This window comes from Manis javanica, chromosome 2 (genome assembly GCF_040802235.1).
Source record: "Manis javanica isolate MJ-LG chromosome 2, MJ_LKY, whole genome shotgun sequence".
Classification (NCBI taxonomy): domain Eukaryota; kingdom Metazoa; phylum Chordata; class Mammalia; order Pholidota; family Manidae; genus Manis; species Manis javanica.
In genome coordinates, this window is record NC_133157.1 from 197,752,493 (window position 1) to 197,896,671 (window position 144,179).

Here is a 144,179-nt window from a genome sequence, read left to right on the forward strand (position 1 = left end):
AATGCACAGGGTCAATGTTAACCCCCTTTTTGATGATACCTCACGGTGTAAGGTCACAGAGCATGAAATCTGAAGCACTGGTCCACGTTGACTGCCATCTTGGTGAAGATAAATGGAAGTTTTCCTCCAAATACCTTCTCTTACTCCATACAATAGAGTTTTTGCTAAGGCCTTTGACAACATGAAGTATTAGAAACTGAGCATATAATTTTACTTGGGATAACTACTCCAGTAGGAAGGCATTAGCTTATCGAAATTTTGTGCTACTATTGTGATAGCCTCATGCATTTTCTAAGTGAAGCACAGGGATTATTTAAGGTTTATTTTCTGTGCGATCTTTCCTAAGAATAGACAACTGACCAAGGTGTCCATGGAGATAACTGGCTTATAAGCATGTCAACCTAAAATTTTATTTTTAGGTTAAAACATAGGGGCTTCAGGACTTTAAGACACTTGGTCCTCAAACACTGAGAGGGCTGTACAGGGAGCATTATTCAACTTCTAAGAATATTAAGTTTTTTTTCCCAGACAGTTGGTTCAGTTTACATAGGAAAAAATTCTTGCCATTTTTCTCACTTGGAATAAAGTGCTAGTCTGCCAGCAAAGTTGTCGTGTGCCCTGTCACAGGTGGGGTTCTCTGGCTATCCGACTCTGGAAAGGAGATTGCAGGCAGCTAATGGGGTGTATACTAAGAGACACTCTTGGGATGCACATCTGTGGAAGGAAAGAGAAGAAAAGAGAACTGGGTAGAGAGATGTCAGTCTTCAAGGGGAACTCCACAAGGATCAAGGTTAAAAATGGCCCATCGGGTTTGCCCAGCAATGCGCCGAAATGACTGGCTTTTCATACCTCCACTTCAGTCACCGGATGTGGGCCTCTCTGGGAAGAGCGTAACCAAGGGCAAGGCAGCGTTTTACAGCAGAGGAACCCTGAATGGGCTGACAGCTGCAGGCTGTCATCTGACCACGATCTCTTAAGGAAATGCAAAAGTGTCCTTCTCCAAAGCAGACCTGGTTCGTGAATCACCGTACCTATTACACACCCTGCCAGTCTAATCCTACTTTCTTGAAATATCCTCTACAAACAGATGCCCATATTCAGTTACTGATATCTTATATGCATGTAATGGGTGTGCCTTGCTCTGTTAATGCCCACAATGTATTTAAGCAATAAACTCTTTAGGCGGACACTTGGGTGGTGGTGGTTGTTGATTGGTCATTAAAAATATGCCATGATGAACATCGATGTATCAGGGTCTTATTTTATACCCTCCACAGCACGGAACACTCAGTAAATACTTGGAGATGGTACCATAAAAACTATTAACATGGCTATAAATTTAGAAGGACATGATTGCAACTTCTAGTTTGGTCAGTTACCAGCTCTGTTGTTTAAATTGGTTTCCTCCTTTGGAAAAACAAGAGTACTAAATAATAAAAAGTTACAAATAAATAAAAACAGTGCCTATTCTCTTCACTATGTAGAGAATTTTGAATAACTAATAATATGCATAATTACTGACCATTTTTAAGAGTCTCTTGTGTGCCAGGCACTGTTAAAGAGCTTTGAGGATTCACTCATTTAGTTATTAAAACAAGGATTGTTTTTAACCATTACTGTTTATGCAGATTAGCAAACAGAGAGATGAAATAATTTCCATCAAGGATATATACCTAGTGCGTATTGGAGCAAAGATGTCAACTCAGACCTGCTTTTGCTCACTACTACACCATATTTCCTCCCCATAAGTATTGTTCTTTACTTTCTGAAAGCACAAATGTTAGTTATTAGATTCATGCCTACATACACGATCTTTCATAATCATTCCACATATTACAAACAAGATAATATGTGTCCATTAAGCTATTTATTTCCAAAATTCACTGAGCTCCTAATATGTGCTAGAAACTTATCAAGGTGCTGGTGGTAAAGTAATGAATAAAAGAATAATCCCTTTATTCATGTACATTATATTCTAGTAGGGGAAACAGACAATAAAATAACAAATAAGTAAGTTACAGAGTGTATTAGGTAGCTTAGAAATAAATACTAAGGACACAATCAAACAGGTAAGGTATCACGGACTGTCGGTGCATAAAATATTTTGTAAAGAGGCCAGAAACAACCTCACTGAGTTGAATCTTGAGTAAAAATTTTTAGCAGAATTTAATTGTTCAGTCAGACCTTAGCATAAATCTCAGCACAGATTATCAATAAATGTTCATTGTTTTAATGTAAAAAACTAAAGGTAGAAGATATTTCAACACCCATAGAAACAATGACTATACGAGTGTTTATTGTTATTAGTCAGCTCCCACAGCAAATACAATTCTGCAGTTTGAGGAAAATTAAGACTTACAGGAAAATGGAGTGCTAAAGGTTTTGATGAGCCTCTGCAAGAGAAAAAGAAAGAAACAGAAAAACAATAGAGAAAATCAATACAAGTAAAAGTTGACTCTTTTTTAAAGTATTAATAAAATTGATAAACTTCTAGCCAGACTGACAAAAAAATAGGGAAGAAGCAAATTACCAGTATGAAGATATTATTCATAATAGTTTCATTTCAATATGCCCTATGCTCACTAATCTGTATGTATTGCAGTCAAATTTGTTATAAATTAGGTCACTTTAAAAATATCCAATGTAAAGATTAAAGATCTACAATATTCAGGCTATTACAATTAGAATTCATCAGTTTACTCACAAATGATTTACCAGTGTGTCTATTCTGCACATTTCTTTCTAACAGAGCAAATGGATTGTAATGATAAGTGGAATATCTTACAGAGGAATAAACAAGCTTATAGAATTGTCAAAGATATATCATACAATATATTAAGGGGAGTTTAAAAGTCATAATACTATCATAGCAATGTTTCTAAAAAATGAAAATCTAAAAACCCTTCTAAATGGTACAATAAAGGTTTCATTTTTTACAGAATAATACCAATATCACAAAGCATGGCTCACATGCAATCTTACAAAATAATTAATCTTATCAGCTGTCCACTGGTGGAAAGAAATCCAAATGAAATAATCTTTTCTATTTCACTCAGCAATGATATTCTTTTCAGAGAAAATGATGAGATGGCAAAAGATATTTGAATATTAACTATGTAACAATGACTGAAGTCAAGCATTATTTTCAATTCAAATAGGAAAAACATCATGGGTAATAATGTGCATTCCTGTTTGCATAGAATTACTGAAAATGGATACAAAAGATTTGTCTGTATTTATAAACCTAAAAAATAATTGTATTGAAAGAAATCCTTTTCCAGTGTCATCACTGTACAACAAATGAACCATGAACAAGAGAAAGAGTTGTTTAGCCAAATGAGCTTACACCTAACTTTTTCAAAAGAACTAACAAGTGTTTTATCGATTTATCACATTCTTCATTAAAAAGTAGTCACCATGAATCTTAGTAATAGACCCCACAAATCAGCTGTGCGATAATCGGCATTATTAGTAAATTTGAGTATTTACTTCTTTTTCTTTACAGTCCAGATATTGTACTGCATTTTGCCTAGAAATTATTCTTTTGTTCTATTTATTAATTTCATTTTAGGATTATCATAGGGACATTACAATTATTTATGATTAAAAAATGATTTAGGCTGACAAGATTGAGAGCCACCACAGTATAACTCTGTCAAAGAACATAATTCTGTAATTTTAAAATATTGCCGAATTATATAATATTTTAAATCTCCCTATCACATAAACTTTCATTTCTTTAATTACTAATGTAGCTGAGTTTTTTTGCATATACATCAGCTATTTGTATTTTTTGTCTGAATCATCTTCCATGGTCATCACTTTGATCAGTAAATTTGAGTTTCATTTATATCTATTTTTTAAGTACTGTGTATTTCTCATATGTTGTCTTCTTTAGAATTACAGAATATTTTTGCTTTATGTTCCACAGATATTTTAACATTAGTTGTGATTTTGTTATATAGTTAACTAAATGTATCACATACTCTCTGTTAATACTTTCACTGTATTCCTCTTTGGGTATTCTTTACCTAGGTTTACAAATATCTGGACATTTTTCCCAGTTTTTTATTCATGGTTTTTTTAACTCTTCTAGCATCTATTTTACTAAAAAACTAAGGTATATTTCTAACTTGGTTTATTTAATCACAATTTCTCCCATTCACTCCTTTAACTATGAATATTATAGTCTAAATCTTTGTTTATAAGATTTTTTTCTATATTTATTTTTCCCAATGATCCACTGACCCTTGTTCTTTAAACACAGTGTATTAATTATTATACCTTAAGAGAACTATTCAGTATCTGGCAGCCCATGTCTCCTTCAACAATATTTTTTCTTTGCAGTCGCTACCATTATTTTTTCAATCATTTCATTTTAATGTACTTTGAGATAGTCATACCAAATTTATAAAAAGAGTTGAAGCATTCTTTAAAATTCTATAAAATTTCTGCATTAATTTAAGATATATATATACACAGCAGTCAGTCTTTCCAATAACTTTCGTCACTGGCTATGTCCAGCACAAATTGTGAAATATTCAATCATAAAATAAATTCATGAATGGGTAAGTATATTACAACTGCATTGATTTATTTCAATCATCTGATGCTTGCAAAAATACTGCTAATTAGACAAAAAATAGATAACTGATTTGGCTCTTAAAAAGTTATGATGCCAGGTCTCAAATCAGTAAGAACTTACTTTAATGTTTTCAAAAACAAGTTTTCCAAAATTGTGACTTGAGTAGGAAGAGTTAATCCTAAGTAGACAGGAAAGAAAAAGAAACTAAATAGAGAAAGTAACCCAAATAAAAGACTTAAATGATCAAGCCAAGGATCAGAAGACAGTATTAAGACCTAATAGTGTGGATATCATACACAGATATATTGATCTTGTTTTCAAACAATTTTTTTGCCGTTCTTCCAGATGCTGACATAATTTTTGATTAATTGCAGACTTTGAGCTAGTCTAGTCCATATCACATGCATCTCAATTTTGATGAGTTCTGTTATAACAGGGTGACTGATGAGGAGGTAACATGGGAACAGTGGTTTCAGCATAATTATAACACACCATTAAGTTATCTTAGCCTCCTTCCAGTTATCAAGCTGGTAGTTTAATAAAAGAGGTAAAAAAAAACAAAACAAGATCCATTATTACCCCTCCATGAGAGCCCTCAAGGAGAAAAGGAAATTCCTTAACCTACTGCAAAAGAACCACCTGTAATAAGCAGCAGTTATAGCCATGAAGTGAAGGTGGTATCTAAGGCATCAAATCCTCTGTCACTTTTCTTTCCTGACACGCACTAAAAGCCCCAAAGCATCATTTTAAGGCACAAAAGTGCTCCAGCAATGGTTAATGGCACTACAATTTTTTCCCCCATGGAGAATGCCCTTCTGAACTAGAAAACAGGCAAAACTAGTCTATTAACGTTCCTTTGAGAGAGGTGTGCTTCATAAAAATAGTAATGCAGATTTGGAAAAAGAATAAAAAGTCTCAGACTTTAAAGACTAAAATGCATATGCAGTCGGTAATCACCTTAATGAATGCTAAGTAAAGGGATTGCGCACAAACTCCTATATCCCTGAGAGGTTAATGCTAAACTCACATTATATGAACAAGGTACAACTTAACCCAGAAACAAAGGTATGCGAGTTATTTACCTTTCCTATGGCTCCTCTCCATTTATTAAAAGCACAGAAAGAGATCAACCAAATTCACTTGCCCTGTGTGTGTGTTTGAGAGATATGTGAAGTGTCTTTTTCCAGTCTCATATTAGCTGCACTGAGATCTTGAACATTATTTTCTTGTGATGAGGGAAAACTGCTTGTTTGAATAAATAACTGACTGCAGCAGATTTCATATACAAAAATTGTCTCCATTCACATCAGTGTGAATAACACCTTGCTTAGGATCCTAAAAGGGCCCTTGAGGCGTGAAAGGTGAAATTTTCCTCACTTTACTCATCCAGCATATGCTGTTTCCTGAAAGAAAAATGAAAACATTTTTTTCTGCATACTAAATGAAGTGGATATGGAGTTTCTGAGCATACTCAAGAATAGAGGGAATAATACATACCCCCCAAAAATATAAAAGAGAATATATAAAAATTATGGAAAGAGAAAATGGCTGAACTAGAATACTGATTACCAAAGTGATGTTAACATTCTCCTCACCTTAACTAAACTTTAGGCAGGCTTCTTTCGACTACAGACCGCTGACCCCGCACTTTCTTAGAGCATTTACTTTAGACTGCAGTTATGAACCATTTCTCTGTCCCATCTCCAGTGCAAATCTTCTCCCAGTCTGTTGCCAGTTTAACAATCAGAAATGTCTTTCTTAAGGTCCTAGAAGCCAAGCCCTTGAAATGTAATCGTCAAGAAAGAGCTGCTATACAATCTTAAAGGAAGGTGGGGGCCTAATGTTGATGAGGACTAATTGGCTAACTGGTAAACACCAGCGGAGTGATCACATGGACCAACCTCCCTCCTTAAGTCCTCCAGTAGGTTTCCCCTCCACTCCGCCACCCCTACCCTCCAATGTACTTAAAAACAGTGACACCTACTTTCAGTTGATCTCACTCTGTTATTGCAATAGTCTTGAATAAGGTCTTTCTTGTCTAGCCAGCCAGCACAATTTTTCTTTGATACTGAGGAGAAAATAGTGATAAATTCCCAGTGGTGATGAAACCAAATGAATACTATTTTATTATAAATGATTTATGTGCCATCTTACAGTGGGCTACCTCCCAGCAAAATCTTGTAGATTTTGCTACCTACAGCTGCCAGTTTTAGTGGTTCTTTGGGAGACAGAAAAAGAGGGGCAGTGTTTAGTAGGGATGAACTTTATAGAATAATTGGAAAGAAGGACGATGTATGTCCTGACTCTTGAGAACATAAGCATTCCCTTGATTATTTACAGAATTCTTGGTGAGGCCTCCCCAAAGTGTGGGATTGGAGATAAAGTTGTATTTTAAAAAAGAATGACTCCAGAAAGTTGTCAGCAAGCATTAAGGATGCACTATGCATGCACAAAACTTCTGCCTATGCTTATTTATTGTGGCATCCAGTCTTAGTTGTGTTTTTAGCTCCTTTGTAAAAAGCTCTGCAAAGTACTTATCATGAACTATTTGTTACTTGAAAAGGTTTCTTTTTATACTTACTGCAATTATCATTGCCTCCTGCATCTGTGTTCAAAGTTCTACATTGACAGAAGGGGTGTTTTTATAGTACTCACGTTGGGATAAGGAAAAGAATTTCCACAGTAAACTCTGAGCTAATGTGGGTTATCCTTTTGGGCAGAAACCAGGACACTGTCCCCCTTCCTGTGTGACATCACTAAATGTCTACAATATCTACTGTGGCCCAAGGTTTATACAGTTTGTCTATTTCACAACTTCGTGGAATTGTAAGTAATAACTCTGAAGTGGAAAAGAGTCAAAATAAAACATGAGGAAATCAGACAGCCATCCAAACTTCATTGTAAAACTGAGACTATTTCATTACAAGGAAGGCATGTCTTTGGGAAAGTTGATTCATTGTTGCTCTAATATTAATAGAATATATGGATTGTAGCCCCAGATGTGCCCTGGATGATGACATGCCAGTCTAGAAAATGAAACAGTTAGCCTGATCGAGAGCTAGGCTCCCTTCCAAGTCTATAGTCCTTTTCTAACTCCCCATTTGTCTTAATTCCTTCTCTTCCTTCCATCCTTCCTTCCGTCCTCATGCCTTCTGATTCTTCCTCCTCCTTCCCTCCCTTCCTTCCTTTAATTTTCCCTCACTCTATCCCTCCTTTTCTGGATTCAATGGCAAATGCAATATTTTCTATACCTCAAAACAATTTATTGATGGTAAACCACAAGATTTTGAAAAAAATACAAGGAAAATATCATAACCTTGGTCAACAGTGCAGAACATCAGCTTGCTTTCTCTGTACTGGTTGTATGTTACTCCCTAGTGAGAAACAGAGTGCCAGCTGGCAGAGGCCAACAGATTATTTGGGATATATTGTATTAATTTACTGCAATTACTATGATTAATGTTTTCAGAACAAAACTGTAAGGTTTTCCTAATGAATGAAGCTGAAATGTTTATCTTATTATAATGTTGTAGCATTGTGTTAATATATAATGGAAAAAAAAACCGAGAGAAGCATAGAACAGCCAAATCATAAATCAGCATACAAAAAAAATTGCTTTTAAATATCATTACCTCACTACTATAAAATTTCACAAATTGAAATGTAGGAAGTGTATTTGGTATTTCCAATTGATCCACTATTTCTCAAGGCTTAAATTCAATTTCCATAAATTAAAGCTATGTGAAAGAAAAAAAAATTCCCAGTAAAAGTGCATAGTTACAAATTGAGGTAATTAAAATAGCATCATTGCAAAATGAAAGACATAAATAAGACAGTGTGACACTTGCAAATACAAAAGAGTAATGGGCCTTTCTATATAGAATTTATCTTTAATAAAAATGAATGGATTGCAGTGTAGTAGTTAAGAACTTGGTTTCTAAAGTCACAGAGGTAGAACTACAAGTTAATTTGTGGGGCCTTTTGCAAATTACTGAAATTCTCAATGATCTCAAAAGTTGGATTCTTGAATGTACACAAAGCCTTTCTAAGGCATAGCATGGGTGATTTAAGAAAGTCAGTTTTCAGAACCCCAAATATTGCCTAGAATATACTTCCACACATGATCTCCTTTTCCACTTTCTCTATCACAATTATCCTTCTGCTAGTTGAAAAATTAAGGGAAAATTCTCACCTAACCCAGGTCCTTCTATGGAAAATTATCCTGGGGTTTAAAAGCTACTGAGGTGCCAAATAAATAAATGGACAATTCAAAATACTTGTGTTGGTGAAACTTCCTTGAATATGAGACTTACACCCATTGTAGGATTTAGGGCATTGCATTATATATTAGTAACTACAAGTGTGACATTGGAGATGGAATATTTTGTCTTTTGTTGGAAATCCTGAGATCAATTATATTATAGGATAAGAATTTGGGAATGAAGATTATTTTCATTTTAAAATCTTATCTAGTCCATCCTTAAATTATTGTCAAAGAACCTACTGTTCTTGCGGGGGGAAACCCATCAAAGTGAAGCAGAGAGACTATCAGTAAGAAACGATGGAAGTGGTACTTCAGTTCACCCAGGGGAGGACTCATAGAAAGGCTTCATACCTTTGGTATTTCTGAATTGATCCTTTCCTTGTCTCACTCTCTCAATTGTTCACAATGTTTCCAGTTAGAAGTCCTGCTGGTCCTTTTGAAGTAAATATACAAGATTACTTTGTAAGTAGTGGCTTCCATTCATAAGCTACAATTGACATATTTTTAAAAATAGTTTGTTATGTGGAATAGTTTGAAATGAATCTTTGGAACTGGCTTTATTAATCTGTAATCAAAGCTATCCTCTAGAGAAAGTAATAGTAAAATATTTCTTTCCAGCCTCATTAGTAAGATTTCACTGAAGTTTCCTAAAACAAGAAGTGTCTATATTTGTTTCATTGGCCAAACTAAGTAATATATATAGAACACGTGGGAATGTACTACATTTTCATGTTACTAAATAGTAGCATAAGAAAATCCATTCCAATCTTCCATGATCTTGGTACACTTCCCATGTTACGGAATGACATAATTTCCAGCAAAGCTGCTGAAAAACAGTAACAAAATAATGTTCACTTTTATTTATATTTGTGTGTTTACCTTGAGAACACTGCTGTTAAAATTGATCTTGGTAAAAACACATAGGAAGATATCCTCTACTCTATTCAAAGTCTTCTCAATACAGGCATAACATATAGCCTACATTCATTTCAATAGTTTTTGTGGCTTAAAAAGTATGCTTAACATCCACATTTTCCATGTCTTTGTTATATAAAACATAGAATAATTTAAATTTTGTTTTGTTTTGTTTTAGTAAAATCCCTTGGAATGGAGAAAGAATCATGAGAATGATTTTTGGAATTTAAGCTTTGACTTAATACTTTATGTTATACTGTTTCAGACTACAGAGATGGGATGCCCTCCCTATATCCAAAACCTCTGAGTAGTTTGCATGATGTTTCCCATTACTTAATAAGCTTGATGTGTGAGACAAACTCCACAGGGAATGAATAATACCTCTTGTTTTGTTTTGCAAAGTCAGACGTAGACCAAGGACAGAAACCGGAAGAAAGAGAATATGTGAGTTACTGAGTCCTGCATACAAAACAAGAGTTCATCATTACAATAGCAGCATATGGTTTCTAACCACTTACAAATTGGTAGGCATAAACACAGAGATAACTGTAGAGCAAATCTCTATAAAAACAGAATTTTAATATCTGTTTCATTATTTCTGGAAATTTAATGAGTCTAGTGGCTGATGCTGTCCTGGGAATGTTCAATAAATAGTGGTTATAGTGGGTAATCACCTCTCAACTTAACTTGAGTACACCTTGTATTATAGAAAATCTTCCCATGTGCTATATAGCATAGTGCTTCCCCAGCCCAGTTTTGTATCTAAATTACCTGTGGAGTACTTTCAAAGCAAATACCAGAACTCTCAGAGAGATGTAGAATTATAAATTCTGAGTTTGGATCTCTGAACCTTGATGCCCTGGACATTTTCTAACCTATTTATTGGGAGCAGTGATTCCATTCATTGAATTAACACTGTTCCCTTTACAAGCAAGCTTCCTTTCATGCTTCTTAACCATCAGTCAGATTTTGGTCTCCTCAATGCATGACCTGTATTAAAACTCTTTAAAGTATAGAAACATAGAATCATCTTAGAAGTTAAAATAACTTGAAATTCTTTAAGAAAAATACCTTTAATATTTGGTTGTATGTATTTTAGTTTTTGTTTATTCTATAAATATATATGAGAATCAGCATAAGGGAGGTAATACCACATGAAACATCATCAAATCCAACATATCAATGATTGTAATGGGCAGCATTACTTATTGAAATACTAAGAGATTAAAAAAAGCTGAGTATTAAAATTTCACTCAATGTGTTCTTAACACACACCTTTTATTATTAGACTTATTTCAGGTACTATTTTAGAGTTACCAAACTACAATGATATATGACCCAATCACCTTGGGCTTGACTGTATAATTTTGTGTATGTCAGAGAACAGGAAAGTTTTGTGAGCATTTCCTATTTGCCTAAACTTTTGTTTTCATCAATTGAGTAACATGTTGCTGAAGGCCATGCAGCCTCTGTTGAAAGTCAGCAGGAATTTTCTTTCAAATTGATATTTGATGCCTTAATGATACTTCTACATTATACATGAATCCTTCACATGAGCAGTTCATTGCTTAGAATCATCTTCCATCTATTAAATGAGATTAGGAAATTCCTCCTTTCAGTTCCTATTCTTGTGTGGTAAGGATACCTCTTTTTACAGATATCCCAGTAAAAAACATATCGCAGCTTTATCTACCTATTGGGACCTTATTTTCTCAGGGCAAATAAAGCTCTTTATTGTTGATTTGCAGAGATCATAGAATGAGTGTCTGTTCGATTCCAGTGGATGATACTTTGCAAAAGTAACTGCAGTGTGTTAAATATATCAATAATTTATGGAGACACAGTGTTTCATGTTTTCAACACATGGCATTGTTAGTAATTTTATTTTTAACCATTATGATGGTTGTGCAATCATAACTTCTTAATTATGTTTTCCTCATTATTATTAACTGAATAACAATGACAGTAAGCAACATTTCAAATGCTGGCATTTTCATTATAGGGATTTTGAGTTTTTGTTTATTTCTTATGGCCATTTTTCTGTTGGATTATTTTTTCTTGATTTATAGGAATTCTTCATAGTTTCAGAAATTAATCACTTTTTTATTGTATGCCTTGCAAATATCTACTCTGTAGCTTGCTTTTTCATTTTCCTGCGTCTTTGAACTAACAGAATTTCTTAATTCCAGTGTATCTAGTATATGAATATTTTACTTTATAGTTAGCTATTTTGTTCTATCCTGCTAAATAAATATTTTCCTTACCTCCAAAAGAGTACTTTCTACATATTTTTATAGTAGACTGACTAATTTCCCTTCCATATTTAGAGTTTCAGTCCACTTGGTGTAGAGTGTGAGGTGGGGGTCAAATATATTTTACCTTTTCTTTTAGTTTGCATATCCAAGAATCTAAATTACTCATAGAATAGTCTACCTTTTTCACACTGTTCTGAAAATTCACATTTGTTAAATACTGTTTCCTTGTTTGCCTCCTATTGTACTCTAATTCAGCTTCATGTATGCATTTGTCCATCCTTAGGCCAATAATTGTCTTAATTACACTCGCTTTGTAAAAAAGATTTAAAAATATTAAATAAAGCAAATTCTCTACTTTATTCATCTACTTCAGTACTTCCTGGCTAGTCTTGAATCTCTGTAATTCAAATTTTAGATATTTATAATATAAATTTTAGAATACACCTTACAATCTCTGGAAAAAAAACTGTTGATATTTTGGTTGAGGTTCCACTGCATCTACAGATCTATTTGAGGACAACTGATATTTTGCAGCTGAATCTCCCATCCGTGAAAAGTTTATCTATTATTAAAGTTTTTTTACATTTCCCCACATTTTAGTGAAATTTATTCCCATTTTACTTTTTAAATATTTTTTAAGTTATTTTAAATTATACTTCTTTAATGTTTGTAGGGTTGTTAGTGATGTTTCCTTTTCCATTCCTCCTATTGGTTGTTCTGTTTCCTTTGGTTTTTATTATTCTTCAGTTTATCCAGGTGCTTGGCAATGTTTTAAAGAATCTGCTTTTAGCTTTTTAAGTCTCTAGAATGCATGTTGTTTAGTATCTCAATAATTTTGGTTTCTATATTTATAATTTATTTCCTTGTGTGTTTTTAAGGTGATATTTGCTGCAAATTTTCCAATTTATTTAGAGCAATGCTTAGCCTATTAATTTTCAAACATCCACCTTTTCTGATAATAAGATTATACATTTTTTCTAATCAGGGCTTTAGTTGTACTCCAAAGTTTTGATATGTAGTGTTTTGTTGTCGCTCAGTTTAAATAATTTCTAATTTTCATTTTAATTCATTATTTGACCCAGAAATTATTGTAAAAGCATTTTATTTATGTATTTATATTTTGTGCCTCTTTATCCCCTTCACCTATTTCACCCACCCACCTCAAACCTTCCCCCATGGTAACCATGAATTACTTCTTAGTGTTAATGAATCTATTGCTGTTTTCTTCACTTCATTTTGTTTCATTTTTTGATCTCACATATAAGTGAAATCATATGGTATTTTCTTTCTGCACCTGGCTTATTTGAGTCAGCCTAATACCCGCTAAGTCCAACTGTGTTGTTGCAAAAGGATTTCTTTTTCTTTTTTATGACTGGATAGTGTTCCATTGTGTATACTTTGGTTGCTTCTATGTCTTGGCTATTATAAATGATGCAGCAATAAACACAGGGGAGCATATATATTTTCAAATCAAAGATTTTGTTTTCTTCAGGTAAATTCCTAGAAGTGGAGTTACTGGGTCATATGGTATTTCTATTTTTTGTCTTTTGAGGAAACTACATGCTGCTTTACATAGTAGGTACACCAATTTTCATCCCCACCAACAGTGTAGGAGGTTTCCCTTTTCTCCATATCCTTGTCAACTCTTGCTGTTTCTTATCTTTTGGGTAGTGACCACCTTATCATGAGGTGATTTCTCATTGTGGTTTTGATTTGCATTTTCCTGATGATTAGTGATGTGGTACCTCTTTTCATGCGCGTGTTGGCCATCTGTGTCTTCTTTGGAAATGTCTGTTCCAGTGCTCTGCCCATTTTTTAATTGGGTTGTTTTTTTGGTGTTGAATCATATGCATTCTTTAAATATTTGGGATATCAACCCCTCTTCAGATATATCATTTATAAATATATTCTTCCATACCATAGATTGCCTCTTTGTTTTTTTTGAAGATGTCCTTTGCTATACAGAAGCTTTTTAGTTTGATGTAGACCCACTTGTTTGTTTTTCTTTCCCTTGCCCAGGGAGACATGTCCAGGAAAAAATTCTCAACTTATATTCAAGAGACTTTTACTGTTTTATTCTAAGAGTTTCATGGTTTCATGTCTTATATTTAGGTATTAATCCATTTCAAGCTTACTTTTGTGTATGGAGTTAGGGAGAGATCCTGTTGCTGTCCAGTTTTCTTAACACAATTTATTGAAGAAATTGTCTTTTTTTCCATTGTATATTCTTGCCTCCTTTGTCATATATTAATTGACTACATATGCATGGGTTTATTTGTGAACTCTCGATTCTGTTCCATTTATCTTTCTGTCCGTTCTTGTGCCAGTGCCATACTGTTTTAATTTCTGTAGCTTTTAAATATAGAAGTCAGGGAGTGTGATACACCCAGCTTTGTTCTTCTTTCTCAAGATTGCTTTGGCTATTCAGGGTCTGTTGTAGTTCCATATAAATTTTAGGATAATTTGCTCTAGTTCATTGAAAAATGCCATTGGTATTTTAATAGGAATTACATATAGTCTGTCAACTGCTTGAGAAGGATGGCTATTTTGACAATATCAATCTTCTTATCCATGAGCATAGGATAGATTTCTATTTATTTGTGTCTTCAATTTCTCTCATGTCTGTCTTATATCTTTCAGAGCACAGGTATTTCACCTCCTTGGTTACGTTTATTCCTAGGTATTTTATTCTTTTTGATGCAGTTCTAAATTGAATTGCTTTCCTGATTTCTCTTTCAAGTATATTTTTAAATTTCCAAGTACTTAAGGGTTATCTAGCAATCTTTTTATTGATTTATTTGTATTTATGGCTTACTTGTATTGATTTCAATTTTTCTTGGACTAGAAGCAGAATGTAAAGTTAATGAGAAAGTGTAGAGGTATGACCCAAATTGTTGGCTACTTAGGTATCAATAAGCTGGTGATGAAATTTGGATTGCCTGGGGAAACCAAAACAATGTTTATTTCATATTTCTTAACTAATACTAATTTATATGAAATACAGTTATTGGTTATTCCATGCAATATAAGTATATTGAAACCAGTAAGACAGGAACAAATATATCTTAAAATAAGTGTTTTTTTTTTAAAGGCTTTAAATCCCTGAGGTGAAGGATTTTGGAGAAAAAAATCCTTTCTTTATATTATGGTACTTATTATTATTTACTTATTTGGCCAACCTTTGTTGAGCACCTACTGTGTGTCATAAATTATGTTACATACAAGTGAAATAACCCTGATCAAAAGAACCAGAGGCTCTTTCTTCATGGAGCTTAAGGTTTAGTAGGTATTAGGAAATGAGTCAAAAATATGTCAGGCTATTAGTTTGTTTGGGTCTTTTCAGAATGGCATATCAGTGTACATATTCTATGACTTCCTTAGGAAAAAACATGATATGGTACACTGTGCTTCTAATAAACTCAAATTTTATAATCATAATTTTTTTCTAGCATGCAAAGAGGCCTTAGCTATATTTGGAAGTAATTTTTTATGCAGTATAAAATTTAGGCTTTGAAACATGTTACTTAAAATAGTCAGATATTATTACTACTAGAGTTAATTTTGCACAGATTTACATCATTTAGGCAGAAGCTGAAACTGTTATGAGGCAATTCAAGAATATATTTTATTGAATTTTTTAATACTGCCTTCTGAGAGTTACACCTGAAGACAAATTGTATATGAGTGCTTGCTACATCTACTAGTCAGCTTTTCTATTTTTTTAGCGATGGGGTAAGCCCTCATAATAAATACCAGTAAATATCAATATATCAATATAAGAAGAACAATTGGTCAGTGTGTCAACTGCCAAATTAAGGGGGAAAAACATAAAACAAGTAATAAGAAGGATCTACCTCCTTTCCATCTTGCTATAAGTTACCTTGAGGAAACTAAGTAGAAAACATTATTTTGAGGAAAAAAATAGGACAAAAGTAAAATTAGTCTTCATTATTACAGATTCCATACTTAAAATTTGCCTACCCCCTAAGATGCATTTGTAACCTCAAAATCAATACTTGAAGTGGTTTCATGGTCTTCATAGACATGCTTTGAGTGTAGAAAAACTTGAGTCACCTTTAAAGCACATTTCTGAGATCAAACAAGATGATGTTTGCACCTTCTTGTTTCAGCTTTCATTCTGCAAACAAGTATCCTTTTCGTGGCTGACTTAATACCACATTATTTGCATTTTTGTGCTTTTCATTGGCTTCACTATTTAAAGTGGTATCCAAAGCATCCCACTGAAATGTTCTCTTGGTTTCCTAAGGGTAAGAATGATGTACTTTATGGAGAAAATACATGTGTTAGCTGAGTTTCCTTCAGGCATGAGTTATAGTGTTTTGGGCCATGAGTCCAAGGTTAAGGAATCAGCAATATCTATTATACAAAGTGTTTTAAACAGAAACACACTTAAAACAAGGTTATGTACGGACTGGTTCACAAATGTGTGACCAGAGACTCTCAGGAACCTAACCCTGTGTTTCTCCTAGGAGCAATGGCTCAGTGCTTGCTACTTCAGTGTTCACAGCACCTTTACAGAACATTACTGCCATGAATAATGAGATTCAGCTGTACTTTAATGGGAGTTTGGTGAGCATCTGAAAAATCTATACATGTCCATACTTAAGAGAACCCAATTTTAGCCCAATTTTTTCCTTGTTGCAATCAAGGCAAGAAACCAAACCAAAAGTGGTTCAGTGACAGAATAAAATGAAGCAAGGATATGTCTCTAGGGGAATCAGAGGAAGAAAAAATAAAAGCTGAAACATCAAAATCCTTAAATAACTGTGGAAACTAGTGCAAAGTTTTCCACTGCAACAAGTTTCACTAGAAATCTTCAAAAGGCCATTCAGTTCCCTTAAGATTCATCATTATCCACTCTGGGTGGTTTAAGATATTAAAGCTAGAAATACTTCCTCATGCATAAGAATACATTATTATTTTTTTTAACTGGAGTATTTATTCTTTCTTCACTGATTTCACAAATAGCGACTCAACCCTCTCTCTATATGTAACCAAAGCTCAAACAATGCCTAACAACAAGTACATCATGTTGTACAAAGACCTACACAACATGTAGGTTTCTATAAGTATGTTGAATTTATGCATTAATGAAAAATGAATTATATGCATTTGGGATTCAGGTGTGGAGAGAGATATGCATGGCCATTGATAAGCTATTTTTAAAGTCACAGTACTATTCATCCCATGAAGCAGTTTATCAGGAAGGTCATTTCAAGGAAGTGACTAAATAAAATTATAAGTATTTGATGAGAAATCTAAACCATTTGAAGCAAAATCACTTAGGTGCTACAATTGGATCCTCCCTAAAGTTAAAAATAAAATAAAATGGGTTAAGAAAAGTATAATCCCTTCTAGAAAGAATCATTTTGCTTTTGAAAAGTAGACTTTGTTGTTTCAGCGTTTTCATCAGTTTAAAACCACAAACAGTTTAGCAAATGATTAGATCTGATCTAGAGCCCATCTTCTCTAAAATTTCTAACTATGAGGAAATTAATAGGTCTTTCAATATAACAATCATGAGCTTCAAAGGGAGGGTAAGGCTTGGTGGCAAATTAAGACTGGCATGAACCATAAATAGAAATATTTGTAAACTGAGAAGTTAATTAGGGTCAGAAGACAGTCTTTGTGCTTGAGAGACACAGTAATATAATGTGTACTTATTTGAGAACAGGGGTGGACAAACTATGGCCCTTGGGCCAAAATCAAGCCAGTCTGTAGCTATAAACAGTTTCATTGAAACACAACCATGCTTCACTTAGGCATTATCTTTGACTGCTTTCTCATAACAACAGCAGAGTTGAGTAGTTTCTATGAAGACCTTTTAGCCTGTGAAGCCTAAATATTAACTACTACTTTAAATTTACTGTCTGGACCTTTACAGAAAAGTTTGCCAACCCCTCTTCTAGACTAGTATTTCCTATATAGAGTTAATAATAAGGCTTCATGCATTCTGTTTTGTTTACCTTTTCTTCGCAGGTGTTTTCAATATTTTCTTAATATTGAGTATAATACATATTATAAAATATTTGATTTCCATTGAATGGTTTCCTTCCTTTTTACTAAATAGATATTAAATCACTGTACATGTTTTTACTTTTAGCATTTCTCTCATGATAAATGGTTATTTGATTAAACCAAATATTTCTGATACTAATTACAGAAAATTAGATTGAGAAAACAGAATACTATATAATATAAATACCATATAATACAATTATATGATTTCAGTCCCTTTGTTTTTCTCTTTTAATTTCCCCCCCAATGGATCTAGGAGCTGATGACAAAAAATTTAAAATAACAGTATAAATGTTTGTCTCTGACCTAAGCTTATTGTCTACCTTGTAATTAGTTTTGCCAGATCTTCAGTTTCTTCTCTCTCATATAAAATATGTTTTTCTAAAGTAATACTTCATAATGATTTGAGAATATGTGTTGCTCTTATTTTTCAGGGGCACTATTTCCTTTGAACCCTGAAACAATTAGTATAATAAATATCATTTCAGTGCATTAAATTGTACTGCCCTTACTGAAGAAATGTAGTATTGTTTTGGAAAGAAATCAAACTTTTGGGCAAATTCAAGTTAAAGTATTTAAAGTAAATGAAGAAAAACAACTGCAACCTAAGATTTGGTATTACATTTTGCCTAATATCATATTATAATGACACAAGAAAGAATAATATAAAACAGGTAACTAAAGCATGTATCACATAGCATCTGGGCTGCCATCCAGTTTGATAAGCTCTGAGCCAATTGATAACCTTAACATATTAAAGATGTGAATTCAGTGATATAGAATTATATTGGCCAAAAGAAATATTATTTTGCATTTGATTGCCTAATGCTGTATTTTTGAAATTAAATTGTTTGCAAATAAGTGCTACATTTTTCCAGTTCTTTGGATGATCTAAAGATATGTAATTGAATAGAACTGTAATACAATGCAACTTTTCCTGTGGTCTCAAAATTCCTGCTGAAGATTCAAAAAAGACAATAGCTAATAAGCTTCCCCACAATCTGAAGAGAAGATTCCAGAAACAGTCACAGAATTTATAAAGATGTGACCAGACCTTCTGCTTCCTTTAGTCCCACAAACACTTCCAGCCCAAATAAGAAAAAGGTTCAGATTCATCAGAGGAAAGATTTCATCCTAGTACTCAGTTGTATGATCATCAAAAAAACGTGGTAATACTCTTTGTTCCAAACAAGTTTACTGGATTCCAAGAGAAGCATGTATACAGATTGGGAAACCTACTGCAGGCAAAAATCACATAATGTTCTTCAGATGGATGATTCCTGATCTGCAGAAATATGTGCCAGAGCGCTGGAATGGACTTGGGTATGAGAGTTTTTGAATGAGACTGGCATGTATAGAATATCAACCCCTTTAGAGTTTCAAGTCATGAATGTAGAGGCTAAAAGTTCATTCTTTTCTACATATTTCTGAAAGATTGCAGATAGAACAGCCACAGAAAATGGAATGACAATAGAGGGAAACATTGGGAATCCATATATGCCTGCTTTAGTGTGGTAAGAATTAGCGTTGACATAAAATACAGGATGCAGGGTTTAATTTGGATTTTAGGTAGACATGGAGTAATTTTTAATGTAAGTATGTCCTAAATATTTCACTGGACATACTTATTTTAAATATGTTTCATTTATCTGAAATTCAAAATTGATGCCCTTTGTTTTTATTTGCTAAATCTTATAAGCCCAGCTAGAATGTATGCATGAATTAATTAAATAACTACTGGCTGTAATGACAAACTCCAAAGGGTATAATGGTTCAAGTATTCTAGAATGTATTTCTTGGTTATGAAGATTTTATAGAAGCAAGCAGTTCTTATTTGATTGGATCCAGATTTATCTCATCCTGTGGTTCTATCCTTTTCAAAGTTGTGTTCCCAGGTGTCTGTGCTCAACTGCCTCAGTGAAGCAGATCTGAAAAGAAAATAAAGGATTGTACACAGGAATTTTTAGGGGCCCTGGAAATGGCACTCGTTAGGGATTCATTGGCTAGAACTCTGTCGATTCTCCATACCAAATTAAAGGGAACCTGGAAAGTGTTGAATACGTTTATGCTCAGAAAGAAAAGCAAGCAGGTTTGGTGTACAACTAACCTGGTCCTAGCACCCTGAGTTCCCATCGTAGCAGTGGCAATTCTGAAAATTAATGTGACCCAGTTTCTTTAAAGGATTTTGTCCAAAAAAGCACTCTCCATAGAAAGGATCTTCATCGATCATAGACAATTGTGTGTATCTGTGGGTGAAGGCAAAATGGAGAGAACTGAAGAAGGGTTTCTAAGTGAGTAGACAAGGTGCATTTCCGGTATCAGTAAACTTCAATGTGAGGATCCCCATACACAGTCTCCATAAACCCACAAATACAGTCTAAAAGAAATTCAGCATTCAAACACTTGTCACAGCACCATTGATTCTAAATGTTTACTCCTCGTTCCCAAATGCCTTTTTCATCCCTGTAAGAAGCAGAAACATAGGGAAAGAAGGTAGCAAGAATAAAAGAAAAGATTATGCCATCTACACTGCATGTCAGGCTATAATCAGAAGCAAGAAATAAGGGGAAATAAAACCTTGCAATTGAGTGTGAGAATAAATTTATTTGATTCGGACTATTCAATACATGTAAGTGGCTGACATTTCTTCTCAGATGGTACTCAATGCTCAGAGAAGAAAAATCTAAAATGGAATTGAATACAATGGTTGATGGAAAACTAATTAATATCCCATTTATATCCTCTAACTATCATTCAGATTCTTCAACAGTCCAGTTACATGTGAAGAGAAGTTATCAAGTGGGCTTTTCTAAATTCTGGATGTTTCTAATAATACCTATAAGTAATCAACAAGTGTTTCCTTGGAAACAAACCTTTTCTTGTTGTTTGTTTGTTTTTTAATTCTATTGAATTTAAAACCATGTGTCTTATATATAATTGAATTTCAGCCAAGAACAGATGAAATACAGAACCAGACGGAAGTTTTGACTGGTGGAAACTGATCCCAGGGGCCAAAAACTCTTGTTCAAGACTTGATTACAGAGAAAAAAAAAAATAAGAGGAAGGAGAGTTGTGAAAATTGGCAATAAAGATTGCTACAAATCATAATTGCTAATAAAAGTCTATAGTTGTTCTTCTGACATCATCAGTTTACAGCATATAAAGTTCCTGTGGGTTGTGCTTAGAATATTTTAAAACTCATACTAGGGTTATTAAAATTTAGCAGAGAGTACTTACATTTAAGAAAGTATCATAAATATTTCATTGCAAACTGTTTTGATGTACATGAAAATAATGCAATCCAAAGATATTATTTTCATTGTATTTCATTGTAACTCATCTCCTAAACAATTCCCAAGTTCTCTAAGTAGCTAGATAGGAAACAATATTGGGAAAAAAAGCAAATATCAGTCAAGCACACTATCAGGGTATCAGTGTGGTGGAAAGATGCTGGCATATAGTTGTGCATAAATAGTTGTTCAAGAAATATCCTAAATATTAATAGATGCATTATCATCTCCATAAAATTAATGTGTTTTCAAAGCTACAATTATCAGAAAATAAATAAATACTGGAAAGAATGGAGGTCAGCTTTTGTATTATGATGTTATTAGTATTAGAAGAGCCCATTTATTAAGAAGTAAAAAAAGCCATATTTCTCAAGTTTTTACTGTAACTCACAGTGTCTCTTTAAAAATCATGTATTTTGTAAAAGCAAACTGGTAAAGCCACTAAGGAAGACTGTATGGAGTTTCCTCAAAAATTAAAAATAGAAATACCATATATGATACAGCAATCCCACTTCTGGGTATACATCCAAAGGAGGCATCTATATGCTCATGTTCACTGCAGCGTTATTCATAATAATCAAGATGTGGGAAAAAACCTAAGCATCCATCAACCAAAGAACAAATAAAGAGAATGTGGTGTATGTATAAAATAGGGTATTATTCAACCTTTAAAAAGGAAATTGTGTCAATTGCAACAACATAGATGAAACTGGAGGGCATTAGGCTAAGCCAAAGACAAATACTGCATGGTATCATTTATTTGTGAAATCTAAAACATAAAAATAAGGAGTCAAACTCACAAAAGCAGAGTAGAAAAGTTGGGAGATGGGAGAAATAGGAAGAGGTTGGTAAAAGAGTATAAACTTTCAGTTATGAGAAGAATAAGTTCTGAGGATCTAATGTATAATATGGTGACTGCAGTTGACAACACTGTATTATATAATTGAAATTGCTGTCTTGCATAACTGGAAAGAGTAGAACTTAAATGTTCTCACCACAAAAGGGGGGGTATATGTGGGTAATGGATATGTTAGTTCACTTAATGGAGGGAATCCTTTCACAATATATACATGTATCAAATCATCAAGTATGCTTAAAAGACTTTACAATTGCACTTGTCAATTATACATCAATAAAGCTGAAAAACACAATCTATTTCAAAAACTTGATTATCAATTGCTAAAAAAATGTGCAAAGCAGTTATTCAGTGATTTTATCAGATAAAACGAGAGTCAACATATTCTTGTACCTACTGAAATGTCACATGGGAAGGCAGTATGCACACCAAAAGTGTATAGAATTTGTCAGTTGGGAATTATATTCATAAAGGTTATTGTCTTATGAAACCAATATGACCAAAAAATAGACTGATTCCTCTTAGCCATCTACTTCCCACAGTTCTAGATTCATTCTCCTCATTCAGCATTTATCTCAACAATGGGTAGAGAATGTAATGCATGGTTGAAATGCTGGCATGGATAAAACCATGGGTTTTAGAGGCAAAATGCTGGGGTTCAAATCTTGACTCTGTCATCTACTAGTTACATAATGTTTACAAGTTATTAAAAATTTTTGTAACTAGTTTTCTCAATGAGGAGATAAAGAAAATAATAATGATGCTTTTGAGGATTCAGTGAGTTACCTTTTATAAAAACACCTACAAGAGTCTAGGTATGGTAAACAGTATGAAATTGTGCTTCTTACCCTTGGGGCTTAACATACTTTTATTTCTCTGTGTTTGGGTATATTGACTTCTTTTTTTTTTTCAGTAGTAGACATTTTTAAGAGTACAATTCACTGGCATTAACTGCACTCACAATGTTGCGCAACCATCATCACTATCCATTCAAAACCTTTTTCATCATCCCAAACAAACTCTGTAAACCTTAAATGAGAACACCCCATTCATCTCTTCCCTCAAGCCCTGGTGAACAATTTTATTTTCAAGTGTGGGTTTATTTTTAAATTATAAAGATTATATCATTTTCATTACACATAATAAGCACTTTTAGCTTAAAGCTAAAACATTCACATTTAAGCTTTTTAGAAAAAGATGTTTTAAAACTGTAGACATTTTAAAGAAGGCAAAAAAGCTGAATATTACTTGCAGCACAGGTTTACCCTTAAATATTTATTATTTATATCTCAAGGCTGTTCTGAAAAGATGAAAAAATTAACTAAAAATACTTTACAATGAGCAATGATTTTACAATGAGCAATGATTAAAATCTCCTTTTTATTGAAAGGTCATATTAATGACATAATAAATTTAAAGCTTCATCGAGCATGTAGTTTGTACCAGAATACAAATGGTTTTACATGGTCACTGTAGTTGTTTTGGAGTGATTATTATATCAGGAAAAGGAGATTTCACCAAAAACAAAACCCAACTTTCAAACTCTTTTCAAAGAGTTTCTGATTTTCAATTTAGGACAGAAGAATAGCATTTAATTATTACACCTCTTGCTTAATAGATACATGATAGATTACACCAGGTCATTACAAGAATTTTAACGTGCAGAATAATTAGGCCAGGCCTGTCTTATACCACTAAAGAGAAGCATGCAGGGTAAATATGAAACTTGTGGCAAGCAATCTTGTCTCAAACATTTCTTCAGTTACTTCATAGGGCCCATTTAAAGTTCATTCTGGTTGATGTAACAGTTTCTCTCAGGGTATAAAACACTGCAAAAATTTTTATGCACCAGGAAGTCATAGTAATTCAGTTCCAAGAACAGACAGAAAATGCTGCATACAAAGCATATGCCAAACCACTTGAGTCTGGTGTTGAAGCTGAGACAAGGTATCTAGGACTTTTGCAGTCAGGTCCTGCTCCTTGTCACTCCTGGCCACTTGGAACCCTCTCTGTGGCCATTTTCCTGGGCCAGACTGGAGGCCATTCCTTCACCCACCCATGAGGAAACCCCTGGTAACTTTTAATCTACTTTCTATCTCTGTGAATTTGCCTATTTTAGATATTTCATTAAATAGAATCATATACAATATTTGTCCTTATATGTCTTATTTCACTTAACATAATGTTTTCAAGTTTCATCCATTTAACATGCATCAGAATTTCATTTCTTTTTAAGGTTTAATAATATTCCATTGTATGTTCATGCCACATTTTATTTTATCCATTCATCTGTTCATGGGGTATATCCACCTTTTCGCTATTGAAATTAGTGCTGCAATGAACACTGGCATGCAAATATCTGTTTGGATCCTGTTTTCAATTTTTTGGGTTATAAACCTAGGACTAGAATGGCTGAGTCATATGGCATAGTGCATACAGAAGTTGACAGTGCATGGCCAAAAATGAAATTGGAGTGGTAGTAAAACCTGGCTCATGAAGAACCTTGACTACCATCCTTAGGTAGGTGGCGTTAACCCAGAAGACAATGCACGTCATGGAAACAGTTTAAACCAGAAAATAAAATAAAGATACTTGAATTTCACAGTAATGGTTCTGCCAGCTGATTAGATGACTGGAAAAAGAGTTAGAATGGAGAGACAGAAATCTGTTAGATGTGTGTTAACTACTTACTGCAATAACTTGCTAAGACATCTAAAATGAAACAGTAGGTTGAGTATACAGATTAAGATGGATTTGCTCACAGCACTAGTTTTGGTAGTTTAAGACATGAATTTCCTACTTTCACCAATGATGTTCTTATTGTCATAAGAGGTGGAAACCCTTTTTTAACAATTGTCTTTAAAGATCATAAAGAAGAACATAGTGAGTCTATTACACAGTAAATTGTTTTAAGTCAAATAAAGATGACTTTTCCATTTTCCCCCCAAATTTGTTACTTCAAGGTACATTTGCAGTGTATACTTTGCAACATTTACTGAATAATTGGCTTATAAATATGATCTGTATTGTCCTTAGTATAGGATAGAAGAAAGAAAATCTGTTGCATTCAAAATAGTAATATATAGCTTTTATACCATAAAATTTTCAGGACAGACACCATTTTCTTTGTTGCTACTGAACCTAAATTAACAGTCAATTGATTGTTTTCAAATATGGGTCCATATCTTGTTTCTTTATGGAAAATAAATTTTGCTCAAGTAAAAATTATGATGTTCTCCTTCCCTCATTTATTCTTCCCTCTCAATAATTCCATCACATTTCCTTGGGCCCTTTAAAATAATGATCTTCTTTCCTCTTTTGTTCCTTCTTCCTTTCTAATTGCTTAGGGACTGCAGAGTCAAGAGAACCACGTACCTAAGAACATAAGAGTCATCCTTATATACCCAGAGAAACTCCTGTGCTAGGCGGTGATAGCCTGTGAAGGGTTAGACATTATATGCAGCTAGATCAGAGAACACCAAAAGACACCACTGCCAAATTGCAAAATCAGCACTAGGTTCTGAGTCAGCAGATGGAATGTCATATTTCAGGATATCTAAACTCTCAAAGAAATGTTATCATTTTAATACTGAAAGAAGTTCAAATACTTAAAAAGTTGTTGAAAAAAGAGTTATCCCAAGTTGTAAATAAATAAACCAAAAGGAGGTCTGCATATCCTTTCAAAGTCATACTGGAATATTGTCTAATAGGCCCAGTCAATGATTATTTAACTATCTAGGCCTATATGCCTTTCATTGACTTGCTGTTTACTGTTAATTAGGCTTCAGATCTATGAAGCTGTGACAGAGAAAGAACAGGGGGCAGCCCCTGTCCAGCTGGAGCAAGTTAAGGGCCCTGAAGAATAAACGGGGTGCTTACTAAGGACCTTGGGAATGTGAAAATGGAGGACTTGCAGTTGAAACAGGGCAACAATGTATAAGAAAGTTCTCACTGAACCTCTGTGATAAAGAGCCATTTTTACTAACTATAAGTCCCATAGCTCACTAGGTAAAAACAGAAATGACCTTTAGTATGATTGGCTAAATAGCTTCTCTCCCTTGTGGACACAACAGGCATAAAACTTCTAGACCTGAGCCCAGAAATGGCAGCCTTGTCCCTCCCAGTATATTCCTGGGAGTTCTGCACCTTTACTTCTATCATTAAAAAATAAATAAAAAGCCTCTTTCTTGCTTGCCTACCTTGAGCGTTGGCGAAGTTCATTCTTTAACTCTGTAAACAAGAACCCCAGGATCAAAGTGACATGTTAATATACAGATTTCAGTCTGGTAGGAATATAAACTATTCGTCTAATAGAAAAAGCATATCGAAAGGTTGCTTTATTGAACATTAACCACATTTGTATCTTACTGCGTCTTCACTTGGCAGAAGGAACTAGGAGTATTTCCAGCGGCTCTTACATGAAGCACTGCTCCCATTCATGAGGGTCTTTCCTCATGATCTAATGGCCTTCTGAGTTCCCACCTCCTAATACCATCGCCCTTGGGAGTTAGCATTCAATGTATGAATTTTGGGAGAACACACTCAGACTATAGCACAGAGTCTATAAATATTCCATATGGCTTTGAGGTATGTCAGCTTGCCTAGCATAAACTACATTCTCCAGAATTGCCTTTCTAGTATGTCTCCATTAGGAAGAGATACAGGAGGCATTTTTTCGTGAGAGTTGAAGGACAAAAGGAAGCAATGGTCATTTTGTAGCATGAACCTGTGTTCTCTCTGTTACCCAATCAAACACAAACATAGGTGCTACCGAGAAGGGATTTTGCAGATATATATTAAGTGTCTGATCCATTCACTTTAAACTAGGAAGATTTCTTTGGGTGGGCCTGATTCGTTCTATGGGAGGACCTTAAAAAGGGGTTAGGCCTTTCCTGAGGATACACTATGGGTCCAGCCTGCTCCTAGTTGTTCTTACCTAACTGCCTAGGCACAAAAAAGATTTGTCCCATGCTAGCCTACTTGTGATCTTCCTTTCTTGACCTGACCTACAGGATTTCAGATTTTTTTAATCAGTCCTCACAGTTTCTAAGCCAATTCCTTGAAATTAAAAAAAATAATAAGAAACATGTAAACAAATAAATAAATACGTGCTTGCAAAGAGAAGGGGTATATGAGTATGTCATACTCATTCTGCTCACCTGGTTAAATCCTGACTGATAAACCTCATTAATGAGTTAAATAAGCCTTTACCATGTTTATTCTGTATTTGTATGAAAGTCATCTTTTTCAACTTTTAAAAACTTTACTTTTGACAAGGTAAATAGTGAATACCAGCAATAGTTCCTTTGGGCTCTTTTTAAACTTTATAAAGAAGAAACCAAATATTGTTTCTTTTTGAAACAAGTTTCCTTCCATAGTTCCAAGGTAGCTAACCCTGAGCTATAATAATGACACTACTGAGGAATGATCTTAAATAAAAATACTTAGGAAGTAGGTTACTTAATTTCTTATTAACCTGTGGAATCCAGTTCAGTTGTGGGGAGTAGCTTTGCAAGAATATTTCAAACTAGATACCCTAGAGCTAGAATGCTCAGTGACAGTCACTTAGTTTGCTTCTCATCCACCTGATTTGATTGCTTTAGCCAGGTGTAATAGAGACAGGAAAAATACAAAGGACATATGACCAGGAAAGCTACTCTGGTCAAATGCTGCATCCTATCAGCCAGTAGAAATCAAAGATGGAATGGCAACTAAGAAGGAACTCTGGGTAATGCCAACTATTTATATTAAATGCTACTGTCAGTTGAGTCAAAAACATGACTCATCATGACTTTAGGCAGCTGGAAGGACAGAAAAGATTATTTTTTTCCAAATGAGCCCTTGGAGAGTTGCATCTGGTGAACAAGCATCCTTTTAACATAGCCGTGGAGATTAGAAAAGGATGGGTCAAGAGAGGGATGATAATTAAAACTTGAAAGAAATTAAAATGTCTAGGAAAAAAAGGACAAAATGATGCAGATAAAAAGGGAAAAAATGACAGGGCAAAGATTCTCCCTATACCACAAAGAGGAAAGCAACCAGTCTGTGGGGTTTTTTGTTGGTGACTCAATAGAGGCATGATTAGTTGTAGCTCAGATACAGATTTGGTGTGTGAGCCAAGTAGGGCCCTTTACTAGACAGGGGAGGGTGCATGGGGAGAATTGCCAGACCGCTGCTCCTTGTGACTGAAAGAGGAAGGGTGTAGTCTGTTTGCACTCATCTTGCATTTCATCAGTTCAACTTGTGATGTTTTCATTTACTTTAAAAAAAAGATGAAGTGATCCCCAATGGGTGTGTTTCACTTTCTAAATAATAAAGACGTTTGTTTTTTTCAGTGATGCTATAAGAACAAATTTTCACCAAACCACCTTTCCATATTACACAGGGAGGGTATTCAGTAGCCAAGTAGGTGGTTCCCTCAAAGGGACCAATTTTGGAAAGCCCCACCTACAAAAACATTTTGGATTTTTATGGTTCTTTTCATCCAAAGATCTCAAGGGATTACCAAGCAAAATATGAGATCCTTGACAGCATTTCGAGGTAGTAGCAGATAAGACTTGCTGACATTCCTTGGCAGATGGAAAAACAATGGCCAAAATGAGGGTACCATGAGGCAGAAAAATAACAATAGAACTGAGAATCCTATGCCTCAAACTACTACTGTGGCTCTGAAACTCTTATATACTGCTGTTATAACATAATCTCATTGTAATTATGGACAAAATGATACCCCTTTAATAAAATACTGTCATTATCTATGTGTCCATGCCTATCATAATTTCCTACAAGTCTCACATTTTCAAGGTCAAAAGCAATATCTGAGATGTATGTTACATAATCCTGAATATTTAGTATGTTTTTTTACCTTTAAAAATTGTAAGATTCTTTTGATTGATATTAATTTGCTTGTGTGATTAACAGTCCATTTGAAGGACTAATTAAGCACATGAGAATTATAGGGTTTTATTTCCCTATAAATGGAACTTTCAATATCCAATCAAATATGCCATTTGACTTTATTTTCCAAGTGGATTATTTAAGTTTGACAAATGGAAGGGGGAAAAAGATTAGCTAATACATCCTTTATGTTTTTGAAAGAGCTTTGCTTTATTTTAAAAATGATTTTTCTTTATTTCCAAATAAACCTTTTTTGCATTTCACTAGACTGTTGACTACAATTCAAGTTGGCTATGGCTTGAGTGTTCCTAGGAATAGGTTAAATCAATTAGCATTGGTCTTATCCAGTCCCTAGAAATGCAAAACAAATATCTAGAATATTAAGTACACTACCTCTAAGTTTCAGAAATCAGATTCAAAATAGATCTCACATGACCTGAAGGACATATAATCAACTGAGCTTCAGAGAAAGTTTTTTTCTGTAATATTAGTGAAAATCTTTGCCAAGTTAGTTTCTGTTCCATGTTTCAGAAAATTTCTCATGTACGTATTTCAATATATTTAAAATGCTGAATCTAGAATTGGATACCTATTTAAATGGCTTATATTTATTTTCTTGAATTTCAAAATGTTGCCAGTGCCAAAAAGCCTCTGGGTGTATGTACAAAATTTGTAAAAATACATAAAAATCTAGTGAACCAAAACCACAGTGGAACTCACAATAACTTTCCAGACAGCATAATTCAACACTTAGTCATTGGGGAACGCCAATCCCAAAAGATTTTACACCAGGCCAAGAAGATCAACAAAAATAAACCCCTCATAGATTCAGAACAAAAGAAAACTCCACTTCCAACTGCCTTAAAACAGTATGAATATCAATGCTAATAGTAATAAATTAACTATTTTTACTGTGCCAAAATTTAATTGAAAAAAATTTTTTAAACATCGTGCCTTTTGAAATGATACTGAATCACCAAGAATATTATATATAGCATGTGGTATGAACCGTTTTCTAGTTATTGTCTATTGAGCTCTGTTTTTCTTCCTGGGATCATATTAGATCACTAGGGTAGTTTAATTAAATGTATTTAGCTGGGTAAGAGAATTACTGACTCTTTCCCCTTTGTAGTCTGAACCCAGGTAAGAAGCACAGGAAGTTCCATTCACTCTGGTCTGAGCCAGAGAGATTCTTTATGTGTGCAGCTATACCAAGCCTCATTTCTGCTTCTTCTCTTCTGTTTCTGCTTTTTCACCTTCCCACACCCCCCACCACTGCGATTTCTCAGTTTAGTCTCTACTTAGCAGTTAGACTTATCTGTCTACTAAGCAATAGTAACCAGATCACTTCATTCTGATTATGTGGCTTAATCAGATTCCTACAAGAATCCACACAATGTATCTGATGCACCTGCTTTTACCTATTGTGCGTATACATACAACCCAACGTGACTACAATATGACAATGCAATGCTGAAATGAATATGATTTCCAGTTGTTTAGGCTTCTGGTTCTTCAAATATATACACATATATAAATTTAAGAAATTATATTGTGGATGTGGATTTCAGGAGACTTAACAGGAGAGAGGAGCTCTCTCATACTGAAAAAAGATGAAACATGGAAAGTAATATTAGATACGTTCTGCATAAACTGGAAACCCTGGGTGCTTCCATTTTCCTACATCATTCTGTGCCTTTCCTCTGCAACAACAAATACAGAATTTTCATGCAAAGAATTTATAAAAGTCTATTCTTTGGAGCTTTGGGAAACTATAAACAAACACAAAATGAAATAGATAAGAGTAAAGAGTAGCAAGGGAATACAGTGACATGTTACAAAAAATCAGTGATTCAAGATCTAAGCTGGTTTTGCTCGCTGTGTGATCTGAGGGAAAAATAGTGTCTTAGACTCTATTCCTTTGTCTGTAAGACATGCAGCGTAACTAAAACATTTCCTCATCTTTCACAAATGTATTATAAATAAGATGCATGATGTACAGAATGTACAAGATGACAGTTAGACATTAAACTTTCTTTTTCCCCCATTCCTATTACCCTTACGCTTTTCTGTACTATTAAAGTGGTAGGAATATCAGCCTTGCAGTCCTATAGGGCAGTCAAGTAGAGCTTAGAACAAAGAACTCAATTGAGAAACTAAATAGATTTTGAAATTCATAACATAATCATCGAAAAGCCAAAGAGTTATTCATATTTTCAGTTGTGGTTTTGAATAACAAAAAGGATTTGTTTTGAATGAACAGGAGGCAGAGCCTAGAGGACTAAATAGAGTCTATGCCTGTGAAACAGACATGCAGTGAGAGGAATGAGGACGGGAAGGAAGAGCAGCTTCCATGCTCCACAGGGAGCTGTCACATACATACCACACACACACATGCACACACATGCACACACGCACACATTCTCATACACACTTGGACAAGGAGGGAACTTGGAGATTATTTGAAGGTGATTATTTAAGATTTAGATGCTCTGGAAAAAAGAAAATGCGATCTAAGTACCCAGGAGAGATGGGCAAAATCCAATGGATAGAACTTATATCTTACTTCGCAGGAAATATCCAAAGAATATTGTCAGCTCCACAAAATTCTTCATTCAGAAAGGTGCCTGGATGTCAAGACACAACTGGAGAGATATTAGAAATGGCTGAGGAAGAGGTGCTTTCCATGGATGAGCCTGAGGACATGCCTGACAAAGCCATAAGATACTAAATATGCTTACAAGATGGTGCTAATTGCAAGTTTATATACATGCATAATTATGTTTCTAAGTCACAGATAGGGAAACCTTTATTCTATTCACTTTACAAATTCTTGGACTCAGTAACTCTTAGTAGAGGTACCCTGAAGAATTATTTCAGCCTACTCTCTAACCATTTAAAAAGCAGTAGAGAATCAAAAACGAAATCATATCTCTTGATTATGTGCCGAATATAAAGTTGTCAGGATTCTAATGAAAAAAATGTAAAAAATGTGCTAAACAATGAAAAATGGCTATTTCTATGTTTTATTGTTTAAGAAACTGTTGTCTTGAACCAAGTATACTCAGATAAGAAATGCAAGCTAAATAAAATGACTATTCAGGAAACAGTATCAATGGCTAAAGAATCATAATTATAAATGGAGAATTTTCAGCCCTCTAGAAACGTATTTTAAATAGTCTGCCAATATATGTTTGTGGAAAAATGGAAATTTCTGACCAGGATTCCTGCCTGGCCTTAAGAGCACCCATTGTGTGTGTGTGTGCATATATATCACTAGAGTCAGGGGAGTACTGGCCAGGGTAAGGGTGCAGAGGACTCACTCGTTCTCTCCTCTCCTCTCCTCTCCTCTCCTCAGCCCTGGTACATAAATGGTCAGGCATCCACCCGTCACCAGAGACCCACCCACAGAATTCCTCCTGGGAGGCAGGGAAGTAGAGAGTCAGGCAAGCAGGGAGAGACCAGTGTGAACTTGGAGTAGAGCTTGGAGAACGGAGAAAGGAAGCCTGGAGGGAGAACTGGGAGAGAATGGTGGTTGGCGAGAGAAGCAGCAGAGCCCTGGTGCTAGGAGAGGATTAAGCCTGTGCTGGAGAGCATGACGGAGGATCGCCAGAGCCAGGAGGGACTTATGAATTCGGTATTATCGAATTCATACCGATTCATAAGGAACTTGCCCCAGGCCGGAAACCCCTCCTTCCAGAGCAACAAGTGTCAGTTTCAAGTCTTGTAAAATACAGTCTTTCCTGTTTCAAAAAATACTTGCAATACCTATATTCAGAAAAACTTTTTATCTGATAATAATGCATTCAAAATAGAATGTACTTTGAAGACTACTGTTCTACAGTTGTATAGATAGAGGTTTTCTGTTAATGGTAATAATTTTTTGGAAATTAAGTTTCAAGGTTATAGCAGTTGATGTCAGGAAACCAAATGGCCACTCACCAGCTGTGCTATACTTCCCCACATGCAGATACCCAAGACCATCTTCAAAGTACCAGAATCACTTCATGACATTGGCCTTATACATTTGAATGTCTTTTCACTAAAACCCAGTAACCATGATTTAAAAAATCAGGTCCATTGGTTCCCAAGATTGTTAAAAGAAATAGGCAAACCCTGATATTTCTATTCACATGAAAAACAGCAGCCTGAACTATGACAATATAATAGAAGGAAAAAAAACTTGTAACTATTGTTCTATGTTGTTTGTATTAATTTGTACTTTAGTATCTTCCCCAAAACCACAAATATTTCAAAAGTTTATTCTAAGTTGACAAGAAAAAAAATAGCTACCTAAGTTTTATTTTTATTTATTAAATTAAGTTATTTTTTCTGAGTTTGTAATTAATGTATAGGGAACAGAGCTCAAATGATATTAAGGTGTATACATCATAAAGTAGTTTTCTTTTCTATTCCTACCCAGCTTTTCTCTCCCATGGCAAACACTGTTATGAGCCCTTTGGATAATTTTCTATAGATATTTTATACATTTATAAATATGTACCTCTAGATTTCTTATCTAACACATAAATATTAACATGACATGGAGTATTTTCTATATGCTGAACTTTTTCATATAACATGAATAAGAGATTTTCTAATTTCATTGCATATAAAGCTTCTTTATTCTTTTTTAATATTTGCATGCCATTCTATTGGATCGATTTACAGTAATTTATTTGAACAGTCCCAACTGGCATACATTTTTCAGTGCTGCAATGCTGTTCTTATACACATATTATTCCAGACATGTCAAAGTATATCTGTAAGACAAATTCCTAGAAATTGAATTGCTGGGACAGAGGACATGCATTTACATTTGTGATTAGATTAACAAAGCTGTATTTAATTCTAGTTATATCAATTTATGCTCCCATTTAAAGTATGAAAGACACTATTTCCCCATACTATACGGTTTAGGACTAACTTATTGCCATTTTGGAATTTATCAAATTGAAGATTTTCCTACAACTGCAAAATAGAAAAAAAGTAAAGAAAGAAAAACTACAAATATGAATTTTAATGGGAAAGTTTTCATGTTTCCTTTTAATAAAACCATATATATTCTCCAAATCTGAATTTTCTTTGAATGGATAAAATGACATTCTTTTTCACAAAGTATAGCTATTTAAGACTAATAATTCTCTCCAAATTTCAGCATAATTGCAAATAAAGGAAAATAAAATAACTTTATTATGAATGGAAACAGTACAATCAGTAGAAGACCATGCAATTCTTCATATATACTTTAGAGAAGTAGAGGATGATAGTATTTAACTGAGATCAAAGGACTTCAAGTTTTACTTTTATTTTTCACAATTGACTTTTTTCTCAACAGATTGTCATTTTTTCTAAAATAGGATAACCTAGTACTTCAGTTCCTCCAAATAAAATACACTCTTAGAAATTACAAGAAAAATCTTCAGCATTCACACACACACACACACACACACACACACACATATATATATATATATATATATTATCACTATAAATATATATATATGTCACTAGATATATACTATATATATATACATCACTAGATATATATATCACTAGAGTCAGGGGATTACTGGCCCAGGGGAAGGGTGGAGAGGAATCACTTACTAGCTTCTTTTCAGTAATTTTTTTTGACAATTTGTGGACTTTGAGATAAAAACATTACTGTCAGCTTTGGTACTTGGGGAACTCTAAGACAATGCTTGATTAAAAATTAACTTGCGGAACAATCCTTTCCTTTAAGCAAGATCACATTTTACACTAAAAAAAATCATTAATTTAGAAAGGATCAAGTTGATTAATATATTTTGTCATATTATACCTTAGTATGAAGTTTTATATTCAAAAGAGCCATAAAATATGGTTGTAAAGTATCCCAAATGACTTTGAGGTGTTAATATTTTTCAATTTTTCCATAAGACATGGGGTTAAATTTTAAAGCAAGGAGAAAACAACTTCTAGAGCATTTAAATATGATGGTGAATAAATTTCATGGCCCACAATTATGTTTACTTGCTGATTAATTTTCTCTAGGCTGACTAATCCTGTCTTACATTTCTTTTCTGAGTTACTTTTGCTCTAATACAGTCCCAGTCATTCTAACCTGACACTTTGAGACATGAGGCATCAGAGTTAAGTGAAACTCCTTCGGTGTCAAAAGTGTTCTTACAAACTGCTCAACTGGAGTTTGTTTCTCTTAGAGATTCAAGAAAACACATGCACAAGGCTGGCTCTCTGAGCCTCTTCAATCAGACTCCAGTAATGTTGACTATAAAGATCTGTCAGGGGTACCAGCCTGACCCATCTTTGACCACTCCTGCTGTAAAGAAATACCCAGGCATGACTAAAGAACTATGGCCAAAGTTCAGTTCTACTGAGGAATCTGAATGAGACTCACAGAAGAAGAAAGAAGGATGCCTAGGGAAATGGAATAGGAAAAAGAGCCTGAGATGTGTCTCTAATTTGTTCCAGATACCCAGGCCCAAGGACCCTTGTCTGAGCAGAAACTGAAAGGAAGACTTTCATGAGACTCTGAGGCACAATCAGTAGCGGCGACTCATAAAGTACTAACATCCTCCTCCTCAGGGACTCGGTAGTAGCCCCATCCTTGCAGTGAGGTTTCAATACATGAAAATACAATTTTGGAAATTTCTCACAATTAGTATTAACAGATAATGATGTTTTATAATTGACAGAAATATGTTGGTGCTGCTGGCTTGTTCATGGGGCTTAGAGCATTGAAAAACATTTGTTTAGGTTGTCATCATCTTTACACTTACTGTGCACTGTCTACAATATCTTCACAGTGTGATCCAACGCAGCAATGTCAGTTGTCTTTCTCAAATGAGGACTTAACCGCTGTCTCCCAACATCACCCACATCATTTGAACCTTGCTGCCAAGAGATAAGGTCCAAACCCCCAGAGTATTTAATATATTATTCAGGATCTAGTTCCAGCTAACTTCTACATCACATCTCTCTCCATTCACGTATATATATTTTGCATTATAGACATCAACACTTCTGGAAGATCCTCAAACATAACATTGTTTAATGTAATTCTATGCAGTTATTCTTTCTAGTTTACCTGGTACCCTTCTATTATTTCTTTAAAGTCAGTCATATACCACCATTGAGGTCTCAATAATTACTATGGAAAAATTAATAATTTCTCCCACTATGATCTCACAAATCCACTAGAGACTGTGTTAACTGGTAATAATTTCTCTATATGTGTTTACCCTTTATAAGACTATTAGTTTATTTTCATTGATTATCATATTTCATGCCTAATACCTACATGAGATTTGACCCATGATAGGTAATCAGTAAATGCATTGAATGAATGAAAACAATGAATTAAAACATGCAAAAGAAGTACAACTGCACAATATACACAGTTAAATGTTTTTTCTGGAGGAAGGTATCCTCATTTTTAATGCTCCAACTTTATAGAAAAGTATGGTCTCTTAAAACAGTATTTTTAAGGCCAATACTTATACAGAAAAAATTATATTTTGTTCTCTAAAAGTAGATATTTTTTTTTAACAAACTGCATGGAGGAAAGTAATTTTCCAAATAGAATTGATAGAATGTTGGACTCACATGGACATTTTGAGAAGCAGGCCAAATCTCAACAAAGAGGGTATTCATCTTAGATACTGCTGGTACTAGAAAAGCCATGTTACTGCAAACAAATTGTTTTTTAATAGGCATATCAATTACATTTGGTGATCTGGAAGAAATGTTTAAAACACTTAACAGATACTTATATATAAAATTATATTGTTTTTTTTTCAGTAACTGGGAATGTGGGGCTGATGTTGTAACATTGCATTTATTCCCAAAAATAACGGGAAATAAATTTTTGGTTAGCATTTTTAGTCAGATGGTCTATTTTGAAGAACAGATTGTTAATAAGTGGTAAATAGCTGTATTAAATTAATTATTTAATACATTCAAATCATTGTGTTATCATGTAAAATATAAATAGATGATTTGTGCCCTGTCTTTAAGGAGCCTATAGTTTCGCTCATGTCTGAGAGATATGATAGGATCACAATTGATTTTCATTTCCAATACTAACTCATGATACTGTAGTGGCTACATAGGGTGCTATCATAATAAGCATTCTGAGGCCACAGCCCATCTTGGAAGAAAGGCATGATGATTAGTGATCCTCCTTAACTATATTTACCATCACTACTCTAGGGATTCATGGGAATAAGGAAGCAGTTTTAGTTTTAGTGATAAATTAAAATCTCCTGAAAGAGGTGACATGGAAGCTGGGCAGGGTAATTTTAGAAATAGGAATGGAAAGATATCATCAAAGTGAAATAGTGCCAGGAGCAAAATACAGAAGAAAAAGGACTGGAGAAGTTCAATGAAAACAAGTTGTCATACTGGTTGAAGCCAAACGAAATGTGTACCTGTTGTCCTCAAAGTGGGACCACAGGGTAGCTTCTAAAAAATTCTCTTTCCACCTGACACAAATGACCAATGAGAGGCTCTTCAACGGAAACACAATCCCATGGCTTGTAAAATTAAAACTAAGAACTACCAATTGCTAATCTATGAAGGGAACTAATGTTAACTGGAACAAAATGTGCTAAGTGAACAAAAAAATGCGAAGAAAAATCTTGGCATACCTCTGATTCAGTTAATGAAACACGGACTAGAAAAAAATAAAATAGGCAGTATTGTTGGCAATAATCTAATCAGTAAGAAGCAGAGATAAAAAGAGGGAGAAATTTTAGTGGTGATAAAATTACAAAGTTGCTATTCCTCACGAGGTAAGCTCAGAAAGAGAAATAAATTATTTGTTTCTACTAATGGAATAAAAACTCTAAAAACCTCAGAGCTAAATTGTCAAAAACAGGCTTCTCAGCAAAAATCATATTTAAAAAAACTTTTGCCCTCATATTCTTAGCCTCTTTTACCAGTCTTGTCTCAAGCTAATGGTAATTTTTACAGTTCATTAATTGCTTCTGTGCATATAAACAGTCTTGTGTATCGCCTAAAAAATAAAATCTGATCTTTTTGAAATACGGGATAGATTTTATTTCAGTGCTATATACATATTTTTTCTAGTCTATATTCATTTACTGAATCAGAGGTACACCAAGATTTTTCTTCACTTTTTTTCTTCACTTAGTACATTTTGTTTTACAATGAACATTAGTTCCTTTCATATATTAGGCTGGAGCATGTCAGCATAGATTAAAACTACTGTCCACAGGCCGAATTTCACCTTCTCTTGGGGAAGTTTCAGATTTTTATCTGGGATAGTCTCCTTTACTTACAGCTAAATTATTATGGACTTGAAGCACATCTAAAATATTCCTTCATAGCAACACATACATGAGTGCTTGATTGCATAACTGGGGACTGAAGCCAGGACAAGCTGACCAAACACTCATCATGACGCACCCTGCCAAGTGGGCACCCATACGTATTTCATTAAACCAAATTTACTCTCCAAATGAAAACAATAACAACGTCATATTACCATCTAACACGATACAGTTTTCCTCCATACAATTGAAAATACATTAATACTTAATTCCAGAAAAGGATTCAAAGTCCTTCCCTGATGTTCAGTCTTCTCGTTTGATATCCCATAACTTAAAAACTGTGATATAAAATTAGCTACTTATTAATATATATTATGTAAGATATCAAGGAGATGAGAGAGAAAAAGCTAAAAATATTTGGTCAAGAAATATGCAGACATACACATAATGAAATAAGAAATGATTGCAGTCTTTATTTCTTCAACTAGTCACATGGGCATAGCTAGTATTTATAACTACCTTCTTCTACTGCTTATTCCTTATTCTCTTTGAGATATAAGCTGATGATGGTTCTTGTGTTTCAAGGTGACCCAGACTTTCATTCAGGAAGGTTCTGGACCATTAGCACTCCTGCCTGAATTGGGTTATTTTAGTTTTCCATTGACTTTAATCACAGGACATGGTAAAACTAAAATATATGCTAAAGGATCTCCTTTGCTCCTGGTATAATTTTCATATTTCACTTTGTAGTGACAATTTTCCCATTGCAATTAATATAAATCATCCCAGTCAGTATTGTAACTCCCTCCTTTGCCCATTGATTCAAAGGTGTAAAGATCACAAAGCGGCTGGGTGGTAGTCTCAACTTCAAGTCCAACAGAATAATTGTGTCTCCTGGTGGATGTGTTCTTCCCAATGGAACTAAGTCCTCTAGACTAGCAGAGCCTACAGCAGTGCGGAGTGGAAGCAAAGATTTTGCTAGTGGAACACTGCAGGTAGTAGAGAGCAGAGCCACTCCCATTTCTATGCATTAATTCCTGAACCAGTAGATTTAGCTAAGGAAGAAAGAATATCATATATTGGATGGTAATTTAGAGCATACAGCCTCCTGAAGAACAATGCCCCAACCCTGAAAATATGGTAACCTAGCTGGTATTGCGACTGAATCTTTAAAATGTCATTTCACCATTCTTTAAGCCAGCTGCTTCAGGATGGTGGGGGAACATGATAAGACCAGGGAAAAACAAAAAGGCTCAGATGGAGCCTGTGGAAGTTATTATTTCGCAAGAGTCCAAATTCAGCTATAAAAGTCATATTCTTTGAGGTGATTCATCTTTATTTTATACTAATTTGCATGCTCCTTTATCTTTATCCCTGTCAGTGGTTCATTTCTTACTTGTATCTCTCCATCCATCAGACTCATCACAACACATTGTTTCCTTTATACATCAGGAGCTCCCAATTGACTTCAAGATGTATGTTTTTTGTTATTTTCACAACAAATTCATCTTTGTCACTTTGATTGCATTAGGATATCTATATCTATATATATAGATATATATACACACACATATATATGTGTATGTATACATACATACTTTTTAAGGATATCATATAAGCAAAAACAGGACTAAAAAACTACTATTTACTGATGTCACTATTTACAAGGCACTGTACTAATTACATAAAAATGAGAGAGATTGAAAGAGAACCTTCCTTCCTTCTGTAGAACCCTATTTTAGAGCCTGCATGAAAGAAAACTACAATATTGTCCCTGTCTTTAATGGAAGACAGATATGTAATATATGTAGTCATATGAGGGGAAAGTAAAGTATTAGACTTGAGAGGCAAGTAGAATGCCATGGCCACATGTGGCAGACAGAATTCTAAGGTGGTTCCCTAGGTTCCCATCCCCTGGGGTATATGCCTTGTATAATCTCTTTCTCCTTCTTAGCAGGATTTGTGAGTATGATAAGATATCACTCCCATGATTATACTGCATTTAAAAGCTGAAGGAATTTTCCACATTGAATTAAAAATTCTGAATCACTTGATTTTAAGTTAACCAAAAGAGAGATTATCTTAGGCGGCCCTGAGTTAATTAATTTAGCTCTTAAAAGAAGTCAGCTACTCAAAACAGCAGTAGGCATTCTCCTCCTCTCTTAGCCTTGAAGAAGCAAAAGAAGATGTTAAAGAGAGGACCATGTGACAGGGAACTGCAGGCCCCACTAAGAGCTGAGAGCCCCAGTCCTACAACCACAAGGAATTGAACTCTCCAACATAATGAGTAAGAACAGAACAGGACTCTGAGCTCCAAATGAGAGTGCAGGCTAAATGATTTTGATGTTGACCTTGTGAGACCCTGAGTAATAATTAAGCTATATGGTGCCTCAACATACAACCTACAGGAACTGTAAGATAATAAATGAGTACTGCTTCAAGCAATTTGTAAGCTAACTTTGTAATCTGTTATGCAGTAATAGAAAACTAATATACCTTGCAGAGGGGAAAGTAAATAATTCAAAATAAATTCACTAATGTTTCATTCTAAGAGAATGTTTCACACTGATCAGAAGCCTCTTGTAAGTGCTCTCTCTTCTGATTCCAGCAGTAGGTGCTGATTTTAAGTGTACCCAAGAGAGACATGCCGCTAAGCATACCTGCCTGTGAAATACGCAACCAGTCAAATGGCAGACAAGAAAAAGAATCTCAACTCCAGTGAAATTTAATGAGGGAAGAGAAGAGCAAGCCTGCCTTGAATGTTGCCAAATGCTTCTCTGAGATTTTGGAGTCTATATTCTAATCAGGCTTTGTCTCTTTCATCACTAAGACACAAATTCTATAAATTCAATAAGCCAATGATTTCAACATGTTTTGGGCAGATCTGTATATTATTAGAAAAAGTTTCCCTTTTACAGGAAATTCTTAACTTGGTGGGAATCACTTTTTCTAATAATATATTTTCCCATTCCAAATATGGGTGCCTAACTTCCTGTGTATGGACTGAAAACTTAAGCTAAATGCATTTGGTTATTTATGACTTCTCATGCTAAGTGGCCTAGAAAGGCACCCTTATCCTACTTCATGGCGGGGTGCAATTGCTTTCTTATACTACGTGGTAGTATTTAAAGATCTTTGATTCTAAATGTACCATATAATCCAATGGAATCATTACACCTGTGTTATTTTTGCATTAGTTTTAAATCTAATCATTCAGTTACACTAATAATTTTGCAATAGTTCCCATCATTCAAATAGTCCTGTCCAGCTACTAGCCACATGCAGATATTTAAATCTAAATTTAAGAAAAAACAACAAAAAATTAACTGCGTCAATCTCACCATCCACATTTCAGCTGCTCAATAACCACATGATAGTGTTGCAATATTCAACAGGGCAGCTTATAAAACATTTCCAGCAGTGCAGAAAGTTCTACTGGACAATGCTGACTCAGCTCAGATTCCCAGGCATTATGCGAAAACCTTTTTACTTTTCCCTCCTCTGTGCTTTTTGATCCAACTTCCCTCCTTCTTCCACAGTTAGTGCTCTAACCATTCTAAGTCACATGCCTTTCACAAGCTGGATATTATTTAAGCTTTGTACATACCTCTTTCAGGGTCAGTAATGTCACTCATTCCTTTTCCACCTTATGAATTTCTCCTAATCCTCTAACACTCAGCCCAAGTATCACCCCTGATGAAATACCTTTCTTCATATCCTCAAGAACAGTTGTTTCCTCCTCTGTGCTCCCATGATGCCTTATTCACAGCTTGATAGTAGCCAAGTTTATGTGGGTATGATTCCTTCAGATGGGCTTATTGTCGGTCATGAGCTTCTAGAGGAAAGAGACCTTATTCTTTTCATCTTTATATCCCTCCTCCACTCCATATATGTAACAGTCACTAAGTACTTAGTAGTTTATCCATTCATACATTTATTTTCCTCATACTATTTGTTGACTGAGTGACTGCAGGGTAATAACTTTATTCACTGGTTTTGGAAAGAAACAAAAAGAATCTGTACGTTACCAGTCAAAAATTGATCCTTTAAGGGACCTACAAGAGGTGAAAAGACAGAACAAGAAGCTGCCTTAAACAAGAAATATGACTTGGCAGATAATAAAACATGGGAATAACTTACTCAATGAGACCACAGGTTTATCCTTGAAACTATAAAATCAGATAAGACCTATAGGTAGAAAACTGAATATATCTACATATATATTCAATAATTCTTGGCTTCCAGAAAGTGCTAGGTGGTCAGAAAGTTAAGTGAGGCTGTCTCAAAAATTTGGTGGGGTGGAGAAGGGGACAGTTTTCCAGTGCATTGTAATTCCATCACTCCATATGCATCCATATCCAGCCTCAGTTAATATTATACTCACTTATCAATATAATAATTAATATTATACTCATATTCTCTTAAATGCTATATCCACATTTCTCCATTATGTTGCTCTGGCTCATTCCAGAAAGTGGTTAATTGAAAAGAGAGAAACAAGTTCTAAAATGTGCTATTAGTAAATGTTGCACCTAGAGTTATAAACAAGAATATTGTTTCACTGTCTTGATGTGAGTCATATTTTTTGTTTGTTTTGGTAGCCTTTAAAAAAATCAAAATGCTTTAGTAGCTTCCTCTGGCAAAAGCAGAAGAGCTCTACAGATTTTAGTCTAGCTGCCTGCCATCAGTCACAGAGCTGGAAAGGCCCTCTAGCACACAAGACCATCTGAGTGATGCAGAAGTCCTTTTCAAGGGTCTTGGAACATGCAATCACTTGGCTGCCATCAAATATTTCTAGAGGAAAGGAATCCTCAAGTCCAACAGACCAGAGGGTCTTCTGGCTCTGCCAAAAAGAGTGACAGAGGCTATAAAACTGTCTGCTTTCCTCCTCTGCTAAATGTCTTGCCAGAAATCACACAGACTCAGAGCTGTTGAAAACGCGCCTGTTTTATTTCACAATGCAGCCTGTAAGGGATTCCTACTCTCTCGCTCCATCTACTGGAGCTTACTAAAAACACTGATCTAGTTAACATTCAGCTGGGAAGATTACATTCCAGAGCACCTTCCATTCCCCTGGTTTCCCCCGAGAGCAGCATATTCACATTTTGAGCTTCTTCTCCAGAAAAAAAATTTGCCTTTTACTGTTTTTCCAGAATTTACCTGCATTTTTATACCTACCTTGTAATTTGTGATAATTATATCAGTGACTTGCAAAGAGGAATGGGTCCTGGATTTATAATAAAAGTCAGATGATAAAAATGCAGTTCTGACCTGTATGCTTAAGTGCCAGAGATTCACCAGTGTTCTTAAAATATCTTAAAGTGTCTAGAACAGCTGCTTTTCCTTATAGGGATTGCATTAAAAACTTGTGGTGTGACAAGAGGCACTCCCTAAAACCTATATCATCCCTAATTATGGAACACCCACCCTCAGCTCTGACCGCTACCACTCTCTTGTTTGCCTCTTGAACTTGCCTATGACTTTTAAAAAGTAATTACTAATAGACTATTCTTGGAGCAGTTTTAGATTTACAGAAAAACTGAACAGAGTACAGAAAGTTCCCACACACCCCATCTCCTCCAACTCCCTTATAATGTCCCTTATTATTAACATCTTTCATTAGTGCCATACATTTGTTATAACTGATGAAGCAATACAAGTATAGTGTTATTAACTAAAGTCTACAGTTTATATTAGGGTCCACTTTTTGTGTTGTATAGTTCTATGGATTTTGACAATTCATAATGTCATATTCCCACCATTACAGTATAGCAGAATAGTTTCACTGCCCTAAAAATCCCCTGTGCTCCATTTATTCCTCACAACCACTGATGACCACTGATCCTTTTACTCTCTGTGAGTTTTTCCTTTTCCAGCATGTCTTATGCTTGGAATCATACAATATATAACCTTTTCTGAAGACCTCCTTTCATTTAGAAATTTGCATTTAAGGTTCCTCTATGTCTTTTTGTGACTTGATAGCACATTTCTCTTCATTGTTGAATATATACTCCATTGTATGATTGGACCACAGTTTGCTTATCCGTTCACTTATTAAAGGTCACTGGGTTGCTTCAAAGTTTTAGCAATTATGAAAAAAGCTGTATAAATATTCACCTGCAGGTTTTGTGTGGATGTAAGTTCTCAACTTATTTGGGCAAATACTTGGGAGCATGATGGCTGGATTGTGTGGTAAGACTATGTTTAGCTTTATAAGAAATTTCCAAACTTTCTTCCAAAGTGGCTGTAAACCAGCTGTGAATGACAGTTCCTATTACACTATATCTCCATCAGCATTTGGTATTGTCAGTGTTTGTATTTTATCTATTCTTTGGGTGTGTAGGAACTTATTTTCACTCCATCTTCTAATGGCTTTCAAAGCTTCACTGTAATCTCTCCACTGATGACTGGCCTTCAGGTCCCTACAAGACTAAGAGCATCTTAGTGAGAGTATCTGCCTTTGTTCATCTGCATCATCTCCGGTGACTACCAGACTTGGCAGGTAGAAGGTCCCACACATTGTACACAATCCCCTGACACCAGCTGTTCTTTCCCCAGTGTCCTGAGAACCACTCTCTGTCCAGCCACATCATTCTGAGCAACTCATTTTGTGGTAGTATGACCTTGGGCATGCCACATAATCTCTCTGGGTATCTATTTCTCTAATGTCTACAAATGGAACTTTCAAAAAGCTCCTTGAAAATCCTAAAGATTTGGTAAAGATGAAATTAGTCAAATATGAAGCTGTTTTGTATGATGCACAATATAAAAGTCAATTATTTTAATTGTTATGCACATATATTGTTAAGCCACCTGATTCTGGAAGCACAAAATACTTGCCTACTTCAAAATGTCTTCCTTCCCTCTATTCTGAAATACATTATATTATAGACATACACACACACAAACACATGCATAAAACTAGTGTGTCAATTGAGTATATAGGCTAAATCATAGTCATACGAAGAATGTATTGCATAAATGATAATGTAGGCCAACCATTTTCTCCTGAATATATTAAGACAGTTATTGTAAGTTCAAAAATGTCAAGTGTATTATTTATTCTCTTACTTATTTGTGTGAACTATTTTGTAAACATCTGATTATAGCAGAAGGAGTTTAGAAGTTGCTGGTGTGTTGGGATTTGGTAATGATAGCAACTGGTGATCAGTAATGCTAAATACTGCTTGTCTGACATAGGAAGCAAATGAAACTATGCTTCCTACATTCCAGAGACTGGCATAATGTTGTCCAAAGCCATTGGGATCTGAAACAAGGATAATGATACGATTTTTTTCTGGAACACAATCCCTCCAAATGTGGGATAAGTATGGAGACTTTCCAATCTTCAAACTCACAGGTATTTGGGTCATGATATGGTTGGCTTACATGTCTTAGCAATATCCAAACCAAACTAGCTTTGCAATAGACCCTGCTCCCAAGAATATTAGGAAGAGACATTTTATTTAACTGATGCCTCAAAGACACTGACACAATAATATTTATTAAGCACCTACATTGTCTCAGACATTGTACTCTGTTTGGCTCAAAAAATCTTTACTCTGCCAATATTATTGAAGAATATTTTTGATGTATAAGTAGTTACTTTACTTTTTTGTATGTCTTTGACTTCTATACGTTCTTGAAGAATTTAAATATTAATCCCTATATCATTCTTTGAAACTAATTTGTTTTTTTTGCTCTGGTTGACCTTTAAGATCATTCACTTTGTCTTTGGTATGCTGAAATTTCATTTTAATGTATCTTAGGTTAGAATAATTATTATTTCTGCTATTATTCGAGAGACATTGGGAATCTTAAACCTGTTTCTCCATTCAGGCTGGTAAATACTTTATTATCTTTTTATGTATTTCCTTTTTCCTATTCTGTCTTCTCTTGGAACACCAATAAAATCATACTTTAGAACTTATCACTTAATCTTCCTTGTCTCAACTTGCATTACTTATTTTCCATCTTTAAATTTCTCTGTGCTAAGTTATAATTTCTTCTAAGTAATGCCTCAGTTCCTCTTCTCTCTTCCACTACATCTAATCTTCTAAAATCCATTGAGATTATACTTTTATTAATTGTATTTTTTTATTTCCAGAAGTTCTCTGTTTTTAAAAAATCTACCTTTCTACCTGTACATATATTCAAGTTTATCGTCTTTTTTTAAACACCATGATTCCATTTCACACCCTGCCTGTGAAGAGTCTAATATCTCTCGTCTTCGTGGATATGTGTCTGTTCTCTATCGCTTCTGCTGAGTCTGGCATGCAGTGCTATGAATCCTCATGTGTTTGTTATTTTTAACTTTGTGCTGCTCATGGTCTTGAAAAATTACCTATATGGGTATATTGGAGACTAAAAAATTTTAGAGATCTGCATTGGTTTTTTGTAGGCACCTCAGGGCACTACCATTCTGTGATCGGTTTGAAATGTATTTATATTTAATCTAGAAATAAGTCTAGATTACTTTAAAACTACCAGTTGATATTATTTAGGGCTATAAACCTTATTTAAGTTGGCTACAGTTATGATCATTTAGGGCTTTCCCTTCTCTATTCTACATAACTTTAAGGTCACTTTCCTATAAGTTCAGGGCATAGAAGACAGGTTTCTTTTCGATTTACCCTTACACTCTCTCTCTGAACTCCTAGCTGAATGTAGGGAGAATCTCTTATCAGATTTCACACCTCGGGTGGTTAGTAGGTCTTGGGCCTTCACTTCTATCACCCTTATGTTCAAGCCATCAAAACTAAAGTGCAAATTAGCCTTGACTGATGATTGCCTTTGAGGCAAAACCTGCTCCAGCGCTCCTACCTCTTGGGTTCAAGGTCTCCTGTAGATTTTGGCTTGGTGATTGCTTCCTACCTTGTCAGCTTCTTGGTGGTTTTTGAAAGGTAGTCATGAAATATTTTATCCAGCATTTGTTTTTGGTTTCAATGGAAGAATTGGCCTGAATAACCCAACCTGCTATATCTCTGGAAACAGAATAAGACATGCAACATTTTCTAAGTAAATTGCTTAAATTGTGTTTGAATCTAAGTCTGATACAAAGTGAAACAGAACACTTTGTGAAAACAAACCTGGCCAGAAAAATAAATTCATGAACCTACCCCAGAGTTTCAGAAAGAGCAGTGCTATTATTCGTAATAAGTACGTACTGGCAAGAATTTTGTAGTGTGCTTTACAAGGAAGCAAAATAGAATTGAAAACTGAATTTTAAAAAACCCACTCTTGTACTTGAAGAGGAATTTTTGCAATTACACATAGAGAACCAAAGGTGCCTCACAAATAATAATAAATGGTCTTCGCCAAAGAAACAACTCAACCTAAATTGTAGTGGTTCAAGAATGGGATGGAATGAACAGAAGAATATCAAAACACTGCTAATAATCAAAGAAGAGAAGTTGGAGGCATTGGAACCAGTCCTGCCAGAAATCCTTAAAGTCTCATAACCAAAGGTTTTGCCAGTTTCATAATGATGAAACATTATACCTTCATTCTATATCATGTTTAATTTTGTTATTTAATTCTACTTTAGTTAACGTAGAGTAACTTTTGTGTATCTCCCTTACTGAAAATTTGAGCTCAGTCACTTTTCACTGATTTTCTGGATTCTGTAACATCCCAGTTTTAAAAGTGTGTCCCGGTAGTATTTAAGGTAAATGTCTGGACCTAGAGAGTTGTACATAATGTTACCAAGCCAGACTTATTTCTGGCTGGCTATTTATAAAATTAAGAAACAAATATATGAAAGAAAAGAAATATACGGTGTTTTTCATTTGCTTTTTGTTTTGTGTTCTCAGAAGGAGCATGGGGAGTTGACTCTTCAGCAGAAATATTAGTATTTGGGGAGTTCTATAATTATCTAATGGGCACATTCCTTTCTGTTCATCTCTATTATTTAAAAATTCTGTTACTTAAATGCTTGACCTCTAAAAGACTGCATATTAAAGAGCTTAATCATAACATTTCAAGTTAAAATGCCTTTTTATGGAAACCTTCATTACTTGAAAGGCTTTGTCATCCACTTTCTTGATCAAAATAGGTAGTGACCTGTAAAGCAGCCAAGAAATTTATACTTGGAGTGGCTTTCTCCTGACGGATGAAGGAGCAGGCAAAGATTCTTTCTGGTGAAGTGTAAGTGGATAATTCTATGTGACAGCCACATTATGAATGAGGCAATATGAGCATGAAGTAGTTCACAGCATTTACTTCTATCAAGTTCTGCTGATTAGAAAAAGCAAGGTGTGGTTCAAAAATTATCTGAGCCTCCAATAATTTTTGGCTTCTCTCTAAGTCAGACTACATGAGAACACACTAGAGGTTCTGGAAAGGAAGCCATGTCATCATTGGCAAGAAGACTTCTAGAATTGGCCCCAGTTGGTTTAACGGAGCCTTCCAATGCGGCAAGAAGGAATGAACTGGTGCATGCAATGGCATGAAGCTTGATACATTAATACTGAATATCACTCAGTGTGGTTGCAAGTTTTATCAGAAATCCTAGATACAGGCATCTTTTTAAGATCTCAAGCATTGAAAGGATCTCTTGTAATATTGCATTCTGTATAACAAACGTTGTCATCAGCAGATTCGGATCTTCTGGGAGTCTGCATTCTGTCAAGGTTTTTGGCAGAGATTCAAGTAGAGAAACATTTACTTTAAAATGATTAATGATTCCCAACTCTGCTTTGCCAAGGACCACGCTTTTTGTCTTCTCTTTTTAGTCATTGATCCTGAAACACTTCTGCAACTTACTCAACTTTCAAATTAACATGTATACTTTGAAAAATATACATACTTGGTTAGATCTTTCTTTTCCCTGGAAACTGACTATGGCAGACTCTATTGGAAAACCTTGTGTAAATATCTATTTCATTAGTATTATTATTTGAATGGTGTAATTTAATTAGTCCATTTCTAAACAAAATTTATGGGCCAGCTGGTAAAGCCAGGACTCTGAGATATGACCTTGATTTGATAGGATTTTAATAATGCAGTTACTGTAATAGTATGTAGTACTATATATTATACAATAATACCATTAAGCTATTTCATAATAAACAATAGAATAATCTAAGACCACTTTTTTCCCCAGTACATGTGACCTGAAGCTAAGAAGGCAAAATCTCAGATCGTTATAAATACAAACCATCTAATTCATTTCTACTAGTAATGAGATATACCTAAAAACTTCCAAACAAATGAAAACTTTTGCTTCTTGTTTCTACTTAATGTGCCTTACTGTGAGGGAAGGCTTATTCGTCCCCATTTAGGTAGGGGAAGAAAGGGGATAGAACTACTGTGTTTTTGGTGTGTTTATATGTGTGTTTGTGTGTGGGCATGTGCGTGTGTTTCCTAAAATAACCAGTTAGTGAAATAATGTAATTCATTAACATAACTTATTATTCATTTAAATATATATTTAGGTCTTAGCTTTAAAATAGTTTACATTTTGTTTGGGGCGAGCAGAAAAAAAATTAAAAAATAGGAAATCATTTGGGGAGTCAAACCTCATCACTCTTTATCTGTAAGAAGATTGGTCAAGAGAAATAATTTGCAGGACATCTAGAAACTGGCAAAACTTAATAGGAAAATGTGTTTAACAGCGGGGTGTAAACCACCCATGCTTGGCTCAAATATGATGCTATTTGCATTTCTCTGGTAGGAGGTAATTTATCCAAAGTTTTTAAAGCATCTATCAAACCAACAACTTATCCACAGCAATGTGACATTCTACATTTAAGAATTATAGAAACTCTCAATATTTATTATCTTTTGACTTAAAAAAACTTTGAAATCCAAGACCAATTGCAAATAAAAATATCTTGAAATCTCCCTCTTGCAAAAAAATCTTATATTCATAAATGAATGTGGGTATTCTTATAAATTCATCATTACCGGATTTCATTTTTAGATTGTAGTGTGTTTTCATTTCTCAGATCATTCAACAAGGATTTATTAAGTACCTATATGTACCAAGCCATGTTCTAATGAAGTTTTATAATTTCAATTGTAGAAGGTAATCATCATCTTCTTAGGTTGACATGTGCTTTGGAAAGCACTCAATTCATCTTTAAGCACATAGTTAATAGCTACATCATTGATGAATAAATAATCAAATGGATGGTCACCAAACACTTTGAACCTGAACTCTCCATTTTATAGTTCTCTCTTGTTTTTGTAGTCTATGCTTTTTGGTAATGACACACCTCCAAGAAGCCAAAGCCCTTCCAAAATGTTCAGGCTGTAGATACAATTCAGTAGTACAATATAGACTTTCCCATATCAAGAATTCAATTAACATACTTGAGGTCCTCCATTATAGGAGACAAATATTCCTCACTCTGCTCCTCCAAGAAATAATGCTCAATCAGCACTTCCTAAAGGGTATCTGCTTCTCAGAAATTCTTTATCCTGTTATCTCATTTTTTTTTGCAGGAAAAAACCCTACTATTTGTTTACAATGTGAAATTTTTAAAGGTAATTATTGTAAAACTTATTAAAGAAGTATTTTGATGGTTATCAACAAAACCAGCATTTCTATTAAATTGCTAATATCACATAACAGTTTCCTCTCAAATGTGATATTTTGGCCAGGTACAAATAAAGCTCTGATAAGCAAGCATGTGAAGAAAGTATTTTCTTATTCTTTTTAATTAGTGCCTTTGAGTGCATTGATTTGTAACCCACTGATTTAACATTAGCTGCATACTAGACTCTATGAAAAAGTAAACAGAATCAAAATACAGTTCTGTGACCTCACACATGGCATCCTTTTAAAATCATAGAGCAATGGGAGAGGCCTCAAAGAAGAAACCAGAAAAATGAAACCATATGCAAACTGCATCACCTCCATGTAAGTCATCCATCTTCTGGTGGTGGTGGTTTCGTGTCTGCTTTGTCACCAGACCTGGTTAGATGGCAGAACCACGAGGCTACATCTGTCTCTGTGTTTTGTATACTTTTTCACATATTATAAGTATTTGGGAAATATAGTAGTATTAAGTACTTAGTATAATAGTTATGCTACTTATATGTAAGTATATGTTATACTTACTATATAAATTAAACTACTTATAATGATTCAAGAAAACAAATTGCAAGTAGTACATTCTGCTACACATTTATTTATTAGTTCTCTGTAAAATACAGATTATTGTTTTGTGGTCTCTACCTGTTTACTTATTTAATGTATATTCCTAGAAAGGAAGCAACTCCACACATTCTGAGAAATACCCTGGGCCATCTACTTAGGTGCAACTGAGTGCTTTATGAGTTTTGACCTTAACTCTTCTCTATATTTTTTCAAAGTTTAACATATGTCTGTCCCAGGTATGGTCTTATTTCTTCAGTGTCTTTTCAGGGTCCTGCTTGAGTTTTATATTTTGTATCAAAAATCATTCTATTTAACATATGTTATATTCCTAACCTTGTGAATAATGCAGATTTATAGACTTCTTTAAGATGCTCACATTTCATTGCCTGACTGACAAAGCTTTATAGAATTGTGGCTTAGAAGTCTATAGTCACTTGTGGCTTAGAAGTCTATAGTCACTTGTGCCAGAAGCTTGACACTAATATCTTGGGTAAGCCTATTCAGACAACTTCAGTTCATAAAGTTTCATAAAAGTTCAATTCCTACAAAATATCCTGACATTTCTAAGTCAGTTTGGGCCCCTGGGATTTTTGTATTAATTAAATGGAATTTTTAAATGAAGATATTGTTGTATTACTTAGTTGAATATGTTTGTTAGGTGAATAGAAAGGAGGCAGCTTTTAATATGGTTTCTGAAAGTTATGCACTTGAAACATGAAGTTGGTAGGAGACAAATATAAGTGTGGGAGTGGAGGGCTGACATAACAAGGTGGTATGCTATTCCAAGATGAACAAATCTTTCAAGGAAAAATAACCCAGGAAATATTCAAAGAAAAAAAAGTCAGGCTAGGATACCTAAGGCTGGTGGGGGTCACAGAGGATTGGATCACAAGGAAGGTAGGTTTAAGTAAAACTTGGTGGTACCTAAGACAAGCGGGATTACCCAGTAAATAATTCCTGAGGCTTAGAGTGCCTTGCAAAGGGCTGCTAGAGACCAAGCACTCCTCAGTCTCAGTGGGAGAGACTGCATCTGAGCTCAGCTTCCTATGGGTCTGAGGGCACTCCCCTCCCCACACAGCTGGCATTTTCAGACAACTCTTTGAAGCACTTGCACATACACTCATATTGAACTTTGACTCTCACCTCTCCCAAAGCTGTACTCCCACATTCACTACCAGGAGGTAACACAGCAGAGAGATGGTCCCCCACACCTGGAACAGAAACCCACGCTGTATCCAGAAGCACCAGATCCTCAAGGAATCTCTCTGGGAGGTAACGAGACATCAGAAGGCGACTGTCTTCTCTCGCTTAACCTTGCTGTGTGTTTCCACATAAAGTCTGTTCTTTATTCTCATGCCCCAACAACATTATGGAATTCTCCCTAACCCACTTCTCTGTCACCAAAATCACCATTAATTTTTGAGTAGTGAAATTTCACTACAGAGGCATTCACTATCCTGAAAGGAGATTACATGAGAAAGAAGCAGTTAGAATCAAGAAGATAAGTCAGGAGCTGGGTTGATTAAAAGATCTTGGAAGCCTTGCATTTTGCAAACATTATGGCATTACTGCTCCTACGTGCAGATCATGATAAAAATCAATGCTACACTATTAAGAATGAAACATGTGTAGCAAAAGTTTAATATAATTTTCTAGGTTTTCTGATACAAAAAACCCTGGAAAGGTTCATCAAAACTGAACTATCTTCATCTTTATAAAAGGCTGGTTTTGCAGTGCTCCAAAAGTACACATGGCCACCTATTGGGTAACCTATCCTAGGTTTGCAGTTGGTGCTTCTAGATGAAAAGTAACAGGAATATTAAACATGGCAGTGAGCATAAAATGGAGGAGAAGGGCAAGGAACAGAATCAGTCATGACTCTGGCTTTGAAACTGTGTGGCTGGGAATCAGTAACACTGCTATAATGGCATTACCAGAGAAGCAGTGAATATGAGGAGAGAGAAGGTCCAGAGGAGGAGGAAGAGGAGTAGAAACAGGAGGAAAAGAATAACAATAATATTATTATTGCACTTAACATTTATTGAGCACTTACAAAGTGCCAAAAACGCTCCTGAGTACTTTATTTGCATTTCCTCAAATGTCTTGGCATGTGATCACTCACAGGAGGACTAGACTGCTTTACATGATCGCATTTATGGTTGAACATATGTTCTTTGCATCTTACTTGTACATATATGGAATTTTTCAGAAATACATGGCTATAATTCTCTTCTATACATAGTGACATTTAAACTCTTTAGGAGCCTAACTGAATTGCTCTGGTTACATGAAATATAACTCTTATCCCTGAGGAGTTTCTATTATATGAGTTAAAATGGAAGATTCTATAAACCACTACTGTGACCAGCAGCAATCTGTTCTTGATTTCTGGCTTCAATGGAGTGAATATTAGGGAGTATCCGTGTAAAAGAAAATGGGTTCCTCTGTGCATTTGGAGCTGAAGCCACTATATGCATGTAGTTCTCACTCATGATTTTATCTGTTGACCCAAATACAACTGATTCATTGTAAAGGGTTTCCAGCAGTTTCTGATTATTTCCCAGTGCTTTTTTTTTTTTTTCCATAAAAGCAATACCTGCTTGGCTTCTCTATCTCTGTATGAATACCTCAGAGAACTGACATCTAAAATAAACTCATTATCTTCTACCCACTTGCAACCACTGTCCTTTGGTAACCCAACAGAGCAATCCCTTCTCTCCTGATTCCTCTACTTTAGAAGTTGGAAAACCTGAATGCGGGCATTTTCCACCTAATATCAGTAATTCATTTCCGAAAAATCTGATTTTCTGGGCAAGAAATGCCAAATAGGAGCTTATTTCTCATTATTTTAGGTGGGAAAAGTATAATACACTATATGTGAACACTGAACCCCCAATTTCCTAAAACATGAGTAAAACACACATACATAAAACACCCACCTACATACACTAATGAATTAACATTTTATGATTTAAAATAGTAAAATATTACTACTAGTCTCTGAACATATAATATGTTATTAAGAAACAGGTACAGAAATATGGCATATAATACAGCATGACATACACGGCATAAATAAACTGGGTGAAAAATGCAACAAAATGTTCAGTAAAAAAGCGAGGCAATTTCTTATAGTGACATATTACTCTCCAAGGCAGGTGGAGACTTAGAACTTAAAATTGAGAAGGGAGCAAGAGGCAGAAATTTGAAAGTCACTCTTTGTCATCAGTTGTGGAAGATGACAATACTAACAAACGGGTACGGAAGGGGCAATTTTAGATGCTCCAGTCATTATCACTGTATAACAAACTTACTTGCTTAAAACACCAATTCATATTTCTCCTAGTCCTGCTTACCATCCACCTAACTAAACAGTAGATATTCGGTCTGCAAGTTTCAGGGATCCTCTCCATCACTTTGTGTTGTGCAAAATTAGGATATCAATCTACTTTGACCCCACTGGTCTACTGGCATGTTCCTTGCTTATTTTGATGGAGTCTTTTAATAAAGAGAGTGGCGCCACCTCCCTGCCATGACAACCTGGTGCTCCCAAGGCCAACACCGCACTGCTCCGGAGCGATCCATGTGGACTGGGAGATCCAGGCATCTCTCTGGATGTTCGTTGCCAGGACACAAGCCAATCGCAGGACTGGGCAACTCTCACCCCGTCCGCAGTCTCAGGGAAAACTCCAAACTTCTTTTTGGTATGACTGTCTACTTCCCACCATGTTCATAGCTCCCTTCTCTTCCTTTTACCTGGTAGACCACCACGTAGCCGCATCTCCACGGGCCTGGAGAAACACAGCACAGGTCCCTCTGCCTGTAGCTGACAGTGCAATCAGGGAGCAGGCTGTTTTTCTTTGATTTGGTTTCTCTCTAACACATACTGTGCTATTTAATCTATGGTTTATATTATGGACACATATATATATAAATTATAAATAATGTCATCCTCTTAAGAGCAGTGACCTTCCATTACGATCAAGAGCAAAATACTAAAGAAGTCCCATAAGGTTCTGGAGGGTCTGTCCCCAAACTTCACTTTCCCTTTTTCTCTCTCAGTTCCAGACACTCTGTCCACTTTCCTCATCCACACAACACAAGGTTTGGCATGTGCTGCTCTGTCCACCTCCCTTCACCCCTTAGACCTTCTTCCCTGCCAGTGACCCACTTCATCTCCTTAATGCACACTCACCTTTCAGAGCTCAGCTTAAATGATACTTTCTTAGGAAAATGCCTTACGCTTCCAGCTTCCATCTCCCAGGCTTTATTAAGTCACTTTGTTAAACATGGTAATCATTCCATTCCCTGCACTTTTTCTTCACAGCACTTAAGATATTTTGTGGCTATACTTGTTTGAATGATTCTTATTTTAATCTCTTTTTCCCATTAATCTATAAATTCCATGAGCATGAGGAATCACATCTATTTACTTTCCCCTGATATTTCAGTATCTAGCATGTGTCTGGCACATAACAATTTGTCTAATTATTATTAATGAGCTGGTGGTAAGTCCCACTAGTATGGCTCACCGAATATTCTGCGTAACACTGAAGTCTGACTTTGCTCTAGGGTTCCACATTGCTCTTTTCTGGTCTGAGACCTTCAGTTCTTGTTTCAGGGACAACAGTATAAAAATTTGGTCTTTGCTAACATAAACAATGTAGGGCTTTTGGAGACCAAACCTTTCTTTGTTAACCCCTCAACTACCTAAAACAATACATTATTGCATTGTTTTAAATTGAGCATTTTGTGTCTATAATCTCTCTCTTGCTCTGTCTACAGGGAAAAATGTCATTTTCTGCTCCAACGACATGCTCTCTCCACCTAAGTGTGGAAGGGGTTCTAAAAGCCCTCTGGTGGGAAGAGTCTGTTCCTGCTTTAGACTGAAGGAGGCACAGATTCTCCATTTGGGCAGCAGCCATGACACTTATGCATAGCATCATTAAAACTTCCCAAGGCAACGGTAGCTGGGAGACTTTCTGTTTAATCACTTTATGCCCCATAAAGTGTGGATTACACAATATTTTCATAATGCCATGGCAACCTAATGAGTCATCCTCTGTTATAGGCAAGAATACTTGGGTCCACGATCAGGGCCCAGTGTCATCAAAGCCAGGATGGAGGCACACTGACAGATTCTTACCAACTTCCTTTTTTTAGACTTTATGATAACCACCCAAAACATGTAGCAAGTCACTGAAGCAAGCAACAATCCTTGCAAAATACTTTCATTATGTGTTATGATATTTGCATTTTGAAATTATTTCAAATTGATTGCATTTAAGAAGGCCATAATTTCCCAATTAATGCTGAAGAATGGGTGACATCTAGGAAGTTTTCCTGCCCATAATGATTGGATTAGCTGTGATTAGGGAGATGCTCTTCCTGGCATGTATTTCCTATTGACTTCCTGATATGTTGTCAGTCATTTCTTGTTCTGAAATATGGCATTTTCCAAAAATTTTCATTCCTTATGTAACTGACAACAGTAAAAAGCAGGTTTGATCACATTATTCACTAGACCTGTTAAAAAAATGTTTTTTGATTTACTAATCCTCTCAATCCCTGGTTAATTTGTTCTCTATCATGCATTAACATCCTTAATAATTATCTGTTTGTCTTGACTGTTTGGTAGAAATACCAAAGAGAGGGCATAATTATTTATTTTTAAATGTCAAAATATAATTGAGAATAAGCAAATAATGCAAGACAACATAATACATAATTTAGCATTCGATTTGTAGAACAACAGAGAGAACTAGAGAAGTTCAGGGGAAAAAAAAGCTCAGAGATGATTCAGGGGAAGAATAAGTGTGTTTTAACCGAACCTAAAAAGGGTTACAGAGGGTAAGATTTACCTACAGAATGCAGAGGAGCAGGAGAAACCCAACAAAAACACATTAAATGAATAAGGACAAAGATAACAATGACAAAAGTATGATCATGGAACAATGAGACGGGATGAATGGAATAAATAATCACTATTGGGATTAAATTTACAAATACAGCATTTAGCAGAATTATACTACAAGGCAGAATATTCAATGCCAATTTCATTAACATTTTCTGTGTGTGAGCAAAGGAAGAAATGGACAGTGATGTCAAGCCAAAAAACTCTAGTTGTAAATCCTAGATTCACTACCTTCTGGCTGTCAGACCTTAGGTAATTATTTAACTTCTCTTAACATCAGCTGTTTTATTTGCAAAATGGGGGTAAGGGGAAGTTGCCTCATGAGTGTAAGGTGATTATAACACAAGACAACACACACGAAGGACTTAAATACTCATTACTTATCAGCCACTGCTATTATATCCTACAGATAAATTCCCAACACCTAGAACAGTATCTGATATACATTAAGCCCCCAATATGTGTTTATTAATTGAATGACTATTGCTTCTAAAAATTTTCCAAATACCTTAGCTTTTTATTCATTAAGACCCAATGTTTGTTCAACGATAAAAGAGTAATGGTTAAAAAAGCAATCTCATCTAATAATAAAATATACACAAATTTGAAAAATGTTAATAGTGTCATTTTCATATATGAGTCACACACATTGAACAAGGCAGTAATGAACAGAGCAAACAAAAAATCAGCTGTGAAATAAGAATTTGTGGATTACATATGCTTCTAGGAGGTAATTATAGCTCTAACATATACCTGTTAAATTCACTGTAATTTCCATAGAGGTAATCTAAAACTCAAAACTGCTCTGCCATCCACAGCACATAAACGAAAAGTTTTGCAAAGACATTTAGTTCAATATTAAGCATAAATTTTCAAATGATTCTTCAGTTTCTATGATTAGGACATGTTTTTAAGTAGGATAGTCAAGTAAATTCATCTTCAATAGCAAACTGAAACTGTATTTTAGCAATATTTTGTAATTTAGAGTAAATATCCACAGAAATACAAAATGATACTCTGATTTCACTTATGTTACTTAGAAATGGTAAAAAGGTAGTCAGTAAATACACAACAAATTGATGAAGAAACCTAGTAACTAAACCAAGCTTCCTGCATTTTAGATATCCATGCAAAGAGAGCCAGATGGTGACCTGAAAATCTGCATGAGTATTGACTTTTAATGAAAACACTTACATGCTCTTCATGGCCACAATTACTATAGCTTCTCTACTCTTCTCCCTTGATGCCAGGACCTTGTTAGACTGACCTCTTAGGTCAATAAAACCAGCTTGAAGTTCACATGCAAACACATTCATAGCAAGCAACCTCTCCAGTTAGTTAGGAAGGTTAATCAAGGTAAAACCTTTGGTAGAGGTGGGATATTTATTTCTAAATTGAAAATTCCTCTTGATATTAAAGTTTCGGGGAAGAAATATTTGCTAACCCTATAAAATTGAATTACCATCAAGCAAGGGAAGTGGTTCTGCATATTTCATACATGAAAAGGAAATATTTGGTATCCGTTCAATTTTTTGCTCTGAAGTCCTGTCTCAGATACATTGCACATATACGAATGGACAAAAAGCACTAAATTAGTGCAAAACCATTCCAACAGTTTGCCTCACTTGCTTCCTGGAGTCATTTCTTTCTTCCTTTTTTTTTTATTGCTCTGAAAAAATAAAAAGACTATACAGAACACAGAACAGCAATACTCAGACTTTATGCTTCATGAAAACCTTATCTGAACAGCTGGTGTTCAGAGCTGTTGGAGAAAGATGGACATCTGTTATACAGATATCTTGCTTTAACCAACATTAATTTTCTTAAAATTGTACGTAATTCAAATTAGGATATCCATCTGTCCGTGTTCTTGGAGTGAATACGAGCACTGTAGCTTTCAGATTTTTCTTCCTCAATATTTACTTTCCAAAAAACCAAACCTAAAAGAGCTAAAAAAAAAAAGCCAGCAGCAGGTCTTATACCACAGAGAGGAGCAAGGCAACATACATTTAATGTGGAAGATAACATGTCATTGATAATGGCATTGAAAACCATCAATTCTCCTTCTCAGTTCTAAGACAGGGAGGATTTTATAAATGTCAAGCACCCTCAGTATAATCTTGTCTCTAACAGGATTTTCAGACTTATTGTATGCATTTTTTGATGTTTATCCAGAAACTGATACTTCTTCGTACCCTTTTTTCTTGCACCTACATCACGAGCCGTTAAAACCAGCAAACTTCTTGTGATTTCATAAAGAGGGCCAAACTCCCCCAACCAGTACCTTCTAAGTCAATATTGTGCTCAATATTGATGGGCATTCTGTCAAATTTACATCATAAAATTTTGTAGTGAAACTATAACCGAACAATCAAATGAATGTTGTAACAAGAATTGCTATAAAATCAGAGAAGGCATTCACTTGAGTGGGGAAAGTCTATACAAATTTCATAGAAAACGTGGAACTTGAGCTACGCTTAGAAGACCAGATAAAGAAAAGTAGTATATTCCAGTGGAAATGGCAGAAAGTTATGTGAGACAGAAAAAATACAGGTCTTCACTTGGTCACTGAAAACTGTATTGTGTGACTATTGCTAATCCCCTAGCATTCTGCCAGGCACAGAAAGAGTGGGAGTAGAAAATATCCCCTATTACTCAAACTTGTTTGGTGATTTGTCTGGGAGAAAAGATTTTTTTATTTATAGAAATACACAAATAAAATGAATAGTAAATGTTGGGTGATGTGGTCTATCCTAAAAAACTTTGTGGAGGGAAATTACAGCTTAATCTTTAAAAAATTTTGGATTTTGATGGGTGGAGAAAAAGGAAGATGGTAATTTTAAATGGAGAAGATATATATGGGAAAAAAAGAGGTAGGCAGTGTGGCACAAGGGCCCAGATAATATAGTTAAGATCATGGGCTCTGCTGTCAATTAGATTGGCTTGAACCCCACCAGTTTTTCAACCTACTAACATGTGACTTAAGACAAATTATTCACTATATCTGCTCCTCAGTTTAATCACATACAAAATGGGGATAACAATAGTACTTCCCTCTAAATACTGTTATGCAAAATTGATATATACATATAAAGAACTCGGAACCCTTCCCGGCATTTAATAAACTGAATTATTACTATCATCATCATCATACTGGCTCACAGGGCACGTTTGTTAAATGAATAAAAGAATGTCAAATTTGTGAATTAATGATACTAAGGGAACAAGGAAACGGAGTAGAGGTGGAGAAACCTATACTTGGAGGGACCCTTCCAGTACCTATATTGTTATGTTTCAGGTTCTGTGAAGCCAAAGAAGGCTTAGGGTCAGCTACAGGGGGTTACAAGTAAGGTCTTGAACTTGGACAGACCAGTGTTTGCATTCTAGTTGCAGTCCTTACCCTGTTTGATTGTGGAAATGTGTGTTTACACCTCAACTTCCTCAATCATAAAATCAGGAAAATAATAGAGTCCACCTCCAAGTGCTGTTCCAAGTGCTGAAGAAGATAATGCATGGGGAACTCATTACCACAATGGCAGGAAGATGGTATTTGGTAAATAATGACTTGATTATGATCTTTATTATCATTCCTCCTCTTCTTCCTGAAAGGAGCATTTACAGTATAAATGAAGTACCTAGGTGGGTGTATATGCAGGGCTGCAAGTGGGGTAGGTCTTAAGGGTATATTGGCCTCCAGGTAGAAAACTGCATTTAACAGACTTGAAATGATGATGAAATTGAAGACAGTGATGCAATTAAAAAAAGGAAATGACAGGAGAGATAAATCATATGTTAAAGGATGAATCAATTAATCCTCTGAGGTGGCCTGAAAAAGTATGGGGAATGAAGACCAATAGGTCTGTGGAGTCCAGTTAGCAGTAAAATAAGACACCACTGACTCAGTTACTAGTCAATAATGACCCCAAATATCTAGATCTGCATAATAACTTATGAAGAGTATTCCTATACGCTACTTTAGTTGATTTTCATAATGCTTTTGTAATGTGAACCTTTTTATGTTTATTTTACAAGTAAGGGAAAAAAAATATTCCCAGAAAGGAAGGAAACACTCCCAACGTACCATAGCCAGTGAGTGGTAAAATCAAAAGTCTCATCCTGGTTTCTGATTTGAAATCCCATGGTCATTTTATTATTTTATTGCCTTTAAGGAAATTAGGTTGTCTCTACTGCCCTATCTGTGCAAATCAATTATGATGAAACAGTTGATGGATTTTCCAATATGGAAAACTGAATTTGACCCATTGACTTTTTCAGTCATTCCTGACTGTGACTCAGTAAGAGTATAAATCCCATGGGGTCAGCCTATGTCTGCTCATGGAAAAACTGAAGGTTAGGATTTTACTTAGTCAACAGGCATCATTTTTGAGGCAAATTGTGGGTTGTTATTTTGGTTGTTGTTTCAAATTGGTAAAATTGGTACAAATTGCCTGACCTTGCTCTAGTCCTGAATCAGGCAAGAAGCAGACATGAGGAAAATGCTGTCTAGCAGAGTTGTTCTCCAAGTATGGTCCCCAGACCAGCATTTGCTGGTACTGAGATTGACATGCAAATCCTCAAGGCCCTTTCAGACTGAATGAATCAGGAACTCTTGGGGTTAGGCCTGGTCACCTGTGTTTTGACAAGTCTTCCAGTGATTCTGCTGAATAGAAAGCTTGGGAATCACTGATACAGAAAAACACCTTACAAAAGCATAAATTTCATGGCATAAACCATGTTGTATTTAGCTTAGCATTCAGATTTTCCAGAGCCATATAGAGTCTAATAAACATTCAAGAAATCAATAAATGAAGATCAGACATAGTAGGCAATAGCACTATTCATCTGCGGCTTTAAAACTCACTCATACCTTTATTTTCATATATGTAGTGTGTAGAATTTTCTTTGTATACCCTGTTGTTAAAGTATTTATAGTGCTGTCTGTCAATGTATTGCTGCTAAAAGTTAGTAACAGGCACACTTATGTATTGAGAGTGGTCATGATGCCAAAAAGATAAAAATTAAAGAAATACTGAAATAAGAATCTGCATGAAATACATAAAAATGAAAAATAATCTATGAATAATAAATTCATAATTATACTTATTTTTCTGCTTATATAATAATAGTAATCTATAGTAAACTAATAATACTCTTCAGAGATCCCTGAAAGTAATGAAGATACTTCAGTGTCTTTTCAGTGAAAAGTTGTATCTAAACAAATTAAGATGTCAAGTTTTTTTAAAATGTTTTCTCCCAATGAACCACCCCCACCCCCCTGCCCCTGCAATTTATGCCCTTTGGTAGCCCCTTCCGCAGTGACTTTGGTCTGGCCCTGTGTAAAAAATAAAATACACAGAAGGCACTGCTCTGTTCCTGAGCTAGGTCACAAGTAGCCTTGGAGTTTCTGCCTTGGTTTATTAAAACACACTGAGAGGAATCAGCCACCAAATATACAGTCCAACTCTCTTGAGACTGCCATTTGTGAGGAAGCCAAGCTGGCCGTGTGGAGAGATCATGCAGAAAGAGTATGTTACGGCAGTTTCAGGTGTTCCAGCCGGTCCACTGAGGCCAAAGCCGTGGGAAGGAAGCTCCTGTCTTAGATGTCCAGCTTAACTGAGCCTTCCAATAACCCTCCTCAACTACCATGTAACAGCAACCGCACAACACTCTTAGAACCCCGACAAGCTTGGTCAGTCCACATGACTCTAAGAGAGAATATAACAAATGGTTGTTTTAAGCTCTTACATTTTGAGGTGGTGTCCTCTACACATCAATGAATGACAGAAACATTAATGTTCATTTCAAACAATCTTTATGTTAATAATCACAGGGACAAAACATATATATAAGGGAATATGTGTCTGATTGGCTATTTGCTATTTGTTATTATGTCTATCCATTTCCTTTCAGACTCACATGAATTTAGACTTACTACTCACATGTGCCAGAAATGTCTACCAAATTCTGTCTCTTTTTTCCCATGCAATTTGATCAACAGAAAGCTGGAGAAAACCGAATTTCAGACAGAGAATTGATGCAGCTTTGTGTACACAATATCACTCATCAAATTACTCTCCATTGAGCTCTGAGCCATAAGAGAGGGAAAAATAAGAACAGCACAGCAGGTAACAAAGCTTAGAATATAAATGAGAATGGTTGAAAGACAGCTCTAAACAGCATGCTTGAGGAGGTTAATATGCTTAATAAGATGTAAGCACATTTATATTTTTATTCATATCACTACTCTTTGTATATTGATAAATCAAGGGTACAGAGAAGCTACTCCTTCTTATCATTTGCTATTAGAGATACTCAGCCACTGCTTTTGTCAATTCTACATTGTTGTTATGGAGAAAATGTGCAGAGAAAAGGTGATAATGTATAGTCTTGTTTTATACTTTAGAATATAAATCACAGCAAGAAATCACAATGCTGCTAGAATATTATTAGCATGGCTCATGCAATACACATTAATGGATCCATCCACCATGCATAGATGAATGTCAAGAAACAAATTCCATATCATGATTTTTTTATGCAGTTTGGTTATTTTGGTCATCATGTAGTAGAGTTCAATTGATAACATAATTGACTGTAATTTGTTAGTAAGAAGCTGCTTGACTTACCATCTTCAAAGAATTTTATTAACGGAAGACATTTATCCAACTCAAAGGAGACTGTTTATCTGGCCCACTGGGTATATTTTTATCCTTAAATAATGTCCTGTCAACTTTATTTCAGAGAGGCAATGTGCTATAACTAAATGAGCCATGGACCAGGCATTGGGAAGCATCATTCATTAACCCAGTACCATCAAGTTCACACCAAATAGCAGGCACCGTCTTAGATGCTGGAAGGCACAGCCCTGTTCATGTGGGTTTTAACACTACTGCATTCTAGTTCTGACCCTATCATAAAGTATTTATGTGAATAATTACTAATGATATCTTAAACACATTAGTTTAAGACTCTGAGTTTTGACTGTTATCTGTGAAATGAGATTGATTAGCTGACCACCCATATAACATTGCTCCAAGGTATTAAGGAAATAGCTTTCCTAAGTTCTGAACAAACCGTATTTTCATCAGCATATGATGTTTCATGATTCAACATAAGAAAAATAACAGTAATCCTCTTTTTATCTGAATAATATAAGTTTATTAAATTTTAAATCTTATTTCTGTTCTTAATACACCTCACATTTTTTGTCCTTTTAAAATTATATTGTCTAAAAATCTTCCTGGATGCTCCATTAGTTTATTCTACTCAACACCTTTGCTCTGAGTCCCATCTTGAAAATGAACAAGAACACGCCATATACTACAAAATTATCTATGAGAGATAATTATGGGGTGACAGCTTTTTTAAAGATGTGGAATAGTGTGATAAATATATGTGAAAGCTATTATGGAAGCAGTAAATATCTCCTTGCTGCAGATGAGAGAAGGCAGGTGGTTTTCTCCTATTCAAAATAAAGTGAGTTGTTTCTAACAAAGCACTACTGGCATTGGATGTTCATTGTGAGAGACTGTCCCATGTACTGCAGGACATTTAGCACCTCCTGGCCAACATCCAAGAAATGGCGGTAGGAATCCCCAGACATGTGATAATCAAACAACATTCTAAAATATTCCCAAATGTTCCTAGGGAGAGGGGTAATATCACCGGGTTTAAGGATTCCATAATGTCATCTGCTAAAATGGTTTAGACAAGTTCAGAGAACGAATCAGTGTCTCCCTGAGAATTACATGAGAGAGTGTGTAAAGAATGGATTCAGGAGACTTTATGTTATTCATTTGCTCTGTAGAAATGAGATGAACTTGGTCTTAAAGCCCAATTCTTTGCAATATTTTGCCTATTGTACAAAGACAGCTAAAATACTCATGAAAGATTTTTTTTAATTGTATTCTTCAAAATCCCAAAGGAAATACTGCTCCATGAAATGAAATAAGAGAAATACATGATATGCTCACCACCCTAACATTATCTTCTTACTGAGTGATGAAAAACAAAAATTCAAACTTATGTCATGGTTTATGATCCTTCTCATGGACTGGCTAAGTCCAAATGAGGAAAAGAGTGGAGGATATAATATCTTAGAAATACTATTTTTAATACTTGCTTTCTTTAAGGCTCCTATCTAATAAATTTGAGAGCCCAGAGCATATAGTAATTGAATGTAGTCAAACCAAAAAGAATAAAATGATTATAACTCTTTTTAACAGGTAACAATGCATGTTACTGTTGGTTATAATTTTCTTTGCACATAATACACAAAACTACTAATTACTCACCGACAGAGGCAATTAAATTTTATCCCCACCACGAAACTACTTGTAAGTAATAAGGCTGTTCCCTTCTGCTGACCTGCTTAAAAAGATTTAAATTGTGTCTAGTTTAAATGTTACTAAGTCAATGAAAATTATGTGTTGGGCAGCACTGCACTACAGATTGCAAGTTATGTGAGCATTAAATTGCCATGAATATATCAATAACTCCTCTTGTGCATATACTTTCCAGCCTAAATATGTTGGTTTTTACCCTAGTGGGGGAAGCTCAATTTCTTGCACTGGAAGTGTCATTAAGGGACATTAGGGTAACTCTTCATTGTTCCCATCTATACGGGGACACATATTCACAGTGGTAGACAGTACTTCACAGTGAGGAGTAATCCATTTATGGACATTGTCTTGTACCCTGTGTGCAGGAGAGCTCAGTATTCAGAATAACAATGTTCCTGTGTAAAAAGGAATTTTTTCTTTTCCCTTTACTATTACTCTGATGTTTGCTGCCTTCAGTTTCCTCGCATGGCTTACAGTTTCATTTCACAACTGTAGACTTATCTGCCGGTGAAAACAAACACGTGCATACACACACAAAGACACATACACACACACACACACACACATGTGCACACATTTTGTCCTATAAATTATTTGAAAAACACCAAGAATATCTAATCAAGGCATAAATTATTAAACAAGATTTTAGAAATTTTTCTTCATTAAATTTTAATCTTGTTGATTTAATCATACACATTTAATCACCATAATAATGATGTGTATGCACTTAAAGAAAATTCCACAATAAGCACAAAAATGAAAGGCTAGCCTCTGGTAATATTTTCAAGCAATTATAGGAAAAAAGTAGACAAAAATAAAACTGAATATAAAAATAATACAAAGACTAATGAAAAGCTAGAAAACCCAAAAGGCATTTAATACATGCCCACATCAATATAGAATTATTCCAATAATACAGCCACTGATGTTTGCAGTAATCTAGTTTGTAAATGTCTGTAGCAATGGAGTCTATATTTCTGCCCCTAGGAGATTATTTTATAATCCAATCACTAGTATTATAAGAAGGTTTTCACTAACTACCCTACTTTAAGTTTCCTGGCACTGGATAATAATGCTTCAGTCATTGCTGTTTAGAGCTTTTATATATTTGTGTTTCATTTGCTTACCATTCCTCTGATGCATCTTAGCCAAATGAAGGGGAAAAATATATATTTATATATAAATATATGTATATGTTATGTAATTTCTGTCAACACACACACACACTCATATGCACACACATACATACTTTGTAGAATAGACCCAAACCAAGGTCAGTTTTACTTAGCTGTCAACCACCACTAGTTTTAATATCAATTAGTCTTGCAAACATTATTCATGGTTGGGTATATGCAAGGAAAAACATTTTTTCTTCAAGAATATTTCTTTTTAAGATGTACAGTTAAGATAATCATAGCCTCATGGTTGGAAAACTACCAAAATGGGATAGTGGGATCCTGTCATCTCTGTTCCTGATGCCAACAACTGTGGAAGATTGCACACTTGGTGAGGAAGGGGAAATCATTTACATACCTCAACTTAAAGGAATGGAATAAAAATGATTCTGTTTGCTGCAATCTTTGTGTAACTACATTTGCTGGAACCAAAATCATATTAAAAAAGCAATTGGACCTCATAGTTTCCATTGGCAATATAGGTTTATTTAATTTTTTAAGTGAAAGAAAGTGTTAATTTGTCTGGAAAGTAAAAAATATTCTGGCAGGCATTACCAGCACAGCAAGAGTAAACTCCGAATGTAAGAGCTGACTTTGAGGACACACTGCCTATGGTGTCACCTACTCACCAAGGCAACCACTTTAACAGGATATTTGGAGCATCATCCTTGGGAACTTGAAACCATCCTCTCCTTCCCCTTTCAATTGTCCCAGAGTGGCTGAGACCTCATTGATAGAATAGACTCCAAGGCTCCCCCTCCTGAATGATCCAGGAAGTATCCAATAGAGCACAAGAGGGCTGATGACCCATAGGAAGTATGTACTAGAATGTCTGTTTCAGGGATGAGGGCAGGTGCTGGTGAATGCAAGAATGTAACTAGATGTTTGGGAGTCGTATGTGCTGAACTCATGCTTCTGGGAGACTTGTCAACTCAACAGTCCATAAAAGTTGACTGAGCACCTACTATGTGCTGAGTGCCAAGAACACAGCAGTGAACAAACAGGCCAGATGCCCACCTTGTGGAGCTGATATCCTATATGAAGCTATTGCCTGTCCCCTTAACAACTTATTTCAAAATACCAGAAAGCTGATTACAGAACTCTAGGAGTCGTATGTGCTGAACTCATGCTTCTGGGAGACTTGTCAACTCAACAGTCCATAAAAGTTGACTGAGCACCTACTATGTGCTGAGTGCCAAGAACACAGCAGTGAACAAACAGGCCAGATGCCCACCTTGTGGAGCTGATATCCTATATGAAGCTATTGCCTGTCCCCTTAACAACTTATTTCAAAATACCAAAAAGCTGATTACAGAACTCTACATAAAGATCCACTTTTCACTTCATGGCATTTCTGCAGAATAACCACCACCACAATCTGCTGCGGCAGTTCTGTTACTACAAATGCAAGGACTAGAAGGGTAAAACAAGCCAGAGAGAGTCTGCACAGCCCTCAGCTCCAGTGTTCAGCCGTTAGACTCTCCTAGACGCTATGCTTCGAAAGGTCATGTATTCCCCATTATTTCTTCCTCAAAGTATTTCCTCTCCTCTCTGCCAGCCCTTGTGCCTGCAGCTCTGGTTACTCAGACCAACAACTTAGGTTTCTGAATCACCTGAAGTCACAGGTGGAGTCATTCCCTGTCCCCCAACTTCTCAGCCCCCAAAGCATGCATAGCACCAAAACTGACTCCCTTCAAAAATCATTACAAGAAGGTGCGAAAGTGTTTACTTCCTCTTCTTCCCCATGTCTTTCCTCTTCCCTCCTCTTATTTGCTTTTCTCCTCCTTTTCTTTATTCCTTCTACTCCTCATCTCATCTTCTCCTCTCATTTCTCTTTTACCCTCCTCCTGCATTTTCCTGTATTTATTTTTCTCTTTCCATATTTCTTTCTTGATTTGAAAGATGCTCCCTGCCCCTTGCATTTTCTAATGGAGCCCCTATCCATTCCTATCACCAAATTTGTATCTCATTATTTTATATCTGTACTTTAGTTTTATCTCACAAACAAGATATAGGATATCACATAACAAGAAAATTGTTTCATCTGCTATCTGTTTTTTAAATCTGCTTCTAGCAAAAGGATACTGGATTTAAAAAACAAACCAGAGAAAAGAAAAAAAGAAAGCTCCAGAGGAAGATTAAGTCATAGATCTATTTTCAATGGGTATTGCAAACTTTGTTTAATCAAATGAGAAGAAGAAATCTCCAGGGTGAACATAATTCTTGTCTGCTTGGGCAACCCACGAGGAGGAATTCTAAGATTTCACTTTTTTTATAGCACTGTTCTGTATTCAGAATGCTCACCACTCTGACACAATAAATGCAATGTATTTTCAGTTGTACAGCAGGTCAAAGTGATAACATCAAAATATCTGGCTTTTCCCATCCTGTCTCTCAGGCATTTTTGCTGCCACAGGAATATCTTTTTATTTGTTAGGTCTCATATCAGCAGTGACACCCAGTGGATGCAAACATCTCGAACCAGCTGGCTTTCAGCTCCTTCTCCATCCCCTACCCCCACCTTCTCTTCCCAGGGAAAGATTTTTGTAAGTCCTTTGTTTCTCTGACCTTCTTACAGCTCTCCACAGGAAAGGAATTTATCAGATTGCCTAATGCCAGCCAGCTTTTCTTAAAAATTTACTCAAATTAGAAAGCCTCAGACATTTCCTTCGCACTGAAGACATTTAAACCTATCAAAATATATTCAACTAATCTGATATTTGGTTTCTAAAAATAAAATCAGATATATAAGGATAAAAGAGGAAAGAGGTTATCAATTAATTTCCTACATTTTACATTTTTAAAAATGTAATTGCCAGCAGAAATCATGGCTCTGTTATTTATTCACAGCAAGTCAGCCAGAGCATGTTAAACTAAATTGTGAGGAAAAAGTAATATAAACTATGGACTAAAATCAATTTTATTCCAAATAATGGCTATCAATAAAATATATCCACTCTTTCTAATGCAACTATTTTATTAAAATTAACTAGTTCAACTGGTCTTCTCTGATTTGACAGAAACTAACAGGATATAAATTTTTTGAAAGTCTTACATATAGCTTCTTTATTCTAAAAATACATTTGTGCAATCTTTCTAAATATGCCTTATAAAGACAGAGTTTAATTTTATTTTATTTGAAAGACAAACTGTTCTTTTGCACCCCTTCTGGGTAGTTAGAACCAAAGGAGATATTCATCTTTAAGCAGATCACTGTCTATAATCAAACATTAGCACAGGCTCTCTTAATTACATAAATAAAAGTCAAGGAAATACCTACTGGGAAAGCCTGGTGGTGGAGGGGTGGGTTATAGAACACTTTCTGGCTTTATCAATACTACTATTCTCTGACATCTCTGGTTTTCACACTGTATTTCTAGCACGGAATTCTATCAATCTGCACGAAGAACCAAGGTATTTGGAAATCAAAGGAACCAATATCAGGTCTTATTAGAGGGCAAATCACCAAAGTTTAAAGCACATTGCTTAAAGTTCATGTATATCTAGATACAATAACATGGAGATTGACTGATCCTGGGAATGAGATAACATGTTACAACATGTGTCCAAACATAGGACATCTACCAGTAGGAGTGGGTCCACTAGATTCTACAAGACAGGACTCAATAGTGTCACTGTAGCAGAAAGAAAGAACGGGACTTCATGGGCTAAGACTCCTCTCATCCAGGGCGTTGCAAGGCGTGTTTCACAAGGTACCACGTCTAGAGGAACGCCTTTCATTTCTTCAATGATGGAGTAAAATGAAGGCCTCGTGGCTCATTACTGGAGCAGCAGGAGAGAAGAAATCCCAAAGTAATTCAAATGAATCCACACGGTCATACACATACAACTGGAGGAACACGATCTCTTCCATTCACTGTGACAACTGTTTGGGCCTTTTGTTGTTTCAGTCCTCTTTGCTTCTCTCCCCCACTCACAAGCTCCTAGACTTCCAACTCCACCCATTCACTTATTTCCATCCCACTTTGAATGTGACAGGTTGCTTTACTGGAGAGGGCATCGATGTGTGCACAACCTCTATGGTTCCAAAAAGCTCCCTGGTGAAGCTGTTCAGATTGTGCAATAAAACATTCACTTAAAACAAACCTGACTTTCAATAATTTTCCTTTGAAATTCTAACTTGAAGAAGAAACCCTTTCTCTATCGCTCACAGAAGGTATCATCTAAGTTAATTATAGCCTAATTCTTACAAAACTGCAAACAGGGCTACCTTCTTTGGATGAAGTCTCTTGCTATTTAGAGAAAAACTTGAGGGCTAGAAGAAAGGTCCTCCAATGTAAATACTAAATATGTTTCTAATTGGGCATGTGATATTCAGAAAAACAGTTATTGGAGGGACTGAAAAACTAAAAGAGATTTAGCCATTTTGTACTTTTTTAAGTGAAATAGGCTCCACTATTTACTCATGCTTTTGTTCCTTTGTCAAACATTTATTGTGTGTCAGTCAAGGTGATCAATGTTAGGATCAAAGATAAAATATCTTCTTTGCTCTATTCATCAAGTAGGTGGGAGGGTAGGGATTAGTTACAAGTCTTTCCCCAACATGATTTACCTAGACTGGTCTCAAAATAGCTTGATCACCCTTCTTTTTATCTCATATTATGGATTTAGTCACCATGTATTTCTCTGATTTTTATCCATTTTAAAATGGAGAGTGAGTATAAATCAATTAATTTATATATGAAATCGTCAGAAATTTTCCTTTTAGCAAATTAGTTTTTTTTTTCTCATAGGCTTTATTTTTTAAAGCAGTTTTAGGTTCATAGCACAATCAGGCAGAAAATACAGAGATTTCCTACTTCTTACCCCCACACAAGCATAGGCTTCCCTATTGTCAATATCCCCCACCAGAGTGGCTCACTTGTTACAAATGATGAACTTACACTGACACATTATTGTAGCACAAAGCCTGTAATATACATTAGGGTTACTCTTAATGTTGTAGGTTCTATGAGTTTGGACATATGTATATAACATATATCCACAGTTAGCAAATAGATTTTCATCAAGGGGAGAAGATTTGTGGATCCTGATATCTTAAGGACTCAAACACCCCAGTGATCAAGAAAAATACTGAAAAAGAAGTAAAGAAGAATGCAAAAAGGAAATATGAGCAAGAAAGGGATAAAGTGGGGGAGGAACAGATGAGGTGGAAGAAGAGAGGAGAAAGCTACTGCAAACTAACCTCACCTGCTTTCATTACCACCAAGAGTGACCCAGACGAAATGAATACTCCCAGGAAAATATACAGTGGATCTGGCCCAGGAAACTCTGAAGCCACCGTTTACCTGTCAGAATGGCAAACATCAGCTGGAAAACACTGACGCAGATAAACATTCTGTAGGCTTTTTGTAAAGAAACTTTAAAAAATTCATATACAGAGCACAAGAATGTGAGTATTACATTAGGATCAAAATAATGAGAAACAGGCTTAAGCTGTTTTCTTGTTTTAAGCTTTTTGGTTTTGGTTTGCTTTGTGAACTTTTTATTGAACTATGAAATGGTGTTTTTAAAATAATAAGGGCACACCTTGATGAATGTTTATAAAGTGGACACACTCATGTGACCGCATCCAGATCAAGAAAAAGAACATTATTTACTCCCTAAAAGCCAATTACAAGCCCCTTCTATGCATTATTTTTCAAAGGGTAAACATAAGTTTCTTTCAAGAAGTAGAGATTAATTTTTGAACTACATGCAAATGAAATTACATAGTATATATTCTTTTGGATTCTGACTTCTTTTACCCAATGTTAGTTTCAGGAGATCCATCCATGTAACTTCAAGGAGGTAGAGTTTATTCATTCTGTGCTACAAAGTATATGTCATCACATGTATACCATTCCACAAATGATCATACCTTACATTTTTAATATCTACTATTACCTGTAGTAAATTTTTTTTCCATTTTTCCATAAATTTATTTTCAACATAGATGTAAATGAGCAAGGAACATTGACATCTATATACATGTCAATGTAATCTTTATATAATATATAAATGTAATCTTTAATTACATTTATTACTAATAGGCTATGCTCAGGAGGGGAAGTCAAGAAAAGTCTTGTCTCAGTGCGTGCACACACACGAACACACCCACATTGAGGGAAAGAAAGGCGGGCAGATTGGGCCTGTATGGTGGATCAACAGTGAGGGATGGAAAAGTAGGATTGCCAAGCCATGTTTGAAACCAACTCAGTTGAGCCCATGATGGGGAAAAAGGTTTTTGACTGACACCATTTTTCTCAAAACACGTACATATGGAGGTTCAATAATGACCCTTACAAAACTCATGAACTTACTATAGAACAATTTATTCATGAATAATAAAGAATGTTTTTTCTCAGCTCAGGGAACTTCTTTAATTCTATAGATGAAAATTATAGAAGTTGGTTTTGGTTGCTTTGTTTTAAATCTATGTGAATGTTTATGCATATTTGTACACATACATGCACACACAGTACACAGGCTGAAAAATAAGTTGTTTATAAGTTGCAGAGATTCCACTAAGAAACAGTGAATCAGATAACTACTCCTTTTCTTTATTTAACTGGAGAAAAGGTCTGTTTTGCAAAATACCTGTAATATGCAATTAATCCATAAGAAGTATGAGTTTATACAGCTTGCCAATATAAAAGTATATATTGTATTGACCTAAAACAGAGGCCTGATATCAGTTTTAAGTTGATGATGGACTCTCTCCTGTAGTGTCATAGCAATAAAACCTCTGCTTAATGACTAATTACCCCATGAACTGGCTATTTCCTGCTCCGCTATACTCATAAGCCACTAATTTTCTGGGTTACCTGGTATATGCAATCAGACAGCTCAGAGGACCGAACTGTCCCAGGTGAAGCTGAAAATTTGCTTGCCCCCTTTCCCACTTCGTTACAATTAACCTGGGTCCATTGTGTGTCCCTGTGATGTTGAATTTAGCTGTCTACACAGCAGGGAATGAATAAAATGTATTAATTCTCCTATTGCCTTTACATGTATGTATGTGTGTGTGTTGCTTGTGTGTGTGCATGATGCAAATTCTATCATTTTAGAAACAGACATTACTAATTTCTAGAAGAAAATCAAATGTTATTCTGCCTTACCCTCTTTTTCTAATTAGATTTATGGCTGGAACAAAAATAAGACCTATTTTATTTGGAGATCAAATAAAGTTTGATTGAGGGGAAGCACTGTTAATGTATATCCCTCTCAGTATATTCTTACCAAACAATTCCTTCTGTATAAAATGAAAAGAACTTAGCTAGATTTTAAATAATATACATGCACTAAAATAAGTTAATTTTGGCCACAGTGATTATTCTGTTCTCTCTTGGAGAGGAGTTAATTGGAAGTTAGTCTATGAATCAATTCACTCCTGAATATTTATCCTCTTTTAACCAAAATGTTGCCTCAATTCTTTAATGACTTTGACATGTATTGATAGTATTGTAGAAACAAATGCGATGCTGATTTCCAGAACTGAGTGGGTGAAGGAAAAAGCTGAATATAAAAATAGGGATTTTTTTCTTGCTCTCTTTAGATCATTAAAAAGGGAATGAAAACAAACCACTATTCCTTCCAATGCCACAAATAAAATATCATTTCTATTTGCCACTACTGAGCTGGTCTAAATCTGGACACTGGTCAGAGTCTGGAAGACAGACTGGTCGTTGAATGGCTATTGTGGAGTTAATCTCTGGGGGCGAAATGTGTTCACTTTTCACTAGTCCCTATGCCAAACCTTATGAGTGAGCCAACTAGTATTATTTTTTAACTAATGAGGACTTTTTCACTCATTCTTTGTGATTTCAGTCATTTACGTGGATTTCATACATGATCAGATGATATATACAAACTTAGTAAAATTTAAGCCACTATCAAGATAATTCAAACTATACAAAACACTTCCCTGATATCTCCAGGTACTTGAAGCAATATTATTTAAAATATTTCTTCAACATTACAAATTGTTTCTTCTAATCTCCATTTCACTTGTAAATCATTGGTGCCTTGTGGGGAAGGCAGGATTAGTACCTCTGCTTCTACAAATTTAGCTGGTGCTCTTTGCTAACATTGTCCAAGAGGAAGCCAGCCAAGAGTCGGGAAGTTTGTTTGGGTTTATAGTCTGAAGGCTGCTGTCACTAGAAATAAACTTCCAGTCACTGATTGTTCCACGTACTATTGCTGTGTCACCCAGTTAACCCAAAGCTGTGTGACTCAAATCAATCATTTTATTATTCTCACAGTCTGTAGGACAAGAATTTACAGGAAACAGCAGAAATGGCTTGTCTCTGGCCCACAATATCTAGGGCCTCCCTGGGAAAATCTGGAGGTCAGAGATGACTTGCAGACTGGGAGCTGAGTCATATGCTTTGTCCGCTCACGTGTACAGCACCTGGGCTGGGAGATTTGCGCTCTGCCAGGAGCACCGACATGAACGTTCTCCATGTCTTTTGGTTTCCTCACAGCATGGTGGCTTCAAGGTAGCTTGAATTTCTACCTGGCAGCTCAGGTCACCATGTGCAAGTATTAAAGTGAACAAAGAAGGCAACAGCAATACCTTTAGAATCCATTCCCATAAGTCACCTGATGTCATTTCAACAACGTTCAATCTGCTGAAGGAGTCACAAGCTCAACCAGAATCCTTCTATGGTCATATAAAGATAGTAGCAAATATCAAAAGCATTTTCACCATACAGTCATGTGAATATAATAAGTTTTTCTTGATACTATTCTCAGTAGAAATGGTTACACATGTATTTTCAAGACATCAAGAGAAGCTAGACTAAACCTAGTTTTCAGGTTATATTAGCTTATGAAAAAATAACCATTTGTATATTTAAAATTTTTGCTCTACACCATAAAAGACTCTGGCTTACCTGTTTGGATGAACATCAAGTTGTTGACTGGTTATATGAGGTTCACTGATTTATTTTGTACTTCAGCATCAGAGCAAAAGTTGGCTTTTTTTTTTCAATCTAACGTTTCTATCTTGTTTGAAACATATTTCTTTTCTGAAACCAAAGAGGATTATCTAGGTTTACAGTCAAACATTGTTGAAAATCCCCAAGATTGTAGTTGTTACCTAACATATTTTCCTACTTGGACATTTCCAGCAAGATAAGTTACTTGCTCAAAAAAAAAAAAAAAAAGAAAAGACTAAAATTAAAATAAAAGCCTACATATTAAAACATCAACTTATTCTTTATGTGTAATTTAATATTATAATAATTTATATACAAGTGGCAATGAGAAAATTAAATATATGAGAAAATCATAATGAGCTTTCCTTTAGTTCCTGCATTACTAAATCCACATGAAGATAACATTCCAATTTTAATGGCTACCACGGTCCTGGAGGCCCACTATTTCTTAGGGCTCTGTGTAACCTATGGCATGGAATGATTAGGTTTCAGAGATTTTTTTTTTTTCCAGAAATGCCAGGCTGATAAACATCTGAAATTTCAACACAGCTGTTCTGAGTGATTTCCGTATTGCTATAATCACACTGAAAAATCACAATTGGAGTAAAATATTTGGAACATACTTTCTCTTGTGTTTAATAGCCTATTTGAGTGTCTGTTCTGAAGGAGGTAGAGGAACCACTGTCTTTTTCATATTGTCACTGTGTATTTTTGTGCTTTATGAAGGGTTTTCTGACATTTGCCTTTAATGCTGGTGGGTCTGATGGCTGCATCTTCTCATGTATATCTTAAAAGAGGATTTATATTGAAACAAATTGGCTTTACCTCCTCAAGGAATGCAAACATTCAAAGCAATTATTTGGGCTACTTAGGGCCAAAATCACTTTCATCTCCACTTTAAAAACATTTCTGGTATTTGATTCCATTTCAGTGGCATTTTGTACTGAGGGTCTAGTTTAAAGGATGAAGAAGACTATACTTAAACGTGTCAATAACTGCTTTGAAAGCCTAAGCTAGACTTTTAACATGCTTTTTGATTTTTTTCTCCTGCATTCCTCTATTATATCTCTAGGGCCCATAATGGTCTCTCACTGCTACTACGCAATAGTTCTCATGTTGAGGAGCAGACAGCAGCATTTTCATCAGAATGTAGGATTCTGTTTACCAGATAGTGGACATGAGAGCTTCTGAAGCTTCCCCTACCTGTAAATAAGGCTAATGATTGTTTCATAGGATCTTAAGGGAATCAAATGAACATATGAACACATTTTGTAAACAGAAAGGGGCCACAAAATGAAAACTGATACAAGGTGTATGACTTAAAAATGACAGCTATACATGATTTTAATAGAGAGATGCTGTGATTGATGTACATAAAGGAAAGGTATGCTGAACAATGAAGCATTTTCCCATGCATCCAGTCATTCAGTGTGCCACAAAAGTGAACAATAACAAGGGTAGGTTTAGGTTAAACTGGGGAGTGAGCTAATATTTGAAGGATGATTAAGTGTTAACACACTGAAGAGACAGAGAAGAGCATATGTGAATACTCTAAGCCTCAAAAGAACTTGGTGCATTTAATGGACTCAAAGAAGTCATGACTCCCTGTATTCACCTATTTCTCTAATCTGGGGGCAGCAATTATGTCCCCCTCTTTATGGATCCAAGAAGAGTTGTTGATTTTTCAGTCTGCTCAACTTTTTACTTGTTAGGCTGGAGTGGAAACTTCCAAGCTCCTAACTGGTTTCAAGTGGAACCAGAAACAGGAAGTACTACCCTTCCTTTTTTCCCACTGCTCACCCCTGCTATTTTCCACTGACAATATTCACTGTAGTTTGTCCTGCCACACTGCTCCCGGCCTTGTGCTTCTATCCCTGATCACAGTGTTCCATTTGCTCTGTGATTTCCCTGATGATGCAGGAATAGCTCAGAGGAAACTGCTGAAAAATCCAAGCCTCCCTTTATTTCATGGATTCAACCTCCACTAGCACAGTTTGCTTGTTTGCTTTTTAATAAGAGCCTTTCCAGAGTGCTTTGTAAGATGATAAAAATTCCAGCATGTTATTTTGAACCCACGTTCTATTGAGGGTGAAATAAAAATGCCTCCAGTCTAGAGACATGGCACACATAAGAAGATGGCATAAGCAGGGCGAGACCCTGACTGGTTCAGATCCAGGCTTGAGTGCCCTTTGAAATGAGGTGCTTCTAGGAGCATCTGCTGCTTGCAGGAAGGGAAGAAATCAAGCATGAGGTCTGTAACCTGCTCACTAGCCTCAAGCGATCAGTGGCTATTGATATTGACAGGTATGAGAGTGGGAAGCCAGAGGTTACCAAGAAGAAAGAGCATCTACTTATAAACGTAACTCACTGAAGGGTGATCATAAGCAAAATGGGATACAAGTGTTTCTTCCACAGGGCGTTGTGAAGCCAAGATAACACAGTTAATATGCCTAATGATTTGCTAATGGTACAGTAACAGAAAGAAATTATCTGTGATTTTTCATCAAACCATGAACTCCTTTAAAGTAATAGGGCAGATCTTCCTCACTGTACTATTCCATATATCCTTGCAAGACACGGCGACTAGAAAACCATAATGAAATGCTTGTGGCACTGAATAATGAACCTTTTCTTAGACTGGGCAGTTAATAGGAGAGTTGACAGGAGAAAGTTGGCCCTGTTCCCTTTGTACATTAAATTGTATGGGGTTGGGTTGTAGTTCAGTATCCATTCGTCACAGCCACATAGCCTTTTAATATCTACTGCAATGTAGAAGTCAGAGAAGGTAACTCAGTGTGTGTGTGTGTGTGTGTGTGTGTGTGTGTGTGTGTGTGTGTTTAATATAGCTAGAGAGACAGAGAGAGAGGTTTTCCTTAATGACAGCTAAGATCAGTCTTTCTGAAAACAAAAGTGAAAATGAGTGCTAAGAAGGGTTATAACAAGAGGCTGATCACAGGCCTTGCATAGAAGGAAGACATATTCTTCATCAGAATTCTAGGGCAGGTGGGGAAGCCTGTTGTGACCATTAAGTGGCAGTGTCCCAAGGGGGCACTGAAACATGTAAAAGAAGGTGACCTAAGATTGCAACTTTCTAAGAATCACAGGAGAACACACATTTCCAAAATTGAGGAACTGAGAGTGTGAGCCAGGTTTATCCAATCACCAGGGACAGGACATTCCTCATAGGATTCTTGCAAAATGCATGTAGCCATCTCCACTGTTTTAGCTATGTAATATCCAGTCAATTGCCTGACCCCCTGATATCCTAAAAAGTATAAGATAGTAAATATGTTTTGCAGATTAACAATAAAGAGACCTTCTTAGATGTCTTTTAAAGCACTTATTATTAATTCATATGTGGGACCATAATCTATATGATATAGAAAATTCTGAAAACATTTTGATGGACAGTCTGACACGGGGCCTATTCTTCCTTCATTCACGGACTTTAACACCCACTCTGCTCTGATTAAAAATGTTCAGTTAGAATATCTGGCTATTTATTTTGACACATGAATGCTTCCTAATTTATCACTATTTGGAAAGCTGAATTCTAAGTATTGATAGGTGGTAAAGGCTTTAACAAGTGGATAGCCTGAAAGTACTTTACTCGTCATGTCTAATCATTTTTGCTTTTTTTTCTTATATAATCACAGATAGACATACAGAGAAATACTCTGTTGGCATAAGAAAGTTATAAAATTTAAGTTTCAACTACTGAAAAAGCTACAACAGCTTGGATGCCAATGAAATACAGTAATAAGAGAAATATCAATGCTTAGGCCCCTGCTGAATACATGATTGTATTCAGATGGCTGCAGAAATTTACCTGCATTTTGAAACCATTAGTAGCTAGCACAAAACACTTGATTTTAATAATGTTTGGATTTTGTCTTAGCTTTTTTGATGAATTTCCGCTGGTATATATATATAAATACATACATTTCTATGCATTGTTGTTAGGGGATGCTACAACGAAACGGCAAGAGCACCAAACCAAGAATTAAAGGGTCTACACTTCTGTCCTTGTTCCGGTACTGGGGTGCTCAATGATCTCGGACAATGTACTCTGCATCTTCTGAATCTTTTATGCCTTTAGCTTTCACACTTTTAGCATTATATTTGAACAAAAATATTTTGGAGCTAAAAAAAAAAGTTGAAGGAAAAGAAAGAAGAGGCAGGGAAGAAGGAGGAGGAGAGAGGGAAAGTCCTGGAGCTGAGCAATGGCCAAAGTTTCTTCTATTTCTCAAATGATACCAAACTCTAGTAACAAGAAGATTCCTTGATCATGTAAAAAGTGATGTTAGCAAGCGCACTTCTGAAGGTAACATAAATATTATTTTACAATGCAATAATAAAAATGTCTTTTTACAATGGAGATTAATGTTCTCTAATGCAATAAGCTAAGAGAGAGAAGATGAGTGTAAATGCAGGTAGATTTGTACATTTGGTTTTGAGAACCTGTTGGTAATTCCTGCCTGCTGGCCTCTGTTTCCTTCTGCAGTATCTAGAGAAATGATTCTGGACAACACACTTGTTTGAGTTTCTGTTTCCTTTTGCATTGACAGGATAATATGAGAAAACACATCGGACAGAGGCTAATACCCATTGCAGGTACTCAGTAACAAAGTATTTCTGAGGGAGAATAGAGGAAGAATTGTTTTCTTCAGATCTGAGCTGGGAAAGCAGCAGAATAAAAAGTTATCCTGGGAGTCTTAAAAGAAGAGTTCAATATTGAGAGTGAATCAAGTTGCAAAAATATAAGATAAGGACACTCAGGCATAAAGGCATGAAAACCCAGAATGTCTGGGTAATGGCAAAACGTTACGGTATAGCTGGATGGTATAAGGGGTGGCAGCAAGAAGAAGATTATTGATCAAAAGCCATTTCCCATCAGTGTAGCACAGAGAAGGCACATAGTGAATCTGTGGCATCTTACTACACTGATGGACAGTGACTGCACTGAGGTATGGCAGGGAGGACTTGATAATATGGGTAAATGTAGTAACCATATTGCTTTTTCATGTGAAACCTTCATAAGAGTGTATATAAATAATATCTTAATAAAAAATTTAAAAAAAAGAAAAAAAAGCCATTTTGCATAATCTGTAGTACAGTTTCAGCTTTATCTTACAAACTTGACCTCTCCAATACAGTAGCCACCAGCCGCATATGGCTCTTGAACACTTTAAATGTGACTAGTAAGACTAAGAAATTAAATTTTTCATTTTATTTCATCTCAACTATTCTAAATGTGAAAGCTGAAGCAATGTAAACTTTTTTGTTGTTAGACATTTATTTATTAAACTTATTTAGGGTCAGGACTTCATTTCACTTTAAATGCTGAAAATGTAGCTTCCTAGTTGAGATGTAAAATACAAATAGGGTTTTGAAGGCTTAGTACAGAAAAAATTGAAGTATTAATAATGTCAAAGTGATTACACACTGACAATGATAACTATTTTGAATATATTTGGTTAAATTAAGAATATAATTAAATTCATTTCATCTGTTTCATTTTACTTTTTTAATGTGGCTACTAGAAAATATAAAATTACATGTGTAGCTCTTATTATATTTCTATAGCAGAGGATTGCTACTGATAATGGGAAGACATTTTATTCAAGGGAGAAACATTTTCAGATGTCTATCTTACAGAGAAAACTTCACATTAATCTGTAGAATACATTTAGCATTTATGATAGTAGAGGTTAAATGACCCCTTATGAATCTACTGCAGTTGTTTCAGGTGATAAAAATATAAAGGGTCTGGATAAAACAGGAAGGAATGAATTTTCAAAAACATATGACAGTCTATGGAACGTTGTAGAAAATCTTACTGAAATGGCCCTTAAATTGTCTATTAGCTTTACTTGTTTTTCTCCCCAAACTATTGCAAAAGCTTCTTAATTGTTTTCTTAGTCTTCAGGTTTCAGTGGAAGTCTATGGATCAGTTTCAGTCAAACCCTGAAAGAATATGCAAAAACAGTTATGTATATGGGCTTATATGCAATTTTGTGCATGTTTCTAGGAATAGATTGATGTCATAGCTTTTACTCTATTCTAAATGGATATAATCACCCCTGTGAAAAAGAAGTCTAAATGTCTTTGTTACAGGATCCATGTAAGTTAAAAATCCTGCTTGGGAGAGACAAGAAATTAGTACAGTCTTGGAGGATATCCACATTTACACGAGAAAGAGTAATAATGTAGAAATAAACCAACCCCCTTCCCCAAAATGCAATTGAAAAATACATGACAGTTTTTCTTAGGTTTTTCACATGTATTTGAAAAAATTGAAATCTGAATGTTTGCTAGCTGGAATACTTCACTGTTTGCATGAATGGTTCCCATGAAAATATTTTTTAGATCATGCTCTTTCTTGACTATCTAAGATACAGTATCTGCTAGGGTATCTGTATCTAGAAGTAAGATCTCCATTTTTAAATACCATTTCCTGCCCTGAAGCTGGGAAATGTCTGGCTGGAACATCTGTGAGATAACAAGCTACTACTCAACAGCTATCTAGATGGCCTGGTGTCCTGGGAGTTGGAGCTGGTCATTTCACAACAATGCAGCAACTCAGTTGTACCCCATGGGCAGCTGAGAATTTAAATGGATTTCAGGTGCAGAGGTAGTATCCCTTACCACTGAAGACTTATAACAAGAACAAGCTCCAGACCTGGGAAAATTCAAAGTAAGCAGAAAAGATCTAATCGGGTCAGGCCAAACTGTAACTACAGCCCCAGCAAACTGCATGGATCCGTCGGGACTGACTCAGTGCACTCATCAAAATGTACTCATTGCATAATTAGTTTAGATCCAAGAGAAGACAACCTAAGTTTTCTCCAATACGGCTTTCCCCAACAAGCTTGCTCATATTTAAGAATCCAAAAGGGCTCTCTGACACTGTGACAGTTTTGCTGTGGTGAATACTGACAGTTTATAAAGGGAGCATATGTTTGTGAAAAACAAAGAGATTGTGAAGTCAGGAGATTTCAGTTTGGGAGCATGTCCCACGAGCATCAGGCATCTTTATCCTGAGCATCTTTCCACTGAGGAAATTAGACTGAAAGATGCCAAATTCCCTTCTTTTCCTAACTTTCAATGATCTGCTATCAGGACTCCTTTATAATAGAAAAATTTATATTGTGCATGGACCTCACTTAACTAGCTAAAAGGTGAGTACTGGCTCTTAATATAAATTCCAGCTCAGGGATTATAAATAGTCAAAAGCTTGCATTCAACGATAAACTCAATCCAGTTATTTTATTCTGTTAGTGTCCAAAACTGAATTTCTCATCACTTACACAAACCATACTAAGTAAGAAAATAAATAAATAAGTGTGGGGTTTTTTTGTAAATGCTTCACTATCAGACCACCGTAACAATTTAGTAAAATTTTTTATTTTTTCCACATGTTCATATTTTATTTTAATCAAAAAGCATGTATATACAATATATTTTTATAATTCATCTCCTACACTTAATAGACAGGTTCCTTATCCAAAATGCTGATTTCATACAAATTATTTTATTTAACCTAAGCCATAAAATGCAAACTGATGGTAATAGTCACCACTTTATATTATTAGCCCCATGTATATGAAACCCACTATGCTAAGCATATTACAGATACTGTCTTTTGTCCTTTTCATACAACTAGTAGATACATTTCCCTTATTTAGCATATGAGAAAATTGAAAGTTTCCTAATGTTAAATAGACTCTAACTCCCATGTCCTCTTCATTTTGCAACTCTTCCTCTCCTACTTGACTGTTTTTTCTCATGTCATTTTTTACAAGCATTTAAACATTGCATATGATCTGAGCCTTATCTCTAGGAGTTGCATAAGAGCTCTTTCATTCTTTGAACAAGACCTTAACTAAATTAGATGTGTTTACTTTTGTGGGGGAAAAAATGTTCATATCTACCAGCATTTGAAATCTCCAAATTTTTTACCTAATTGTGAAATAATTTGGGAAAAAATGGAGAATTTGAAGTTTCCCAACTGAATTATTTTACTATAATGGTAACCAAAGATAATCAACTTCTACTTGAGTCCTTTCAGTGACAGATCAATACTTTAAAGGCAATTCATTTCAATAACATGAACTCCTAAATTTAGAAACTATGCCTATGGAATGAATAATGTATATACTTAATGACTCCAAAGCCTTAATTTAGTCTAGTCTTCTCACCTAAATTTCTGAGCTACACATCCAGATATTTACTAATTCTTCTATATACTTAGATTTTTCAGAAGCAGTTAAAACTCTGTGTAATTCAAAGTAAGCCCGTTCTTTCTTCCTCCATACCTGCTCTTCTTCTAGTATTTCCAACCTCAGGAAGTGTTTCCTGTATCTGTAAATAATACCATTATCCATTCAGTTTCTCAAGACAGAAATGTTGAAGTCATCCTTCACTTCTTACCCAACACTCCCAGGAAAATGCCAAATGTTGACTCTACCAACTAAAAAGCCTTTGATTCTGTCTGCTCTCCACTCTTCCTAATACCATCAACTCATTGCTAGTTTTCTTTCACTGTCTTTTAATTGATTTCTTGTGAGGCTTTTTAAAAACTGTTGAGTATATAAATTCAAACCAAACAGATTGAAACTTGAAGACAGAGGTCACTGCAATGAGGCTAGGACCTATATCAGCAACAGATTCATGCTATGATCATGCAAGCAACTGCCATGAGATCCTAAGAAGTCAGTCATCAACTGGGATACTATGCAGTGGCAGCAAATCCTTAGGACTGGTAGACTGTGTAGATCTCCAAAAGGTAGGACTGAGCCTCTTAGTAGAGGAGACCCCAGAGACTTTGGGTAATTCAGAGAAGGAGTGGAAGGCCTGAAAATATTGTTTTTTGTTAAAAGTAATAAAACCTTGATTATATAAGTAACAACAAGAACAACAATAGTGTTTATAGCAATTGTTGTAACCCTCATTACTGAATCAGACCAAATCATTTACATTTACATTATTTTCATTATGTTTGGATAATTAAAGTTCATATATTTACTATACCAGCCTTCCTTCATACTGCTTATAATGGGGTAAAAAGTAAACTATTGTTTTTAAGAGTCATAGTAGAGATGACTGTTCTTTATAGCCAAAGCAATCCATCATCAGCATACCTACAAGGGTTCTTTTGTTTTCCTTCCATGAGAAATTATTTTCTCCTGATTCAAAGTATTTTACCTCACTAAACAGTTTTCCAATGCCTACTAGTATTTAGTCTACCATGATTTAAATATGACATCATTACAACAGTCATATATTATTACATTCTTAAAAATTAATATTGACTTCTGAGCCTGAAATTTGACAGAAAGCAAAATAGCCAGGAAAATATAAGAACAAATAAGAAAAAATAGAGAGAGGTATACATAGAGCAACTCCATGGGAATTTTTCAGTAAAATAAATAATAAACCAATCTACTTTGGTTATTAAATGAGAGAAATTAACAGTACTCCCAGTCTGTATGCAATTGAAAACTCCTATCTTGGATTCACCCAATATCAGTTGAATCAAACCTAACAAATAATTATTTTGAAGTTAATATTTACTAAATACATGTTTGAGCCCAGTCATATGAGAAAGACTTCCACTTGCTTTGCAAAGAACAAAATATAAACAACAATCTAAAACAAACTCTATTAAATATAATTCTGTTTGAATTAGTTCTTTCTTCCAAGGAAGCATATTCTTCCATCCATCTATTTTTAATTAGGTTAATCAGTAATTGCTATAGGATTTTGCAGCTGTATTTTTTTAGTCTATTAATTTTAACTGAAATCAAAATAACTACAACCATTTCCACCAGTGCCATTATCCTCATCCCAATTATTGCAGAATAAGACTTTAAAAGGGGAGATGGTAGAAAGTGTTTTGCCTCAAATATTTGAAACTTATGTTGAAAATCAGCTATCCTCAAAGGCCACTGCAGTGCACAACTCCAGAAGGCACCTTTCATAGAGATTAGCCCTGATAGGGTTCCAAACACATCACTATTTCCTGTAATATCTTTTCCAAAAATCTGCTAGGGAGAATTCCACAATTGACTTCTCTGTCTCACCCATAGATCAGTGTCTTCAGTGGCAGAGTTCATGTCTTTATCTCTGTTTCATTGTCTAGTACACTGGTTGGCACAGAGTACAGAAACAAAAATTATGCTTTAAGCTGAACCAAACTTCTGTTTGTATTTCAGAGCAACAACTATGTAGCTGGTTTGGAGATTCTAGCTAGCATCAGCATCTTTTATCTGATAAAGCTGATGATGATCTAATGCACCACCATAGGTGTAAATATATGGACTTTTGATAAACCAAGAGAACAGTTGGCCAAACTTGCTGTGACCTAAAATCAACCCTGGGGACCCACGGAATGGAGGTAGTTTGAGCTGAACTTCTTTCATGTCCATAACCAGAGTCACTGGACATTCTAATGCACCTTCCCTAAAATAGTTAGTTCTCACATCAAATTTGCATTATCAACTCATCATACAATTTAATTTTCCATTTCTGACTCTCTCATTTTTTGTTTGTTTGTTTCAGTTGCCGGTTCATCCCCCAGTGCTTCCCACCTAAGACAATCCCTCCACTCACATTACCAAAACCCATGCAGCATTTCAAATTCTCAGCCATTGTCCAGCATCTAAGTGGTGAAAAATATTACTAAATGCCCCATAAAGTAATTTGGGGGGAAGAAATTGTCAGTCTAGTTTCTGATTTGATTACTAAGAGGGCACTGGGGATAAAAATGGTAAGTATTTTATTAAAATATTTACCTTTACCACTGTAAATAATTTCAGTTTTACACCTTTCCTCTCTCCCCACCAAAGTTATGAAACCATTACCCATTCATCTCTGTTCCAAATGCAGTAATAAAAGGCAGCCCAAAAACACATTTTAGAAGGGGTTATGTTTCCCCTATCATTGAGGGAAAGACAAGGAAGACTCTTCTTGGTTTTACACTTAAGGAATATAAAGTTTTAAGGTTAAAATCTTGGAACTGCTATGTTAGAACAGGAAGAGACTGAGATACATTTGGTGGTAGCCATACTTTGCTCAAGGGAGCAAGGGTATATGAGAGTTTCTCATTGTTAGGAACAGAGTCGGTTGAGAGAAGTTCACTCATTGCAATCTCAAATGAGTGGGTAGGTTGCCATTCACCCACATGGCTAAGAAAGAATCACATGCAATTAACTGGGAGATATAGCTACCTGTTCCCAATTAAAACACCTTTAAGTAATTCCAGAAATGCACTATGAGAATGCTGCTCCTAAAGAGCCACCAGTATATGCCATATTATAGCAATATATTTCAACTAAGAACATCCTGCCCCTGACATTTCTTTGCCTTCAGCCTTACCCTCAGAGGAGCCAGGAGGCAGCCTAAAATAGAATGGGGAAATAGAAACACAAAGGAAAGAAACAGAGAAGTCATTCGTAACCCTCTATCCCACTGCCAGCACCCTGCTTGATGCAAAACAGAGCTTGGGGTGGGTAAGAAGTTTAAGAGCCGTTCATGGTATTAAGTTTCATATGGGTCTGGACATTTACTGAAATAAGATTATGATTTTGTCCAGAATTTACTGAGATTTTATGATCAGAAAATCACCAAGAAAGCAATTGCAAATATCCTAGATTTCTCTCAAGGTACAGAAAAATATTTGCCCCACTAGTCAAGTTTGAATAGGTCCTGAAAATAAAAGGATGGAGGTTTTGTTTTATTCTGTCGATTTCTATTCTTTCAACCTAATGATTTGAGTAATCATGATGTTCAAAAGAATGGAGGTATCCAAGAATGAGGTCATCTTGAGGAACTAGAAGTGGATCCATATAACTGAAACTTTAAGAACATTTGTCAAAGTTCAGAATTAAGGTATGTCTCTTGGTGGGCTTAGAAATGTCTGAGAATATCTGGAAACCCAGGATAGCCTCACAAAGGATTCATATTTACCTATAGCATGCACTGTTGTTTGCCTAACTACCACACACCATCTCTTCTTCCTAACAGAATCCCATTTTTCCAGATATCCATCCCTCCCTCATATACCCATATATTCATAGGCAGCTGAAAAAACCCCCAGGTTTCAGGTAAGTTCAAACCAATCAAGGAAATCCAATACCTTCCCTGTTATTGGTACAGTTACCTAACTTGCTTGGGTTTTCAGAAATGGCATTTCAGAGGGAAGACTTCTGAGGAAGATTTCCTCTCTGGACATTATTATCCATGGATGCAGGAAACTGATTATTTTACCTCTCTACTAGTGGTGACCTATGCAAAATACGATGTGTTGACTAGGCTCAGATGGTCTTTTGGCTTGCCTCTAAGTCTTGGGCTCAGTGGTCATTTCTCTTTTCATAGCTGACATTATATCATTGTTGTCAGATCAATTACCCACAATCTAAGAATGAGAAAACATAGAAGACCATGGAGGACTATTACTCTCACCAATATCAGGAATTGTGCTCCTTTGAACTGTTCCAGAAGTAGGCCATGGGAGACTGGAAGGGAGCCCTTGAAAAATGTACTGACTGTGAAATAACTCCTAGGGTTCACTGAATTCAGATAGTCGAAGTTCTCTTTCTACATATGAAGAACTGTTTGGAAAAGACTTTGCCAGCTAGGAAAGTATTACTTCTAGTTACCAGGGCCATTGGCTAGTCTCTGCATGGGTGGACATAATTATCCCGTGGAATTTGACCAGGCGGTGGCTGCAGATTAGTGGTCAAAAAAGTCAAACGAGGTCCTTCAGCAATGCTCTCAAGACTTTCAGCCACCAAATGTAGGAATATAGAAAGCCAATACATTCATTCATTCCAAGTTGGGGAATATGTTGAACATATGAGATTGAAAGAAAATGAGGTGAGGGAATTTATTCATGTAGATAATAGTTAGCACAATGGTCATGTGTTTAGGCTGAAAAGGAATCAAAGAAAGAACAGGGGGCCAGAACTTAAGTAGAGGAGCAAAAACCTACAGGTCTTCATGAGAAAGGAAAACTGGGAATAATGCAATGGAAGAACTAAGTGATTATGCTTTGACCCTTACATTTTTTGTAAATTTAAATTTAATTTGAGAATGTGGAAAATTTTCTTCTATTGCATACAGATTCCTGTATGCTTTCTTTACAAAATATCACCTTAATATAGCTTAATGGTCTCATTTTTACTCCTTTACCTTAAGTTCTGATAATCGGATTCAGGTTCATACCAAGAATAACAGAATATTTAAAATGCATAATTGGATGTACATAAAGAATGGAATGAAATGCTGGCTAGTTATCATCTACCTAGGGCACTCCCTTATACAGATATAATTGCCATCATTATATACATTTTAAGAAGAAGAGTCACAATTCATGCATCTTCTAGGTCTCATGTCACACTTACAGGTGAGCACTGGCCCAGATCTCACCCATGTCCAGTGAACGTACTGGTTTATACAGCTGAAACCCTAACAGTAGCTACTACTACATCAGGGAGCACAAATTAATGAATTTATTTGGCTCCTGTTTTCATCTATTGTTAAAGCATTCTTTCATTTTACATTAGATATTTTCCTTTAAAATTCAGTAATGTGAGAAAAATAAATATTGAAGATGCATTTATCTTGTAATCGAGAAACAGAATTTTCTTGGTAACAGAGATTAAATATAATCCAACTTGTGTCTTCAGTATCTACTATCTTACACTTAATGGGTGTACAGTAAAGGCATACTAAATGTTTGATAAATAAAAAATAAATAAATGTTTGATTTAGAGTTACTGTTTTTATCAATACTTCCACATACAGTTAAGGTAAATTGCTTTTCCAAATACAACAATATTTTTGGTGCTACTAGTTCCTTATCTTTAGTACATATAACAGGACCCTAATTAACCAAGGTCTTTCCAATATTTGCTTTTTCCTGTATTTGAAGATACTGCTAAATTGACAACCTACTTGCTTCCAGGAAAGCAATGCAAATATTAACTATGTAAACTAAAACAAGAAGAACTCCATGGTACAAACTGAAACAGAGTAGTTAACTGCCTGATATTTATTTCCCTTCATATTGAAGAGGAGACTAATATCTGCTACTTTACTGTCACACAGAAATATTTTTTAAATGAGAAAATAGGTATGAGGCATTTTGAGAAAGGTGATATATAACTACAAAGTGTCACTATAATATGCAAGCTGGTATTTTGATTTTTGTGTCTTTAGATGTTCTGCTTCTTTGGTAACAAATCCTTCAATTTTCATAAAATTGCTACAGAAATCATTCTCACGTACCAGATCTAATGGCCCATATGCTACTTAGGAAACATTAGCACCTTCCTACAGAAATACTCACTAACACATGACGCAAACTTCTGTAGCACTAGTTTGCAGGTGGAAAATATGTTACAATACAAGACATATGAGCCCTCATTTTTAAAACATTTGGATTGACTTTCATTTTAATCCTTTTAAAAATTATTTTGTTATTTTTTATGGGAGGAAAACAATTCTTGCGCACTTTTAAAGCAATATAGCACAAAGACTTAATTTAAAACCCCTCAAAGTTTAAAAAGAATTAGAAAAACATACAATTCTCAACAGGTGACAATCTCTATCTCTTCATAACCCACACTATGTTCTCAAAACAAAAGGCTGCATTTGTAACTGTCCCTCCATTTCCTGGAGAACTAATTCTGCTAAAGGAAGGACATTTAAGTCTGGGATCCTGAAACCAGTAAATGTAATGCTAACAAGTAATAACAGAAAAAGAAGCTGTAAGAGCATTCACTGGGATTTTCCCAAGTGCTTCTCCTGCATTACCTCACTTAATCCTTAAGTCAACCCTGTGCAGTGGAGGCTACTATACTTTCCTCTTTACAGCCTAGGAAGCTGAACTTGAGAAAGGTTCCAAGTTACCTGAATTCGCACCCTGGAAGAGCTGCTATCTGAAACCACCCCTGGCGGATCAAAGGCTGGGCTCTGTCCCTCTGTAGTACTGCCTGCCAGCACTTTTTTTTTTAACTGTCAATGCCGAATTCTTCAACTTGTAGAATAAGAGGTATAAATCTCGGGGGAGGCATTTCTAAGCGCTTCTATGTTTTGTCATATTAAGCAAATTACTTCCGCGGACATCTCACTCTTGGGAAGAAAGTACTGTGAGTAACAGAACTCAAGTCGCTGTTACAATTCATAATGTGCCGGCAGATCAGAACACTGAGTGTGCTTTGTGCTGTTATGATGACTCATTACCCAGGTGTCAGAGGATAAGTCTATTTGTGCTTAGAGTTCAAGGCTAACAGTCCAATAAATTAAAACATTTATTTACAGTACCTGCTAGTCCTGTCTTCTCCAGCTAAGAATTGTCTCTGCAGAAGTCAAGGACAGAGAGCTAAAAGCTGACTTACAGAGGAAGCAATGGTTGGTAAGTGTGGGAGAATTCTCATTGACTGATTGTTAATCCATGACAAATATGCGTTCAATTCCAGAAACCAGAATACAAAAATAATCATTTATTCATCAAGTATTCGTTGAGAATTTACCATGCACCATCACCAGATATGGAGCAAATGAAGTGTCTGCTTCCATGGAGCTAACTATTCTGCTTGTCTAATTAGAAGTATGCCATTCTAGTTTTTAAGCATGTATTGTCTAACAGCAACAGGCAATAAACAAATAAACTATCAAATTTAGTGTCATGTGGTGATAAGCACTAAAAGGTAGATGTATGACAATATGAACACCATTTACTATGGAGAGAGAAGTCCTCTCAGATAAACTGATATTTTACCAGGTGCCTAAAAAAAGACAGGCAATGAGCCAAAGAAAAGAATATTCCAGGCAGAAAAAACAGCAAGTGTTAGAGCTCTGGAGTGAGAGCATGCTGGGTGCATTCACAAAACCCATGGGAGTTCTGTGCGGCTTGAATGGGGCTGCGTGGGCTTGGAGGAAGTGGTGGCAGAGGGGACACTGCTAGGAGATGAGGTCATGGGGATAGTGGTGAGGAAGGAGAGGTCAAATCGCATAGGGCCCTGAGGATCACAGGCAAATCTCTAAATTTTTCACCAGACCGAAATGGAAGCCATTTGAGTGGAGGACAGATATGATATGACTTACACTTTAAAAGAATCACTCTGGAAGCTATGTCACAAATAGTCTGTAGAGCAGGAAAGGTATAGAAACAGAAAAAAGAGTTAGGAAGTGATCGCAATGACCCTGCCAAGAAATGAGGTGACTTAAGTGAGAGGAGCAGGGGTGGAAGACTAGAAGCACTGTGATAGTGGGTATCTCTGAAGGCAAAAACGACAAGGTACAATGACAGATTGGCTGTGAGCTGTGACGGAAAGAACAGGATCTAAGGTGTGTGGTGTTTTTGTCAGAAGCAACTGAAGAATGGATTTCCCACATGCTGAGGTGGCACAGATTAGGAGGGGAGCAGGTGGGAGAGAAGGAAAAATTCAGAGTTTAGTTTTGAACTTGTTAATTTGTGATGCTTATTAGATATTCAAGTAGTGATGAGAATACAATTTGAACTGAGGGGGAGCAGTCCTGGCTAGAGATATAAAATTTATATCTATTAGCTTTACATAGTTACAAGCCTTAGGAGTGAACAAAATCACTTACAAAGTGAATACAGACAGAGAACAGGAAAGGCCCGATGACTGAGGCTGGAGGAAGCCAGTGTTTAAAGATCACAAGGCTGAGGAAGAGAGTCTAGCGAGGTCCAGAGGAACCAAGGAAATGGGGCCCCGGAGGCCATGCGAAGAAAGCGTTTGAAGAAGAAAGCGATACACTGTGCATGTCATAGGCCCATTCGCATGAGGACTGAGAACGGCCAATAATATCATGTAGACATCAATGATAAATGTAGGACAGTTTTAGTTCAGATGTAGGGAAGAATTTGGATTGGAAGAAATTCAGGAGCGTTTTGAAGGAGATAAGGTGGTAACAGCACGTAGAATCACAGCGTAGTGACAGTATTTTCCTAACAAAAATTGAGGATATATGGTTTCATATATCTTCTGTTAGGAGTGGGAACATTTAAACTTAAAACTGTTCCAGCAATGCCAAGACCTAGACTGTTAGGTTACAATGCAAGTTCATTTACATTTGACTTTCCTTTTATAGAGAAAACCCAGTGGGACTTTATCTTCACAAATCCTCAGTTCCTAAAGACAGCTTGTCACAGCAGGCATCGTATGATGGATTGATAAATGTCTGTCAAAACTTTAGTCATGGTATGATTTTAGTAGGATGTTTCCTGAAGCATAAGGCCAAATACTATTTCTAAATTTAAAATATCCTACATATGATGTTTATGCAAGTGTGCATACTACCACATTTTCTCTCCATGAATAATGCATGTCCTATGCAACTGGAGTCCAAAATAAGAAAAAAATGCAAACCATCTAATAATCTACATTAAACACAAGAATTAAGCTGCTCTGCTGGATAATATAAGACTTGGAAATAAAAGGAGTTACTGGGTTCAGTTCTATACAGAAAAAATTAAGGTCAAATAAATGTTTCCATCTCTCTCCCGTTATAGATTTTCTTGCCATTCATTCCCATAACTGTTCATATAACTGAATCCTGCTTTGAAATTGTAAGGCAAAGTGTTTATTCTTTGAGCACTGGATAATGAGAGAGTTATTCTAGACCATGTTAAATGGCAGAGGCAGTGGGAAGTGTACACAGCTGGAATCAAAAGATGCAAACACAGTTACTACATGTATCACTAATGCTTCTTTACTTCAAAGAAGCTAGGCAACCTCAGTCCAGTCTAGATCATATGGAAATTATCTCATTACAAATTTAGATTCAAAAGGAAAACACACTTTTGACTTTGGAGCCGCAGGATTAATTCTAACTGGTTATTTTAATGGATTGACTAACTTGTCAGATAGAACTCAATGATGTATGCTGGCTACTAACTCAATAGTCCTTGTCCTCACTGCCTCTAGAAGAAAGAATTCTGGATTCAGCTGTCAGGACACTAGGCCCTGAGTTTTAACTTTATGGTATCTCAGTTCAGTGACATTTTGTAGGTTATGCAACCTTGAGTCTTACTTTTACTATCTACAAATTAAAAATACCATAATTATTAGAGAAAGAAGGACTTAATGAGTTTCTAATCAGTTTCCTCTTGTGTCCTCAGACACTTTACTGCCAATTACCTCCTGTCCTTTGTCTTCAATTTCTTTCTCTCTTCTGCTCAAGTTACTTTTACTTTAATCTCTCCCTTATCCACACATCCTTCTCAAGCTTTTGTGTCCTTTCTCCCCTTTAGAGCCAATATTTTGAAGAAATTGTCTAAATGCTTCTATTCTCTCCCTGTGTGTCTGTACCTCTCTCTTTCTCAACCCCCTTTCTCAGTTACCATACAACTCTTTACTGCAAATCTTACTGATTTGTTCAACAAGCACCTAAAAATCAAACTCCACCAACAGAAATTTACTGATATTAACCTAACATTCACTTTTTCTCTTACATTCCTATTGCCCAATTTTATGACTTGAACAGCAGGGCACAGTATGCATCCTGCTGCTCAAGCCATACACCTTAGAAAATCATCTCAACATGCTCCTTTCCCCAACACGTCACAAATTAATATATCACCAAGTGCTATTGATCCTACCTCTAGGCACTTTATTCACTTCTAAGGTCATAGTTATACTGAGTTATATCCTCAGTCATTTATTGCTTGGATTCCCACAGTAGCCTCCTAAAGGGGCTCCTTGCACATCCTTGTCCCTGCCCAATGTATTATCCATTGTGATACCAGAATAATATTCCTAAATACAATCTGACTGTTTCTTTCTCCTTCTTAAGATCTTTCAGTGGCTCCCTATTTCCTATTTCCCTATTTCCTCAGGACAGGGTCTACATATTTTGAGATTGTTTGGTTTTGATCTACATTGGAATAATCTCTCCACTCTCAACCCTTACCACTCCCCCCTTTAAGCTGTACGCCAATAATTTTGAATTATTTCTCTCTCTCTTTTTTTTGGTATATATATATATTATGTTCCATCTCTAGACTTTCACATTTGATTACTCCCCAGGCAGCCTTTCATTGCCCCAAATTTGGAACAAGTACCCACATTGTGAAATCCCTTCATAGTCAGTATGTCTCCCAGGGTAGTACTTTCCTCATTATGATGATATTGACTATTAAACTATGAAATCTATGCCAACAAATCTGTTGAGTTTAAGTTGTATATGTTAGAATTCTCAGGCTGCTTGACACTTCATAACCAAACAATAAAACAGTTTCAGAAAGAATTGTGCAAATTGTTAAGCATTATATAATGGAAAATAATATCACCTTACTGAAAATCTTATACAGGATAGGCACAATTTAAATTTTACTACATCTATTGGTTACCACATGACTGAACTTACTTTTTACTTTTAGGTTTGAGGAGGAGCAACTATTTCCTTAATTCACTAAAAACTAACTCAAAGAAGCTTCTTTTCTGTTTTTTTATTAAAATCACAACTATATTACTGATATATGTCACATCTACTTATTCACCATTTATAAGATACAGAGAAGTGTACTTCCTTTTTTTAGATCAATCTTAAAATGCAGGTATATCTTGGTTTTTACAATGAAAAATGTAATGGTGGGCTTCTATTAAGGTTTTTTTAAATTCAATAGTAGTTCATATATACAAAAGAAGGAAACAAAACAATTCTCAGGAACCCTGAGGCAAATTCCTTTGAAAAAGGAATAATTTGTTAATAATCAGCTTCAAATTTCAGTTTGATGGGAAAGAACATTTCTCTAGTTTGTTTTATCAAAGAAATCCCTATCTATATTGCCAAAAAAAATCATTAATGACTTGGTTCATGATAGAGAATAAGTACAAATATAATTTAGCTGCTACATAAGTTTAAAATATATGACTAAATATACCATTTAACACATTGCTGCAAACTATTGCAAGCTCTCCTAGAAGCCTTTAAAATGTTATAGTTTTCATAAAATCTTTCCTTCTTAGGGGGTCTATTTAGCCTGTTCTCATATAACTTGTCTAAAAACTACCCATCTGGATTTTGGAAAGCACCATAACTCAATAGCGGATATTTAATGTAAACCATTGCCTCATCAAATGGATTTTTCTTCTGAAGCTATTGAAAAAAAACAAACCCTAGAAATAGGAATTAAAAATAACCTAAATGGTAGTGTTTCTGTCATCCATTTTGTTGAATAACAAACCAACCCAAAAGTTAATGGCTTCAAACAACAATTATTCAATCAATTACTTCTCATGACTCTGAGTTGACTGGTATTAGCTGGATAGTTCTTTTGTAAGTAAAGTTACACCTGGGAGAGCATTTTCCTGGAACTCAGCTATAGGGAGAACATTTAAAATGGCCCTCATTCTGCAGGGTCTCTCTTCATATCATCACTCAAGAGCCTGGCCCAAGCTTCTTAATAGCAGAGCATCTGGTTCCAAGACGCAAGCCCTGACACTGAACTGCTTTATCCAGCCCCTGAGGCATCACACTTGTAAATGTCCCATCAGCCGAAGCAAGTCACAGGCCCAAACCCAAAGCCAATATGAGAAAGAATTATGCAAAGTTTTAAAAACTGGAATAAAAGGCCTTTAAAGGCCAATGTAAGTCTACCACAGACAGTTTAAGTTTGTATACTTATATTGTCAGATCATTCATTAGAAGCCAAACTGCAACTCCCCATCAACTTCTACACAAGCATCACTTAACCAAGACACCCTTAGAACATAAGACATCTTCCTGTAGCCTTATCCTACCATGTCAGTATTAAAAACACTTGTCTACATTTTATAAATGATAGGTTTTTAATATTTACTTACATTTATTTTTCCTTAAAGTCCTGAAACTTCATGCATGATGTTATCTATGTCCTTGAACTCTATTCTAAAATTTGAATTTTACCAGTCTTTGAATTACTTGTATTTTGACGTAAAAGTTGATGTGGTATAATATTCTTTAATATTAGCTTGGAGAAAAAGTTTAACATTTGTCTTTATTTAGAAGTCATGCTAGCATATTCCCAAGTGGAAGGAAATTGTTATTTCGGAAAGATGGACTCACTATGCAGCCTTCCCCAGTCTTGTTAAAACAACTGAGGTTCTGTCAGAACAATTCCCATTCATTCTGCAGTGCTGTCTTCTTAAAATTGAGAGTTGGAAGACCAAAGTACCAGATAAATTGATTTTCTTCTATCATTTCAACAGTTCAGGAATTTCAGGAAGTCTACCTATGTAAATAAGGGGTTAGATAATTTTGCTTTAAAACAAATATCGTACACCTTTTAGCTTAAGTATTCTCTCCACCCTTTCTTTAGTTCCTTTTAAAATGAATCATTAAATAGGGAAATTTAGAGTAGAAAAGAATTCTAAAGGTTACTGAATTACCTTATTTCTCCTTTGGCTCTATAACCACGATAAAATTGTGCCATATATTTCATCTTTCAAAATGTGTTTCAGTATATAAAATCAAGAGGTTGATTTGCTTTGACTGGCTTTTCCTTTTAGAAAATTCTTTCTTACGGTGAGACAAAACCATCTCTCCACATAACTGAGACGTATTAGTTGGAATTTTAACCCTGAGACTACACAAAACAAATCTAATCCAGCATCCATGGTTTCTCTGTTCAATAATATGTCTGCATTACCTACTACTCACAGCTGATACATAGTAGGTACTCAGCAAATGTCAGAGAGAGAGACACAGAGACAAGACAGAGAGAGAAACAGAGAAAGCTAACAATCATTAAATGTTTTCAGTATGTTACCCATTGTGTTAACGTCTTTAAATGATTTGCATTATCTCATTTGGTCATATCTATTGAATTTCTTTCTCCCTATACTCCAGCATGTCCTCTTCAAAACTAAATGCCACAGGTCCTTCACCATTCCGAATGTAACCTGTTGTCATGGGCTAAATTACATCCCCCCAAAATTCATATGCTGAAGTCATAAACCCCAGTATCGCAGAAAGTGACCTTATTTGGAGGCAGTGTCTTTACAAATGTGATACAGTTAAAATGAGGTCTTTGGAGTGGGCTCTAATTCAGTACAACTGGTCCTTATAAAAAGAATATACATGTGAATATACAATAAAATATTTTATCATGACTAGTAGAAATTAGGTAGAATTATATGAATTTACCTGTAAACCTGCATCTGTTGACCAGACTTCAGCAATTATATAACTTGAGTTTTCTGTCTTCCAGAACATTCTCTTGACCTAAAATACTCTACACAATGAGTTTGAAACTGGTGATCTCCTTAGCCAGTTTCGCCAGTCACTGACACAGATCCTTCCTCACTCTGACTTAACAATTTCAGATAGTATCTTATGCTTCTTACTTTGGTCTGAGACACCTTGATTCTACTTGCTTGCATTTCAGAAAACTTTGTTTCTCTTTAATTACTAATCTCTGTGTTTTGGAATCTCAGTTGCGAATAGAGTCCTAATTGCTCATTTACACTCTCTGACTAGGGACTATATTCTGAGTCTGATAAGCCTCTCCATGGTGCCTAAGCAGGACTGCCCGGAGCCTCTTCCTCTGGAAGAGAAAAATCACCAAAGAACCACAACTGTATTTGCAACCTTTTATTAAGCAATTCACTTGAGCATGCTGTTTTGATACTGACATAGAAGTGGGAATACAGTGGAGCCCTTTTCATTGAATCTGTGAAGTGACCACATAAAATCAGCCTGCAGAAAGCATGGCCAGAATGACAGACGTGATGAGGTGTGTGCCAGGCTGGGCCTGCCAGGGCACATCAGGTGGAATGAAGGCTCTCATTCTATCTGCTCTCCATCACAAGGGCACAATTTGTCCTGGTGCTGCTGCATAAAAGTGGCCAAAGGAGACATTTAAGAGTGATATATGAAAAGGAGAATTATAAAGTTGTGTGTTGATATTTTCAGAGAAATTCTAAACTCCATCAATTTCCTTCAATAAAAGACATATAGATACTAATGAAAAAAATATGCAATAGAGGCTTTCAATATGCACAACTGCAGTAATTTAGGAAAAGTATACTTGAAGTAAATGAAAAATTCAGTTTTTTTCAGGCATAAGCATAAACACAAAGTCACTTTCCTTTTCTTGCTTAGCTCTAGGAGCAATTTGTCTTTTCAGGAAAATGACATTTAAACAGACTCAGGTCACTTTAGTGATGTATTGTTTGAGGAAGAAGCACCATATGATGGGTGACAACTGAGGACACTCACATATTTAAGTGCAAGAAGCACAGTTCTAGCTGTTCTACACAGTGGTTTTGTTGTTCTTTTTATTGTTCAAAAATAATCATAAAGATATTTAAATGCTCATATAACACAATCATGGCTCCTCGTTTTCTCACGCACATGTAAGTATAAGTGGTAAGTTCCCTTTCTGTTCTCAGTCATTTTCTTTCACTCTCTGATTATAACCAGAGAATCATTTCCATGGGATGGTTTGGAAGCGGAAATATTGGTGACTAGTAACAATATGCAAAATTCTCATTTTCTTAGCTCCCACATTTTCTACAAGCCTCTGCCTTCACTGTCTTTCTTGTCTTTGGAAAGAAAAAAAAAGAAGAAGTTTTAATGCCACTTTGTACTTACATTGTCATATCTATCCAACTCACATTGTAAAAATCTCATTTCATGGGGATGTAGCTGTCAAATGAGACAGTGTCTACAAAATGCTTTTTTGAAAACTTTTAAAGAAATTTTCACTGAATCCAATTCACAGCATTAAGCTTTTAACTTATCAAAAAAACACTTTTGCTTAGTTTTTAACCTTTGTGAGAAGCATGATGAGTCACTGTCATCAGCCCACTGAAAGGGTTGCTTAAATATTCGTAAAGAAAGCAGGTAGGTCTACCTACTTGGAAGTGACAGGCAATTTTCTAAATGCCAAGCTCTTGATTACAGGCAGCATTCTTCCTAATGAACCTTGGAATAATCTAGCAACCACAAAGTTGCCAAGAACAAAGTTTTTAACTTCAATTACCTTTATTTTTTTTAAAATATCTCCAAACTATAATCTTTAGACATACATATAGTCCTCCACTTACAACTCCTTGACTGTTTTGCCATCTACTTAAAGATGTTGATAATGGAAACACTTAGTGCAATAATGTCTACCAAGAAATTAAGTCTCAGAACTAACTGGCAAGGGTAGATAGTCACCAGAATGGGGACTAGTTAGATCACGAACCATGCTCAGAGGCAAAAAATGCCACTAGTCATTAGAATGAAATGAAGATCAGTCAAGAGAAGAATCAAAGGTTTCAGATCACAAGAAATATTACTTTAAAAGACTTCTAACAACATCAAAATATATAGGTAAAAAGCATTTTAGTACATTAAGAGTAAGTTTTTAAATTGGTCATCTTAGAGGGAAAAAAAACATCTTAAGCTTTTAAGGAATTTGAATAAAGCCTGCACTGAAAAGAATTAGGATATTCATTTAATTGTGCAAAACTGGGAGGATGTGCTACAGTTTGTTTATAAGAAAGTTATTCATTATAATGTTATAAAGACATTTATTTCTGATAATTACATAGCTGTTTCTGTGTGATTGTGAGAAAATTAGTCTTTGCAATGCTTCAGTTTCCTCATCTGAAAATTAAAATTAAAATGCCATCTAAGCCAAAGAATATCTGTAAAGATTAGTGGCGTTAATATATGCAGACAGCCACTGGTCATAGTAAGTGTGTTACAGTTGTTCACTGATACTGTTAATGTTATATGCATGACATTATTATATACCTACACATTCAACAAATGTTACTAAACAACTTCTTTGAGCCACATTCTGCTCAAATGCTGACAATTCATGTATGAATAAGATAAAGTAGCTACCACTCTGTGGTGAGGATATGATTCTTTTTAAAATCTATACAGAAGCCATTCCCCATATTGATAAAAAGTCTTCTTTCTAACAAAGCAACTCCTTAGAAGAAGTTTTATCTGTACAATAATGAGTGGACACAGGAAACTCTTGTGTGCAAAAAGGAGGTGTTATAGGACTTTTCAACAATAATGCTACATCCTGCTCTTCAAGGAACAAGAACAAAAAAGATCTGGTTTGTGGCGTATCCCAATTTCCATGGTATAATACCCGCACCAGGTCTGATTTCAAACAACCAATGTGGCATTACTGAACAGTGGAAATGGGAAGTAGCATACTATTATACAGCATTTCTGAGAGTTGTAAGCATATGAAAATGCTATCAAAGAGATAATACTAAAATGTAATAAAGTAACTAGGAAATGGTAAGTTGTGTTTATGACTTTTGTTTTCATTATAATTTATTTAATTGTACACTTACATAGTTTCACTTTATTAATGGCTATTTTTAACAACCAACTCACAAAATTTCTGATAATTTAACAATTTGCTCTCCTATGCAGCCAATGCTAGCACACCACTGCTTCCCGAGCACAACCCTACCTAAAAGAATGTGTTTAGCATCTGTTATTTTATTATTAACTGAGTAAAACAAACTAGCCTGACAACATTTGGAGAGACTTCATTGTTAGAGTCTGAATTTTGAAAAAGCCCCAAAACTGACAAAAATAGATGGTTATTAACACTGATTTCTACATTCTGACAGAAAGGCTTTACAAAGGTTTCCAGACAACTTATTCCTCTCAAGCCATATTACACATTGACAAGGTGCCTTATTAAAAGAACACAGGTAGTGCACCAACCCTGGGCTCAAACAGACGTCAACTGCAAACACAATGAGGAGAGGGGCTTAGGAGAGGATGGGTTTTTAGTCTAGGTATTGGTGTGGATACAGAAAGATAACTTTGAGCCAAAACCTTAGCCCATGTGCCTAAAGCAAGCAATTAAGGGAATTCTACTAAAGTGAGTGCACATTTTTTATGATCCAGCAGGCTTTAATGTGGTCCCTGAGGGAATGTCCTGTCGAAGTAGATGGAAAGAATTAAACTTCAGAATCTGGACAGGAGACACTGAATGAAATGATGCAGCCTTCACATTTTTAGAACTCCCACCAAAAGATGAATGTTAAAGAAATAGATCAGATTTGTTGGACTTAATCAGAGGATCGCTAAGTCTTTAAATCTGAAAAACTCCCTCTTCTGGAATCTGTGGAATGTTCTCATGGTGGCCCACCACAAAGATTATATTCTTCCTTTTGAAGAAAAAAAAAGTTACTCTTTTGATCATAGAACAAACAAATCCTCAGGAGAGAAGGACCACCCTACACAGAGGGACCCGTACAAGGAAGGCTGCGTAGGAAGTAAATCTGCCTATACTTTTGTTAATAAGACAAACTCAATGAAATGAATTAACAGAAATCTAAAGCCATATAATTGTGTGTTTTTTTCAATATTGAAGTTAGAAATCAGTTAAATAAAAAAAAATGTATTGTTTTTAAAGTGTTAACTACTTACGTTTGTTTCTGTACCGTTTACAAAGTACATTCGCATTCACTATATCAAATGATTCTCAGGAAAACATGAGGAGGTATTATCCACATTTTATAGTGAGGAAAACAGCCTCAGCCATAAAATGACTTACTCAAGATTTGATCATTAGGAAGGCAAGAGAATCAAGACTCACATACAGATTGTCTTGTACAAGCTGAGAGCAAGGTTTGGAAGCTTCTCCGGAAAGGGCCAGACAGGATTTTCAGCACCGCATGCCACTGGTCTTTGGGGCCACAACTGAACTCTGCTTCGGTAGTGTAAAAGCAGTCAACAGATGGCTGTATCCCAATACAATTTTATTTTCAAAACAAGGATCAGGCCAAATTAGACCTTCATGTTTGACCACAGTTTGTTGATACGTGCTCTAGAGGAGAGAGATTAGACTTTTAAATTAGAACTGAAATGGCTCAGATCCACCACTTAACATCTGTGTGACAATGAGTAAGTCACTTAACATCACTCTTTTTCCTCATCAGTAAAATAATGATAATTATACAAATATCTCATGAGAGTTAAATCAGGTAATAAGTGGAAAGCGCTCAACACCATGCCTGCAGCACTATAAAAGTCCAGTACATGTTTGTGGACTCTTTATTACACTCCTTCCAACCTACCTACATTTTATTTTTCTTGAGAAAATATCTAACAAATATCCCACATCCTAGAATGTTTCTGACCCACTAATATCATTAACTCGATTTTCCTTCTCATTTTTTTCTCTTTTCTTTCTCTTCTTTCTCCATATATTTTTGAAAAATTGTTCATGTTAGTTTCATAAGGCTGTTGTAACTAATTACCACAGACTGGGTAGCTGAAAACAAAATAAATTTGCTCCCTCACAGTTCCAGAGTTTAGAAGTCTGAAAAGAAGGTGTCAGCAGGGTCATGGTCTGTGACTGTGAGTAGAGTCTTTCCTCACCTCTCGCTCACTTCTGCCGGCAGCCATCAACCCTTGGCACTTCTTGGCTCAGAGCCGCGTCACCCCAGTGAATGCTTCTGTCTTCACATGGCATTCTGCCTGTGCGTCTCTGTCTTCTGATGGCATTTTCCTCTTCTTATTAGGACACCAGTCATATTGAAACAGGGCTCGCCCTAATGATCTCATCTTAATTTGATTACATCTATAAAGAATGTGTTTCCAAATAAGGTCACATTCACCAGTACTAGGGGTTAGGACTTCAACATACTCTTGAGATGGACACAATTTAATCCATTTACACCTACTGTTGACATTATCTTCCTTGTATAGACTTTTTTGGTGTGCACAAAAAAAATCAAGAGGAATATACATAATTCACATTCCTCTTTACAGCAAAATATAAGGGTGCTGTGTGATGTTTCTAATTAACAGATTTCTCATATGTAATATTTATAATTATCAACAAATGATTATGTTTTGGTACTTACATAAAATTGTCTACATGCCAAATAAAACAGCAGTCGGCCACTGTCTGGCACACTATAGAAATTCTCATATATTACTTTAAGCAATGCCAAAATTAGATACCTATTTATTTTTAATCATACAGAAAATGAATTATTTGGTAGTTATATCAGTTAGGGTATTTATTTTGCAAGTGACAAAAACCCCACTTAACTGTATAAATTAGCAAACTCTATTCGCTCACTTAAAATGCTGAGGGATATAAAGTACCAAGGCTGATTATATTCTACAGCTTTAAAAATATATAATTTTCTGACTCTCCTTTCTGTTTTCTCTAGGTCAGCTTCATCCTTATATTCTCTTCTTCTTCACATTCAATGCTGACAATTTCTCAGGGTTCCATTCTCCCATGTTCACATTGAAACCAAGAGAGAAGCTTGTTTACCTAAAATTTATCTCAGAGTTGCTGGGAATTATCATTTAGAGAAAAATGAATAAAATATCTTTTATACCACAGTAGCTAAAATTAGGTGTGATGGTTCTGGAAGCAATAACTAGCCAGAGGATGACATGTTACATGCCCCAATCTCTGAAGCAAGAATAATAGTCTCAAAGCATAAGGGCAACTACAGGAGAAAGCTGAGGGAGTTCTGAATTGGAATGGATATTGAAAATTGTTGCTGTATACATTGGGGTTCAACCCGAATCAGACGCATGTGTATGGAGAGAGAGAGGGAAAGAGAGAGTAACATATTGTAAGAATGTGGCTTTTGTGATTGTGGGGACTGGCTGCAGGATGAAAGTCTGTAGGTAAACTCAGAAAAAGATTATGATAAGCAAACTAGAACCCCATGAACACAGGCCATTTGTAGTCTTTAAACTCAGAGAAGGCCTAAATTCTCTTCTAAAGGTTCACCTGATTAGAACAGCCCCACCCAGGATAATGTTCCTTTTCTTCATCTTAAAGTCAACAGATTAGGGACCATAGCACATTTGCTTCATCCCTTAACAGCAGCTTCTAGGTCAGCATTTGATTGAATGACTTGGAACTATATTTTAACCTAGCCACTTTGACACACATTGAAAAGATATCACAATTGCTAAGACAGTTCTCTATTGCAACTTTTTAAAAATTGTTCATTTTAGCTGGACAAATTGTTGCCTAGGTAAAACACTACATTCAACACCCTCCTTTGTATCTACGTATAACTGTAACTGTCTTCTAGACATAGAAGTACTATGTGGGACTTCTGGGATGTCACCTTACATTGACAAAGTAAACATTTCCAATGACTTTTGCTTTTCCTGCTGCCTGAAATTGTGATGTGATGGAGAGTTTAAGCAGGTTCTTGGGCAATATGGTTATATGCTAAGTCTGGTATAAACCTCAAAGAAGGAGCCAGAATTCCTGATGCAAATGAACTGTCTCACCAGCCATGGGCTGCTCTGCCTTGGACATCTTCCGCATGAGATAGAGATAAACTTCTGTACTGTTTAATTTCCTGTTATTTGGTCATTTTTGTCGGAACAACCCAAAACAAACCCCAACTAATACTGGGAAGAAACCACAATATCCATACAACTGTGATAAAATTGAAGCAACTTTTCTAGTGTGCTGCCAAAACAATATTCTATCTCCAATTGAGGGGAAAATTAATGAATACCTCTGAATTTTAAGTTTAAAAAAGTAGGCATTTTTTAATTTTATAGGTTGGAATAAGGTCTAAAAATGCAAGGGGGAAAATATATGCCATTTGTAAAGCTGAAATGCTAGTCTGCATCTAAAACAGGAAGGGCACTAATATGATTCCTCTAATTTAAAGGGTAGTTAACCCAATTAATGCAGGAAAGTTCAAATTATACTTCATAGTCATACCTCTGCTGCACTAGAATAATATTATTAAGACAAAACCCAGGCCCTTTAACAAAAACTAAGTTGGTGTATTATACTTCAAACAAAGAAAATATAGCTTTTACTTTAACATATTTAGGCAAGGAAGGAATTGATTCTTTTCTTTAAATACCTACAAATTCTTTAAATTTTAAATCTGTGTTTCATTACCTATGCAGAAAATGAAAACACTGGAACCAAATTATATCACAGCCAAATGAAGGAATGCATGGAAGAAATGAAGACAAAGAAAGTCTTATTTAGCCTGACGTATCCTAAGTGTCACCAAGGTTTCCAGGTTTGGAGATTCTTCTTTAATTATTAGAACAAAATTAAATATTTAAATGTTCCTGTTTTGTTCTTATTTAAGTTTATGGAGATTATGTTGTTTTTGTTTTGTTAAAATATGATTATAGATATATGACAGGTTCATTTTACTTATTTTTTTGAAATCTTGCTATTTTGTGGTTTACATGAAATAAAGGGGTTTATTTATCCATCTTTCAGCAAATTCCTGTGATTGTTCCAACTTTTGGACCATGATTCAATTTGGTGAATGCCCCTGATCATCATGACAAAGGAAAATAAAATGACTCAGTGTGAAACTGATGAATATTGGGGAGGATCTTGTGGTTTTATATGAAAAGGAAGTAAAACATCAGACCAGAAAGAACATGGGAAACCATTACGGTTTCCGGAAGACTTCAGAGAGTGGTATGAGAGAGAGCTTATAGGAGGTTTCCCCAGGACAAACTCTGACATACTATGCCCCCACCCCCTCCCAGAGTCCTTATATTGGCAAGTTACATACATTAACCAGTTGGACAATCTGGGTCCTACTGAGGTACACAGGTTCTCCTGCTGTCAACATTGTTGTCTTTGTTTTTATTTTTTTCTTTACTTTCTTAACAAACTGTCTTATTTGAACCTAAAAAAACCTTTGTGTAAAGATCACTGTGCAAATGCTTTCTGAAGCATGCTGTTACAGAAAAATGTGTACACATCTTGTGAAAGGGCTTTTCTTGTCTTCTCTTCAGAGCGCAAATTATTAACACACCTCTTCTTTTAAACCACATATCTCTATTGGCAAGGTCTGGAAAGAATTATAATCACTCAGATTAAAGATGAATCAATCCACAGGTTCCTAATGCAAAATATATGTGTTTTATACAAAATGTTTAATATGTTGGTTGTTCTATATCCCAGATGGCTCTACAATTTTTGGCTCATAAGAAGGTAGTTTTTTAATTGGTCTTTGAGAGAAGCTGAAATTTTCATCACATGGGTTGGCCTTAACAGCATCTGTTAGGCCATGTCTTAAAGTCTGAAGATGATTTTTTTGTTGTTCTAGCAGGTTAATCATTCCTTCCCTTAGAAAAGGGAAAATGAGATTTGTGTGATTGGGATATAGTTAGACTGACAATGACTCTATTCTTGAAAGATACCAAGAATTTTCCATTATTATGGGTTTCTGGCATTGGGAAATGGCTAATCACAAAAACAAACAAATAACATATTCACACACAGACTAACAAAATCAAAATGTCACTATGGACTTCTGTTTTCAGCTATGATATGTAAAGAGCTTGTAAGTTGTCACTGTTCTCCTTACAAGAAGAAATAGTTAAGACAAACTGAAAATAAACAACTTTTCTTAGATTCATCAGAAAATGGAGGGTGTAGGGCCAACTACCACCTTGAAATCTGGAAAGATAGTGTCATAGAGAGAGATACAGCAACCGAGATTTGATTACCCGGGACAGAAGCTGTTGGAGCTATAAACTGAACTGGTAGAAATACTTAAACAGCAACTGAAGAATTGTGTTAGGCTGAGAGTAGCCTAGAGTGAAAGTGAGAAATTCTTTGCTTGAGGGGCAACACAATGCATGGGCTTTCTCTATGGCAGTCTTCCTAGGTTCACATGATGAAGATGTGAGAAGGACCCTCAAGGCTCTGGCTGGGGAAAGCAAGCGTCATCAGTGTAAAATACAGCATGCCTCTGCCATAATGCAGGCCCACCCTCCAAAGGGAAGGACTCGAGGACCTTATCCCGGCTGCAGGAAGGGTGTTCCTCTCGGTCCAGCCACCTAAAGCCTTTGTGTCTCACCTTGGAGAATATAGTCAGCAGGGTTCAAGGCTTCAAGAAAACAGTATGGAAACCCTGTTGACAAGAAAAGGAATAGAGAAAAAGGGGCAGAAATCTGTATGACCAGAGAACACAGCCCTGAAACATAAACCAACCAAATTTAGATTTTTTTCAAAAGATTATAGGATATTTCCCCTCCTTCACACCTGAACCCCCACACTGACAGGACTGGGAGATAGTAACAGTGGATTATAGCTGAAAAAGCTGTAAAACACAGACTCTTCATGAGGAGAGTTACACAGGAAAGCCTAACACAAGAAGGGACACAAAAATAAGCACACTTGGAGGAACTTATAACAATTTAGGTGGAACAGTAAACAAAGCAGAACCCCTAGCCAAATTAACATAAATTCTCACAGTAAAGATCTAGTCAGCTCAGTTTCTATTATCTGATTCAATGTGTCTGGCTTGCAACAAAAAAATTGCAAAGCATGCCAAAAGGCAAAGGAAAACAGTCTACAGAGACACAGCAATCACCAGAACCAGAATGAGTTATGATGGAGATGTTGGAATTATCAGACAGACTTCAATTAATTATAACTAATAATGCTAAGGACTCTAATGGGAAAAGCAGACAACATGAAAGAATAAATGAGCAAAAAATGGGGACTCTAAAAAAAAAAGATGAAAAGAAAATCCTGGGTATCAAAAACAATGTAACGGAAAAATGCCTCTAATGGGTCCATTAATAGACTCAACACGGCTAAGCAAAGAATTACAGTGGACTTCTCATCAGAAATCGGGGAAAGTCAGCAGATAATGGAGTAAAATATATTAAGTATTGAAAGCGAGAAAACACTAACCTGGAATTCTATATCCAGGAAAATTATCCCTCAGCAATGAAGGAGAAATAAGGTTTTCTTAAGTAAACAAAAATGTAAGGAATTCACCTCTAGCAGACATTCTCTGCAAAAATAATGTTAAAATAAGTTCTTAAGTCAGAAGGATAATGATGTCAGAAACTTTGATAAGGAAAAAAATAAATGAAAGTAAAACAAAATATTTTATCTTATTATTAATTGATATAAAACATAACTGTGTTTAAAACTTAATAGTAATGATGAATCTTATGATTAGAGCAAATATAGGTGAAATAAATGGCAATGTCACAAACAGAAGGGAGACGTTGAATATGCTCTGTTATGAGCTACCCATACTACATTTAAATCGTTACAGTGCAATTTGAAAATTGATTTAAATATATTTAAAATGTGCATTGAAAACTCTGGGGCAACTGCTAAAAAAAATTTTTTAATTATAATTATGTGCTACAAGATGAGATAAAATAAATTCATATCAATGTTCGGTTCAAACCAAAGAAGGCAAAAAAATGGGGATGGGGTAAACAAATACAACATATGAAAAGTTACAAACATGGTAGATATTAGATCAACTACATTAATAATTTTATACCTCCATATATATTTAATACACCAGATAAAATGCAATTAAAAATGAGATGGTCAGAATGGATTTTTTTTTAAGTCTCAATTTTAGGTTGTCTTAAACCAGAAACCTACTTAAAAAATAAAGATATAAAGAGTTAAAAGGTGTAGGAAGGTAGAGCATGCTTATACTAATCAAATCAGAACTGAAATAGTTATATTAATTACAGACATCAAATTTCAAAGTAAAAAAGTCATCAGGGCTAAAGAGAGGCATTAAAAAATTATAAGTGGGAAAATTCAAAGACATAAACATCCTAACTATACACACACCAAAGTACAGAACTTCAAAATATTCAAGGCCAAAACAGAACTGAAAAGAGAAATAGAAAAATCCACTAGTATAGTTGGAGACTTCAAAAACACTTCTAAAGTATTTAACAGGTCAAGCAAGTAGAAAATGAGTCGCAATATATAAGACCTGAACAGCACTATCAATCAACTTGATCTAATTCACAGGTATAGAATATTCCATATAACAATAGCAGCAGAACATACATTTTTTTCAAATTCACATGGAACATTCACCAATATATATCATGTTCAATATACATATTCAACTGAAATATATGTATGTATCACATTCTATATCCATGTATAGATATATATAGATTAGATTATGATCATCTATATATATAAAATACAAAGTTCTCAGATGATAAACTAGAAATCAATAGCAGATAACTGAAAAATTCTAAGATATTTGGAAACTGAACAACAGTTATAAAGAATCTATGTACCAAAAGGACTCGACAGAAATTTTTAAATATTTTTAAATTGAGAAGAGAAAGTCAATAGAAAAAAAATCAACTGAACCAAAAGATAATTATTTGAAATTAAAAAAACCTTGTTGGGTTAATCAACAACAACAAAAAAAGAGGGTATACATAAATTGCTAATGTCAGAAATGAAAGAGATATGATCATACTGATATCCTAAACATTCAAATGTTACAAGAATACTATGCACAAAACTATGCCCAGAAATTTGATAGCTATGTGAAATAGATCATTTTTTTAAAAGACACAAGTGCCACAACTCATACAAGGAGAAATAGATTACCTCAAGAGCCCTATGTCTATTCAAGAAGGTAAATTGATATTAATAACCTTCCAGAAAAGAAAGATTAGGACCCATATTATTTTACTAGTGATTTCTACCAATGAAGGAAAAAAATAATACCAATTCCCCACATAGAAATAGAAAATAGGAGTGAACACTTCCTAAGATATTCTATGAAGCCGTCATTACTGTAATACTGAAAAAAATAAGTAGACATTACAAGAAATGAAAACTACAAATCAGCATCTCTCACAAATGTAAATTCAAAAATCCTCAACAAAATAATACCAAAATCAAATTCAACAATGCATAAAAATATTATACACCACAATCAACTGGGATTTATCCAAGTACTCAAGGTTGATTCAACAATAAGAAATCATCCATGTAAACCCCAAAATTATTGAGCTAAAGAAGAAAAGTCATCTGTCCAAATTAATTGAGGCAATAAAAACCCTTGACTAAATCCAAATCTTTTCTAGAAGGGAAGATAAAATTGAAGATCCAATTCTGGATTCTGTGTGTGCTTGAAGAACTAAATACAAAAGCAGTGCTTCCCACATCACATTTTCTCACTAGGATGCACAATTGCTGTACAGATATTTCTGGTCAATGATAACTACACAATCAATTAGGTGGGTCAAACTGACCGGTTTGAAATGTAAATCTGTTAGCCCTGATATTTCAAAAGTCCCTTCCACAGTGTATATCTAGAATCGCCAATAAAATACAACAAGTATTATTTTAAATGCGTATTTCACAGCATTTAAGAGAATATTCAAAAGCTCACATGTAAGTGAGTGATATCATCAAAGTAAGGTAATAGAAAACTAGATTGGTAAGCATAAACTTGTTCTAGGGAATTGTCAACACCACTTTTGTGCTCTAATGTAAGTAACAAGGTCCTGGGGCCATGTACATGGAATGTATGTGGAATTGAACACAGAAAATGGAATTAAAAGTTGTAGATATGTAACTGACACACACATACATGGACACACACAGTGAAAGTCAAGACCCTGGACAATAGATTAGAAAAAAAACCCTCAGATAGATAAAAAATAGATAGATATACATAGATTTATTTTAAGGAATTGGAATTGGGTCATACAACTTTGAAGGCCTGGTGAGTCTAAAACCTGACAGCATAGGCCTGGAGACTCAAGGAAGAGATGCAGTTTGAGTCCAAAGACTGTCTGCTCATTGAATTCTGTCTTGCCTGGGGAAGGACAGTCTTTGTTCTATTAGGGTCTTCAACTGATTATATGAGGCCAGCCTACATTGTGGAAGGAAATCTGCTTTACTCAAAGGTTATCAATGTAACTGTTCCAAAAACCATCTTCACAGAAACATCCAGAATAATATTTGACCAAATATCTGGGCGCTATGGGCCAGCCAAGTTGACATAAAATTAACCATCATGATGCCCAAATTCTTAGAGGAAACAAAAGAAAGACACAATGTTAATACACAGAGACAGGAAATGAGAAAAACATGAAATAAGGTAACAGCATGGTTTAAAAATGCAAACATATAAACCCAAACATTATGTTGGAAATATCATCTATCAATTAACTTAAATAATTTAAAATGGAAATTCAGAGGAATTTTGTATCCAGCAACAGTGAAAAAATAATCTGAAAGGCTTTTTTGCCATAACTAGATCCTGCATTAAGCAGGCTTTTTATTTTAATGCTGCACACTTTCAGGAAGCAAGGAAAATCTCCTAGGGCCACCCACACACACTCCCTAAAAAAAAACAAAGCTGAGTTCAAAATGGTTAGCAGTAAACACACCCAAAAAAAAGAGTTTTCTGAGGGCAAAAGACTAAATAAGCACTACAAGAAGAATAATCATGGGGTGAGAGGTACTATGAAGGAGTAAAACTTGAGGCTCTCGTATTCAGCCAGGGACCTTAGAAGGGAGATAAATCGACCACAAGTAGGTACAGCAAAAGAAAGTAGATATAAAAGTCAACCAAATTTAGGCCCACAAAAAGGACCTAAAAAACAAATTTTGAAACATGAACAATATGAAAAACAAGTCTGGGATCCCTGTGAAAAAGAAACCATATGAAATACCTCTAATTGCTCAATTTTTAGCCAGGAGGAACTTTCTGGACCATACTACAGGAAGGGAAATCCCAAACAGAACACATAGGCTCACAGAATTGAGGTGACAGATTGGAATTTGGCATGGCTGAGAGTACTAGAATTTGTATGGCAGAAAATCAGAGATGGATGAGATACACAGAAAATGAGCTGCAGAAATCTGTATTGCTGTGAATCTGTGCTGAGATCTCAGCTTTAGATGCATAGAATGTAGTTTAAAATTTCCAGATTACAGATTATTAGGAAACATTCCATCTCCAACCAGTGAGGATACAGATTCCTATCTAAACACTCAGAGTTTCAATAAACACTACACATCTTAATATGAAAAAAAGTTCTAGATTACAACTATTCAAGACCCACTCTAACAAAACATAAACCAAGCTTCAAAAGGAGACAATATGACTGCCAGAACATATTCCAAAACTCTAAAAGAAAACAAAATTAGCATCAACAACATAAAATTCAGAGCAACCAGTACCCAATAAAAAAACTACGAGATATGTGAAGAAGCAGGAAAATGTGACTTACAACCAGGAGAAAATTCAATAAATAGAAAGCAACCAAAAATGAAGAGATGATGGAATTATCGGACACGAATTAAACAAAAGTTCTTGTTAAATATGTTTAAGGATTTAAAAGGTGATAGGAAAACAATGAGAAGTGAAACAATGTTTCTTGAAGAACCAAATGGAACTACTAGAAAGGAAAAAGTCTCTGAAATAAAAACATAATTTAATGAATTTAGCAGCAGATAGCATGTTGTAGAAGACCAATGAATGTAAAGACAGAAAACCTCCAAACTGAAGCACAGAAAGCAAAAAGGCAAACAAAACAAAACAACAAAGAGAAAAACAAAAATTAAAAAATAAATCGAGAGACTCTGTGATATGTAGGCAAATATGAAGCAGACTATAGTAGAAGGCCAAGAATGGGTAGAGAGACAAAAAAAAGTCAAAAACTATGGCCAAGATTTTTCAAAATTGAAAAATTCTACAAAGCCACCGAGTCAAGGGGTCCAGTGAAATATAAGTAGGACCAAACAAAGAAAACCATACAAAGGCACATCATTATCAAATCGCCAAAAGAAACACACAGTGAATTAGAGGAAAAAGACTCATTACAAAAAATGTATCAATGTAAAGATGAACTGAATTCTCATCTGAAAAAACCCAAGTCAGAACACAATAAATTGACATATGGATTGAAAGAAAAAAAAAAATCAAACTAGAATTTTATATACAGTGAAACATCTTCCTAAAATGTGAGCAACAGGAGAACATTTCTGACAAAAACAGAGAGGATTTGTCCCCCAAAAAAGTTACAGGAAGTTCTTCCAGGCAACGGAAATGAATACCACATGGAAACACACATCTACACAAACGAGGAGACAGCGTTGTAATTGGTAAGTATGTAAAAGACATTTTCTTTTCAGTTTTTAAATGTCTTTGCAAATACAAAGGAACAGTAACAATATGGTATGGGGTTTATAACAGGTAGAAGGCAAAATGCACAAGACTAGTACAAGGAGGGGAGAGGGAAAGGTGTAGTGTAGTGTACTAGGTGATCACATTTGAGTGCAGTGTTACAGTAGTGTAGTGATGAGAGATAAAACTGTGATAAGAAAAATGCATATAAAAAAACCCTACAGCCATCATTAAAAAATAAATAAAACACGAAGGAATAACAAATAAACTGATAGAAAATATTAGATTGAATATGAAAAACTAGTAAGAATAACACGACAGGAAGAAGAAAAGTAGAGGTGACAGGGCAGGTAAAAAACAGCCTACTGGTAGATAAATCCATCAACAACAACAAAAATATTAAATATAAGTAAACTAAACATGCCAATTAGAGGTAGAGATTATGAGTAGATTTAAAAAATAGAAAGACTCAATTATATGTTATCTGTAAGAAGCACACTTTAATTAGTCTGTTTACGATGCCACGACAAATACCTCACACTGGGAGGTGTAAGCAACAGAAATGAATTTTCTCATGGCTCTGGAGGATGGAAGTCTGAGATTAAAGTGCCAGGGTTGGTTTCTAGTGAGGCCTCCCTTCCTGACTTGCAGAGCGCTGTCTTCTCTGTGTCCTCACACGGAGTAGGAAATGAACATCCCCAATCATTCTATGAAGTCAGTACAACTTTGATGTTAAAACTAGATATGAGAAATAAAAATTCCAGACCAATCTACCTCATGAATATCAAAAAAAACTAAACAAAATGCTAGTAAAATGAAAAAGGATAATACATCATGACTGGAATTGCCTCCAACAACATAAAAGCAGAGCCAAATTAATGAAGAGATTTATCCCATTACAGTATAAGTAAAATAAGTGCTATAAAAATATTCTTCCAATATTTAACAGTAGTTGCAAACTGATTTCAATAAACATACCAATAGATTAATAAGAAAACTGGCAATATGATTTCAATTATTTGGAAATTCATATGGCAAAGTAAGTAGCCCAAAATAGTCAAGATACATCTGCAGAAGAAGAAGAAAAAAAAAGGGTGGCATTTGCCTACAAGGAATTAAGATCCAGTTTAAGTTATAGTAATTAAGATAATGTGACATCACTTCAGGGATGAAAAATTAAGTAATGGAACATCATAAAGAACACAGAAACAGAGCCAGACCTAAACTTACATACATAAAAGTGGAACTGCAGATTACTGGAGGATGGGAAAAAAATATTCATTAACATGCAGAAAATGAAATTAAATTCTTAACTCACACATATATAAAAATCCATTCTTAGTGATAAAGACTGACATGTGAAAAATAACTTTTTAAAAATCCTTCTTAAAGCATTTTTGGTAGATTATTTTAACATTTAATATATCAATAATTTAATATATTTGATATATATTATTTTGGTTTCACATGTACAACATAATACAACATAGAAATTGTATACATTACTAGATACTTGCCATGGTTAAGTGTAGTTACCCCGTTACCATCTCAAGATATTACAATAATATTGGTTATATTCTCCACGTCATAGCTCCATTCCTATGATTAGTTTATAATTTGAAGTTTGTACCTCTTTATCTTCTTCACCTACTCCACCCATTTTCTCACACCCCTCCATGTAACCAACAGTTGGTTGTTGGTATTTATGGGTCTATTTCTTTGTATGTTTGTTTGTTTGTTAGATTCCACATATAAGTGAAATCATATGGTATTTGTATCTATCTGACTTACTTCTCTCAGCATGATACCCTCTAGGTCCATCCATGTTGCCAAAAATGGCAAGATTTCCTTCTTTTTTATGGCCAACTAGTATTCCATTGTGTATATTTACCACATATTCTTTATCCATTCAAGCACTTTTTAAGACAACACAGAACAAGAAAAAAAAGCAAACCTACACAAAAACCACACTTTCTGAAACACCTCTGCCTTTCATTAGGAACATGAGAGCTGGGAGAAGCATCATCCTCATGCTTACAATTGAAAAGAACTGACCTAACTTCAAATTTAAAACTCTTTAGTCCCCACTGGACAACTAAAATCACATCAACCCACTGCCCGAATCTAAGGACAGATGAGCACCTGTACAGAGAGGATATACAAGTGCTTGTTTATCTGGACTAGATGCAACCAGATAAGACATCAGCAGGAATAACTGATAAAGTGTTCAAAGCTGAAAGGATGCCAGTGGAGCTGGATGAAGGCTTGTGGGATCATAAACTGGGAGAGTCTGCGTATCTGTAGAGTCTGCACATTCATACGGGCCTTTCTCCATGAACCCCAGCAAAAAATGCCAGAAGGAGCCCTAAGAGTCTCTTGTAATGCTTACCTGGGGGCTGGAGAAGAGTGATAAAGGAGAAGCATGAAATTTGCCCTGGCTTCTTCTCTCCTATCTCCCCTGTAAAACAAAAACCGTAAGTTGTGGGAGAAGGCTATCAAACACTCACACTCTTAGAGCAACTCTGAGGGCACAGATGATCCCCATGGTAGCTAAGGAGAGGGAACAGGAAGACAGAGTTCTGTTTCAGGGGAAGGAAAGAAATAGGCACAAAGCCCACAATTAAAGCTAAGAGAGAGGCAGGGTATATGAAGGGACTACACACCTGAGACCCTAGGACATGGTATATCCTACTAGGATTAAGCAAATAATTAAATATATTGTGGATAACGAAAGCCAGTTTTCTCAGTTATCAATGACGGAAGATACAAATAAGAAAAGGCATCAGAGATCAGGATGAACCCATGATTTTTAATGTATGTACAGAAAGAAATAGGTACAGAGGTATACTTGTGCTCATGCCCAGGTGCATACAAATAGATACTTAGCAGTTTTGTCTCTTATGAGGATCTAAAAACAATGACACCCCAATAGTAATGAGCAGATCTTGATTTCTAAATGCCATTTCCTGGTAACAGGAACTAAGTCTCCGAGGAAAACTGTCTGATTCCAGGGTTGGGGCAGAGAAAGTACAAGATAATTATGTAGTGCCAGAAAATAAAGAACTCAGAATATAAGGGAGGCTAGTTGAAACACTATATGAGCAAATTTAAGTAGAACCAAAGGCTAAATTTTGTACAATTTCAGCAACACAATAATGATAGTAATTGTCTATAATTTCAAAGAAAAAGCTTTAAAAAAGATTAGCAAATTTACAATATAAATATATATTTTAATAAATAATATATAACAAATATATAAATATATTTTACATGTATTCTAAATATATCAAATATCATATAAATTTATTGACCAAATGCATAAAGTTTAGTTTAGTGTTAGTGTACTATTAACCAAATTAAAATCCACAAGAAAAAAAACAACACAAGGAAAAATTGCTAATGAAAGAGGAAAATGCAAAGCAAGTAGTCATTTTAAAATAAAATTCCAATATGGACTTTATTCAAATTTAACCTTTCCTCTAAATTTACCAGAAATCAATAGGTCAACCCACAGTTTTAACTTAAAATCTACAACTGAAAAAGGTTAACATTTAAAAATGCTTATTAAAAAATGGTATACAATTCTATAATTTAAGATTTTAATGACCATTATTCTAGAAAACATTATAAAACATTTTGGTGATTTATTGCTAAGTGGAAAATTAATTTATTTCATTTTAACTGATTTGTAAATTTCATTTAATAAATTTTAATATGTAATCTCATATCCTACCAGCAGCCATATCATCCTCTATTCAGATGAAAATTTAGTCTTAAGTATATCCAGGAACAGATCTGTCTCATGTTATTAGAAAAATTATTTTGATATCCAACCTAGAAAGCTCTAGATTACTTTGGAATTTTTTCCAAATTCTCTAATTTGCTTCACTTAATTTTCTTTTCTTTTTTTTTTTATTAATTAATTTCTATTTTTTTGAAGAACATGTTTACTAGGCTCTCCCCTACCCCAAGTACCCCCCCACAAACCCCATTACAGTCACTGTCCATCAGCATATTAAGATGTTGCAGAATCACTAGTCTTCTCTGTGTTGCAAAACCCTCCCCTTTCCCCCACCCCCACATTACACATGCTAATCATAATACCCCCTTTCTTCTTCCCCCCCTTATCCTTCCCTACCCTCCCATTCTCCCCAGTCTCTTTCCCTTTGGTAACTGTTAGTCCATTCTTGGGTTCTATGATTCTGCTGCTGTTTTGTTCCTTCAGTTTTTCTTTTGTTCTTATACTCCACAGATGAGTAAAATCATTTGGTATTTGTCTTTTTCTGCTTGGCTTATTTCACTGACCATAATACCCTCTAGCTCCATCCATGTTGTCGCAAATGGTAGGATCTGTTTTCTTCTTATGGCTGAGTAATATTACATTGTGTATATGTACCATATCTTCTTTATCCATTCATCTACTGATGGACACTTAGGTTGCTTCCATTTCTTGGCTATTGTAAATAGTGCTGTGATAAACATAGGGGAGCATCTGTCTTTTTCAAACTGGAGTGCTGCATCCTTAGGATAAATTCCTAGGAGTGGAATTCCTGGGTCAAATGGTAAGTCTTTTTTTAAGCATTTTGAGGAACCTCCATATTGCTTTCCACAATGATTGAACTAATTTACATTCCCACCAGCAGTGTAGGAAGGTTCCCCTTTCTCCGCAACCTCGCCAACATTTGTTGTTGTTTGTCTTTTGGATGGTGGCCATCCTTAATGGTATGAGGTGATATCTCATTGTGGTTTTAATTTGCATTTCTCTGATAACTAGCGATGTGGAGCATCTTTTCATGTGTCTGTTGGCCATCTGAATTTCTTCTTTGGAGAACTGTCTGTTCAGCTCCTCTGCCCATTTTTTAATTGGATTATTTGCTTTTTGTGTGTTGAGGAGCATGGCATTCACTTAATTTTAAAAATAAATTGTTTAATGAGTTCCATAAAGGTCAATAATAATAATATAATAAGCTTTATTCTCAAAGACCCTGCTTGTTGCAGTTCTTCATACTGGCTTATTTTGCCCCCTCATCCCACACAAAACATTTCCAAAGTTTAACTAATGTTTTGCACATGGAAAATACAGGCATGCGTGGAGAGTGGGGGAGAATTCAACTGATAGGATTTAAAATAGAACTCTCAGTCCTGGAGGATTTTGTTGATGGAGAAAGCTGGAATCTCCCCCTTCTGGTCAGCAAAGCAAATTAGAATGGTGTTGAAACTGTATCTGTCTTGTCATCTCCCTGGCAGGATACCTCTCGATAGGGCCTTCTGTTCCTCCCATTTCTTTGCAGCCCTCTGCCTTTGGGATGTCTGGAAATAATGGAACTTTCAAGAGTAAGTAATGGAGCCTGGCAGAGCTTCTGTAGTTCATTCTTGAAGATCTAAATCATAAGTTTGCATCAAGTCATTTAGATGAAACTTGAAGCACTTGAAGCTTGAAATACAACTGGTTGTATTTCAATAGAATTCAGCTTTGTTAGCTCTCCCTGTGATTGCAGTTTCATCTAGAAAACAAGGGATTGCAGTATTTCATTAAATGTATCTTGCTGCTTTTAAAATATATGATGCTTCACACTTTAGGTAAGGAAAGATAAAATACCCAGACAGACGATTTGGTACCCATCATTGGAAGCAGATGCATGGTTTTGAAATGTGGCGAGGAATGGAGATCTGCCTGTATCTGGTTTTGCACCATTCTTCACAGGCCTGGTGTGAGCAGGAGTTCTCAGTGACTTCATGAAGAACACCATACCCAGGACTCCAGAAAAACCTCTTGTGTGCAATTCCACAGGGCACAGAGCAGAACAGGAATGAGTTTTGTACTTTTCAGTGTCAAGAAGATTCATGTGACATTCCCAAATAACACATTCTCCATATATTTGGCATCTTGAAAAATTTCATATATACCTCAGTGAGGTCTATATTTTATTGCTAGTGTTTTTCTGAGGCAACAGATTTAAGTAACACCATTTTTTAAAGCACTGGAGGACCTCATTAAAGACTTCCTTTTGTTGGTTTCATTTTAGTCTTGTTAAAGCATGATTAAACTGTACATACTGTACCTCAAAAATATGCTGAGTGGAAGAAATCTTACACAAATAGTACATGGTGAATGACCCCATTTGCATCAAGTTCCAGAACAGGCTAAACTAATCAATGGCAAAGAATCTGTAAAGCCTGTGAGTAGGAATGAAATGTGTATTGTGAGTTGCTTCAAATTCTTCATTTGCAAATTCACCTGAAGTAATAGCTGAGACTCAAAGAGGATGCCTATCAGTAGACAAAATTGTATTTCTCAATTGAGAGGTATCAAGTAATGTCTTTACAATTTTTTTAGCATTTTTTATTGTGGTAAAATACTCAAAACATAAAATTTACCATTGTACTCATTTTTTTTGTTACTTTTTTTTTTGAGAGGGCATCTCTCATATTTATTGATCAAATGGTTGTTAACAACAATAAAATTCTGTATAGGGGACTCAATGCACAATCATTAATCAACCCCAAGCCTAATTCTCAACAGTCTCCAATCTTCTGAAGCATAACGAACAAGTTCTTAAATGGTGAACAAGTTCTTACATAGTGAATAAGTTCTTATGTGGTGAACAGTGCAAGGGCAGTCATATCACAGAAACTTTCAGTTTTGATCACACATCATGAACTATAAACAATCAAGTCAGATATTATTATTCATTTGATTTTTATACTTGATTTATATGTGGATCCCACATTTCTCCCTTACACACACACACATATATATATATATATATATATATATATTTTTTTTTAATAAAATGCTTAAGTGGTAGGTAGATGCAAGATAAAGGTAGAAAACATAATTTAGTGCTGTAAGAGGGCAAATGTAGATGATCAGGTCTGTGCCTATAGACTAAGTATTAATCCAAGCTAGACAAGGGCAACAAAACATCCACGGATGCAGAAGATTTCTCTCAAAACAGGGGGGGTGGGGTTCTAGGCCTCGCCTCTGTTGATCCCCAATTTCTCACCTGATGGCCCCCCTGCAACTGTGCCTGTCTTAGGTTTTTCCTTCCTTGAGGAATCTTACCTGTCTCTGGCTAACCAGCCATCTTCCGAGGCCATACAGGGAAATGTAAAGTTGGTAAGTGAGAGAAAAAGCAATATTCTTTGAAAAGGTTAGCTTTTTACTTCTTTGCAGATTTATGCCCTGTGGCTTCTATGCCCAGGATTTGTCTTGAGGTATCTTTACCACTTGGAAGAATTATGATACTTGGTAATTTTCGATATGAGGCACGAATTCTACTAAAGGATTGTAATTAGGAAGGAAGAAGAAAAGCTTTAGAAGTAGCAGACAGAAGAAAACATGGGATGATTGATTATTTCTTTGACATAACTTCTTGTAGAGTAACATAAGCATGTATAGGTTTTACCAAACTACTAATTAAATTGTGTACACACATTAACAGAATAGGAATACACCATTGTATTCATTTTAAAGTATACAACTCAGTGGCAATAATTACATCTACAATGTATTACAAATATCACTTACCAGGACTTTTTCATGAGTCCAAAGGGAAATCCTGTACTCATTAAGCACTCTACTCCTCTTAACATTATTTTCAAATGCATCCTTTTTTCTTTCACTCACTTATTTATTGAATGACTATATTTTAAGCACTTCCTACATCCTGGCACTGGGATAGATGCACAGATGCAACACTTTCCAAGACAAACAGAGGTCCCTCCTTTTGAATGGCTCCTTCCCCGCCCTGCCTCCAGGGAAGGCAGCAATTACAAGAGACAGGAACAGAGTGGTAAGAATCTGGTGCTTACAGACAGGAACGTTGGCCACATAAAGTTGCAGTATTTGTTTTCTAGAAACACTTTCAAAAGTATTCGCCCTTTAGAAGGTGAATTTTGGAAGCACAGACTTTCATGAAAGTTTTTCCACTTACTTTGAAAGGAAGACTTTGAAGTGCTTTGACAAACTAGTGGCATGAGTAAAAGCAAAGGGAATCAAAACTTTTGATTCTATTTCTGGCTGTTAGTTGAGTTCCTTTGTGGATTTAGGCAAATCACTTACTGTTTGTTTTGTTACTTACTGGGGTGTTCTTTCTCAGAATGAGTATACAGTTCAATATTCTAAACTGGAAGGGCCTTACAGAATACGCATTATGGAATTTTATGCAATAAGGGTAATAACTTACTTTCTGCATGACTGGGAGGCTCAGTCTTTCTCCACGTGACCTTTTTGCCTGGCCTCATCGGCATCCATGCAAATCATGTTCAAAAAAGTGACATTTGACAAATACTGATCATAATCACAAGCCAAACAAGATTCTACACATATTTTTAATGAGGAAGAGAATGGTCACATTGTCAGGCCCACTCATACCCACAGATAGGATCAACCCCTACACACACACACACACACACACACACACACAGACCTGTACACATTTCACTCATATTTTCCAGCTCAGTCCCAATTTCTAACACCAAGTCCCTTTGATAAATTAAAGATCACCAGTGTCTCTTCCTCTGGGCTACTCACTCCTCTATCTTTTACACTTACGTTTATACGCTTATATTTCTAGTTTGTCACAGTGTCTTTACAGGGAAATTTGGCTATAGACAAAATAAAATAATAATAAATTTTAAATTAATATTGAATTAAACTTTGATCTGGGTATCTGCCTTTAGTATTTATCCTAAAGATACAAAATTTCACTCAAGTGGAAAAACAGATTTAAAAATTTTATTTTAGCATATTTTAATTTAAAAGAAAGGAAATAGCTTAACACCATAATAATCTGTATGTATCCAGACAATCTATGATGCAGTCATATAATTAAAAACCGAACAGGGAAGAATTGATACATACTGATATAGAATGATCACCATATTGTATTGTTAAGGAGATCATTCATTCAATCATCAAATATTTATTGAGCACCTACTATATTCTAGGTATTTTTCTAAGTACTGAGATATAGTAGTGAACAAAACAAAGTTTCTGTTCTCTAGAAGGGACACATAGACATTAAACAAACAAATATGTCGGTGGTAGTGCTTCGGAGATTCATAAAGAGTTTAAGAGGAGAATGCTGGCAATGTATAAGCCAAGGTAAGTTTTGACTATGCTAAGTTAGGTTGTCTGTGGTTTAAAAAAATAATGTCTCACTTCTTGCTCTTGTCAAATGCTAACGATTTTCATTTGCAGAGGTGTAGTAGCTCTATGCAGTTATCACTCAAAGATCCATGAAGATGGGATCTCCAGCTGAGAAGGAAATATAATCTTCTACCCGCCACTCCATACTGGAATGGAGAGGAGGATTCAAAATATGGGTGAGCAGGGCTAACATCTATACAGGCTTATGATGCTATTAATCAAATGCTCTTTCATAAGGTGAGATCTAAATGGGGGTGTGAATGCAATGAGAGAATTTGCTCTAATGACATCTGAGGGAACTGCATTCTGGGCAGATGAAACAGCACAGCTCAGATTTGAGGAAATTTTGGCTGTCATATTCAATAGCAAGGAGGCTGGGCTGATGGAGTGAATTGGGGGGATAATGATATTAAAATAATGTCAGAGAAGTAAAAGAAAGAGATGCTAGCCCCAGAGAGCCTCACGAGGTACTCAAAGAATTTGGCTTTAATGCTGGACTAAAAGAAAGAGAATGACAAGATCTGTGTTATGTTTTTAAAGGATCATTCTGTTTGCTGTGAGGGGAATAAACCAAGGGCAGGAAACAGAAGTGGAAGCAGAGAGACAAATTAGAAAGTGATTGCAATAATCCACAAGAAACGATGGTGGCTTGGGATAGGGTGGTAACACAAGAGGATTAGAACTGGTCAGATACTGCATATATTTTAAGGTACCATGCACAATGTGGAAAAACATTTTTTAAAAATGATAAGTAGTATGAAGTGTGATACCATTTGTGTAACAGAGGGGAAAATAGAAAATTCTTGACTGTAGTTACTTCTGGGCAATGACAGGCACTTAGGAGAAAGATATTTACTTTGTTTTATTTTATACTGTTCTATAAAATTTCATTTTTATTTGCCACTTGCATTCATAAGTTTTAACAACCAACAATTTACATACTAGAAATGTGGCCTTTGAATTTACATATTGCAAAAACAAATAATTTCAAAAATACTATGGACTACAGGTTAAAATGTTGAAGGAATATAGTCAAATTATATGCATACAAATTTTTTAATAAAAGAGAAGAGTGCCTTCAGGTTATGAAGAACTGTATCATAAATTATCTGACTGGGTCCTCCCAATAACCCTCACATAGCTATCTGACTGAAATGTATTCATTAGAGAATTGACTCATTCATTCAACATACTGTTATTGGATAATTTACTATATGTCAGTAAGTATTTTAGAGACTGAGGGAAAATCAGATGGAAGCACAAAATAAATGTAGCAAATCCAATGTAAGTACACATACTGTGTCAAACATCATTGCTTTAAAAATGAAAAAAGAGTATTACATTGAATCACATGAACAAGAGTAAAGCAGCTCAGAAACAACCAACAGGTCTACTCTATTTGGCATTTAAAATTCTTGCTAGTTTATTGTCCAGTTTGTAGCTTGAAATGACAGATATGACAACTTTTCATAGAAGAACCACAAAGATAAAGGATTAGGAAGCAATTTTTATGAGAAAAGTCTACAGAAAGGGGGATTACTTAGCTAGCAGAGAATGTAAATGGTGATTTAATATTAACCTCTAGAGCTAACCAATAGTTTTAAAGATCCCAACTTACTCTTCTCTACCACAGCTTGGAAGACAAAATGAGGAAATGGTTTGAAGCAGCAATGTCAAGTCACACGTAGCAGAAGGAAGGTCAGACACTGGCTTGAACACATGGCATTTCTTCCTCAGGGGGCTTGATCTTTAAAAAGGAAGATCAATTTTCATCTGCCTAAATGACTTCCTAAATCCCCTTCATCCTCCAGATTCTCTCTCTGGAGAGAGGGATTCCTTGACCTGGCTTAGCAATCCATCCCTATGCCAAATAGCCTTCAAGGTCAGGAAGCTCTCTAATATAATTCACCTAAATAGATCTGGCTTCGACTTGAATCCATTTCCTCTTGCTCTGGCCTCAGTGGAGAGAAAGAAACATTTGTCATGGAGCTCCATTTCAGAACATTTCAAATAATTCAAGACAGCAATTTTGTGCTCTAGCCTTCCTTTCTCCATGCTAAATGATTTCAACTCCTTCAATATTTCACAAATTTTGCCCACCTTATATCCAGTTCATTACAACATCAATCACAGCACCTCAATTTATCATAGTAAATTGAAGAGAAACTCTTCTGGACCCTCTCTGTTCTTCTTCATAGCTCTTCTATGCAAAGGAACAAGTTTTGATTAAGGATTAGTACCTCTAGTCCCATATGATATCAAAAGATGCAAGAAAGAATAATGTTTTTTTTTCCTTAAAATTTGAATGATCTGCTGAGCTGAACATTCAGTTTCAATGATCCCTATCCTGGGAGGTCAGATCTTGCATTAGACTGTCTCTTCTACTTATAAAACTTAAATATTTGTGGTTCCTGGGTATATATTACTCAAAATCTTTTTTGCTGGAAATGCTAAAACCCAGTTTTAACTAGCTTGGAACAAAAAGGGAACTGATGTAACCAAGCCTCAGAGGCAGGAGTGCAGCTGAGCCTCAGCAATTAGAATCCAAAGTCAAATGTGACCAGGAAGTTTTCCTCTTTGTCTCTTGACTCTGCTTCTCTCTGCAGTTCAGCTTTGCTCTTTTCTTCCAGTAACCAAGTTCTGGAGATTTTAATTATTTTATATCAGTTAAATTTTCCCCTTCCTCTCTATTAATTCAACATCTACCAATCTGTTCCTAATTATCTCTTACCAAGATTAATGCAAGGCCCTAATAAGAGATTCCCCTATCTTCATCCTCTTTACTTCTATTTTAAATTATATAATGTCACTTCTCTGCTCATAAAACCCTAAAAGCTCTTATCCTGTGTATGGTGAATAAAAATCTAAATTCTAAAATATTCAAGACCCTCAATGATCAGCATGCTCTGGATTTCTCTAGCTTCAGGGTTTCTACAGTTTAAGTATTCCACACTATTTGGCTTTTCCTGTTCTGCCATAACCTCTTAAACACCCGCAACTGCCCCTGCTAGCACTTCATTCGGGATGTTCCTCTCTGCCTTGTCTACCAGGTGATTTTTTTTTTTAAATCAGGTGCCTTGTTTTAATGCCTCTATTGGAGTTAATCATGCCTGTGGAAGGGGTAGTGTTACAGTGTAATAATAAACACTATTATATAGTTCATTTTTCAATTATTTCATTTCATTATTCTGCTTATTTTCCCAGCTAGAGTATGAATGTTTTGTGGGGACAGTTAGTGTCTTTTTCATCCCAAACCCTATCCTATTTCTTATAAACTATGTGACCTCCTTGTCTTCAGTTCTAAATGTTATGATAACAATATTTGCTCCAGAGTTATGAGGATTAAATGATCAAGAAGCATAAAGTGCTTAAAATAGAAAATGCCTAACATGGGAAATACCCAATGAATGTCAGTTGTTATTATTTGTTCTATTTCTACCATTGTGTCTGCTCCACCATAATACTCAATAAATGTTGGATGAATAAAGGGTAGATTAGACTAGTGCAAGAAAGAGAGAAATAAATGTATCTGATGGCATCTAATCTACAGTAATATTACTTGTTAAGCTTCATAATTTCACTTAAACTTTTTAATGCTAGCTGGTAGCATTTGCTCTTAGCAGAGGGATATTAACTGATATGTAAAAACAGAGCTGGTGACATCACTTGAGCTTGCATCAGCATGACAAGGAGCCCCTCAATCTTAGCTGCTTCTGCTGACAGGAGAGCTCAGAGGGCTCATAGCAAGACCTGCCCAGGGCGGACACCCTTGTCTCCTTTCAGAGAATCTCCTCTCTGCTAAGGTCAAGACCTACTGGAAAGGAATGCTGACATGCCAACCAGGCAATCACTTCTGACCTCCGGTGTTCCCCATGGTACATTTCATTAGCACTGGAGGAAGATTACCATTTTTGATGAAGTATATATACCAGTCTTTCCACATTAAATGATCCAAGTGGGCTACATAACTAAATCTTCATTATAATCCTAGGAGATGTCTTATCACTCTCAAGTTACAAACCAAGAAACTAATAAATCAAAATCTATGTCCTTTCTACTTTATCATGCTACTTCTCTGAAAACTACTTTTAAGAGAACAAAGAAGATAGGAAATACAGATGGCATTCATCTTGTGTATTTATCCTCTTTTGGAATCAGAGAGAGGGACTAAGAAAATGTCTAAAATGCCTTTGGAAAGAAGTAAATAAAAAGGAAAGATAGAAATACAGAGAGCCAGTACTTGCCAAGAAGGAGCAATAAAATGTAGACTTGAGCATATACGTGGTATGACTTAGATTCATTGTTCTTACCTATTTTCCATACCTTTCTATCAATCCTCCAGTATAATATAAGCCATAGATTTTGGAGTCAGATACTTTATTTTCACCTCTGCCAATGGCTGTATGAATTTTTGTGTGTATGTGTGTGTGTGCACTTACGCATAAGAGAAACAGAGAAACAGAGAAAGAAAATATGTGTGTATGTAGTTCCTCCCTTCTCTCATAAATTTTGAAGACCTCTCCATTTCATCACCAAGAAGAGAGGAAATAACAATATACATATGCTATACATCTTGTGGCTTGTGTCCTGGAAAATACCTTCAAGATAATCTAGTCTCATGTCCTCATTTTACAAAGTCAAACTTCTTAGAAAATGAATCTTACCAGTCTAAATGTGCCTATGGTTTGTCTTCTCCCATTAAAAGAATTTCAGAAAACTTGGTTTTGTTCCCAAACATAATTAGGAATAAAATAGGTGGATAGCAACTCTTTAATTTATATGTCTTCATAGACCTTATATAAGAATAAGCTATAAGAAGCTAAAGGCCAAGTGAAAACACAAACTCATCCCATCCCTTCTCTCACTAATAAGATCGACCACAGCTTGTAACAAAATCATGATGGCAGACATATTTCTGAAAAGGTTGAATGCCCGGGGCACAAAATGAGTAACAAGATGAGGTTCTGTCCTATCCTTCCTCATGACAGTCTCGCAGTTAATGCATCTTTGGTGGAAATCTACTACCTACTCTGCCAATATTCGTCTCATGTCACCACATGGCTTCTTAGGTAGGAACCTGAAACAGATATTTCTGCCCTGGTTTCATTTTATCCTGTGAAGCTATAGCAACTTTCTTTTACTTTATACTTTACAGATTTGAATTGCCAGTCACTGAGGGAAAATAAAAACCATGATAGATTTCTCAGAAGAATATTTGACTCAGTCACAGGACTATGACTTACTTATAGAAATTTCTCCCTCATCTTAAAATTGCCAATGATTTCCACCAGCCAAACCTCTAAAAAGCTCTCAAGAAGGATAGAAAATGTTGGTGTTTATCCAACACAGGCTTCTAAGATTTTTCTTTTTTTGATTTAACAAAACTATTTACTTTGGTTCCAGCCACATTAGGAAAAAAAAATAAAAGTTAAACCACATTATAAGTGGATTTCTTGAATTTTTTTTTTTTTTTTTTTTTTAGTGTTATGGTAGAAAGAACACTGGTTTGAAATATGGGGACTGAGTTTGAGTACAGCTATGCCCTGAGCCAACTTTGTGCTTTGGGAGAAGCATGTAACCTTTGTCTACAAAATGAAGGGCAATTCAACCAGAGGGCATCTGAAGTTACTCTGTTGTAGACATTCCACTACCCAATTGTATTATCAACCTTTTCTGAAGACCAAATTCTAATTTGATCTGGAAGAGCACTTGAAAGAGGAGGGCAGAGGCAGGACCCACTGAAGGCCCCTCCCCAAGCCCCTTTCTGTTTAATTGCTTGGCTTTGTTTTTGTGTTGTGTTGTGTTTTTCATTGCTTACCACCACAGAAGCCTTAAGATTTACTGACTGTGCTTCTGATCAATTTATTTTTTTCTTTAGAAAATCCACTCTCTCCTCAAACCTTTTATTTTACAGCCCTCCCCGTCAGTTCCCTTAATCCTTCAATAACGTCTCATTTTCAACCACATAAACAAAACTGCATTTCATTTTTCATGTTCCCCTTATAAATGAGCAGATTCAAACTTAGACCTGAAGAGGAAGTTTCTGCTCTTTGCTCTCATGAGACCTATAATGCTTTGCAAAGTTTCCCCAAATTATGATTTCACAGAATAAGGCAATGCAGTCTTGAGATTCGGGTTTTCAGAGCAGATGGTGTTAAATCCCAGCCTTGCCTCCAAGTCTTGAAATCTTGAAGAAGTTCACCCAACCTCTCCCAGTCTCCGTTTATTTAAATCTGTAAGTGAAAGAGAAATCCCTGCTCTGGAGGATTTAATCAGTATCTAATTTGATAACTTAAGTGGATTTAACACAGTTCCTGATACATAGTAAATACTTTTTAAATACTTAATTTTTGTGCTCTTGCTACTGTTATTAACACGTGTGAAATTAAATAAGCCAATAAATATGAATCAAATGGTGCAAAAAATATAAAAGTTATAGTCATTGTCCTCAAATAATTTACAATGAAGCAATAATACTGTAGGGGAGGAAAAATAACTTTCCCTCTATCCTTCTAAGCTCCTGGCTGAGATACCCCACCCCCCAAAAAAGACAGATTAATAGGAGAAAAACAAACAGAAGTTTAATGATATTTATACACTTCCTGTGTACATGGTAGAAACCAAGGAAAATTGAGTTGCTCCTGAAATGGTCCAAGCCACCACCTCAACTACCACCTCCAGCTAAAGATAAAAGATGCTCAGGAGGTAGGGAAGCCAGTTGTAGGAGGTTATCAAGCAAAGCACAGTAAACAAGGGTAAGGTTTTTTCTCAGATCTAAGTCAGTTGCCTTCCCCACTGATAAATTTCTAGAGACTGAGTTATTCTCCTCTTCCTAGTAGAGAGAGGGAGGCACCGTTACAAATGCAGATGTCCCTTATAAATGTAAATATCTCTGACAAAAGGGGTAACTTCTGCTCAGTGTAAGATAAATTCTAGTGTAAGATAAATTCTAACCTAAATAAGCAGGCAACGAGAGGCAACAAAGGACAAGGCAGTTTATTTGAGCGCAATTCCCAGGTGATGTTCCTTAGTCTGAAACACAGGCCAGGGAAGTCACACCCAGTCAGGGAGGTGGGGGCTTATAAGGGGTTAGAGGGGGAGGAGTGGGCAAGCTATCCTAGGGGGCATGGAGAGGTATGATTGGCTAAAGGTGACATAATAGACAACTAGAAACTTTTTTCCTTCCAAGAGGGAGGAGGCTGACATCCGGGTCTTAGTTGGCACATCAGAAGGATGGAATTCAGGAAGAGCTGTCCCCTTTCCATATAAGGCACGGACCTTGGGGTCTGGTCTGTTCTCCTTTTATGGTATCTGTCTGTTCTGTTCGCATGTCCTTGTTTTTCCTTCCTTCAGCCTAACACTCAGTTTCCAGTTTCACTTGTGTTTGCTGTTTCTTAAAAATAATCAGCCTAAAATTATCCTTATGCCAACAAGACATATTTAGGGGCAAATGCTACTTCCCTTCAATACAATTTTAAAAATTAAAATTTCTTTGCTCATTTACATTGCTGGAAGGAACTCACTGAGAAATAAAATGTTATTGTAGATTCTAGCACCAAGAATAAAATCTAATGAAAAGTGCTCAAAAAATAATTGAAGAGGTGAATAAATGTCTTTCTCTGAAAACTTTCTCTCACATTATGAGAGACTGGAAGACTTCCATCTTTGCTCTCTTCTTGCAAACCATCTACCCTGACAAAATCCCACAAGCCTGCTGAGATTTTCTGATGAACAGCTCCTACCCTGCCCTCTATTAATTTCCATGTGCTCCCAAATTGTTCAAAGTGCAATGTTCAAGTAGGGAAAATGATTACCTCCTCTGTCTGTTCACTTTGGTCTCTGTCAGGAGGTTGGTGTGATTTGATGTCTTTGAAGTACAGTATCCTGGTCATGAAAGAGGTAATGGTGCCTCTATCCTCTAGACAAAATTGCACAGATTAGCACTCTCATGTCCAATCATGGGTGCCCATTTTAAAAAGAGCATTAAGAGAAAAGAAAGAGGGTACTAAGTGCAATGTGGTATTCTGGACTAGATCCTGGAAAAGAACTTGAGCAGAAAATCTGGTGAAATCCCAACAAAGTCTGCCACTTTACCAGTCATATTGAATCCTTCTGAATTTCTTAGTTTTGACAAATGGGCAATGGTTATTAAGATGGTAACATTAGGGGAAAGCAGGGTGAAGGATATACAGTAACCTCTGCGCTATCTTTGCAACTTTTCTGTAGGTCTAAAGTTATTTGAAAAATAGCAAGTTTATTTAAAAATATTAAGAGAATCTAAGACACTGGCCAATTGTTTGGTATATGGTGACAGCAGCTACAGAAGGGGGCCATACAGGTTAGTGACAGGCCCAAGAGCACAAAGTAGTGAACAATAATCATAATAGCAATGCTTGTAATGCTTGCATATATAATGTTCAAAGGGTCCTATCTATATTAAGTCTCTTAATCCTCACAAACATTTATGAGGTAGGTACTATTTTTATACCCACTTTGTAGGCAGGAAAACAAAGGCTCAGACAGCTTGAATGATACCTTCCAAAGGTCACCAGACTAGGAAGATACAAAACCAGAATTATGAGTCTTGGCAGTTTAGCTCCCAATCTGGTGCTGTACTGTTAATATGAACCATTCTGCAGCTAAGGAAACATGTAATAAAAAGTAAAAAGAGGCCAAAGGCACATTTATGAAAAATAAATTAGAAATATCAGTAGAAAGTAGAATAATGCACAGTTTTTGAAAAAAAAGTAGAGATGCCCTGTGTTTTGACACACCAGCTTTACCATTGACTAGCTGTGATAACTTCAGCAATCGCTTACATTATTTGTCTCAACTTTCTTATCTTTAAAAAGATAATGGTGTTAATAGTATAAGTGGCAGATGATTAACCCAAAAATGTAGGAATGTACAAACCATCAGCCATTTCTGCCAGAATAAATTGATGTGAAAGTAACATCAACATGGGTATTTTGGATTAAAATTGGTCAAAAAGTGGAATAACTCTATTTTTAAAAAGCATAAGTTACCCAGTATTTTGTAGTGTAGTAAAAATAAAGCTGTAGTTGCAATTAAATAATTAATGTAACAATGTCACAAAAATTCACTGAATGAGAAAATTTCGAACATTTGCATGTGTGAGATAGAAAATCAAAGCTGCTGAAACAGAAGTGAATAATATGTGTTTTCTGCCTTCAGTATATGGAAATTGCTGAAGTTGCAGTGACAAAGACTTAAAAGATAATTACAACAAAAGGTGATAAGTGTTATGATTTAGAAAGGACTAAGAAGAGGATCTCTAATCCTGACAAAAAAAAAATGTTTGAATGATAAGAAACAGTTTCTGTCAGTGGACAGAGGGGAAGAACATTCTAGGAAAAGAGAGATGTGCATTCACAGAAAAGACTGGGAAACAATGTAGAATTCTAAGAGGTTATGTGTCTCAGTTGCATGGGAGGAAACTGGATTGAGGTGGGGCAAAGTCAATATAAACTGAGCATGATTGGCAAAAATGGAGAAAGGGTATCAGATGAGATCTGTAGACAGGAGACCACTTTGATTAAATTTAATTTTGAAGAATGGAATTAACTATACTATTGTACATTGACCTATTCAGGTCACATCTGGAACATTAGGTTCAATTATGAGTGTCCCATTTTCAGAAAAAAAAATTAACAAATGGAAGCATATGCAAAGAAGCTACTGAGATGGCAAACGAGCTGAAAACTCTCTTTTAATAATTACAAGAGAGAGTATTAAGCTAATTTTTACGAATTTCTGCCATGATGTACTCAGATAATGTCAAACCTAATCTGCACTTTCACTCAGATCCAACCATTAATTATTATTATTATTATTATTATTATTATTATTATTTTATTGCATGGAGGCTTTAATTTTTTTTAAATGAGAATGTAGAAGGTTGGGGTAGATAGGTGCAAGTGTGTGCAAAAAGGAAAAGATAGCTAAAGAATGGAGATTAGAACAGCATCTTTATCCCACCAGACCTTTGGATCTGCTATGAAAAAATGGAAGAACCTGGTAGAACCATTGAAGGGACTTTATGACATGACAGAGAGCTGCTTCTGGCAACTGAAGATAATTCAAAACACAGAGGAGGGAGATGCCCCTTCCCTGTCTTGACATGGTGCCCAGCACTATTTTTTCTAAGGTTTAGAAACCTTGGGCTTCTTATGACATGAAGTATAAAACACAAGGAGAAGCAGAAGTCAAAGGAGGGCTAAGGCACATGGTTATACTGCTGAAAATCTTGAAAATTCCTCTAAGGATCTCCAGATAGAACCAAGGGTAACTTGAGATGAGTGACAGAGTGCTATGACATCACAGATGGAAACTATCAAGCCAAGAGACAACTGGCTACCAGTTAAATATGGTTCACCATAAAAGAGAGTAGATTAAAAGAAGATGATGAAATCCTGCTATAAAGAATGAAATATTAGAAGAATGGGCTAGGAATGATGGATAAAAATAATATAATACAGAATTGAATTTTTTGATGAGATTAATTTACTGGGTATTTATAAGTGATCTCTCAAACAGTTTGAGCTTTACATGGTTTTTCAGCAATCTGAAGCTAAATACCATTACTCCTGAAAAGGTGAAAAAAGATGGCAGACATAGATGAGAAAAGTTCCAAGTTCTTTGCGTGTGTTTTTCAGTTAGTCAACTGATGTTGAAAAATAAAGAACTCTCATGGTACAAAAAAAAGATCAAGAAAGTTTAGACTAAAAGTTCATGTAGAAAAATCACTTTAGGAAACCATAATGTCTCCAGGTGGCTCAAAGAGCAAGACATGAGAGTTTGGCAAGTAATCTCCATCCTATGGCCAACAAAATAGTAACTTTATAGACCCAGCAAAGTACCACTGCATTGGTGCTTGATAAAAACAAATACACATGCACACGCATATATACATATTTCTCTGGGCTCCAAACAAACACATGGAGATTCGTTGTTGAACAATTTTCCTGATTCCTAAGACTACAAATTCTTGACAAATACCCTTATGGCATTAGCAAAATATTTCCTTTGGTTCCTGTATGGTGACTAAAATTAAGCATAGCCCTGCCTTTACATGACCTTGCTAACCCTGCCACCAGGAATCAGAATTTTGGACTCAAAAGTTAGGCAAACAAGAAATTAGGTAGGGATGTGAGAAAAATAGAATGAGGTGTGTATTCCCACACAGCAAGTTGCTAGCTGTAACTCTGGACAGGGCTATGCCAGTTTGTTAGAGTCTGAGACCACAGGTCTAAGAAACTAGTGCCACTAGTCCCTCAGGATGCTCGACACAAACAACCCTCATAAAGCATCTAAATCCTTGCTTCTAATCCAGAGACTAAAACAGATACCTTGGGACCTCCTGGCATGAGTTTATCAGTGTCAACCCATACAAAAAATATTAGTACCACATATTTCTCTTATTTCCACAATAAAAAACCAAAACTACATCCCTGTGGAGCAAAAGCAGCCTTTTGGAAATCACTGCTCTCCTTTTTTTTTCTTTTAAGATTCACTTGAATGCTATTTAGCAACAAAATTCACACAGTTCCAAGCATCTAATTTCAAAATACCCTGTCCATACTATAAGTATTTTAAAATCTTTTCTCATCATCACCTTAAAGGGAAATAGCACATGTGAATTGATTGTCATGAATGTTAGTGTAGCACCTGCCAAAAGGCATTAGTCAACCCAGAGAGCTTCTTAAATTTGGGTCTCTCATCTTTTGCAAAAGAAAAATACGTGACTAATCTTTAAGTTAATGAATCCTTTTACATGTTACGGGATAGCAAATAGGTGTCACTAATATCTCCTCTTCTTCGGTAAAAAAATCACCAAACTTTAGCTGGGCACATGGACACACAGCTAATGTTCACATTTCTCAGTGTCCCTTGCAGCTGGATAGGGCCATGGAAATAAATTCTGTCAAGTGAGCTCAAGTGAAACAGAAGAGTTCTGACTGTACCTTCCTCCTCCTCAGATCCCTTTCCTTGAAGGTGAGAAGGTGGACATAGCACTGAGCTGTCTTTATGCAAATAAAAGAAATGCTTTGAAATAGCAGAACTAGACAGAATGAATCCAAGTATTGACCCATCATTAAACTGCCATACTACCATGGACTACATGATTCAGCTTATTCTATAAGAAAAACAAAAGAAAAGTTCTTGCACATTCATTCTGCCCTACAATGAACTGTCTTGAACAGTGTTTTTATGAACAGTGCTTCACATGAGCATCTAGCTAAAAAAAGAGGTCCAGAGTTAATTGAAAGAAGGAATCTAGGAAAAAGGCTTCCTTATTTGTTTCCTTTATGTTCTACTCCTTGACTTGATTTTTCCTGTTAATTTTGCCTGAAACCTTAACTCCAGATTATTTAATCTGATGAAACATGGCTTTGTATGTTTTTTTAAGGACATACAGAACTACTAAAATGCTACATCAGAAATATCTCATTCACAGATTGTTTAAAGGATGATTCATTTAATATTTTAAATATTTATTTAAATATATTCTATGCATTCATTTACTTTACCTTTTCCATTTATTCTTCATTTCTTTGTAGTTTTATCCATTTCTGAAAATGTGCCATTTACTGTCCTTCATTATGTTTATTTTTAATTCCATTTTTTTATACTAATACTGCTACTTTCCAAATATTTTTCTCCCCAGGGTGTCTTCTTTCTAATCTTTGTGAAACTAGAGTGTCTAAGTTTGAGAAAATTTTCAGTCTTTCTATGTAGGTTTATTAGGTAGCTCTTGAGAAAGCCTTATGCACACTTTTAAATCTAAACTGATGCTGATACCCAACATGATTAATCCTCAGATCTACCTGACCTCCAGATGTGTGCACATGGGCATAACATGATACATCACGTTTATCAAGGAGCAATATAGCGTAGAATATATTGCCCAGGTTTAAATCTTCGTTCATCGTTTACTAGCTGAATAAACTAGATCAAGTTGCTTAGCCTTTCCATGCATCAATTTCCTGGGAAATAAAATGAGAATAGGAATTGTGCTTAATTATAGGACTGCTGTGATTATTAAATCAGAGCTTAGAACTGTATCTGGCATAAAGCAAGTGCTATAACTCTTATTATTTCAATCAGCTACTTCATTAGATTTACACTTGCTAGTCAGATATCTTTGAAAAGCCAGCATTTATAGTACAATATAAAGGCATAAGGAGCACAGAAGTTTTGGAGATTCTATCAAAGAAGACATGTCAAAGTAAGAGAGGAAATTTCACCACTGGACAAAGCCAGTTTGTTTTTTCTCCTAGGCAGAGGCACCTAATTATGTTTTACTGGAACACAGCCACACCCATTCATTACACGTTGTCTATGGCTGCTGTTGCAGAGTTGTGTAGTTGCAACAGAAACTCCATGACCAGCAAAGCAAAAAAAAAAAAGATTTACTATGTGGCCTTTTACCTAAAAAGTGTGTGCACCAACCCTGCTCTAGTTCATACGTCCATAGTTCATACGTCTTTCTGTTTAAAGGCAACAGACTCAGATGAGCCCCAAATGTGCCTGAAAAGAACACTTGTCTCTCACACTTGCACACACTCAGAACACCTTTCTGTTCTCAGGCCTCGAGCTGTTCATCTTGGTTGGCCTCTCAAGCTGCACCATCACCATTTACGAGGTTTATTAACTGGATTCTCATTTCCTATCATCTCAGAACTCTACTGTGGGGGCACACACTTATGATGCCTTGGGGTTGCTCTGTGCCTGCTCATGTTGCCTGGTCAGAAGCCTAGGAGTTAGAAAACAGAAAAGAAGAATCAAGGGGTGTAAGGACACAACACAAGTGGTAGAGACGCCCCCACTCATTTGTAATGTGGGCTCCTCTTTTCAAAGCCTGTTGATCAACTGCCAAGCAGCTTTGTCCCATCTGGATCATACCACCCAAAAATATATAGCAAAGAGGAATTTAGAAGTACTCACTTTTTTTCAAGATGGAAATGACTCCAGAGATTCTCTGACACAGTGGTTCTCAAAGTATGGTCTGAAGACCCTGACGTGCTGAGACCTCTTCCATGGCTCAATGAGGTTAAAACTTTTCATAATAATACTAAGATATTTTCTGCCTTTCTTAAGTTCATTTTCTCACAACAGAATAGTGAAATTTTCCAGAGGCTACCTGACATGTAATATCACTACCCGCAAAATGTAGAAACCCACATAATAATATAGCTGTTCTATTATATCAGGCATCAAAGATATTTGGAAAACCGCACTTAGATTAATTTTTTTTTCCTAAAAATGTAATTACTTTTTACAATATTTTATTTGTATTAATATATATGGAACCTATTTTTACTTTAAGTTATTTAATAGGTAAATGTCTTATTTTCTCAACTTTAGTTTCCTCTTTAGTAAGCCAGCAGTAAACTGATAAAGCACCTCACTAAATAAAAAGCCCTGGTTGGTAGAATTTGCCAGTTTGTATGATAAAAATATTCTCTCCATGGCTGATCTCAAGCTACCAATATAAGTACAAGGCAGTAGAATTCTTGAATATGTAACAGTTGGCTCCCACAGTATAGACACTGGATGAAAATCCGCCCCCACCCCCAGAAAAAGTTCTACAGGATCTTAAGAATTTTTAAGTGTAAAGGGGTCCTGAGACCACAATGTTTAATAAATCTTATTCTAATAAAACCGTCTCCTTCCACAAGTAAGGCAGTGAAAATAAGATGCCCACATCTGAGACAAGTGTCTGGCCCCTGGTTACCAAAGTAATCAGGTGCTACAACCCAAACTCTTTGCTCCTTTTTCTTGAAGCTGAACTGGAAAAAAAAAAAGGAATATTTTCCCAGTATTCTTAAGCACCGAAACCTGGTTTAATGTGAACAACGGGGAAGATATGATGGTGGGGAAAGAAGGTGAGAGAAAGATAATTGTTAGTATAAGGCATAAAGTGACTAAATGCCATAAAACACATAAGGATTTTTTTTTAATAAAAGGATCCCAGAGGTAAGCAAAATTAACAGAAAAAATAGTAGTTTCCTAAGACCAGAGCCTCTTTAATTCTTAAATCTCCAACCCAGTGAGAAAAATGTTTTAACAAAGGACATAACCCTTTCAAAAGAAATAAATCATAAGTCAAATAAACACAGGGTCTCATGCAGTTCCCCTTCGTTTGAAGGATGAGGGAACAACAGCCCACTTTGAAGGAGAGCAATTACAGTTTGATGCCTTTAGGACACTCGCTCTGCACTTGTACATACATCAGAGTCATCTCCAAAGGAGAGATACTCAATTCCGTCTGTAAAAGTAAGGTCTCCTGCTTCTTCATCACTTCCTAAGGAGAGGGGCAGAGAAAGCTCGGGTTAAATCTCCTTTGTCTGAGTCAGTCCAGAGTGTTCTCCAGGTATATTCAGACACATGCTGATTATGCCACTTTAAAGTATAGGACCAAGCAGCCCCAGAGAGATCATGCTAATAAATTTGTATAAAGTTCGTAGCAATCTGTGGAACACAATCCCAGTTCCCCTTGGTAAATTAACAGGCTCCCTTGAAACTCCATGTCTTTCCTGGTCCTAGGCAAATGCAGATTTTATGGAAACAGGGAGTGCGACAGACTTTCAGCAGCCAAACAACATCTCAAGCCACAGACAAAGACGTCACTCTGATCACAGCAGGTAGTGCCCAACAACACACCAAAAAGGGGTATTTCAAGACCGCTAGTAACTGCATGAGCGAACAACATCCAACGAAACTGAAACTTCAACAATTGAGAAAAAAATTCCTGAAAGGTTTAGAAAGTTAAAATTTACCTCATGAAGTCAAATTCAGAACATCCTTTAGGACTTTAGAAGGTCTCTGAGAAAAAAGTACTTTTATTTCTTTGTCCTTCTCTAAAATATCCTCTCATATTTTTTTGTTATGTTTTAATAACACTGATCATGATCTAAAATATTTATGTTTTCTTGCTTAAGTGTTTTTTTTTTCTGGTCTCTTCACCCACTGATAGAATATGAAGTCTGTGAGAATAGGGGCTTTATCTGCAGAAAAGAACAATGCCTGCAACACGTAGCATTTTAATAAATGTCTGTTGAGTGCACCAATGTATGAACCCAGGGTCAACGTCCTCTCTATTCAATTTTTCCTTCTCTGTCTTCCAAATCTCATGTGAATGCCTCCATTGGCAGACACTAAACTGGAACCACATGGAGAAATGGACTCAGGGAATGCAGTTCCTTATTTCTCCTCTACCTAAGAATGTGTTGGTGGTGAACCTAAGTTGCCACTAAACAATCTGTCATGGGGGGGGCGTTGCACCCTGGATCTCACCCAGCCACCCTTTGTGCAACTTCGCCAAGATGGTTGCAGAAGGTTTCCTAATATTTCCAAAGTGCCATCAAACATACATGCAAAAACATTATTCTCCTATCAGGAAAGACTGAAAGTTTGCGAGCAACAATGGGGAATAGTGCAACAGTCCCCTTAGATAGGCATAATGTATTTGAAGTGATACAACATTCATATACATAGAAAACAGAAGTAAGATACAGCAGAACAGCACAAAAAGAGTGGTTGTTTTTTCTGTTGTGATTGTTTTCTATTGCTTAATGAGCCCCACTCTTCATGTCAGAATAGGCAGAAATGGAGTCTGGTGTGAACCACATGCAGGTGTGTCAGCAGCTAATGGAAGTGACGCTAAGATGACAGATAACCAGGGTGTTGAAAAATGAATTATCCATGTGGTTTAAATGGGCCAAATGATATATTGGAACACCGTGTGGTTTAACACAAAGCATGGCATTCAAGATAGAAGATCCAAATCTAACCCTGGCTCTCACACAGACCACTTTTCCAAGATGGAATGAGTCATTTAAACCACATCATACTGTGGTTTCTCCCTCAGTCAAATCAATGTAGCAAAATGTATTGCCCAGTCACAAAACAGGATGTTGCATGGAAACAAGGAAAGTAACAACAAAAGTGGTCTATTCTGAACACTGTAAAGTGCATGAGTTGTGCAAAATAATGATTCCTATGTGTGATTGTCCAGAGAAGCATCCAGCAAAATTAATTTGCTTTTCAAACTAAAAATTCCACTTTTGTACACTGGTGCAATGCATTAGAAATATTAAATGTCATTGCTTTAATTCTGTATGCCCGCCCTTTAAATAAATTTACATTATGTACCACAAGCATCTAGAATTAGAGAATCCATTTGAGTTATAGCCACTGTTGCCAATAATTTGCAGTGTTTTACCACAGCCTGCAAGATCTCCTGTGGCCAGAAATATGCATCCTTGTCCCTGTGTTCACAGTCTTATATTTTTGTCCTTGCCAACAGGCCGTTTAGGTTGCTCCAAAGCAAATAAACTCTGAAGCCCACACAAGTGAGTATTAGATCATTACTGAGCAGGCAGTACACAGGATAGAGGTGCAAACAAAACTCAGGGCAAAAGGGAATCACCAGACCTGAAATTAGACACAGAGGCAATTACAGCAAAGTGGAAAAAGAACAAGGCAAGGAGTCAAAATAGCTGAAGTTAAATACCAGTTCTGTCACTTACAGCATGACCTTGCTCAATCTTGGACAGGACTTTGGATCTCAGCTGTAAAATTGGAATAATAGATTATGCCAAGTGACCAAAGACAAGAGGGCATGTATTACTCAATTCAACTCACACAGAGCTTCTGCAAGAGGACATACTTTTCAGGACTTAATTTTATCTCTAACTCTAACTGTGTGACCTGGGGCAAGATATTTAACCACTCTGTGCCTCCATTTTCTTATAAAGCAAGGAGAATAAGAGTGGCTAGCTCACAGTGATGTAAGAAATAAATGTGCTCACCTGTATGAACCATTTAGAAGTCTATGGCACATAGTAACACTAAATAAACATCGGCTATTATTACTTTGTGCCAGGTATAGAGGACACAAAGATCAAATAAGGTAGCACGCATGCCCAAACGAAGTCATAATGTGTATCTCCCAAGGTCTCTTCCAGATTCAGGACTCCCATAATTTTAGTTAATTTTAGTTTGGCTTTCTCATTTCTCATTTCTTTCCTTAGAGCCAAGGAAATTTCATAAAAATGGGATGTTTATTGCAAAGAAGTTTCATGACTGCCTTTGCAAGCTCTTTCCCCTGAGAAATGCTCATTGATGACAGTGGTATTAATTCTCTCTAAGGCAACTGCTGTATCACAGAAAACAAACCGCCATGAGACCAGGAGCGGGAGCAGGGACACGTATACCAAAATCAAAGCAGTTGTCATAACCTTCTTGCTAGAAATAAGATGAGGGGTAGCAAATACAAAGGAAAAAAAAAATATTTGTATTCTTTCAGTGAATCTGCTCTTTATTGAAGAGTCTCCTGGGTGAGGAACAAAACCCAGGTTTAATGAACTCTAAATTAAAGACACATTGAAAATGCTTATTGCAGTAGGTTTCCTAATACATTTCAGAGTACTGACTGTGAGCTGTTTACCCTCTTTGCAAACCCCCAGCCTTCTTCCTGTGCTCTTCTCCTGCAGATGTCCTCACCAAAGGGCACAAGTTTTCTGTCAAAGAGAAACTCCATTGGCTTCTCATCCCCAAATGCATTCATTTACCTTTGTTACTTCCCCTTCCAGCCCTATTTTTGTACATAACTGTTACTTAAATAGAAGAGCTATCCATCTTCCTCCCAAAGGCTACACCTGTATAACCAACCCCATCCCCTTCTCTAGCTCTCCATGTTTAATTATTCCTATCCTTTCCTGTAGCTACACTGCCTCTTTCCACTGGTTCCTCCAGTTGGGTATATAAAGCAATCAAGGGCCTCAAATTGTTTCAAAAATAAAAAAGGAAAAAGTCTCCCTCAGTCCCACACACCCCTCTAGACTCAGCCTATCTTGCTCATCTATTTTAAAAGCCACAATTCTCAAAGTAGTTATCTACCACTGATGCTACCATTTCTCCACTTCTCTTTTTCACATTAACCCATTCAAAGCAGGCTTCTGTTCCACTGAAACTGATTCTGCTGACATATCCAGTGATCTTCATCCATTCCTCTAAGTCCAACAGACTCCTCTCGGTTTTTATCTTGCTTGACCTGGCAATGGCATTGGACCTTCCCAGCCTTTAAAACACACATACATGCACACTTTACTCAGTGTCAACCCACCGTATGTTCCTGCTTTTCCACCTGCTTCTTTAGCTATCTTGCCCAGGTCTCTTTGCTGGCTCCTCCCTCTGCTACCCATTTCCTAAACATCAATATTTACCAGCACTGTCCCTCAGAGTACATGCTCATTTCTCTCCATACCTCCCTAAGTAATCTCACATACATCCGTGGCTTCAGACTCACCTCTAGGCCAGTCTGACCTTGCCTGAGCTTTAGATCCATATACTCAAACACAGTAGTCCACATAATTTCTTGAGATGTCACACAGGCATCTCAAAATCAGTTTTCCAAAATTAGTTGTACTTTGTTCATTGACGCAAGTACTCATTGAGAAATAATCCTTATCCCCATTCTCTTACTCCTCACATCCAATCCATAATCAAATAATTTTAACTTTCTCATTTATTAGCTCAAAATTATCTCCTTAAGAACTGTGTATCCAGTCATAATTAAACTCCCTTCCCCTCCCGTACATTAACTATATGGTTCCATACATAGCTTCCCTTCTTCTCCAACTCCATTTACATACCCAAATCATCTCTTTCTGCTCAGATTTTTACACTCCTAACACTAGAATTCATATAGCGCCTGTCTTCTGGGCTAAGCAACTTGGGGTTTCCTGCACAGCTGCTCTCAAATATCTGCTCAGCCTAGTTGAACCTCTCTCTGCAAATAATTCCTTTCCAATAATGCAGAGTACTAGCTGCCTATACCCCAAATAAAGGGTATAACCCTAAACACACACACATACCCTGAACTTCAACTATAGTGAAATAAGAGTGATCCACATATATGTCGCAGAAATTAATGTCTGTATGATTTTGCTCACTTTGGCCCATACCTCCACTGCTGCTAGGCAACCAGGTCACCTCATTAAGAACACATGTCACACTCGGGTCACTCAGGCAATGTTATTCACCTTTCCTTCATAGCTTCTGAAGCCCTTATTTTCAACCCTAAGTTAATACAAAGCCTTGGGTCAAGTCTCCCTTGCTAGGGCAACTTTTTCTTACTTATCTTTGATTTTTCTATCACCTGGCAGAGAACCAGGTACAAAAAACACTCTATTTATTTATTGATATACATTAAAAAATTGTAAAAGAGGTAACCTGGTCATTAGTCTAAAAACTAAAAATAAAGACTTTACTCTTTTTTCATGAAGTTGGTAGAACTTCTGAGAAATTTCCTTAAATCTCAATAAGAGAATACTAATGGACCAAATGCAATAAAGGCTAACTAATGTGAAGAATAAAACTCCGGTACTGATTACTGATTTTTTGAAAGAAAAAAACAAGCCAATTCCCTCAGGCTTTTACGAAAAATACATAATGGAAAGTGTTTGAAGAAATGTAAGACAATTCAGGGTAAACACTGTCTTCATGTTATAATATAATGGTCAAATGATGTTAAAAATAATTTAGCACTGTCTAGAACTGGGACAATAACATGAAGTTTTTACATGAGTTGGGCCTAATGATAAGCAATAACACACAAAGTATCACCTTCTTCCCATCTGCCAGGTATGCCAGGTATTTGGAGAATAGTGCTAATTTTTGAAAGGTAATCATGTTACACTCCATTTGCTGAACTCCAAACTTGTATTTATTTAGATTATACTATAATGTGTGTTAACAATAGAAAACTATGAAGCATTCTCTTTCCCTGCTGTTTTCTGTCTGGTTGGGGAGAAACAAAAGCAAAAAAAAATTATTTCAACAGACTTCTTTCTGTGAGAAAGAAAGAAATAATTAAGAGGAGAGAGCAATGAATGTAAGGATGAATGGTTCAGAACTTCCTAAGAAAAGTAATGAACCTTGCACAAAGTATTTAAATTTCTTTAAATGTTTTACTTCTTTATTATCAAAGTAACACATTTGAATTGTTGAAAAATTAAATATAGAACAAAATAACACCTGTAACCTAATACCACCACCTAGAGTTACATAGGATACCATTTTAGACTTTTTTTCATTATTTTTCTGTTGTTCTTTATGTCATTGGGCTAACACTATTCCTTATACTTTGTTTTTTGACAGCACACACAATAGGCATTTTAAGTAACGTAGTGAACTTGAAATACT

At 35.6% G+C, this 144,179-nt stretch overlaps 1 long non-coding RNA gene across 1 annotated transcript; it reads right to left on the reverse strand.

Annotated features, from left to right (window-relative positions):
• Positions 1-6,609: 6,609 nt before the first annotated feature.
• LOC140845442 (uncharacterized) lies at positions 6,610-75,955 on the reverse strand. Its single transcript, XR_012124197.1, has 3 exons — positions 75,828-75,955; positions 9,201-9,282; positions 6,610-6,653 (listed from the first exon to the last, which is right to left on the reverse strand). It is a non-coding gene; the product is annotated as an uncharacterized lncRNA (long non-coding RNA).
• Positions 75,956-144,179: the final 68,224 nt, after the last annotated feature.